We start from the raw sequence: 144,179 nt of genomic DNA on the forward strand, positions 1-144,179 counted from the left end.
TCCAAAATCGAACATCCTATTTGGGGAGATGGGTTGGGAGTGTGTTGGATTCCAATTTCTTTAGGAATTACATTGTTAATTATACATTACCCTGGTTTGAGTATTTTGCAAAAAGGGGGTTTGAAAAATTGGCCTTTTAATAAACGTTTTCAATGTTACATTTATTTAAAAGCTTCAATGTTTAAAGACCGGGAAAAGTGATACATAATTAAATACTTCAAACTTTTATAGCAGTGTTCTATATTAAGATGAGGGGGGAGGGGGTGAAATACGGAATTAGAGATTTTCTTTCTAAAAACGCTCACAATAGTTATCGATTTACTGATATGCTATCTGTAAAAAGAAAAAAAAACGGATCAAACTCATTGAGAGGAATTAAAAATCCCTTTCTGGATCTACGTGTATACAACCATACATACGTGGCAACCATTCTCAACCAGTGAAAAATTTCAGACTTTCCTTAAAATAATTTGCAAAAATCCCTTTCAATTTCTTGATTGCAGTTCGATGCATATAATTTCTAAAAGTTTTTTGAATGAAAGAATAAAATTTTAACGTGTGAATTCTAAATGTCTCAATTAATTTTCAAGGTGTATGTTAAACATGTAGTTTGTTTTCCAGCTATGTCTTATAATACATAAAATTTTATACATGCATATGAATCAGGGGACTGGGGTGTTTTGCCACATTAAAATTTTCTCTACCACCCCCCTCCCCTTCCAGTTTTTGTTGATAATACAAAGCTCGAAAAAAGGAGAAATTTTGTGACTTTGAATTAAGTGTACCAACAGTAAGAGAAAGGTTCAGCTTCTCCAAACCCCTACCAATATAGGATTTTCGATTGAGAACTGTCAGATTTTTGGGAAGGCCAACCTTTTTTGAATCTGTGGGCCTAGTGTGGCTACGGGCCTCTTGCCAGTGACATTTGATTAAAATAAATTATCTCAAACAATAAAGCAAACAAGTTACATCGCTCGGCGACTCATTGTGAACATGCAATCCAGGGGCGGATACAGGATTTGTGGTTAGGGGGGGCGTGGATAACTTTGTTGAGACAAGGGGTCTGGGGGCCGCCTTAAGGCCCCCAGTGGGTCCAGGGCGAAGCCCGGGTGAGGGCCCAGGGGGCGCTCCTGGGTTTTCGTGTATTTTAGAGTAAAACCAGGCACTATAATAGTGCATATTTTTCAATTTTTTTTGTTAAAAGTGGCATATACCCTAACAAAAATTTACTATAGTTAACTAAAGTGAAAACTTTGACACTTTGATTTACTATGAAACTTTGCTCTAAAACTTTTTTGAAGATTTAAAGCCTTAATATATCTTTAATTACATACTAATGAAGTCCTTTTTTGATAAAATATGTAAATATACAAGGAATACTTCATTTTAATTCCAGAAAAGTATTTGTACGAAGTTTAATAAATAAAATATATCTATCTGAAATTCATAGTTAAAATACTTTGATTTACTATAGTGAAAACTTTGATTTACTATAGTTAACTATAGTACTTTTTTGTTAGGGTAGTTTCGGATGTTTGAATGATAATATTGTATTGAATGTTTCTCAGTTTTCATTGTATTGTAACACATGCCTCCATAATAAACGATTTACCTACTTAGTACTTACTAATAGTGGTATTGGTTAGTAATGTACCAAAGTACGCCGTGTTTAATACCAAGTTATATCATACTTTGAATGGGGGGACCAAGGGGCGCAGCCCCCGGAAGCTCCTTGATCTTTGTGTATTTTAAGAGTAAAACCAGGCAGAATAACAGTGGTTTGGTTGGTTTTGTACCAAAATGTGGCATTATAAATATTAGTCACATCATACTTTGAAAATTTTAGGGGGGCGTGCGCCCCCCACGCCCCCCCTTAAATCCGCCAGTGCAATCAACTGACTATCTTGGACCCACCCCCTTCTTAAACTGGTAGCCGATAACACGAGAACCAGTTTTTGGGTCACAAGACTATCGTCCTTCTGTGTTTTACTGTTTACTTTAACTTGGCACATGACCTGTTTGTATTCGGTATCATGGAGGTGGATATCATTATTATCTGGTTACTACAGATAACGATGATAGTGCAGGCAGATGTTTGTCAAAAGCTCAGTCCATGCAAGTGTAAAACTGCAGATGGAGTGGTGGATCTGACGGCTTTGCCGAGGTACGTAGTGAAGCGAAAGTAGACCTCTGAGTTTGACATTGGTGTTGCTAAATATCTTCAGCTGTAATCTGAAAGTTATTGATATCCCTGGTGAAGGACTGGTGTTTCTAAAGCTAGAGGACACAAATACGGAAAACATATAATTATAAAATGGAATGCTTGACATACATGACATATGAATGCAAATATCAAATAATTTTTTTTACACAAGAACTGCACAGTAGCTCTTGAATGGTAAAGGTCCATGGCTTATTCTCTTTAAGAGAAGTGCAGGGGGTAGACAACTAGAATTCTGCAGTACTTGCCCTCGGACAGGTTACCATCGTAAAACTACTTGTCCTGCCCAAAAATATGCTTGTCCCACCTTTTTCTCAAATTACATCGAATGGAAGCATTGATATAAAATTATTTCTTGAGCACCAGTAGTGTAACCACAGGCACCTGAAGTATGGATATTATACCCCCCTGTTTTATTGAAAAAAAATGTATGAGTGTATAATACCTCAAAAATATAAAAATTTCCCCATCAAACACATCTATATGTCGTTATACAGTCTAGACGAACTCCAAAAACGACGTTAACGGAAGTGAGAATTTCAGTCCAGAAAAGACTCCAAAAATCGAGTCCACGCATGTGCAGTTATATCAAAAAACGGTGAAAAGTCGTGAAAAGTGGGCTCTTACAAAAAAATGCTTTTGCAAAAAATTGGATTACCTTGCAATAATGTTTACAAGTTCTCAGAAATGATTAATAATAAATGTTTCTAGAGAACGTATTTGTTAGAATTTTGATTTCATGTGCAAATAGTTTTTAATTTCAAGTCAAAGTTGACCAACTTCGAGCTTCAGCCAGACCTCGTACAAGTAGGATACAGAATACAAATTAAACAGTCTTAATCTTATGAAAACATCTCTGTGATTGATAATTTGTTTGCAGTGACTAAGTTAGTCATTTAAAAACTACTTTTACTGATTTTAGAAGTTTTTTTGTTAGTATCAGGGACACTGGCGAATTTTCAGTTGTTCGAATTTCCTCTGTCTTTCATGTCTATCGTGTACGAATGAATTTAGCATGTTTAGAGCAGCAATGAGCAACCACATTGTAAATACATCTTACCATTAATTAAAAAAGTACTGAATTGATGGTTTTAATAATAAATAAAAGTCGATCAGGTGACAGTTTCATGAGAATCCATTCAGTTTCCACATTTCCTCTATTGCTGAAGAGATCGTATTTGTTAGATTTTTTGTTTTATTTGCAAAAAGTTCATGTTTCAAGTTAGATCAATTACAAAGAAAATTAAACGTTTGTGAATTAAATATAATATGCATGATAAAAGGGAAAAATATGTAAAACTGAATAATATATGTTGTAACTGTTAAACATTGACCAAATTTTACCCATTCATAATATTTCGTCGTATAATCCTGTATGAAATCTGAATTGAGAGCGTAAGTTATCACATATGAACAGATATTATCCTGAAAACATTTTTAGCTCACCTGAGCCGAAGGCTCAAGTGAACTTTTCTGATCAAAATTTGTCCGTCGTCTGTCGTTGTCATCGTTGTTGTTGTCGTTGTTGTCGTAAACTTTTCACATTTTCATCTTCTTCTCGAGAACCACTGGGCCGATTTCAACCAAACTTGGCACAAAGTATCCTTGGGTAAAGGGGATTCAAGTTTGTTCAAATGAAGGGCCATGCCCTTTTCCAAGGGGAGATAATCATAAATTTGTTAAAAATTAATGGCATTTTTAAAAAATCTTCTTCTCCAGAACCGATGGGCCAGGAAAGATGAAATTATGTGGAAGCATCCTCAGGTAGTGTAGATTCAAGTTTGTTCAAATCATGACCCCCGGGGCAAGGGTGGGGCCAAAATGGCCGACCCAAGTTTTACATAGGAATATATAGGAAAAATCTTTAAAAATCTTCTTCTCAAGAACCACTAGGACAGGAAAGATGAAACTCATGTGGAATCATTCTCAGGTAGTGTAGATTCAGGTTTGTTCAAATCATGATCCCTGGGGCAAGGGTGGGGCAAAAATGGCCGACCCTAGTTTTACATAGGAATATAACCCTTGCAGAATATTCCTGAGATGTCCTAAGAAATCCTGAGACAATCTCAAGATTTATTCCTCAGATATCTTGAAAAAATCCTAGGATTATTCCTAAGATATCCTGAGATGTTTTTGGAACAGGAATTCCTGGGATTTCCTTGGACAGTCCCAATTCAGGGGTTCTAGAAAAATCCCAGGAATCAAAACACCAAGACTTCCCAGGATATCCCAGGAAAACCCCAACACTTAAAATGTCCTAGGAAATCAGGAATTCCTAGGATTTCCTAGGATATCCTAGCCTCCTAGGACATCTTCTTTTTTTTAAAAATCATACATAGCAACAAAGCAGAATTATAAGATCTCTGAAAAAAATTTAATGAATGTATGCATTATAAAAATTCATGGCCACACAGAAAAAATAATGCATAAAATAATTTTTTAAAAATGCTGATGGTATCTGATACAACAAATTCTTTACAATTTTACTGCTGTAACATTATAGTGCAGTTATGATTCAACATCATGATTTACACACAAGGGGGGAAACAGATTGTCTTATTTTCAAACTATGTTAATACATTCTGAAGCAGCTCTCATAGAATATTTATGATATACAATTGTACAATGACAAATATTAATAATAATAAAAAAAATATTTAAATCAACAACCTAGTGTAGAGAGTAGGGGTGAGGCCCTCAGGGTTCATCACTTCTGAAGAATTCTGTACAATAAAAGATTCAGATACCAAACAGAACTAATTCATAACACCCCCCCCCTAAAAAAAAACAAAAACAGTATGCACCTGGTGGCAACAAAGTTTGAAAAAAAACCCAAAAACATATAGGTCAAAGTCACAAGTTCATTAACCTTGATGTAATTTGAAAGAACTTAATTAGTGGAGTATGGATACTCAATATAAAATCTCTACCTCTTATGGTTCAAAAGTAAAAGATTCAATAAGGCTATATTTTAGCATAACATGTCAGTCAAGGTCATTGGTCTTGGTCTCATTTGAAAGTGGAGTAAGCATACCCAATATGAAGTATCTATATCTCTCATGATTCAAAAGTTATGGCAAAAGGTAAATTGGCAATAGGCAGATAAACAGACAGGCAAAAACAATATGTGCCCCCAAAAGAGGCCTTGACCTCTGACCATTTCACTTCAAAATATATATGGGTAATATTTAATTTATAAACAATATTAAATTTGTATTGATGATTAATCATGTTCTGCAGTGGGATCGTCAAAATGATTTATAATATAAAATGTCATTGCAATGTCTGATGGCTTTTTGGAAATGTAAAGAGAACGAAGTGTTACAGACAAACAGAAAGATAAACAGACCCAAATTAATATCCCCCTGCACCTTGTCAATCCAATATAAGTTGCCCAGCTTTAGTTGGTCACTAATGTATCTTCTTTAACTGTACATTTTTCTTCTTCATCGCCAGTGGCCTAGTTGCAGATCGTGAAGCCTTGTTTGCTTTTTCTTCACTCGACTTTTCACTTGTCTTTGCTAAAATAAAATTTTACTTAATGTATTCCATTGTTTAGTCTAAATATGTAATTATTTCTAAGGGATGAAAATCAAACTTGTAAAATTTAGTAGCCAAAGATGCTACATGTACCAAGCTTTAAGATTCTACCAGTCCATAAAAATATGTGTTTGCCCAAGTAAGATGAACCATTTTTCTCAAAAGATTTATTTTATTCACACTTGCATAAGGAATAAGGTATGTTAATCAATTGCATACATGACGTGATTAACAAATGATGTCATAATAATCTTACTGAATAGCTTTTTTGTAGAAAATAAAATTTTAATTCGCAATAGTTAACCGCTTTACCACAGCTGTCGTATGAAGTCAATTTACTTGGCATTAAAATACTGTGAATTAAACTCTCCATGTGAACAGAACATTAAAATCATACATTAACATTATTTATTTGAACAGCTTACCTTTCTCAGCAATATTCTCCTTGTTGTAATTTGCTTCTTTTCCCTTAGTCCGAGTTAAACAGTCTGCAAAGTTATCAATAAAATTTTTTATAAGACGTGTACATATTTGTTCTTTTGTAATCTAGCTGAAATTAATTTTAATGATGGCTGTCATTGATATTTCTTGCTGATTTTTTTCATTTTTCTGTTCTAAATTTTGTGAATATTATCTTATAAGTTCTACGACATCTGCGTCAGTTTTCCCAACTTAATATAAGTTACAGAGATTGAAATGTACCATAAACTTTCATAGACGACTTTCACATTACAAAAGTTATTCCCCTTTGCAGGGTCAATCCATGGTCAACCGGCGTAAGACACTGTTTCCCCTCTATTACCTTACCAACTTTATGGGTCAGTATCTCAGAAATATAGTATGAATGAATTTGTTCATTACGTTTATAAAGTTGCCCCATATTCTGGCAATACAGTTACAGACCGATATTGTTAGATATAAATGTCTGAAAATAAAAATATTTCCAGGTAACTTACAAAGGACAAAGTGGGAAAAATGAGTGTTACGCTGACAACCGGAGATAACTCTTAGGAATGTGAAATCCGTCTATTCTTTCAAGTTTACAAAAGAAAATTTTAAAAAAGATTACAAGATACCTGAAACTTTCTCTTCATTTGGTAGTCTCAATGGGAGTTTCCAGTCTCATAATCCTTGCCAGGCTTCAAGGTTCTAGCTAGAAGATAACAATGCAATGGAGGCTTTAATTAAGAGTATAATTCCAAAATTTACACCATGTCCAAACATTCAATGCAAATTTAACAGTAACTGATAATAAATATTTGTTTATAAGTCTTCTGCTTACTAAATCTTAACATGTTAAACCTGGAAATATTTCATTGTGTATGTACGTTTGATCTTCATGGACTAGACTGAATTACAGTATGCCCAAAAACCTTTTACACATATTCAAATCGTTTCTTCTGTTTCAATATTGAAATATTATACAACACATCACATGCACTAAACTACTAAACAATATTTGTGTGTTTAAATACATATTAAAGGAACCACTCGCCACTTACCCCACTGGCCTGTGGCCATGGTATCTACACTTCTTCCAACATTCCCTTTACTGCACTCCTAGCGAAACCAAGATTTTTGGGAAAGAGAACATGGTTTATGTGAAGAATTAGAGTCAATCTTGGGCGTAAGTTGAGCATTTCATTACATTTCACCAGTCTCTCTAAACATTGCCGCTCCTTGAACTCCTGTTTTGCGCTTCTCGATGAGGTCTCGCGAGAGGATGATACAGGACGGTGTAAAGTTATTTCGTGCCACACCAAGAAAATGCGGTTTGTTTAATTCTTGAAAATAATTTGTGATTAATGTGAATTTACGGTTTTTTTTTTTACAAAAAGAAAATATATTTTAGCGAATATTTTCTGACAAATTAATATTCAAAGCTGAGTTGACAGTAAAATATATTTTATACATCGGGTACTAATTGATCGAAGATCACTTTTTTGTACCACCTCTCGGAAGTTCGCGAGAGAGAATGCTGCAGATACGGTGTAGGGGTATTTTGTACACCTTTAAGAAATATCCCGACATTTTCCCGAGAATCTTGTTAAAAAAAAACACGTAAGTTATTATTAGTGACAAACGAACCGCATATTAGAAAAATAAAATATAAATATCCTTGATCAACCAATTCTACTAACAAAAAGTGTTACAGAAGAAAATATTTTCGAAGAACCACGATGATACATTTAGGCCAAGAACAATTTGCATGGAAACCGTCCAAACACAAATATGGCGGATCGTGAAGTTGTCACATTGTGCTGTAAACAACGACTTTTCTTCGCATCTACAAGCCTGTCACGATGTCTGTAAGTATCTTATTGCTAAGTGATGAATGAAAATTAGTATATCTGGCAATAAAACCTATAGGGAAAGCGCATTTTTATCGTATTTAATAGTTATGTAACGAATCGAATTTGGTTAAAACCTTTGAAAAGTTTTTTTTTATCTCTGTTTATGTGGATAAAATTTTCAGGAAACTCTATTAGTTTTACTGCGTTTTTTAGATTTTCCTCGTTAAATAAAAGCAATACTCAATATCAAAAACATGAGGAATTATATTCTCAAACTCAATACAACACAATTCTAACCCAACAAAATTTGAAATACCAAGCTTTTTAAGTCAGAAAGTGACGAAAGTATAATGTCACAGACCAAGTCATGCTTCTTGAGTATGCTGTTTATGTAGTATTTAAATTTATGTAGTGTACTCTTCTTTCAATGACTCAATATTTACTTTTCTTTTGTATAGTATCTCTGGCAGTTATGGGTGAATATACAGCAAAATCATACAGATTTTGATGAAGATGTTAAAGATAGTAAAGTCAAAGACAGTTTGATGAACCAAATGACACTGATAAAGAAGAAGATACAAAAAAAAGATACTTCTAGCCAGGCATGTGACTTTGAAGCTGATAGTTTGGTAACCACTTGAGAGATATATAACCTGTATGCAGGTGATGACGGTATATGAGAGCCATTTCTTATAACGTGCTCTGAGGAATATACGTTTTGTGTCGAAATGAAATGCGAAGTGAAAAATTAAATTGACAGATGAAGAAAATTTACCACTCCATCCTTCTGCATGTATGGTCTTCTGAATTCAAAGCCATTTGAAAACCAACTTTAAGTTAAGAGGAACACTTTATTTTCAGTGAAACATTCCGGAAAATATTACTTCTACATAGAAAGAAAAAGTTGTTGATGTTGTATTGCAAGATGGCCAAGTTTGTATGACCAGTGCTTTTGGAAAACTATGCTTGCACTCAGTTTCCCATGAACGAAGCAATCTAAAGATTAAGTGTAGAATTTAATTCTAATGGATAAAAATCAACTCAGAAATGTGTGATTTGAAAATGGTGAAATATTGTTTGTCTGTAAACATTTTTTTCTTTAAAACATATTACATGTATAACTCCTCCCTGACAGCATCAATATTTCAGAAAGTATTTAATTTAAAAAATAGTTCTAGGGTCAGTGTCTTTCTATGTATCAAGTATAATAGGTAATGATTGAAAATTATTCATTTTATGATTTTCTTGATATTATACATTAAAACTTTAAAAGTAATAAAATTTCCTGTCATCCTGTTTTAACATTTATTAACATGTACAAGTTTGTAAAGTTTAATTTGTCTTTTTTACAAAAGTCCCAACATTAAGTCAAAAGTCTTAGGAAATGGAATTATCATAAAAATGATTAACTCCTGGCTTTACAATGAAATGTCCTGGCAAGATTTGGATTTGAAATGTTTAACAAAGAAGTCCTGGGAGATCCTAGGATGTCCTGAAATCAAATCCCAGGATTGTTACTCCTAGGATTTCCTCAAATCAGATTGTGAGGAAATCTTAGGAATTCTTAGGACATCTTAGGAATTCCTGAGAAGCATTTTCAAGTCAGGAATAATTTCTGCAAGGGATAGGAAAAAATTTTTAAAATCTTCTTCTCAAGAACCACTGGGACAGGAAAGATGAAACTCATGTTGAATCATCCTCAGGTAGTGTACATTCAAGTTTGTTCAAATCATGACCCCTGGGGCAAGGGTGGGGCCAAAATGGCCGACCCAAATTTTACATAGGAATATATAGGAAAAATCTTTAAAAATCTTCTTCTCCAGAACCACAGGGCCAGGAAAGTTGAAACTCATGTGGAATCATCCTCAGGTAGTGTACATTCAAGTTTGTTCAAATCATGACGGCCGGGGCAAAGGTGGGGCCAAAATGGCCAACCCAAGTTTTACATAGGAATATAGAGGAAAAATCTTTAAAAATCTTCTTCTCCAGAACCGCTGGGCCAGGAAAGATGAAACTCAAGGGGAATCATCCTCAGGTAGTGTAGATTCAAATTTGTTCAAATCATGACCCCCGGGGCAAGGGTGGGGCCAAAATGGCCGACCCAAGTTTTACATAGTAATATATAGGAAATATCTTTAAAAATCCTTCTGAAGATCCACAGGGCCAGGAAAGATGAAACTCATGTGGAATCATCCTCAGGTAGCGTAGATTCAAGTTTGTTAGCTCACCTGAGCCGAAGGCTCAAGTGAGCTTTTCTGATCACATTTTGTCCGGCGTCTGTCTGTCTGTCTGTCCGTCTGTCTGTAAACTTTTCACATTTTCGACTTCTTCTCAAGAACCCCTGGGCCAATTTCAACCAAACTTGCCACAAAGCATCCTTGGGTGAAGGGGATTCAAGTTTGTTCAAATGAAAGGCAACGCCCTCATTCAAGGGGAGATAATTGGGAATTAATGAAAATTTGGTGGTATGCTTTAAAAATCTTCTTCTCAAGAACCACTGTGCCAGGAAAGTTGAAACTTATGGGGAAACATCCTCAGGTAGTGTAGATTCAAGTTTGTTCAAATCATGACCCCCGGGGGTAGGGCGGGGCCAAAATGGCCGACCAAAGTTTTACATAGAAATATATAGGAAAATTCTTTAAAAATCTTCTTCTCAAGAATGACAAAGCCATAATTCATCATATTTATATGGAAGCATCCTCAGGTAGTGTAGATTCAAGTTTGTTCAAATCATAACCCCCGGGGGTAGAGCAGGGCCACACTGGCCGACCAAAGTTTTACATAGAAATATATAGGAAAATTCTTTAAAAATCTTCTTCTCATGAACAGCCAAGCCATAATTGATCATATTTATATGGAAGCATCCTCAGGTAGTGTAGATTCAAGTTTGTTCAAATCATAACCCCCGGGGGTAGGGCAGGGCCACAATGGCCGACCAAAGTTTAACATAGAAATATATAGGAAAATTCTTTAAGAATCTTCTTCTCAAGAATAGCCAAGCCAGAATTGATCATATTTATGTGGAAGTATCCTCAGGTAGTTTAGATTCAAGTTTGTCCAAATCATGACCCCCGGGGGTAGGGCGGGGCCAAAATGGCCGACCAAAGTTTTACATAGAAATATATAGGAAAATTCTTTAAAAATCTTCTTCTCATGAACAGCCAAGCCATATTTGATCATATTTATATGGAAGCATTCTCAGGTAGTGTAGATTCAAGTTTGTTTAAATCATGACCCCCGGGGGTAGGGCGGGGCCAAAATGGCCGACCAAAGTTTTACATAGAAATATATAGGAAAATTCTTTAAAAATCTTCTTCTCAAGAATAGCCAAGCCATGATTGATCATATTTATAGGGAAGCATCCTCAGATAGTGTAGATTCAAGTTTGTTCAAATCATGACCCCGGGGGGGGGGGGGGGGGGGGGGTAGGATGGGGCCACAATGGCCGACCAAAGGTGCTCAGGTGAGCGATGTGGCCCATGGGCCTCTTGTTCAAATCATGACCCCCGTGGCTACGGTGGGGCCAAAATGGCCGACCCAAGTTTTACATAGGGATATATAGGGAAACCTTTTAAAATCTTCTTTTCAAGTACTTCAAAGCTATGATTAGTGATATTTATATGGAATCATCCTCAGGTAGTGTAGATTCTAGTTTGTTCAAATGATGAACGCCTGGAGGGGGGGAGTAAATTCAAGCCCGATCTGCTCAGGTGAGCGCTGTGGCCCCTGGGCCTCTTGTTAGAATTATAATCTAACAGTTTAAGAACTTTAAGAAATCATTCTTTTAAAATTACCGTAAAAAAAAGTCTTCTCAAACGAACCTGTTAGTGTCTCTGCTCCGTCGCAAAAAATGTGCAATTTTTTTTACATAAAATAAATACGATCTAAGTGTCTTGGAAGTAAAATTTAAGCATCTTTATAGTAGGAAAGGCATAAAATTTAATTTAAGGGGACAATAAATTAAGTTAAGAAATTAATTCTTACCGCTTTTATTAAATCCGATGTCGTATATCCAAAATCACTATTATGCAAGAATACGGAGCAATAAATAAGTCAATAACCACTAAATAATGTAATAAGTGCAATTATTTATTCAATAAAAATTAAAATCCAGTCAGAGTTTACTAAATACAGCCATTATTAAGTCGTATTTGTGGAGAAAGCGAACGACAATCCATCGTTTGTTTACATCGGACGCTATTTTGCTGCAATGCATGACGGAGCCAAAGACTTCACGCCATTTTTGAAGTTCATCTAGACTGGTTATATGCAAGCAGATTGTACTTTTTCTTTTTTTAAAGAATGGCCCTATTCGGTATAATAAAAATACTGTATTTTTATTACATGTATACCGAATAGGGCCATTCTTTAAACGTGAAATTTTACATTTTCGAGGTATTATACACTCTTACATTTTTTTCATTAAAAAAAAGGGGGGGTATTATCCATACTTCAGGTGCCTGTGGTGCAACACTGTCCACTATCACTGAGACCTTGCAAGACGATTTTAGCATAACAGGCTTTGCCCATTACTAGTCAGCCCCCGGGCTGACTAGTTACGTTAGGATGAAACTGCAAGTGCGCTTGCGTTAATCGGAATTGTGGGAAAAAAATTTGCTCAATTTTCTCCAACCAGAGGGCGTGCTTCTTCACGCACACTCATGACCTCGATCTATTTATAGACTGCATTGTTCTTCATTGTTCTCGACTATGAAAATATTTCATTGCTTCTAATAGAAGATAAGTACATTAATTCCCTCAATCACCATTGCAAGCCGGAGATTTAAATTGTGTATTCCTCTGATGCCTGATGCAAGACTCCCTCGATCAATATTCAATACCTTGCATAAGACATGTACGGATTGGAATTCACACAACAATCCACTTGCCACAAAGGTCCCAAAATAGTGAAAAAAAGAATGATCAATTTCTTTTCACTCTAATGATAGAAGTTATAAAACACAAGAAGACCACTGTAAAACAGTAAATTCTCAGAATTTACATGATGATGGACGTGTAAGTCCGCTTGTACACGTAAACCGCGCCCACATTTGAGAAATTGACCACAGTGGAAATGCAATAGCTGAGAGAACTGTGCTGATTTATAGACAGGGTCAATACCCACCCACCCCCCAAATGAAAGGAGAGAGAGAGGGGGAGATGGATTCCAGTATTTTAATCTATAGTTTTGCTATGATGGTAGACATCATCAAAGACATTTTAAGTATACGAACTGCATGTATAAACATATTTTGAATTTCCATTTTAAATTGTTTTCTGTGGCATTCATTATTTTTTTGGAAGCAATTCTTTTCTTTCCTAATAACACTAAAATGGATGCTCAAACAAAGAAATTGAATATAATATACATGCAGTATGCCCCCCCCCCCCTCCACATCATGCATTGCCTCGAAATGCACAACTGAAAACTGTTATTTAATAATATTTAAACAATCTAACACAAAGTCTACCTTCCTTTTTCATTTTCATAGAATTCAACGTGATCTTAGTTGCCATGTTGGCTTTTGTTCATTTACCGCTATGACATGATGAGATGAACTTTCTCTGACGTCTGCGCCGAAGAGAATTTATTGGAGATCATTGCAATGATCACGATGCAGACTAGCTAAAATTTACTCTATGTTTTATTACTGAGTATTTATTGTGTACAGCATTATGTTACAAATAAGAAAACGATTACAAGAATTTGACTTTTCTTACATTGGCATTTATTACATGTAAGGAACACAACATGATGGATAGATCAAATCATAAACCATTACAAAACAAGAAAGAAACTTTCTGTATTCCAGTGGCTGACCCTCAGCTTTTTTAAAAAAGCTAACCTTGTGCAAATTATCCTATGTTTCCCACTTTTGTTGATGCCCTGGCATAGTCTCTTAACTAGGCAGTGGTTCCTTAAATACATGCATTGCATATGGATAGGACTTTTTATGAAAAAGTAAAATCTTGGCATTGATTGCTTAGCATGTTTGTATTAATTTAATCATGAAATCATACTGTCATAAAACAACAATTGCTGTTTTTTTTTTTTTTTTCAAGTCTTAAATGATTAAAATTATTCATGCACTCTCAAATTACTTCCATCCACCTCACACTTCGGGCTCAGTGAATATTGTACGTCTTCTCAAGTGGCTAAATCATATCATACTGACTGACCCCAAAACAATATAATATAGCTGTATATTAGATATGACCTCTTTCATTACAAAATTTGCCTTAAAATTATTATGATACATGCATTACATTTTTATGTCTTTGTTTTTATAGTTCAGCAGTAGTTACTGATGCAAATTATAGTTACACCTTGAGTCTCTGTACTGGAGTAACGTGTGCTGAAAAAAATGGAGTGTCTGTAAGTATATAGCAAGGGCTCTCGAATTCGTTTTGAGCCAAAGACTCAATTAACTGAACAATTCAACATTCTTAATCATTTTTTGTCCATCGTCTGTTTGTCACCTTTAAGATAAAAAAAACAACTGCAGTCATACCTGACAAAAAGCATCCTACATACGGTTACCCGGTAAATTAAATGAACCATGCCCAATGTCAAAGAGAAGTAATCAGAAGTCTCATTTTTGTAGTGTCAGACAAAAGTTTGTTTGAACCACAGGCCTTTTGATGGTTATAATCTGATGTACGAAAATTGGCGATGTACAACAATGTTTTTTTTTCATTTTTAGCTCACCTCAACAAAGTTGGGAGAGCTTATGTAATACCCTCGGCGTCGGTGTCGGCATCCCAGGTTAAGGTTAAGTTTTTTGGAGCAGTTTTCTTTTTAAGTACTTCTATGTCCTATATTGATTATACATGCATGGCAGATGCTTCTAGAGTTTTTCATTGTACCAGTCAAAGTTTCAGATGCTGCAGTTTCAGCAAAGAAATTACCAGGTTAATGTTTTTGGAGCAGGTTAACATTTTTGGTGCAGTTTTTGTTGTAGGTCTCATTTCCAAGGAACTATAAACCCTATGTTGACCAAACTTGCATGGATGATACATCTAAGGATGCACATTACCATGCTTGCTTCGGATGCTGAATATGACGTACATTTTCCGGTTGAGTGAACAGGTTAATGTTTTTGGTGCAGGTCTCATTTCCAAGTAACTATCAGCCTTTGTTGACCAAACTTGCATGGATGATACATCTAAGGATGCACATTACCAGGCTTGCTTCGGATGCTGAATCTGACCTACATTTTACGGCTGAGTGAACAGGTTAAAGTTTTTGGTGCAGGTCTCATTTCCAAGTAACTATAAGCCCTATGTTGACCAAAATTGCATGGATGATACATCTAAGGATGCACATTACCAGGCTTGCTTCGGATGCTGAATCTGTCCTACATTTTCTGGTTGAGTGAACAGGTTAAAGTTTTTGGTGCAGGTTTCATTTCCAAGATGCTGTGAGCCTTATAATTACCTAACTTGCATGGATGGTACATCTTAGGATGCATACTACTAGACGTGCTTTGGATGCTGAATCTGACCTACATTTTCTGGATGAGTGAACAGGTTAAAGCTTTTGGTGCAGGTTTTATTTCCAAGTTACAATGAGCCCTATAATGACTAAACTTGCATGGATGATACATCTTATGATGCATACTGCCAGACTCTCTTTGGATGCTAAATCTGACCTACATTTTTTGGATGAGTGAACAGGTTAAAGTTTTTGATGCAGGATTAATTACCAAGTACCTATGAGCTCTTTAATGACCAAATTTGCATGGATGAAAAATCTAAGGTTGCATTCTACCAGGTTGGCTTTGGATGCTAAATCTGACCTACATTTTTGAGTGAAGATGTTAAATTTTTATGCATGTTTCATTTCTAAGTAACTATTAGCCCTATGTTGTGCAAACTTGCATGGATGATACATCTTAGGATGCACACTAATGAATTTGCTCTGGATGCTTAATTCAACATACATTTTCTAGATAATGGACCAGGTAAAAGTTATGGGTGCAGTTCTATTACCAAGAAACTGTAAGGCTTATATAAACCAAACTTGCCCAAATGATGCATCAAGGAATGAAAATTCTCAAACTTGCTTCAGATGCTGGATTTTAATTACATTTTTGTGATGAAGAACTAGTTTGAAGTTTTTTATATAGGGCTATTCCAAAGTATCAGATCAAAATTGCATAAATTTTGCATTTTTGAATGAACACTTTTTGTTGGGTAATTATGTGACGTTGGCTTCTTAAAGACAACATTCGTTGAGGTGAGCTCTGTAATCTCTGATTACCTATGTTTTTTTTAAGTGAAGGCTTGTGATCCTACTTTACTTCTGTGATTTAATATTTATTCAGAAATATACATATTTAACAATGAAATGCCATTCTTTGTTATTACAGTGTACGTACATGTATCATGGTAATTATATTGCAACAACTACTGTAGAAAAAAAAACATAACCCAAATTAAAGTGGTCATTTATGCAACAACTGCAACATTAATTTCCATACAAGAACCAAAAAAATCATTTTATTGTAAAAATAAACAAATATGAAGAACATGAAGAATGGAAGAACACAGTTTAATTGTAATTGTAAATGAATTGTGTGGTGTTATTGCTTAAAAATAGCAAAAGTGTCTTTTTGGATTGGAAGGTTTGCCAGACAGACAGAAAAAAAACAGTGAATTCCTATGTGAATGGATATATTAGAACTGCAACATTCAGTGGAGACCCTGAGAAAAATCAACTTGTACTGAGTTACACTGGAGCTACTGCTTCTACTTCCGCCTTAAGGTGAAAACATCCTTAAATTTTAGTAGAGTCTGTATCATTTGCAATGTTTTTGAATTATCTCTATATCTTCATATTATCATAATATTATATAATTTCTGAGAGAGCATTTTAAGCATTGCTACAGTTATTTGAACAGTTCCTAATAAGAAACGGATTCGGCGGTGCTACAAATATACGAAGCATTATTTCAAAATCTAAGTTTTTTGTCAAGGTAGTTCAATGACTTGTGGAATTAAATATTGTTTCATAAAAGTTCAGCCTTCTCCCCAAAAAATTTATTTCCCAAGTTAACACAAGTGTCCATTTTACCAGTTACGAATAAGCCGTTGAGTTCCAAATACCCTAGCGGTACCCATTCAATTCAACCTTTTAATTAAAAAATATATGCCCTACACATTATCCATTTACATGCCTGTAAGAAAAGTTAAATTAATTGCTTACCAATAAGTTATTTGCATTTCCAAAGGATAAAGAAAAACTAGGGGAACTACTATATGATTACTATGACAAAGTCCATGTTTTGCTCTGGGATACCCAGAATAAATGTCAGATCAAAAAGTAAAATAAGAGATCACATGTACAATGGCACAATAAAACAAAGAATCTATGAAAGTATCATTAAATCTTATTCAGTGGAATGCAGAAATTGTGGATAAGAGATGGATATACCTTTATTAAAAAGAATGGCAGTATCCATGTAATGCTAAGGGATCCCAAATTATGTGCCAGATCAAAAAAATAAAATAGAAGGTGTACTTGACACTATTTAACAAAGATTCTGTGAAAAACTCATTAAATTCTGAGAAGCCTCATTAAATTTCATTCAGTGGTAGAAGAGGAGTTGTGGATAAGACATAGGTACCCCAAAGTGTATCAGACGGACAGACGTACAGCTAGACAGACGGACTTACAGACGGATGGATGGACAAATATCCCATCACTCTATACTCATTCCCCTTGCTTTTCAAGCGGGGTATAATAAGTCACGTTTACAATGAAGAAAACAATGAAGAATGAATTCATAATAGTGTTTAAAATAAGTATTCGGAACTAGTAAAATGACAACACGAAAATATTCCGATATCTTCCAGTGGTCTAATTATTTATTTTTGACAAGTTTTTAGTATTTGTTAGAGTACATATCAAACTTACTTTTGATACCTGGAATGTTGTTTTATGAAAAATTGGGTCTCTACAGAGGTTTTTATTCAGACTTACGCGTTGTGGTGATTCAGATTTGTTGCATTGTAAAAGTATGTTGATTTTTTGAAGTACGATAACAAAACCGAACTGATGGCAAAAAATCAAAACTTTGCATAATTCAAACACTCATAAATAATTCTTCTTACCATAGGTATCAATTTATTTTTACACCTTTGAATGTATTAATTATCAGCTCTCAAATTAAGAATTATTTGAATCTGGTTAAAATTCGGAACTGGCCAAACGACTGTATGACAATAAATATCAAATATTGCTATACATGTATGTACATTGACATTTTTAAAGTATCATCCTTAGTCACAAGAAAAAAATGATACCACTTGTGTGAATCAAAAGTTAAACACATCAAGCAAATAAAAGTTGAAAACTACTTGTAAATAGGCATACACCATAGTAGTTATCCCATCTCCAATATCAGCTATGGGATTATAGTTAAAACCATTTCATTTTGCATAATGTCACTTGGAGGGTACATGCATTATATAATGTTTTCCAAACATTTTATGTTTTGTTTAGGCCCTTGGATCTCTCTTAATATGTATACATTTTAATATAATTTTCTTCATGTTTTGCAGAAATAGTACTATTTTATTAATCTGTGATGAAGATGCCTCAAATGATGTGTTTTCTCTGCTAAAAGTAACACCCCAAGGTCAAGTTAGTTATGTAAGTTTCCAGTTACTATGTAAGTTTCCAGTTACTTTATTGTCAAGTTAGACCCTCAAGTTAGTTATGTAAGTTTCCAGCTACTTGTCAAGTGTATAGTTACGTAAGTTTCCAGTTACTTGTCAAGATAGTTATGTATGTTTCCAGTTACTTGTCAAGATAGTTACATAGTTTCCAGTTTCTTGACAAGTTATATAGTTATATATGTAAGTTTCCAGTTACTCGTCATTACAAGTGAATTCATTTTTATTCAAATTATCAGATGGCATGAATTTTAACCAATACTTGTCGATGTTAACAAAAAATTTTAAAAAGAAAGTACATGAAGTATAAAGAAATGTAAATTGAAATTTTTGATCACCTAAAGAACTCTACCTATTTTCTTCTCATCCCATTCAGTTGTGTCTATATTACATTGGTTACTTTTGAGCATTTCAAGTTTATAGTTCTCTGAAAAAAAAAAGAACCAATATTTCTGCTTTTGATTTCTTTCATGTATTGGCAATTTATACTAAAAAAAAACAATAGCACGTATTGTATTTCCAATTGAGTACTCACACACATGAGCAACAGGCATATACACATCCTTCAAAGTAAAAAACAACAAACACTTTCTTCTTTGAAGTTCAAATAAATGCTTTTTTGAAATGTTTAGATGATGCTGATCAGTTTATAATTGTACATTTTATCATTTATTACAGAGTTTCAAGTTAGTGAGTAAACATGCCTGTATTATAAAAAAACAACTTAGTGCAGGATCAGTCTTACTCATTTTGTAAGTATTAATTCATTTCCATTACTCCTTGTTAGGTCACCTGAGTAAACTCAGGTGACCTATTGCTATCTGTTTTCGTCTGTCGTCGTGCGTTAACATTTGAACATTTTTAGCTTCTTCTCTGAAACCACTGAACCAATTTCAACCAAATTTATCATATATCATTTATGGGTGAAGGGGAACAAAAATTGTGAATTTCATGGTCCCTGCCCCCCTGGGGCCTGGGGGGTGGGGCAAAAACCACTAAAATTAGTGCAATTTTTAAAAATCTTCTTCTTTACTCCTGGATATCAAGCAGTTAAACTGTTGGTATGATTGTAATCAGCATTGAGTCCTCTACCAAAATTGTGAAATTCATGGCCCCAGGGTCAGGGGTTCTAGTGCTAAGACGGGGCTAAACAGGTTATATAGTGAAAATGCATAATTTCTTTGAAATTCTTCTTTTCTGTTTGTGGGCATTAAATAAACTAACCAAGTGCATAGGTAAGTTGAAAATGACCACCTTTTCCAAAATTGTGAATTTCATGGCCCCAGGGTCAGGGGTTCTAGTGGTAGGGCGGGGATATATAGATTATTTAGTAAAAAATGAATTATTTCTTTGAAAATCTTCTTCTTTGCTCCTGAGTATTACATAAACTAATCAAGTACATAGTTATTTTGAATAAGGCTACCTCTTCCAAAATTGTGAATTTCAGGGCCCCTGGGTTGGGGGTTCTGGTGTTAGGGCGGGGCTTTATTGAATATATAGTGAAAATGCATAATTTCTTTGAAATTTCTTCTTTTCTGTTTGTGGGCATTAAATAAACTAACAAAGTGCATAGTTATGTTGAATAAGCCTCTTCTCAAATTATGAATTTCATGGCCCCAGGGTCAGGGGTTCTAGTGGTAGGGCGGGTCTATATAGATTATATAGTGAAAATGCAAAAATTCTTTGAAATTCTTCTTCTCTGTTCATGGGCATTATATAAACTAACCAAGTGCATGGCTATGTTGAATATGGCTGCCTTTTCCAAAATTGTGAATTTCATGGCCCCAGGGTCAGGGGTTCTAGTGGTAGGGCGGGGCTATATAGATTATATAGTAAAAAATGAATTATTTCTTTGAAAATCTTCTTCTTTGCTCCTGAGTATTAAATAAACCAACCAAGTACATAGTTATGTTGAATAAGGCTACCTCTTCCAAAATTGTGAATTTCAGGGCCCCTGGGTTGGGGGTTCTGGTGTTAGGGTGGGGCTTTATTGAATATATAGTGAAAATGCATAAATTCTTTAAAACTCTTCTTTTCTGCACCTGAGTAATTAACCAATGAACTATGTACATAGTTATGAGGAAGAAGGATGCCTCTTTGAGATTTTTGAATTTCTGGGTCCCTGGGTTAGAGATTCTTGTGTTTGGGAGAGGGGGGTGAGGGTGGCTGTAATGTTTGTATAGTGAAAATGCTTGAATTCTTTGAAAATCTTTTCCTTTGTTATTGGGTATAATGCCAATGATCTAAGTACATATTTATGAAAAAAAACCTGCTTCTTCCAAAAATGGTTAATTTCCTGTCCCCTGGGACAGTTACTATGGGGGGGGGGTAACATAGTCTGAAATAATTTAATGCTTTGAAGTCTGCACTTTGGTATTAATCAACAGCATGATGAAATAAAAATTTTTTAAAATTCCAAAATTTTGAAAGATTTGGCCCCAAGGTCAGTGGTTGCTGTGGGATGGGGAGCTCAACTGTGGGCCCACCCTAACAGAAGAGGCCCTGACCCAGGGGCCCTTAAATTCACTATAAGTTAAAATGCATTTTCTCTTTGTTACTCTGATCTACCTCTGGGTTTTAAGTAACCAAAATAAGCATGCTGAGTGTATAATTATGATAAGCAATGGTGCCTCTTTCTAAATTGTGAATTTCATGGCCTTTAGTTTAAAACATGAATCAAATTCAATTGTTGGAAAGTTGTCGCATGATACTCAAGTGACCTATAAGGCCCGTGGGCCTCTTGTTGTGAAAAACTAAGGTGTTAGAAAGCATTTTTAGTTCCCTGTCCATATAAGCATATTAACTCTTGATAAACATGAACTTCAGTCAATTTCATGACCATGCAATTTAAAGAGCTGTCCTGACATGACTTGATTACATTTCCTGATAAATAAATCCCCATTACAAAGGAGAGGGTTGTACCGTTTTACCATTGTGTATCTGTCTGTCTGTCCTCCTGTTACAAATTTTCATATTAAGTTTTCCAAGTTGCTTCTCTTTCTAAATCAAATGCTTCAAATTTTATAGCACACTATTTCTGTATGCATGCTGTATGGTGGGATTCAATTGTGGGCACTGAGCCTCTAGGTTGTTTAATCAAGTGAACTTATTTTATTTTCATCCCTTTAACTCCATCCTTACATATTCTATTTAATAGAGGTATTTTTTAATATTAAAAAAAAAAACAGCCTGCTCTTTGCATGGGTTTTGAGATTTTGAACAAGTGACAGTCACCACACAAAAGCTTCAGTTATGATTTAATTAAGCAATATATCCTAGTCTTTGCCTTATATAAACAACTTGATCATAAAAAGTTTATTGTTTCAGTGTTAACTAACAGGAAAATCTGTATATATTGTCTATTGTTTAATAAAATGTTTGATGCATGGATAAATCTTTTAGACATCAATACTTTACTTGTTTTATTGTTTTAACAGATTTTTCGTATTTGTGTTGGTTTATCTAATTGGTGGAATTTTATTCCTACGATTTTATCGAGGGGCCAGTGGCAAAGAAATGATTCCAAATTTTGAATTCTGGAAAGATTTTCCTTTCCTTGTAAAGGTAAGAAATATATTTCTATGTCTGGTATGTACATGAAATATTTCATCCTTCCTACTTGATGCCTTGTTAGCACAGTGGTACAAATATTGGTGGCCTCCAAAGAGTTATTTATTATCTCACTCACTCTTAGAATAAGCCCTATCATAAATTCACTCACTTCGTCTATGGCAAATATCATATATCCGATTTTTTTTCATACATTGGAAATTTTTTGAAAAAGAGGTAGACTTGTACAGTTTTCATTTTGCATAAGTTATTTTTACAATTGAAATGTTTGTCATGTTATAGCTGACATAATTTCTGCATGTTTCATATTTTGCAAATTAAAAATGATCGCAGAAAAAACAAAAAATAGATCATAGCGAAAGAAAAATCGGATATCCAGTAGAATGGAGGCAAAATTTCCCTGTATATATAGATCTTCTCTGCCAAGAACTGGGGCCTGTTTTACAAAAGAACTTACGACTAAGACCAAAATTTAATTATGCTCATAATTTTCTCATTTACATTGATTTGAATATTGTTTTAATCTTTCGTTAAAAGATTTAACAAGACTTTTTCATGATAGCAATTTCAAACAGAATCATTCATTTTACCAAATTCTAAGATCAACTTAATTTTTTGGTCTAATTCGTAAGTTCTTTTGTACAACGGGCCCCTTTAGAGTAGACATAGGATCAGAAACCCTTGGCTAGCGAAGATGCCCTGTATAGTACATTTTTAAGTGCTATTTGAGATGTATTATAAAGCAGTTAGTAATAGGTATATTCAGGTTCATCTCATAATTTGTTAATGAAGAACATGGAGATTTATTATTTGTTAATAATGTGGCATCTCTTTATTCTCTTATGTCTATTCCATAACAGGATGGTATGACGTTTACGTTCCGCGGGTGTAAAACAGACACTACGTATACCCAGATATAAAGATCAGAATGCTTCCAATCATCTTTAGCGTGTACTGTCACTGCCAAAGTTTAGGTTGAACAAAGAAGAAATTCATATCTTTAGTTAGTATTTAATTTTTTACAAAATTTACTTATTTGGTTGTATGAAGTAAATGAAACTTCCACATGTATTGTTAAAATTTATTCTTAAGAAAGGACTTTTAATTAGAATTTAAAGGGCAATATTATGTTATGCAAGTGAAATATATCAAACTTCTTTATTTTCCATAGTTACCATCATGTTTGAAGATCTTTTTATTTATGATTTGTTTTCTTTTATATAAAATTTTTCAAATTATGATCTGAAATTGTGTCATATTGACCTTGCACTTATGGATGAAAAAACTGTGAGTATAAAAGCTAGAATATTCTTGTTAAATACTGTTTGTTTTTGGAATTAGTTTGAAGATGAATTCTCAACTATGATAATATGATGGAAAGTTCTGTATGTCAACATGGTCAATGTACCGTTACTGAATTGTTTTGCACATGTTTGAAAAGAAGCAAATTGTATTTTATCATCTTTCATGTTTCGTGTACATGCTACATTAATACTTGATTTATACTTGTTACATTCAATTAAAGACTCAAACTTGAGTTAATCTATCCCTGTGCTAAATTTCTCAATCCTCTAATGAATGTTCATTTAAGCGACCAGTTTTTTAAAATGTCTTTGTATCAGATTTAGGCTCATATACTTCGTAGTTTTTTGGTGTCATTGTTGCAATAATTCCCCATTTTCAAAAGGTGAGTTATTTCCTCTGAAGGGAACTCTTTTACTGTGTTTAATACGCATGCGCTACAAATAAAGTCACTTCCGCGGACGTTCTTGATGTAAACATGTTCATGGTGTAATGCCTCTGTCATATGGAAAAATGTTATTGTGTTTGTGAATAAAAGGAAATCTTAACTGATTCGTATTTTTTTTAAATTGCCCACTCATTGTCTCTTTCTGGATTTGTATTAATCTGTATAGTAGTATGATAAGGCGCTGTGTGAGCCCCCCCCCCTCTTACAAAAAACAGAAAAGAAACAAATTACTGATAAAATGCTGATGCATATTCGAATAGGCCTATTTAAAAAAAATAAATAAATAAAAAAAATAAATAAAATAAAAAACAAATTTTCGGTAGTGGATGTTCTGCAGACTGATCATCACTATTTACAAAATGTGCAGAACAAATGTAAGAATTTTTAGTTTTTACGAATTAATCTAGCATGCTGCAGCCATATTTTCTTCTCTGCATCTCTAGGAATTTTTTGGAGACTGATGACATGTCCATCTACAGTTTTAATTACCCCTGAAATTGTTGCATATACAGCAGTAGTTCGTCTTCCGCGACCGATACCAAGAAACTGCGTTTTTGCTCGATTGTATGTCATAAAATAGAACTTTTACTTACAAGAACACATTTGGTGTATTTCATTTGAATTAACCAGATTTTTTATTTGTAAAATAATTGATTCACTGCATGCATAGTATTAAAAACTTTGAATGGAATTCTAAATGAATAATTTAATCTCATGTGCTCATGTAACGAAGAAAGACTAATTAAAATAGCATCGACCTGAATTAGTGTTACATATGTTATTTATGCAGGTTTTATATAGTAAATCACACTTGTAGCTAAATATTAATTTTAAATGTCATTTATTATATCTGTCAGTGATAAGTTAAAACACATTGAATGAAAATTAATTTGGTACAAGTCAATCTAATTAAAATTAGATATTAGATCTGCTCGCATACTAGCTTCTAACAGCATCCCATTGAGGGTCATGTCAGAGGTCAAATTCTATCAACCAATCAAATCATCGCCTTCAAAATCATGGTACATGTATATTGTCGAAGCGAAAAAGTCTAGAGCTGTTCCTAATTTGACCTCTGACATGACCCTCTATGGGATGTTGTTAAATGTTAGTATAGCGAGTATGCAAGCACATCTAACATCTAATTTTAATTAGATTAATTGGGTATAAATGTGAATTTGTACTTAGCATATTTGTGTTTAACTGTAATTTTATATCCTGAGATAAAGATATTACCATGTGGAGATCTGAGTGTGTGCTTATTTAAATCTGGTACTTTGTAAGCAATGTCTTGTGTATTTTACTGTTGATTGTTACATTGTATTATGTTTGAGTCATTGATGGCCTAAAAGATTATCATTGTAAACTTGAGAAAAAAAGTTATCTCTCCATCTTTAAAGTGATGAATTACAGTGTTTTAGAATAAGACAGATTTATGTGCCCTATACATTTTTTTGTGCAAAGATAATGCACTGTCTAAGTTTTTGTATATTTAATTTCATATTTTGTGTCAACTACAGTGTTTTAGAATAAGACAGATTTATGTGCTGTATACATTTTTTGTGCAAAGATAATGTCTAAATTTTTGTGTATTTAATTTCATATTTTGTGAATCGATGATTTACATTTATACTTGAAGAAATTTATTACAAAGTAATGCCACGAAAATCTGTACATGTAAGATAACTAAATTTTTGTGCAACCTTTTTCAAAGCACCTTTTTCAAAGCATTTTTCAAACACAGTGGACCATGTACAGTGCACTTAGTCAATATGTACAAAATGCACCTTCATTGCAAAGGATGGGAATAAATCAAAAGTTAAACATCGCCATTGCTTTAGGTTTCTATGTGTTACATGAATATAGAACATGTATTCTATGAAATGAAAATTGATACATGTACTTTCACTTTAATTTTTGTTGCTTGATGTCGTGATACATTAAAGATTATTAATTTTATACAATTCAGCCATTAAAAAAATATTTTCTTATTTTGTGTGGATATTTTTAGCTCTTCTGAGCCAAAGGCTCAAAGAGCTAATGCTATGGCCATTTGTTCGGTGTGCGTCAACTTTTTAGAATATGGGCCATAACTGAAGAACCCCTTGGCCAATCAGTTCCAATTTTGTCACAGGGTATCCTTGGCCCAAGGGCTACCATTTATACTAAAATAAGGGTTGGGACCCTTAAACAAGGGGAGATAATTAGAAAAACAAAACCAAAAGTACTGGTTGCTAAAAAATCTTCTTCTCCATAACCACCAGGTAGATTTTCACCAAACTTACATACAAGGATCAGGATATGTCGAAGATTAAAATTTGCATGGGGAATTACCCTGGGGCAAAGGGCGTGGTCTCAAGGTCACTTCAAAGTTGACCTAAATTTACAATTAATAAAAACATGTATATTTTGCTTACTATAAGGACTAGGATCATCAAATCTTGTAAGTTGATGCACCTTAGGACTTCACATCATGTTAACTCAAAAGTAGGTCACGGTGACCTACTTTTTAAATGTTGTGGGGATTTGTTTTCAAATTGATTTGAAGGCATATTTTGGACACTTTAAGGCCTATGAATATCAAATTTTGTCAGTTGATGCATCTTGGGTCTTCGAACAATGTCAACTTAAAAGTAGGTCACCGTGACCTACTCTTTTAACTTTATGACTTATCCTTTTAAAAACATTAAATCCCATTATTTCAGACACTGGGAGGTTTAGAGTCATCAAATCTTGTACTTTGATGCATCTTGGGACCTTAAAACATATTTATGAAAAAGTAGGTCACTGTGACCTACTATTTGAATTTTGCCGATGTTTGTTTTCAAATTGTTTAAAACACATATTTTGATTACCTTCAGACCTATGATCATCAAACTTGGTCAGTAGATGCATCTTAGGTCTTTGAAAAATGTCGGCCAAAATGTGGGTCATGATGACCTACTTTTGACATTTTATGGCTATATTTAAGTATCTTAGGTATTTATTGGCTTAGAATAATCAAACTTTGTGAGTGGATGCATATTTGGTTTTCGGAGAGTGACAACCAAAAAGTAGGTCACGGTGACCTACTTTTGACATTTTATGGCTTTATTTAAGTATCTCTGGTACTTATTGGCTTAGAATCATCAAACTTTGTGAGTTGATGCATCTTGGGTTTTCAAAGAGTGACGACCAAAAAGTAGGTCATGGTGACCTACTTTTGACATTTTATGGCTTTATTTAAGTATCTCCGGTACTTATTGGCTTAGAATCATCAAACTTAGTGAGTTGATGCATCTTGGGTTTTCGGAGAGTGATGACCAAAAAGTAGGTCATGGTGACCTACTTTTGACATTTTGTGGCTATAATTAAGTATCTCTAGTACTTTTTGACCTAAAATCATCAAACTTTGTCAGTTGATGCATCTTGGGTTTTCGGAGATTGTCGACCAAAAAGTAGGTCACAGTGACCTACTTTTGAATATCTCAGGTACGTATTAGCTTAGAATCATCAAACATTGTCAGTTTAGGTACCTTGGGTTTTCGGAGAACGTTGACCAAAAAGTAGGTCACTGTGACGTACTTTTAACATTTTATGGCTATTAATTTACTTATATCTGGTACTTATTGGCTCAGAATCATCAAACTTTGTCAGTTGAGGCATCTTTCGGTTTCATTGAATGTCCAACAAAAAGTAGGTCACGGTGACCTACTTTTGAATATCTCAGGTGCTTATTGGCTTAGAATCATAAAATTTTGTCAGTTTAGGCATCTTGGGTATTTGGATAACGTCAACCAAAAAGTAGGTCACCATGACCTACTTTTGACATTTGATGGCTATATTTAATTATCTCTGGTACTAATTGGCTTACAATCATCAAACTTTGTCAGATGATGCATCTTGGGTTTTCAGAGAATGTTGACCAAAAGTAGGTTATGTTGACCTACTTTTGAATATCTCAGGTACTTATTCAATTAGAATCATCAGTCTTTGTCAATTAATGTATCTTGAGTCCTCAGAAAATTTCAATCAAAAGGTAGGTCACTGTGACCTACTTATGGTATTTTATAATTATATTATAATATCTTCAGTCTTAACTGGCTAAATATTATCAAACTTTGTAAGTTGATGCATTTTGGGTCTTATGATACTAATAGAGTTGGAGGCTTCTAATAGAAGTGATAGATTGTACAATTTATCAGAAGAGCGATTCAAAGCCCTTGGGCCTCTTGTTTAATATTGTCATTTAAGGGACAGCATAAGTAAATGTAAGCTTTTTAATTAAACACTCTACGATAATTTTTGGAGGGGGAAGGCCGACATTCCAAAAACATTTGGAAAGAAAAACAGTGGGAGGGAGTAGACACCCCCCCCCCCCCCGCCCCCTGATGTTACCTGTCTGAAGGGTAGAGATAGGTAATGAATTATTAATTGAAACCTCTATTGGCAAATTCATGAACTGTTTCAGAGCCAAATGAAACGTGATGAGCTGAAGGGAGAGATAGAAAGAGAGTATATAACTTTACCCTTTTTTTTTCGTAATTTTATCATACTGGTATGGCAACATGAACAAAAGTTAATTAATTGGCCTTCATTTCAATTGTCATGATATTTTAAATTAAAAAAAAAAATATTGAGCCCTATTTAATAGCTAATTCTAATTGCTTCACTCAAATGATTAAAGGGTTAAATCTTTCATATCTATGAATTTGTATGAAACCATCTTGGTGATTTCCCAGTAGAATTTGACATTGATTTTGAGTGCTTTGTTTCTATACGTGGAGGAGAGGGGGGAAGGGCGGTCTCGGGGAGCCACCGGAAATTAAAAGGAATCATCAGGCCCACATGACACCTTGTTCTTAATTGGTAATCTTTTGTGATCTTTTCATCTAGGATAGTTTTATTTATTTTGGATATGTTAAAGTATGCTTCCAGTGTTTCTCAGTTTTATGAACACACAATATCGATTTAATCAAAGACTATTCTTACTCCGATATCTGCAGTCTGATTTTCATCAATAACTATTATTTAAATAATTAACAATGAAAATTACCGTTGAGGTTCTTACTTGAATACACCATATAGTACATGTGCTCTTAAAATTTCAATACAATATATATCTCTGTGAATATGACCTTTATCCCTAGAAAATAAAACAATCAAGGGTAATTTTAAACAGGAAATTTGACGTTGATTAGACAATATTGGACTTGTTGTTCAGCGGATGAGGCTGGAAATCACGGGAAATTTAACTGTAGCCATGGATCGACAGTCGATTATGAGAGATTCGGAGAGGAAAACGCTGTCTTTGGTATGTATTTAAAGTGGATTTAATTATTTATGTCTCTTAATTATTAAATTTATATAATGTTGCATAGTTCCGAAATTTAAGGCAAAGTAAATGAAAAAAAAGTTGACAAAATGGGATTTTTCTAACAGAAATCCAGAATCCGTACAGTTTAGAAGAAACTTTAATTTTTTGAAGTCGTAAAATACAATGTCATGTACTTTGAACACTTGTTCGACGTTTAATATTTAAGAAATGAATTAAAATTTTGAAGATTCATGAGGTTATGAACTATGACGTTTCACGCCGTTGTAACGACGAAAAGTGACCCCCGTAGAATATTGACCAGGGGGTCATTTTTCTACGTAAAAAAATAACCCAGGGTCAATATTCTACGTGAAGTAGGGTCATTTTTCGACCGTAGAAAAACATTCCAGACCAGTAATTCTACGACTCCACACACGTTGAAAAATGACCCCCATAGAAATTTGACCCCCTACTTCTGAATACAATAAAACCTTAAATCTGTCTCCTGATATTTTTTTATACTTTCAAATATTAGGAGGGGGAATGTACTTTACTTATTCCCAACATATATTTGATTGTATATCTTAGTACTAGAAGCATCATAATCAACGTATCTGGTATGGATTTTTCCTTGCTTGCAGAATCCCAATGAATATTAATTCATTGAAGAACATAAATTTATGATTATATTTGGGGGCGTTTTATACTTGGATTTTTATTTGAAAAAGACGTTAATGGTAATATAACAACCAAGCTCTATGACAAACGTGATGTCTTTAATTTTTCTATCGTCAACTTCCCTTATTTATGCAACAACATAATTTCCTCACCTACATAAGGAGTTTATATTTCTCAGTTGATTCTATACACAAGAGCATGCTCTACGTATGAACAATTTCTTAGAGAAGGTAAATTATTAACATAAAAGTTGATGAAATAGGAATCAGCACACCCTCGTTTAAAGTCATCATTTTTTAAGTTATATGTGCGATAAATTGACCTTCTCAGGAAACAGAATTTATCATTGAGTCAAATGCTGACTGACTTTTTTCATAATAATTGTTAATCTATTATTTATACACTGAATTGACGACGAAATTTTCTGTTATTTCCCGATCATGACAAGGAACACACGGCGGGTGTGACTGGTCGGCAGGGGATGCTCACTTCTCCATGGCACCTGATCCCACCTCTGATGTTTCGGAGGTCCGTGTTTGCTCTGCTCCTATTTTGTATTGTTTTATGGACTTTGGAATTAAATACTGTTCATTTTCTCGATATCTTTTATGTTTCTGATAACCATAAACTTGTAGGGAGGCCCCCGAAATTAGTAATTTTAACCATTTAAATTCATTTTTGATTTTTTTTTTTTTTTTGCAATTCCAGAAACATAGCATAGACGCAAGAAAAGCATCGTAATTTAACTAATATGAATTCAGTTCTCTTAGCTCTTACATTCAAACCCAAATATGCTTTAAAATATATACCTTTAACTACCTTATATAAGGTACTACATTTTTTCTTCTATACAAGAGAAATACTGTAACACCGTACACATCGAGAGCGTTCTTATTATGATGTTAAAAAAACCTAAACGAGCGAAAAATTACATCTAAGTAAATAATAGTTCAACCTTCACAGATATCTATAAATTAATTTATTTAAAAAATTCCTTTTTCCACACTTTTTAGCCCACAGACACCTGGCATATGGTTGTTGTAACATTCCCTTTCATTTGAGATTTTCTTAGAAACTTACTTTGCAAATACAAATGAACTCTTCGTCTATCATGTCATTACTTTGATATCTAAATCCTAGTATACATATCGTCCAAAGTTAAGGTCAAAGTAAAAATTTAGAATTTTTGTGTAAAAGTGTGTTTTACTCCAAGGTCAAGGTCAAAGGTCAAAATTGGTTGTACCCAAAGAAAGGTATAGTCACAAAAAATACTCATGTGATCATGAAATATGAAAGCCATAGTCCTCTCCAAGTCAAAAGTTATGGGCAAGATTAAAGTTTTTGCGGACAAACAGACAAAACGACAGACGGATGGAGAGGGAAAAAACTATATACCACCCGAAACTTCGTTTATGGGGGCATAAATATAATATGTAAACTGACAACTTTTTCATAATGCAACATTTGTTTGCCCTTTTTTCTATTGGTAAAAAAAAACTCCTAAAACTTATCACATGTAAGTACATGTAGAAAGGGGAAAAACGATTCATGTGCCAATTTTTGGTAAGACGATCGAGCACTTCTTTTTTTTTTTTTTTTTAGCTATTCATTTTTTATGCTACAACCCCCATTTTGATAAGGTTTTGTTGACACTAACAAACGACAAAAGACATTTTAGTGGTTTTGATCTAATCATTTTTTTGTTTGCCTGGTATCATAGGTCAGAGGCAATTTAATTTAGTACTTACATGTATTTTTACAAATTAAATTATCGCTAATTTTATGAGAAGTTTGAAACTTCATTCGTAGAAACCAAATATTTTTATTAGATCTAATTTTCTAAGGAAGCACCCTTTTTCGTGCCAGTTTTAAAAGAAGGGATTAAAAACATTAAAGTTTTGAAAAATAAAACTTTATTTTGATTTTTGCTAAATCTAAATCCAGGGTAAAAATCAAACAGATTTACAATTATGGAAACTTTTTAAGGTTTTTTCTAAACACCAGCTAGAAAATGAACTTTTTAATGTTTAAACTGACAAATGTAAAAACTTACTGTATAAAATGTAAGACACAAATCTATGAATGTGCATATCTTTGCTCCAATAGCCTTAGACATTTTAATAGATATTGTTTTACTTTAATGGGGATAAAACGGTTTGTATTATTAGTGTAAGGTATGGTATAGCTTTGACTTCGTTATGTAAGCTTTAAAGCTTTCAGAAATAAATACTTCATATCAAAAGGCTGCTTGATATTACTCGTATGCATTCGCCTAACAAGAATATTCCTATACCCAAACGAGTGTTTTTCCATCAAAAAATGACAAGGGGTCATTATTCTACGGGGTCATTTTTCTACAATGCACACGGAGAAAATCGACCCCAAGGCCATAATTTCTACTAAAAAGTGGGTCATTGTCCTACGTAGAAATTTGACCCCCTGGTCAATATTCTACGGGGGTCACTTTTCGTCGTTACACCGTCATATTTCAGCAAGCGAGTTATTTGGAAATGTAAATATTTAAAATTGATCTCAAACCTAAAAGAAAAACAAGAGGCCCATGGGCCACATCGCTCACCTGAGCAGCTTTGCCATTCTGTTTTTTACCAGATTTCCCCCTTGTAATAAATAATGCATCCCCACCCTATCCCACTGATCATAATTTAGATATTTTGAAATCTACACTACCCCAGGATCCTTCGATGTGCACATAATTTCAGCTTTTCTCGCCCAGTGGTTCTTGAGAAGAAGAATTTCAGAGATTTTTCCAATATATTTCTATGTAAAACTTTGATTCCCAAACCCTTCCCCCGGGGGTCATGATTTGAACAAAAATCTACACTATACCAGGATGCTTCCACATAAGTTTCAGCTTTCTGGCTCAGTGGTTCTTGAGAGGAAGATTTTCAAAGATTTTTCCTATATATTTCTATGTTAAACTTTGATTCCCTATTGTGGCCCCACCCTTCCCCCAGGGGTCATGATTTGAACAATTTAGAATCTACACTATACCAGGATGCTTCCACATAAGTTTTAGCTTTTCTGGCCCAATGGTTCTTGAGAAGAAGATTTTCAAAGATTGTTCCTATATATTTCTACGTAAAACTTTGATTTCCCATTGTGGCCCCGCCCTTCCCCCGGGGGGTCATGATTTGAACAATTAGAATCTACACTATACCAGGATGCTTCCACATAAGTTTCAGCTTTTCTGGCCCAGTGGTTCTTGAGAAGAAGATTTTCAAAGATTTTTCCTATATACTTCTATAAAACTTTGATTCCCCATTGTGGCCCCGCCCTTCCCCCAGGGGTCATGATTTGAACAATTTAGAATCTACACTATACCGGGATGCTTTCACATAAGTTTCAGCTTTTTTGACCCAATGGTTTTTGAGAAGAAGATTTTTTAATGACCCCACCCTATATTTGTCTTTTCTTGATTATCTCCCCTTGTGAGAAAACTTGGCCCTTTATTTAAACAATTTAAATTTCCCTTCACCAAAGGATGCTTTGTACCAAGTTTGGTCAAAATTGGTCCAGTGGTTCTTGAGAAGAAGTCGAAAATGTGAAAAGTTTACAGACGGACAGACAGACGGACAACGGACAGACACACGGACGGACGACGGACAAAATGTGATCAGAAAAGCTCACTTGAGCCTTCGGCTCAGGTGAGCTAAAAACAACATCAGCGGACCGGAATACACGCGTATATATGTCAAATAGGTAGCAATGATGTTACAAAATAAAAGAAATACACAGGAAAAATACAGTAGTTTCATATGTACATGATTGTGTTTTTTCTTTAAAAAACGAAAAATATATGAATGAAATTTATGGATATTTCGGACAGTATTTAAACTCGAAAGTCCGTTAAACAATACAAAATTGGAGCAGTGCAAACATGGACCTCCAAAACATCAGAGGTGGGACCAGGTGCCATGGAGGAGTGAGCATCCCCTGCCGGCCGCTCACACCCGCCGTGTGCTCCTTGTTGTAATCGGGAAATAACGGAAAATCCGTGTGTATATAATTACAATTACAATTAGTATGAAAAACGCCAGTCAGCATTTGACTTAATGAAAAATTGTATTTGCTGACAAGGTCAATATGTACCGACCATAGAACTTTTGTAATTGACTCGATTACTCCAAAAAAGGAGGAAGCATGTTAGCGGTTTTATTTTTGTTAAGTGATAGCTACAACCGAACCGCGTTCATTTCTGTAAAATAAAAGACATTGTTTATTCTTATGTCAATAAAGTTGGTTTATAGATTTTAAACTAACATGATATGATGACGTTTACAGTACTTGTAGAAATGTCTCTGATAGAGAACTGTTTTTAATTAACAGTTGAAGGAGATAGCAACAAAGACGTGTGTCGCTAACCCACAAAGGCGCCCCTCAGCAGTGGAAATCATCGCTATGTTGAAGAAAGACACCGAGGAAAATGAAGAAAAAACGAAGCAGGTTAACTTCAAGCTTGAAGAAAAGAATATTGCAAGTGCCTAATAAACATTACCCTCAAAATTTGCCATTTAACAGATCAGGAACCTTTATGACTTTTGTTATTATGGCGAAGGATACAGCAAAAATGGTCAAATCTGATGTAACTTAGCAAAGCATGGTGATCTAAGTACTATATTTTTATGTTTTACTTGGTCTTTGTGACCCTTTAAAAGGGGACATAATTGGAATCAAAAATAGATCAGTAATTTTCTATTAGCTTTCATAGAAAACATAAAGATGGTGTACTTTAAAAAATATTAAGTTTTAACGATGTTTTTTTCCTGTTAAATAGTTGATTGAAAACTCATCAAAATCCTTCAAAATACCAAAATGTAACAAGAAGTGTATGAAATTATCTTGTTTAAATTGGAAACGTCCATCCAAAATATTCAAGGAGGTATTTTTCAAACATATACCCAAAATTAAAATCTCTGGAGAATATATGCCTTTCAACAGTTTTACTATATTGGACAAAGCTAATTATTTTTTAATATTAAAAAATACGATCAATTGATTTATGTAAATAAAAGTATACAACTTGTGTTTATTACCTTCGTCTGTGCAATTTTTTAGCAATCTTTAGCAACATTTATGCTTATCACTTGCTCGACAAAAACATGTGATATTATAAAAATGCATTTATTTATTGGAAACCTTATCAAAATCAATACAAAGTTTATAAATTGATACAAGATGAAATACTTCCATTAAGCTTGGTTAAAAACGGCTTATAAGCTGCTTTGTAATAACAAGAGGCCCATGGGCCACATCGCTCACCTGAGTAACTTGGGTATTGCAGTTCTTTACCAGATTCCCCCTCTTGCTATACCTATCATGCCCCACTACCCCCTTCCCTTTTATGATTTTAAAACTTTAAAATCTACACTACCCCAGGATGCTTCCACATAAGTTTCAGCTTTCCTGGCCCAGTGGTTCTTGAGGAGAAGATTTTTAAAGATTTGTTCTATATATTTCTATGTAAAACTTGGATTCCCTACTGTGGCCCCGCCCTACCCCTGGGGGTCATGATTTTAACAATTTAATAATTACACTACCCAAGGATGCTTCCACATAAGTTTCAGCTTTCCTGGCCCAGTGGTTCTTGAGAAGAAGATTTTTAAAGATTTGTTTTATATATTTCTATGTAAAACTCGGATTCCCTATTGTGGCCCCGCCCTACCCCCCGGGGTCATGATTTTAACAATTTCATTTCACATAACACTACCAGTGGTTCTTGAGAAGAAGATTTTTAAAGATTTGCTTCCACATAAGTTTCAGCTTTCCTGGCCCAGTGGTTCTTGAGAAGAAGATTTTTTGTCTTTTCTTGATCATCTCCCTTTGTAAGGGGACTCGGCCCTTCATTTTAACAATTTAAACTCCCCTTCACCCAAGGATGCTTTGTACTAAGTTTGGTTAAAATTGGCCCATTGGTTCTTGAGAAGAAGTCGAAAATGTGAAAAGTTTACAGACGGACGGACGGACAGACAGCTAGACAGACGACGGACAAAATGTGATCAGAAAAGCTCACTTGAGCCTTCGGCTCAGGTGAGGTAATAAAAACTTCAGGCTTGAGATAAAATGGTTTGGACAACTCTATTTTTGCTGCAAAGTTTTGTCTCGATAACAATAGAAAATCAACACAAAATACATTTGTTCTTTTATTTAATTAAATTTAAATGAAAAAAAAAAATGGAGAAACAAGAATGATGACAGAAAATAATATATGAAATTCATTCTACTATGATACATACAGAGTTAAAATGACAATAAAATATATAATCACAGTTATTTATAAATGTACATTACGTTACATACAACTTCAGTTATTTTCAATTAATGTATCATCCTTTTGGAATGCAATTTGAAACAATAACCTACAAAAGAAAGAAAAGAGAATTTAAAACAATGAAGAAAATAACCATTTAACATGTAACAAATGAGTTTAAAGAGGCCAGAAATAAACTTATGGATAAACATTTTTGCCATTAATAATGATCGAAATATATATGCAAAATGTCCCTTAGAATGCTACAAGTATTAGAAAATGATAAATCGATGGATGCGAGTTATATTGCTGCATACCTTATCCATGAAACCCCGGAAAGCGTCTGTGTCAGAGCATCTACCCAGTGACGTCATATCCTCTGATGGAATCAATCGTCCTGTAACAAGCAAGGAACATTCAAGTAACAGCAACCTCAATTTCACCATAATGTTGAATAACAAAAATACCTTTTTTGTGCTATATTTCATATGTTTTACACAGGTTTATTATGATGGAATCACTTGAATTTCTCTACTTACCCACGAGTGGTTCGACACCGAACTGTCGCACTGGGACGCCGTTGTTATCTGTAGTAACGACGCCCCTCAACCGGTATCCATCAAACATCAGTTCTACTTTGTTCCACTGATTTGGCTACAATAGTTATATATATGAAGTTTAGGAGAAGAGTTTATCAGTTATGATAGAAAACAAGACAAATCTATTTAAAAAAAATACTGAATTGAAAATGAATTCAAAATAGTTTTTAAAATTTTTATAAAAATAATCCTTTATATAAAAGGAATAATTTTTTCAAATAAAATTAATTGGGAGGATATATCTAAATTGATAAATAAGTTGAGGCTCCTTACAGTGTATGGTACTCTAACTATGGCGGTGTTGATCCGTGGATCGTCTGTTTTGCCTATGAAAATAATTTCTTGTTTCCGTTTGTCCAGTAATATTTCTGCAGAAGAAGTCCTCAGGCCGGGGATGCCCGGTACTTTGTAGGGCGTGGCTAATGCCCGGCAGTTAGAGAACAAAACTTGATGATCCTTGCCATCCTTCTCCAAGAAATTCAATGTCACAAATAATTCCTCAATTTCATCTCTTACAAACCGTGGTGTGGAAATTTCTGAAGTCCTGCCATTGAACGTACCGACGGAGACTTTAGGTCTACGAGATACTGTGGTATTAACGTCAGTTATTTCTGTGTAAACTGCATGTGGAGAGATGTTTCTGATTCCCTTTTCAAAGGAAAGCTGAAGGAGCGGATGACATTCTGTAAAACAAGGCAAGATTTTAGAATTAAATTACTGAGAGAGAGAGAGAGAGAGAGCAAGGAAGACAACAACAGAGACTGATAGAAAAGACCAAGAGAGAGAGAGAGAGGAGTGAAGAGAGTTTACCCCTGATAAGAGCAGATGTTTTCTCATGAACATGAGTTAGAGTAAGAGAGTTTTCGCAGACACAGGATTCTGCTCTGAAGACGGTTGCCGGTGGACACGGTTCCGTGGTACCGGAAGCCCTGTTGTAGTATCTTCCGGGATCCCCAGGAATAGGTTCCAGGAAACACACACCGTTAATAGGACGAGCAGTCACTGTAAAATAATGTCAACTGGGTTATACATTTCTTTTCATTTGTCATACTATTTATGCCAAATGTTCGAAATTGATACCTACTCTTTTTCGTTCAAAGGATGATACAATGCAGGACAAAAACAGTACAAATGGGGCACTGCAGCAAGTTTTAGGACCATTAAATTGTACATGAAGATAGAAATACCTTCATCATTACACAACAGAGAACACAAAAAGAACAAAAATTAAAGAAACAAACATAATATCCAAAAGTTGTTTTTAAAACAGTAACGTACTACGATAAACAATCAAAGGAACCATTCTTGTGAATAAATTTCGTTTGCATTAAGGCTTCTGTGATAAAAATTTTATATCCAACACTCCTTCTCTTGAAATGGTAAATAAAATGAATTTTGTATCTTCAAGGAATTTCCAAAAAGCAAAACGTATCATGTAATAATGCAGTAAAAGAAAGAAAATTAGAAAAAATGAAATAATCTTCATTGAAATTTTTTCAAAACGAGGTAAGTTTTTGCTTTAAACAATAAAACCACGTATTACTCGAAAGATTTAGGCAAGTTTTTATGCGTACTTAGTCTAACAGTTGGGTCTGCAGCAATCTGTCTCTTTGTACATTCTATGGAACACCCATTGTCTGGTTGGCAGGATCCCGTTCTGTGGTCGTACCTAAAGAACGGCCTACAACACATAGGAATAGACTTCCTATTGTTAGAACAGCGGTAGAAGCTCCTACAGTTGTAGTCACTGGGGTAGGTGTACCGCGGAGGATGGAAAAGACATGGATCTACAAAAACAATGCATTCTTTTATTATTTTTCTGAATATGGATATATGGTTATTTTCGCTCTAAGATACTTTCGCCATAACACACTTGCAAAATGTTTGCCAAATCACATTTTTATTCAAGAAATCATTATTTCTAAAACGAAGCAAGCTATTGACACGCAAGTCAATGAAACAATGATATCAACATGATCAACAGTGTATTCTTTGAATTTGCCCCGAGCACACGGCGGATTACTGACTGGTTAACAATGTTGCTTACTCTTCAATACCAATTCGCCAACTGGTGAGAAGGGCGAAAGGGGCAAAAATAAAACTGGGGGTTAAGATTTCCCACTACTAGAATGTTTGCAGTTTAAAACTGATAAGCTGATGCTAGAAATGAGTCAAATTCTTACCTGTTCCACAGGTGGTAGTTCTGATTGACGTGCATCTCATGGCGTCTGGGTTCCAGAAAGTTCCAAATTGACACATCATGGTGCGACAGTCACAGGTCTCCCCACTGACTTCGCACGTCATATACGTTGTACAATTAATCTGGATCGTACAGGAACTTGCTGCAGTACCACACTGCGCTATACACCCGGTTCCACCTTAAATAAAGGTACGTGTTATGTCAGGTAAAACAAGCATGTTTTCAACGTGTACTTTGTAGAACTGAAGTCATTTCCATTAGATAATACGAGAACTGAGTATACCTTGCATAGCCTGTGTCTTCATATAGAGGGATGTAGAATACCGGTAGCCTCCACTTATACAAGTGTATAAACCCGCATCATCTTCGCGCAAATCGTCAAAAATAATTCTACTGTTTCCATTGGTAAATGATATGGCTGTGGATGCTGGAGGGTCAAATAATTGACCATTTTTCAGCCAGATAACCCGGAAATTCGGATTCATAGCTTGGATTGCACAGCGAAGCTCAAACCTCCCACCACGTTGCATTAAATAGAAGTTTCTTATGTTTCTTCGTCCTGAAGAAAAGACAAAATTACATAGACCGTAGAATTTGATTATTATGGATTAAAAACAGAGAATTCTTAATAAAACAAATTAAAAGTGAAGTAAACCTGGGACTCTTGTTCCTCCTACAACTCTGATGGCTGTGCTGTAGGTCATTGAGCCGTCCTCGTATCGACACATGTAATACCCTCTGTCTTCTGGTTGAAGGCTCCTGAATCGTACCAAGTGATTTCCATCAAAGAATCTGATACGGCCATCGGGGTCAGCTGCAAAGGGTTCCCCATTTTTGATCCAAAATACTGGCCTTTCTGGGTCGGGAAGTAAACACCTGAGCTCGTACTCCGTTCCCAATAGTCGGTTATTAACACGCAGGGCCGTTCCAACAGTATCGGTTTCTATTTCAAGAGAATAATTATTCGAACATTTGTATTTGGTTAATACATTTGCATTTCCCCATAGTTATAATGAAATTACTTCATTATTAAATGTCCACTGATACAACATTTTTACTGTTAAATCACATATTTTTGTGGGGTGAAATTTTCGTTTGAGGAAAACCTACGAGTTCCAGGGGGTTGGATCTCGTGAATAAAGGGAAGTGTTGAGTAGATTTTTATATGACATATTATATTTGTCGTGGTGTACCTGAATTCGTGAATCTCTTAATATCTCTAAAAGAACGAAAAGTAACCTCCATGAAAATTTGTGATTTCACAATACAATGGTCTTCACCTGTATTCTGATCTACATCTACCACCAGCGACAGTGTATAAGAGGCAGAGTTATCCAATGCCACACAGGTATACCATCCTTTGTCTTCTGGACTCAACTCAGCGAAAATCATCCTTCGGTTTCCGTCCGTGTAGGTAATTCTACCCGTGTCATCTTTCATCATACGGCGGCCATTCTTCATCCAGATCACAGGCATAGAGGGTTCCACAGACGCTGGCAACACACAGGTTAGCTCATACGCCCCCAGGCCGAGAGGTCTGAACTGTTGCTGCCAGGAATTGAGTAATTGCGAATCCTCCGCTGAAAGGTAAAAGAGATACAATATTTTTTTTGAAAACAAGAGGCAATTATATCTTAAAGTTAAATATCACGCATACTCTTTCAGTAATGATCTCAAAACATGTTTCTATGATTTTTATGATCGAATCAAGAAATAACATATTTGACAAGACAGGACTATTTTCTCTTTTGATTTAAAATACCGTGTCGCAAATGTTAATTAAAATATTCATTAACATATTCTAAAGGATTGATAGCATAAACTATACCCTGGATATAATTTTTAAAAATTCGATGTAGGAGAAAGTACAATGTAAGTATGGCCATTATCTTAAGGAAATGAATTTCAATAACACAATAGTGTTTTGTGCCAAATTTGGCATACGGTTGATAAAGTAATGGTCAGACTGCATCAAAACTTCATAAATACATGTATAATCCAAAATTTTTACCGAGTGAAGAACGCTATTCTGCAAAGTGGTGTAACAAATTATCAAATAAGGAATCTATCTCTTACTAGGACGTTAACCCAATTGTTTTTTTTAAAAGAGTCTAAAGCCATTTTAATAATTTTGTTTTCAAAGAGCCTTAAATCATTTTGATAATTTTGCTCGCTATATCTTTGTTTATGCGGCTGATAAGCAAACAGACAGACATCATTGAAACTTCACAAACTCATAATAAAAATAATCCACGACTTTTAACCCGTGAAAAACACTATTTTGCAAAATACTACAGAAAGTTCTTAATACTAAAGAAATCTACCTCTTGCTCCTCTGGCTAGGACATTTATAACTGAGGTAAAGGATGCAGAGTTGTCAACAGCCATACACGTGTAGCGACCTTGGTCAACCGGAAGAACAGGTGAAAACGTAATATTTCTGCCCATAATCATAACCCTTGACGGATCTGACGAGACGAAGGGTCGCCCATTCTTCAACCAAACGACTGGCACGTTGCGATTCATTGGTGGAATTCCACACCTCAGAATGAAGTCTTGGTTGACTTGTATGTTGTTTTCCCTGTTTCTTATTCCAAGGGTAAGTTGTTCTACAGAGATATGAAATAGAGGTCCATAACATTTTTATTATTTGTTGAATGATTGAACTTTTATGCGTGATTTTTCGATTAATGTTTCCCTTTTTAATACAGTTACACAAATATAAAGCGTGGAAAGACATCCATATACTAGTATGTTGTTATTGTTATCCTGACTGGACTGAAAAAATCTTAATCTTATAGACTGGAGAGACGTCATGGTAAAACAATTATTTTTACAAATATGAATAAAAATGACACAATCTTTAATTATGCACTTTTTTCAGTCATTTCAAGAATGAAAGTATGGTGAACTATTCTATGAATATAATATACATACAATTTTGACTAATTTTGATGTCCCCAAAAGATAAAATGGCGTTTTTGTTATCTTGTGCAGTTTTTCCATCTCACTGTTTGTTTTGAAAACTTCAAGTTTAGGTCTTTAGGATTAAATGGTTTCCATCTGTTCCACATTAAACAAATTCTGTACCTACCATTTCTAGCATCCGGAGCAACAATAATTCTGGAGGTATACAGAGCAAGGTTGTTTCCCGCCACGCACGTGTACAGACCAGCATCTTCTTCTCTTAGTGCATTAAATCTAAGAACCCGACCATTATCCAGCACTGATATCCGTCTGGAATTCGGCGGGACGTTATAGGCCTCGCCATTCTTGTACCACCGTATTGGAACTTGGTAGGGGATGTAAGGTGGTAAGCTACACACCAAGATGTAGCCAACCCCAGGAGGACGGGTCTGGATCCTTTGTCTCTCCATGGCATCGAGAGGAAGGGTTAATAATGGTTTTTCATCAGGGGCATCAGGCAGCATTAATGCTGGGTTTCTATCCTGTGTATCGCTCAAAAGCAGATATTCTGAAATCAAACTTAGATTTTATTCTATATATTTTGCATGGATATTTGAATAAGCCTAGATTACCTATAAGCTTTTTTTTTTTACATTGATCAGTATTTTCAAATAGAAGTCATTTGTGTTCCATCAAAGAGTGGATTTAAGAAGGAAAAATATAGTATTTGTAGTTTTGAGAAAGGACTACTATTAATTGGTACCGGTAAGTGCAAAATATTCAATATATTGCGTAACCTTGAATACTTGGATAATAGAAATCAATTAATTGATGCTCATTACTAGAAAAAATGATTCAAATGAAATATGGATTTTCCAAAATAATTGACTCAGGAAAATACAGACATTCAAAACTTTTTATCGGAAAGACATCAATTACAAAATGACAAAATATCTTTCATGAACTGCATCTATTACAGATGACGCTGTGAATTATTGTAATTTTAGGGTTGCAAAACAGATCAATTTAATTTTTATTTTTTTCCAGTATCTCAATTTACGATTATTTAATTACAGTAACTTATCTTTATTAATTTTTTTTATAACAAAAATTTGCTTTTTCATTTACAGCATTAACTTAAGTTTAATTTTCGTTTGTTGGAATGAAAAATAGGATGTATAGAAACCTTTTTAAAGTTAATTTTAATATGTATCTTCTGCTTAAAACTTTTTTGAAAATTTGTAAATAAAAAATAATGATAAAATGTATAAACATTTATTTTTCGAAATTAGAGAATGTTGAAATCCGCAATTATATTATTCCAATTCATTATAAATACACCAGCTTTTATTCGCGTGTCAAAACGCATCCGCGAGATTTGCGACTTTCTTAAACGCTCGAATTTTTATCCCCAAAAACCATTTCTTTTTTGCTGTGCCCTTGTAGAGAATATTTACTTAGGTTGCGAAAATTTATCGCCGCGGATTGTTTTCGAAATCACCAATAAAAGTTGATGCGCATATTATTTGATTTACAATACCTTGTACGTTCCTTGGCTTTATGTCAACCATGGCGTTGTACTCTTCATTTCCTGCCCTACAAGTATATAAACCGCCATCTGGCTCGAACACCGACGGAAAAAGCAGGAACTGACCATTTTGGTCAGGTAATATAGTTCCGTCCTTGGCCCAGGTGATTGGTTGGCTCAGTGCAGCATCTGACACGTTACAGAATAACTCAAGCATACTGCCGGACAAAGGCCTCAAGTAGTCCAGATTTGGTGGGAGGTTAAGGATACGCTCTCCTTGTCTTTCTGGGGGGCCCAAAGACATCAAGTATTCTGTTAATATAAATCATAGTTGGGATACTTTTAAAATTTTAAGTAGCTTTCTTATCAGCTTTCTTGTCCGAAAATTTTAATGCAGCATTTTAATGATTTCTAAAGTTCCTGTACATTTTATCTTTGTAATGATATATAAAATTCAAATTAACTTCCGGTAAAATTTATTTGTATTGAAATCGCAATTTAATACAGTAAAATGTTAAATGATGATCAATGAGATAGGCGGATATTATTCGACACGGACGTCTGAGAAAGCATTGGATTGAAATTCATTTTCAATCCATATCAGCAACTCTCATATAAATAGTACTCGTGATTGATCCAGAAAACTAATTATATAATTTCTTAAAAAGTTTGAATCAAAAATTTAATTCAATATTATTTTTTTCCATAAAATAATCATATTAATATTCAAACAGACCAATAAACTCTATTTATAATGGGAAGTTACCATAAACAGGCAAAGGAACAACGTCAACAGCCGATTGGTGAAGAATTCTTCCATTCATAGCTATGCAGACATAGTCACCGCTATCCTCCCTCCGCACGCTCCTGAACAGTACTTGTCGGTCGCCATTGGAGAATGAGATGCGTTGCTGATCTTTGGAAAGAGGAAGACCATCTTTTATCCAGATAACAGGTGCCCCCGCTGCCGGGCATCTAAGTATGAACGGTTTGGTTTCCACAGGACGGTGGTATCCAGGAGCCACCTCTTCTCTGTAGTATTCTATTCATCGAAACATATAAAGTAAAGCCTGTCTAATATGGATACCATTAGTTCCGTAATAATGATAAGAAACATTCCAGTTAAGACAATATATTTTATTCAATTGAATAGACTGGAAGGTGGTTCATAAAAGGTAAGATTTTAGAACCCATATCAAGTTTTATTGCATAAATACGTGTGATGGAAAAATGTTAAAACAATTTGCATAAAATTGTGCAAGAGCAGATATTATTTTTTTGAATGGACCGATTTTTAATCTCAAATCTCAAAAAATAATAAATTTCAAAAAGAACAATTGAACGAAAGGATTTTTAGTTTTAGTTTTCAGACAGTAAACCCGCAAATCTTCCATAAATTCATCTAAGGTCATTATGCTATTGTGTACCTGGATATATAGGTGGGTTAACTGTTAACATCTGTGACATTTGAGCTCCAGTTCTTTCCGATATGCAAGTGTATGTACCACTGTCGACCTCCAAAATGGGGTCAAATGTGACAATTCGACCATTCTGGGAGAATTGTATATTTCTATCGACAGGTGGAACGAACAGCTGATTGTTCTTCATCCATGCCACGGGTTCCTCTGGGTCCAACATAGGAATGCTGCAATACAGCCGGAATCTTGTCAGTGCATAGGCCTGTGGATTTTCTCTCTCGGCTACATTGACCGTCACTGCAAGAAATCGAAATGGAAACAAGGTTTTCCGAGTTTACAGCATTTTTTTTTGTTCATGTGTAACAAACAATGTTTTTATTTTAGGGATAATTCAAACTGTGTTTATTAGAAAGTTTCATAATTTGTTTCACGGCATTTATAAATATGGCTTTGTGTACAATGAAATATGTGGGGATAACGAATAGTTTTCAGTCTCAAAAAGTCCACTAAACATAACAAAATTGGAGAGCACAAACACGAACTTCTAAAACATCGGAGGTGGGGTCAGGTGCAATAGAGGAGTGAGCATCCCCTGTCGACCGGCCACACCTGCCTTGTGCTGCCTTGTCATAATCGGGAAATACCGGGAAAATCCACCAACAATTCAGTGTGTATATATTGGCCGAAGAATTCGTATGAAATACGTCAGTCAGCATTTGACTCATTGATAAATTGCATTTGCTGACAATGTCATTGTATTGACCAATTCACTACTAAGAATATACATCCAATACATTTTCTTACTTTTCTTATTCTCCAAAGAATAACACTATAAAATTCGACACTCTGTGCCGATGAAATCTGTTTTGCATTTTGTATATTTGAGGTAATTTAACAATTAAAAATTAATAAAGCAAAATACTACCTAAAGCCATTAAACAGCCAAGCAAAGTTTTACAAGATGTCATATGAACTCCCTTCAAGCAAATTGAGTTCTTTTTTTATTTCTTTGTACATGTACATGTATATTAGTTTAGCAAAACGTTTGCTTTAATCAGGCATGATCTGGGATACTAGTAGTTAAAATAATTAAACCAACTTAATACATGCATATACTCATTCCATAAAAAATGTATACGCTTCTGAATCAGTAAGCAGAAGGGATATTTTTGTCCCTTGAGAGAGAGAGAGAGAGAGAGTTATGATGCTCACCTGTTGTATGGCGTGGATTCACAACAAGTCTTGTAGCGGAAATTGCATCTCCATTGCCTGCTACACAAGCGTACACACCTTGGTCGTTTTCTGTCAACTGTCCAAACTGTATCATCCTGTCAAACACCTGAATATCAGGGCGAGGGGGAGCGTATAACATGCCATTTTTGTACCACCTGACAGGCTGATTCTGTGGTGGGATATCACAAATTACTGCAAAAGGATCTCCCGGTCTCGTATATCGTAACTTTTGATCCATGCCATTCGGCATTGAAAGTCGAGGTTTATCTGGCATTGCATCTGGGAGTCTCAAGCTAGGTTTCTCATCTGGACGTTCACTCAGAAGGAAGTATTCTGCACATTAAATTTAATTCTACATTATGTAAACAATTAAGGCATTAACAAATTTTCCGACAGATGCAACTTAAAACGTTCAATAATGATCTGTAATATCACAGAGTATTTTTGTATAGAAAAAAAACTCATGTTAAAGAAAAAATGAATGAACTTTCCAAACTTCTTTTAACAAAACTTCTTTTCTAGGAAGGTTGACACCCTGAAATAACCATTTATAAAGAGTCCTATTGATACAAATTTTCTGGGTATTGACACCCGAAAATAACCATTTATAAACAGTCTTCTTGATACAAGTTTTCAGAGTTAAACCATGACAAACTTAAACACAAAATAAATTTCAAAGTGTACATGCCTTGAACGTCTTTGGGAACCACATCGACTAAAACTGTATACTCTCGATTCCCTGCCCGACATGTGTAAACACCCGAATTAGCCTTTGTAATTGGGTTGAATGGTAAGAATCGGTTTGTATCGCCTGGAGCAGGAGGACGTATTATGGCACCTTCTTTGCTCCATGATTTTGGTCCTGGTGAGTTAGTGATATTACAGAGTAGTTCGTATGGCACTCCAGATGGAACCCTGACGTAGTCCAAGTTTCCTGGAAGCGCAGCACCTGGTGGTAAATTCTGTCTGTCTGGAGGTCCCAATGAAGATATGTATTCTATAGAAAAAGGAAACAAGTGTTTTAGTTTAAGTTGGACTAAGAACGATGACCCAACGTCGCGTTCCTTAATGACATACCATTTTTCTAAGAAGTTGTAACTAAAGAATTATTATAAATAATTATCCAACAGAAAAAAACGCATTAATGCATGCATAAATCATACCGTGGTAAATAAAAACCCCCAAAAGACAGGCATGTGTCACTAGACATTAAGAAATAAAGAAATAAATTTACCATAGATAAAGAAATAAATTTACCATAGATATTGTAGGGAAGAACATCCACTCCAGCTGAATATATTCCATTGTGATCCTCTGACATACACACATACAACCCACTGTCTTCAGGCATAGTGGCATCGAACTCTAGTCTTCTTAGTCGGTCATTCTGTCTAATTGCTGGGGATTGCTCAGGGTTAAACAGGGATCCATTCTTCATCCAGAATATTCGACCGGGGGAGTAGGGCAACCTGCACTGAAGACTAAAAGGCTTGGTCTCCACTGGACGATAGTAATCAGGGGCTACTTCCAGTCTATAGTCATCTAAAAGAAGATCATCACCAATGAAATTTTATCTTTTGGGTAGCAATAAACACAGACGTGATCATAAGCATTAATCATATTTATTTGATGCTACTAAATATAAGGAAACTGCTTCATAAAATCAACAAACAGAAATTTAAACACATGTAGCATTCTACCACTTTACAAGTTTTTGCAAATTAATATAAGCTTTTTTATGTTTCATTGTAACTGAATTTGAAGGTTAATCATATAAAATCACCGAAAAACTTTGATTTTACCGAAACATAATGGTCCAAATAATATAAATGTATAATACTGAATATTCATATGAATAAGTGAACAATATCATTTTTTTTAAACAAAACTAATACTTACCTGGATATATAGGTGGCCCGACGTTTAAGATCTGAGAGATGGTGGTTCCTGATAGTTCTGATACACAAGAATACATTCCTGAATCCTGGTCCAACAATGGTGAAAACGTCACCACTCGACCCAAGGGCCCAAATCTGATCCGATTTCCCGCTGGAACGAATACCTGCTCGTTCTTTAGCCAAACTACTTTTTCATTTGGCTCCAGATTTGGAATACGACAAAATAATTTATAGGTTGTTCTGGCAGGTATTGTGGATGTTGGTCGATCCGTTACACCTATTGTCACTCGTCCTTAAATTTAAATGAATAACAATATAAAATAAAATTTGTTCATCCTTTCCAAGAACAATGCTGAACAAATGTTCCTATAGCATGTGGTTTTAGGTGGCAGGCAGAGTTTTAAAATGCAAATTAAATTGATTTGCGTGAAAATGTGTAAATTTGTTCAAAAATCTAATTCAAAATTTATTTTAAAGAGTATTTATCAAAGAAGCCTGATATCTAAATATATTTCATAATTTTTACACATTCAAGTATACGTTAGAATTAACATTAATTCAGAACAGCAGTTCAACAGGAATTTATCCTGACTTGCTTACTATATCTTCACAAACTTACTATGTCCTGGACCACTTTTGACGTCCACGTCAACGGAATAGAATTCGGAACCATCCGCCGTTACACATGTATACTTTCCGTAATCTTCAGGCATAACAGACTCGAACACAATATCATTATTTCCATTTTCAAACTTAACATCTTCTCGTGGAGGAGTAAAGAGTTGCTGGCCCTTTAACCAATAAACTGGAGTTGATGGCTCAAGGAAAGGAATATCACAAGTCAGTCTGAAGGCCTGTGTGATGGTAGGTTGGAAGTTACGTCGTGCTGCTGGCATTTGTCCATCCACCATAACATTGACGGTGTATCGTTCTCTGTCAGGTCCAACACAAGCATACCTACCAGTATCCTCCGGTAAGAGGGGGTCAAATACAATTTGTCTGACCCCATCTGCCACGTTGAAGGATATCCTGTCTACATTGGGTCTGAAAACTTCTCCATCCTTAAGCCATACGATCATTCTCCGTGAATTCATGTTTTGAAGAGCACATTCCAAAATAAAAGGTCGTAGTTTGCTCCGTGGAAACAGCATGGTCGGCTTCACTTTGATTGCCAATGGGTATACGCGACCATCTTCCCTGATACATCGATACTGACCATCATTCCGTGGAGTGACCGGGGTGAAAGTGATAGCCCGGCCATCATCGGAATAGGTCATAGTTCTGGAGCTTACTGGTGGTAAGGGTTGGCCATCTTTTTCCCATGAGACTGGGATTCTTGGATCGTCATTAGGTATTTGACAACGGACGGTAAAAATTGACCCCTCCGTGGGTGTGAACAGCCTTGGAACAACTATTAAGTCAGTAGTATACTGATCACCTCCATCTGGGGTTGAGCAAGTATAAACACCACGATCGGCTTCTGTGACTGTATTGAAAATCAAAGAATTTCCGCTAAAAGCCACATTGGTCGGGGCGGTCCTTCGATTAAATGGCCGTCGATTCTTAAACCAAATGGGTGGATTTGCATTATTTACAGATGGAAGGGCACAAATTAGAACATATCTCTCCGCCAAAGTAGCACGATGTTCCTTAGGAGCGACAGGTACTGTAATTATTTCTACAAGGCAATGATATTGTACCATTAGTAAAGTTTTTTATTTAACCTAAGGATGAAAATTAAAAGAATAAATCAACCTTTATATAAAAAAATTCAAATAGTTTCAAATAACAGTTTTTTTGCTTGTTTATTTGTTTCCATAGAGAGTGTTCGCATGAAACTGAACTAGACATTTGAATACTGCATGAATATTGCAGTAAACATAAAACAGGTAATGAGTGATTAAGAAAAGCTAATAAGGTATAAGGATATTATAAACTATTGTACAGAATTAATCATTTTGATACTCAAAAAATGTATTCTTGTTCAAAAGAAAGTTATTGTAAGTTTATTACCTCTTGTTTAACAATTTCTTTTTCAATACATCCCAGTTTAAAAATTTATTTATACATTAAAATAAAATAATTTCAGACTATATTTCACAAATGGTCACGATCTGACTATTTTATAAAAGATAAATAGTCATCATTGTAGTGAGAGTTATCTCTCTTACATGAACTTAAGATTATTTTCAATTACCATGTAATCTCTCTTGTATTCCTCTAAGTGTTGTAGTGTACGACGCCTGGCTAGTTCCATAATTGGCTACACACATATATTCTCCATTGTCTTCTTCCAGGAGGGGAGTGAACGAAACAGAACCTCGGCTGTCTGCAAATCTCACTCGTTCCGAATTTGGAACGAAAGGTTGTCCATTCTTGAACCAAGAAACTCTCGTGTTAGGTCGTAAATTCGATATACCGCATCTCAGAATATATTTTTGTTGTAATATCGGACGACCTAGGGTGCCTTCCGAGCCCATATCTGAAAAAGTAATAATTTTTTAGTTTTCTTACAAGCATAAAACAGAATTTAGAAGTGAAACTTAGGACAATGATTCAATGATGCATACATATACATAGTTCTACCAAATAATCACGAAAGCTGTTAGTAATGCATCATAAGATTAAGTAGCGTCACGTTGCAAAACGTAGCAATCGGAACAACCTTGCAATTACGTGCATTTTCATATATATATTTTAAAGAATGGTTCAGTTACATGCAAAATGTTCGACTGACGGGAAAAAGGTACTTTTTAACATTATAAATTTCGAAGCGTTTTTCTAAGTGTTTTAATTATTTGCAACATTAGCATTTTATTCTATTTTTTTTTTTGTTTCATACATGTAGATTTCCAGAATTTCGCTATAAAAGGTATAATGTTAGACCAGTATGAAGAATTGAGTATTATCAAGCAATTTATTTTATGTGCATATTTATGTCAATATTTTGACAGTTTTCATAAACAGCCAAGAAAAAAAATGCACCACCATATGATTTTTTCCCCAGAACAACTTACAGTTATGTCCTAAATATTACTAAATAACTATAATTAAAATCATTTTCGTTCTTTTTAAATAAAGATTTTATTTTCTGTGCATACCGTGAAATATCACATCGACTATGAGATTCTCGCTGTCCTGGTTGTCACCTACAATACACGTGTAATGACCGCTGTCCTGAGGCATGATGGAGGTAAACACGATAGAACTGGACCTGACAAATGTCCGCCTATTGATAGGGGTGAACGGAACCCCGTTCTTCAGCCAGGTAACGGGTAGGGATGGTGTGTCCATTGCCGCCGTGCAATTTAATATGAACGGTCTCCGGACGATGGGGAAAAATTTGCTAGAAAATCCTAATTTAAAGAAGAGAAATCATTGGTTAATCATGAACAATTCTTAATGTCGTATATTTTTTTCTCCATACCTTTTTTCAACAAGGCACTAGAGTTTTCTTCCGTGTTTGTGTCAATTTTAGACCCATTTATCTATCACTTTAAGAGTAAATTTTATCAAGTGCATATTTAACTATATAAAATTAAAACTTTGATACTGAATTTATAACGAATCATATTATGTATCTGTTAAAGTTTTCTCAACAAACTGGAAAACTGGTTTTTGTGTCATTGTTAAAAATATATACGTATACTTGTACATGTAGTCAGAGAAGAGATTGAAAAAAAATCCCGGGATGCTAGGTACATTTCGCTGTGCATAGAATACAATAAGTAATTTTCAGTTCAGAGGGAAATATATTCCAATTTATTGCCTGATTAAGCACTTGGTAACTGTTTGATACCTAACAATACAGTTACATGGCAAAAAAAAATGAAAAGAATAATTTGAGCCATGAACTAGCATTTAAAATTAAATAAAACACCTACAGAATGAACGATAAACCTGATAAAATAACAATGCTTATAAAACTGAAAAGACTACCTCATTTATACAACGGCTATTGCATCGGGCAAAAGATTAACAAACAAGTCAAATGGCCAAAGAAAATGAAACTGTTTTAAGTTCAAAACTACGGGATCTATAACCAAACTGATATACATTTAGTTCTAACGTATAAGGTATTAAAGGAATACTGTACTGTAAATCACAAACTGCCTAGTTTCTGTGTATTTGAAATCAGCAATTTTTTTAAGTATAGATAAATGTGGAGGAATGGCTACCTTGGGTTCCTGTAAATTGAAGTAATGCATTCCTGTCGCTGCTACTTAATGATATTTGTCTGTCTCTGGGATTAAATGTCATTCCTGAAAATAAAGTAAATAATTCTTATAATGTACGTTTCCTATAATACAATGTACATGTCTTTATCAATTTGAGTAGCATAAGTCTACCATGTAATAAAAACACAAAAAATGATGATCTCAATTAAAATCAATATTTTATCAAAGTTATAACTCATGTATTAAAGATATTCAAAGTAAAACCTATTAATTTGAGAATAGTTGAGCAAATTTTCAAAAATTATTAAAATTAAATTTTAAAAAAGTACACACAAATTTAAGGAAAAGAAGATAAGAAAAGTTTATTAATTAAATGTCATAAGTGATCATATTATTCATGCAACACATACCTTTACTATTTTTCTATAACATGTTTACAATTTTCGGGATAATAAAAATTATTTTTACTTATGTAGAAAATTAAACATAAGTTTTATTCATGCATATAACATAAATCGTTCATGTATTATATAAGCCAGCTGAAAGATTTCAAAGGTTTCATTATGATTATCCGATACATTGTAAAATTTCAATCTAAGTAGGAATCTTTAAACATATAGGATTGCTCAACTGGATTAAAACATTGGACCTAGACATAACCTAGCCCAAGTGGATTTAAACAAAACATAACTCACCTGGACTTGTAACGATGATTTCTGAGGAGACAGTCGCTAAATTATCTCCAGCCATACAGGTATATTGACCATTATCCCTGGGTGAAATGGAACTAAAACGTATGACACGATTGTTATCGAGTAAAGAAACAGGCCTATCGACGGGTACTTGGAATCTTCGTCCGTTTTTAAACCATCTAATTGGAATTGTATTATCCCCAGACCTAAGATCACAACGGAGCTCAAATAATTCGGCAGAGGATGGGTAGTAAAAATGCTGCACAAGACCTAGAGGATAGAGATGCATGCATTAATTAAGACATATTACTGCGATGGTGTTATTTCGTTCAGAAATGCAATAGAACAATTTTGAAGTGACTGATTCTTTGTTGGAAAAATGTTGACTTACTTCCATCTCGTCTTGGGGTAAATCGTTCATCGGGTAGTCCTGGTGGTCTTTCTAAATAAAAAAATCAAATTGTTTATTACTACAGTATTTTGCTATGCTATTAATGGTGTCATTCGGTTTCAAGAGCCGCCATTTTTCTTTTCAGCTCTAATAATTTTACGTTTACTTACCATCGCCATTGACGTAGAGCTGAGCCCGTACTGTTTCCATGGTATCTGGTCTGACGCATGCGTAACTATCAAAATCCTCAGCTAGTGCTGGTTGGAACACTATTGCATTGTCCACTATCCGGACTCGACCATTCTCGGGTAGGAACCTACGATTATCTTTATACCAAACCACGGGAGTATCGGGTGTAAGTCCTCTAATATTGCAAGGAAGCCTAAAGTTTTGCCCGATCCGAGGATAAAAGAATTGCGCAATTATACCTATATAAAGAGAATATTGAACATTGAACATTTAAATTCACAGTTCATAACAATATGCATTGTAGGTTATGGGGATACGTATAATTCTAAAGTAATCTGTAGTAAGGACCTTTATCGAAAAAAAAATGTTGGTATTTTTTATGGATTTCCTGTTAAAATAAAATTGTCTTAAAATGCCTAAATAAAAAATAAATTCACAAGAGAACAATGGCACGTTTGAAAAATAAATTTGGTGACAAAAGCAGCTTTTGCTTTTTGAATGAAAGCGCATAAAATATGAGAAAGCTGATAAAAACTTGCTCTAAAATTAAAAAAGAACCATGCAAGCACCATATAGCGTTATGTTGATACCTATTCAAATAATGTCAATATATGAAAAAAAAACTATTGAATAAAATATATAATGTATACACAATGTATTGACCGTTACATATTAATTATGAGTAATGGTCACAACTGTTAAATTTAAGTTTGCAAGAAGCATGAAAAAGCTAAATGGGGCATTCCCTTGTAAAACTTGAAAGTGAAAATGGTAAAAGCTTTGATAATTATAGATAGAATTGGGGGAGGAAGGGGGTGGGGAGAAAAAAAATGCATTTTCCTCCGACCACTTCCTTACTTTCTCTTGTATGACACTCCTAGATGAAATAATATTCAAATTGTTAAAAGTGAAAATAGTTAGGACGCTTTAATATACAAATAGCAGAGGAGGGAAGGTATCTACCACCAAGGGGAGAGATGTCCGAGCGCCCACCCTCAGGAGGTCTCAAGGGGGACACCCTCATCGGTCCCGTGTCTTCCGGACCTGGTCCTAATGGACCTAAAAAAATAGGTAATATGTCAATTTCTGGTTATAAAACAAGTAACGAATTATCTAAAAACTATTTATGTTAAATGAGACTTGTTATAACATTTATATCGAATTTTTTTTTTTAGAAATTCATTTTATGGTAGGAATATAATGTATTCGGTTGTATTCTTTACAATGTAATGTATTGTAAAGCGCTTTGAGTAGCATTTATGCTAGAAAAGCGCTATATAAAAACAATCATTATTATTATCATTATTTACCGGAGCCAACATCTGGAGGTAGTCTGTCTGTGGGTCTGATATCCCGAGGTGGTATCGGAGGTATGGAATCTCTGATGTTGATGTCTGGACGAACAGGTGGTCGTCGTCTTGGTTCTAGAATTCCGGTATCTGGGTTAACTTGACTCAGAACTGTTGTTGCATCTAGAATGGTAAACAAATATTGCTTGGTGAAAGTTGGGTCATGATTTCGTTCAACCAACGTCTATCATTATACTTCATTACAACAAAGTAACAGCAAAGATACGTGTATGTCTAACCTGGATCTGAAGGCACCTCTGGTCCTATCAACTGGTTATCTATCTGTCTTGGAATCTCTAGATTTGGCAGAGTGTACGGTCCTTGTCTATCTGTTATGGGTGGTTCGCTGCCTAGAAACATTAGAACTCAGTTTATGTACATGTCTGATAATATATAAATGATTTTGAGATGCCAGATCAAAAAATAACAGGGAAAATGCCTGGATGGCCGAATGAACAACATTCATTAAAAATCCAAACATCATGGAAAAGCGACATGATATTAAGATATTTTTTTTTACATATTTTGCAAATCTGAGTAGAAAGTAACATACGAAACAAAATTTACAATTTAGTCAAATGCTGACTGACGTTTTTTATACTAATTGTTAGTCCATTATTTATACACCGAATTGACGACGGATTTTCCGTTATTTCCCGATCATGACAAGGAGCACAAGGCGGGTGTGACCGGTCAGCAGGGGATGCTCACTCCTCCATGGCACCTGATCCCACCTCTGATGTGTCTGAGGTCTGTGTTTGCTCTGCTCCTATTTTGTATTGTTTTATGGACTTTGATATTGAATACTGTTCGTTATCTCCATATCCTTCTCCCTCTCTCTCTTTCTCTGTTATAACGAGAATTAAATAAAACAAAGTTTTGATTTGATTTTGTTAAAGATGTATTCTTACCTTTTGGATATGGAGATATTTGATCAATTCCATCGGTGGGGCCTGGAGGCACTTGCCGATCTATCATGTCAGTTGGCCTCCGCCCATCAAAAGGCACTGGAGGCACTTGCCTATCTATCATGTCAGGTGGCATACGCCCATCAATAGGGCCTGGAGGTATTCGCCTATCTCTCATGTCAGTTGGCATACGCTCATCAATAGGGCCTGGAGGCATTCGCCTATCTATCATGTCAGTTGGCATACGTCCATCAATTGGACCTGGAAACTCTCGCCTGTCAATTGGGTCAGTGGGCAATAACCTGTCGGTAGGGCTTGTGGGCACTGGAGGTATTCGCCTGTCGATCGGACCGGGAGGCACTGGGGGCCCCTGCCTATCGATTGGGCTAGGAGGCACTGGAGGCATTTGCCTGTCGACTGAACCAGTAGGCACTTGTCTATCGATTGGGTCAACTAGATTTGGTGGTATTGGATCAACAGAATCTAAAATACAATAAATATTTATAAGCAATTAATTTAACATTGAATGATGCTAGAAACACAATTGGTTTTGAATCAAATATAATTTTTTCAATAGGAAGAAAATATTTTCACTTCTTTTTATTCAAAGCATACATCTTGCTTGAATTTATAAGTTGTGTAAGACATGAAATATCGTTTAACCAACCTTAAGTTTCGGAAAGCCTTCGATAATTAATTTGTTCTTTATGTTTTTCATTAGTGCATCTATTAATTTGCCATGGAATATCATTCAAGGGCACGATATACAAAGTAAAACATTAACATATTTACATAGAAATATTTAGAGACTATGGTGACTTACCTGGAGATGTAACCACCAGTCTTGTCGACGATGTAGCTTCTACTTCGCCAACAACACATGTGAACAGCCCCGCGTCACGTTCTTCAACGGAAGTGAACAACAAACCTCTTGGGTTGAATTCGATTGCTGGTGATGGGACAACCAACTGTCCGTTTCTAAACCAGAACACGGGAAGATTTGGGTCCATATTCTGTTGAGCGTCACACATAATTTGTGTTGGTGCACCGGACGGGGCCACAATTAATTTAGGATCACTATCAGATGGTAAACGCAATGTTGGTAGTTGACCACCATCTGGCAGTATTGCATTGGGTGTTTTATCGTCCAGTTCACTTAAAAGAAGGTATTCTGAAGAAAATAATTCAGAAGCAAGCCATTAAACACAAATCGTCCTTCCAGTGTAAAGAAGCTTTTTTCAAAGCAAGCAGACAGTTGTTCTTAATGTCTTATGTTAAAAAATATGATTAACTGGTCATGGAATTCAGGCATAGAAAAAAGAGTTTTGGACAAAAAGGAAGACAATATAAAGATTTGTTCTTGAAGAGGCATATTCTGCGTTATCATAAATTTTTGCTTTCTTTCCCAAAATTACATCTTGCCAAATCAGTCCTTATTGAGATTCCCTTTTTGGCAAAGTGCTTTTGTAAAAAGTATGCAAGGCTAACTTGCAAAGAGACCGTCAACTTACCTTGGACCTCTTCCGGTCTGACGTCAACAATGTCTGTTCTATCTACATTCCCTATCTGACAACTATACACTCCTGACTGAGCACGTGCAATGGACGGGAAGCGGAGAACCCTTCCCCTGTCGGTGATTCGAATAGATTCGTCTCTAGCAATGTCTAAAGGTCGATTATCTCTTCTCCAAACAACCGGTAGTCGGGAGTCCATTCCATCTATGTTACAGGTAAGACTAAAGGGAGTGTTCGACATGGGTCTGTGGTAATCTATCATAGCGAGTCTGTCCTCGGGGTTTTTGTTCCTCTCACTTAACACAAAGTCTGTAAAAACGCATTTTAATCAAATAATACATGTTGACAACATCTAATTTACGTTTGCTGCAATTATTATGCGTCAAACTTTTTCAAAAAAAATATAACTCAATGGGTTAAAAGTAAAATGACTTTTGTAATTAAAAATTTATCAGTACTAAAACACCAATTTATCTAAATCTTCACAAATAAACACGATAAAGCAAATTTTTACGTTTCTGTGTAATATGATTTTACAGAAAAACAAAATGATATTAAAGCGCGACGCTTACATTTTAAAACAATTCTTTTTTTCTTTAATTTTTAATCTCTTCCTTTGAACCAGAAATTTAAATCACTTCAACGTATTTGTTGTATATGTAAATGTTTTTTTTATTTTGAAAATGTTTGGATGACAAAGAGAGAAGCTGTCTATGGAATTCTTTTCTTTCATAGTTTCGACGAAATTTATGTAAAATATCAACAAATAAGTTTTATATCCCCAATATCAATGAATATACTTAAAGAATACATGTATACATTATAAATATTATCTTCATATACTGGTTTAAAGACAGTTTTTAGCGATTAGCAACGTATATCAAAAACTGTCATCAATAGCTTTTTGTGGTTGAGTAAATGAACTTTTTTTAATGGAAAACTGCATTGAAGTATCTGGAAAGGCAAAACTCATTTACATAGCGAAATGATACTTTAGCTGTCTATAAGTTGTGTTGAATATTACATTATTATCGCATGCAAAAGTTTAAAATACAAAGAAGCTCAAGTTTCTTCGTGTAACATTGCATTTGGTATATAACGCATAATTATTACTATTTAAATATTCTTTTTAAAATATTTTTAACATACCATCGATATTTTGTGGAAGCACATCAACAGCAGCGCTGTATGTTTGCTTGTAATCATCAGACACGCATGTGTATACTCCACTATCACGCATTCTAACTGAATCAAACACAAGATCTCCCCTGGCATTTTGGATGGGATTTCTTATTGGTCTTCCATTTTTCATCCAGAGAACTCTTCCCGTGGAAGAAGGAATTCGACATATCAGGTTAAATAAAGTCCTCTCTGAAGGTCGGAAATGTCCTGGGGAAATTTCAACATCATAAGGGGTTTCTGAAAAAGAGTGAACTATAATTTCAAACTTCGTATATTGGTTATAATTAGGGGCCCGATTAAATGGTACAAAACATCGATTTTTTTTAAAATACAAAGTTTTGTTATTTCTTATACAAAAATTGTAACCATGCAATTGTCATGAATGATTCTGTATAACGAATTACAGAAGTCTTGTAAAGGACAGAAGGTACGCCGTGAACATTTTTTTTAAAAAAATGTTCATAAACGGCGCCAAGTTTTGCGTGCACTTACGTGAGACTGAGCCAGGGGGAGAGAGTGGCCCGGATCCTATATCTGTAGGAGGGGGACGGGCATCTATTGGGCTTACACTCAATGGATCAGGAGTAGGGTCCTCGTCTATAATCAATGATTATTAAGGTTACTGCTAAATTTAAATTGTTTAAATCACTGTGAAATATGTGCTATATGTAGTGGGCAGTAATATCTATGTCAAGCGACAACTTAAAAAAACTCCTAAAAAGCAAGTGATTATCATTAATTTTGAATTCATTAATTTCATCGATACAAAAAGCAAGCATTGATTATTATTTTAGAGGTTATTACTAATAAGCAACTTCTCTTAAGTTCCAGAAAACATTCAATTTAAAACTTTAAACCATTATGCAAAAGAGAGGTATGCTAACATTATCTCAAGCATTTAAGCAACATGTAAGCTGAAAATTTTATGACTCTTAGAAGTAACCGAAAATTATTATAGCACATCACTTGGATAGTAACAAGGCTGTTAGCAAATAGGATGTAACAAAAATGACCAATGAACAAAATAAAAAGCCGTATAATACAAACCAAAGAAACGCGGGAAAGCAGGGGGAGGTGGAGGTACGGGTGGAGGAATGCCTGTTTTATAAACGCAACCAGAGATATAAATAAACAAATAAACAAATCATATGTAAAAATAAATAAATAAAAAATAAACAATTAATATGAGAAAAAAAATCATGAAAAAAATTTTCATCAAAAAATAAATAAATAGATCCATAAAATTAATATATAAATTAATAAATGATGCAACATACAGTATGAAATATACTTAAAAATGAAAAAAAAACAAATAAATGAATAAATATAGCTTTAACATAGGTATAATATGCATTGTAAGCATAAAAAAATTCAGTTGAAAAGCTTGATAGGCCAAAAAGAAATATTTTTATTAACTTAAATCATCAATTATCTCATAACACATCGTTTCTATATAAGTTTTTGAATAAGCATTACTAAAATATAAATAAAGTAATATACAATGGGTCTTGAAGGTCATCTGAGTATAGTGAGTTTAACTAATTAATACACTGTTTGGTAATACCTGATCATCGTATACTGACAAAATAATTCAAGTCTGGCAAGAACTCTACAAGTATTGTAATATTCATGCAGACTGTGTTCTAAAAATCATTAAACATAAAACAAAGAAGGTATCAACATATTCCCCCATCATGTAGCTGCATTTTTGATGGTTTTGGCCTACCTCTTAAGACCACATGGAAGCGGAGACAAAAAAATATTCAAGTTTACTCACAACACTCAAGGATGGTTTAAACTTTTATAACAGTATTGAAAAAAAAAAGAAAATTTTTCAAAAGTTCACAACTTTTACAAAAAGAACAAAATACAGTGTTGGACAAATGAGAAAGCAAAAAGTCTCCTTATTGTTAATGACTAAGGCGATATAGAAATTCTAACTCCTTACGAATAGTCGTTTTTATACCTAGCATCAAATGTATGAATAGACATAGACAAGAAAAAAAAAAGACTTGCCTCTTCCAAAAGGAGATAAAGGCCCAGGTGGCCGTCGATCTGGATTTTCAATGACAGGAGGACTTATTGGACGCTCGGGTTCTCTTCGTGGTAATGGAGGTCCAGGTTCCCCTGGTGTCTCTAAGGTAAAGAAAGTTTACAGTTATAATTGGTAACAACATTCAGGGTATCATAAAACTTGAGGTGACCCGTATTGTTCCTTAGGGCCTTTTTCACCAAATGCCCACATTTCTATTTCCCTTTTCTTGATTTTTTAAGTTCAGATATGTTGGCAGTTCACTGAGTAAGCGTAAGGTAGAATCTTTGGAAATAAAATATATTGAACTTTATTTATAAAAATAACTAGTATAGACACCTAAACATCGGAATCCACAGCATGTGCCTTCAATCAGTTCATATCTAGGACATGCCGGAGGACTACACATCTTTTGGTTGCAGTTAACTGGATTTCCATTTGAGCAACTACATACTTCACATGGATTTGATACATCTGGAGCATACATCTCTCCTTGTAGGAAGACTTTACCAGCACTATCTCTACACGATCCTGTTCATATTTAGTAAGAAATTAAGTTTGATCAATAAAAAATCTTGCTTTACAGATAATCGAGAGGAAAAAGGGTTTCAGCATGAAAGTCGTCAAACAGAGTGTTACCCTTGATATCAAATAATAATTTTCAATTTGTCAGAGATCGTAATAATTTTTTTCAGGTTTAGTTAACATGACATAAATTTGCCCACCCTTTTTATGAATTTATTTATTTCATTGGAGAAAATATGCATAATACACATTTTGGATAATTAGCATGAAGAGTGACTTAAACGGGTTTTACTCAAAATAGTTATTGGCATGCAAAACTTTCAGAAAAGAGTGAGGTGCTTTGTTGATAAAACTTTTTTTTTAATCTAAAAGACTATGTACCTTGAGTTGGTTTTGGTTCGTTGACAATTAATCTGGTTGAAGAAGATGCTTCGCCTTCACCGATAACACATGTGTACAATGCCGCATCAGACCGCATGGGATCGGTAAGGAACATACCCTCTGTGCGCATCTCCACTCCAGGTGTTTCTGATAAGAGATCACCATTCTTATACCAGGATACAGGTGCATTAGGATCAACATTTAACCCTGGATCACATGGAATGAGAATGGAGGTACCAGGGTCCGTTACGAGTAACTTCGGGGTGTTCTCAGAATTTGGCAACTGTAGGAAGGGCATTTGCTCTCTGTTTGGAAGCACCAAAGTGGGGGACTCGTCATTCAGTTCACTTAATAGCAGGTACTCTAAAAGTATTGTAAGCACTCTAATGTGAAAACATATATGAAATAATAGGTTAAAATGTTAATGTAAATGTTCATCAATCTCCTGAGGAAAAAGGTTATTCAAAAATTATATAGACCTAATTAACTAGAAGAAAAGGAGATGTACAACAAATGCTGAAAATGTTCGTGTCATTTTTACCCCATGAAAGACAATATGGCTTCTCAAAAATCAATCATTGCTTCTGCTGAAAAAAGACATCGGTTAATTTGTGGCAAAAAATTCAAATCCAGGAGAAGCAAATTCTTTGCAAGAGAAAAATAAAAATAACCAATAAATTGGTTTAAACCTGCTTACCTTGAACACTTTCGGGTCTGACATCTACTATTGCCGCTTTGTCATCTGGTCCTATCTGGCATCTGTACATTCCAGACTGATCAGGAAGAATCGACGGGAATATAAGAGTTCGACCATTATCTGTACGTTGAAGTATTGAAGGTTTAGAATTATCCAGTGGTTGACCGTCTTTGGTCCATATCACTGGCTGTCGGTAATCTGCATCAGTGATGTTACAGGTCAGTTTGAAGAAAGACGTCGACACAGGTCGGTGGTATTCCATTAAAGGAAGTCTGTCCTCTGGATTTCTATTCCTCTCACTCCGAAGGAAATCTAATAAAATTAAGGCATGCTTTACAAACTAAATCCCAGGAATGACGATCAAAGGAGTACAGGAGAAGATATATAAATAATATGGGAAAATTGTCATTATAATACAAGTTTTCTGGACCACTAAATGACTATGATTTGTAAAAAAAATTATTTCATTGTCATTAACACAGGTTTTTTATCTTAATTTGTTTATTCATGGTACTATTTTACATCAGCGAAATTGATAACAGCAATAGTCCGAGTAGGATATTGAACAAAAATCTGTCATGGCTCGGAAGAAAAGTCGGGAAGGTCATATGGGTAAGTTGTTGTCTATTGGTTTCAGAAGATTATATCAGCATCAACGAAAAGACATGTTTAAAATATGAATGCTTCATTTTTTAAAAATTTATGTTAAGTATAGGTACATGTAGCTGTTACTTTTCAATGGTAAAGTAAAAGCCATGACATCGAAACACAATAAATATTCCAAAAGCAGTGTTGTTTCCTTTCCTTTCTATATTTAGGCAGATCTTAGAAGTATGTTTTCTTCCGTGAATCTGTGATGTGTTTAAAAGCCAGTGCAAAAGATAAAGTACCTAAATAGATTAACAAAACATGTCGAATTGTTACTAAAATATTGCAATAAACCTCATAGTCATGTACTATCAGTAACATTTACATCCTTAACTTTCTAGCTCAAATTTATTTTTTGTATGGGTATATTTACAAAACTATTTAAATCATTAACAATATATACGAGTTACAGTTAACTCACTATTGATGTTCTCAGGTATAACATCAACCGCAGCATTATAGACCATTCTCGGATTTGTGGATATACATGTATAAGCTCCACTGTCAAGCAATATGATTGGATCAAACAGAAGGTTCCCCCTCGAGTCTTTACGGACGTCTTTAGCAACTGGTCTGCCATCTTTGATCCACTTAACAATTCTAGGAGAGTCTGAATTTATTCCCTCTCCACATTCTAAGATAAATGGAGTACCCTCTGCAGGCCGGAAGTGTCCTGGGGATACCTCTACATCGCTAGGAGTGGCTAGAAAATCAAATATAATCCACAATATTGTTGCAAATAAGATTCAGTGACAATTACGAAAATATATAATTAGCACTTTTTTTCCTGGGTAAATTGTCTTTAACTCATATAAAACTTGCATAATGAATGATCCTGAATCACTTATTATAAGACCATTTCAATACGATGATATTTTAGAAAACATGTATCTTTTCATTTTATTTAAAAATAAAAAAAATAATTAAGTTTGATGTATATTTTCAAAGAACTATGTTTCATCGTTTGAAATACATTTCAAGTTATTCCCATTGCTAAAATTTCAACATGTTCGTAAGCACATTAAATGTTATTAAACTCACAAGGTGAAATAGGGGGACGAGGATCACGTGGAATAGGATCTATCTGAGGTCCAGGGACCGGAGGGAAAGGATCAGTAGGACCTCCAGGTATCGGGGGAACTGGATCGATCTGAGGGCCAGGGATCGGGGGAAATCGATCACGTGGAGATCCAGGGATAGGTGGAACCTGATCAATATCGGATCCTGGAATAGGTGATATGAAATCAGTCGGTGGTGGCGCTGGACCTCCTGTAATGTGTTTTTATTTACAATGATTAAAATCCTTTTGAAAGATCAATTCGGTTGCTCTTAGAATCTTAACATAATTATGTCATTTTCATGTGGTCATATACTTATTATATCTTTAAAAAATTAAAACATCCAATGGATCGACCAAATCTTCTTTTCTATTGTTGATGCGTAGTTTTACTTTAAAAGTAAAGTAAACAACACAGAATATTCAATAAAAAAGACTGAATACAAAATAAGCCACCGAATGAACCGATTGCAATAAAATTAAACCAGATACACACAAAAAGAATCACATTAGTGAAAGAAGATATCAGAACATAACATGTATCTATCAAGACAAAAATTTACTCAGAAAGCTACGTAATGATACGTTTATATTAAATGAAAATGACAAAAGTCACAGGACTAAAATACTGAAAAAGATATGTACTAATGTGAAGACATAAACAGAGGAACAGATTACTGAAAAAAGCAACTAATTGAAAGGCATTCAATAAATACATGAAACAAAAAAGGACGGAGGTATTAATTACTGAGAAAGCTGCATAATGGTAGCATCCAATATTACGCAAACAATGAAACAAAACAAGGAAACAAATAACTGACAAGCAAACGATAAAATACGTAAATTAAATCACAACACATACACATGTTACAGTAAAACAAGTTATTAAAAAGCTACACAGTGATATGAATACAATATATACAATACCAATGCGAGGAGGGTTTGGCGGGGGAGGAGGGAAATTAAACATTTCTGCACAACAAAAAAGGATAAAACGAGGAGATTATTAGGAAAATTCATTATTGTGAATTTATATACCTTGCATACTTTGAAAGCATATACAATTAATATCGAAAAATAATTTAAATTCAAATAATTCAAATCATTGGGAAAAGATGAACATCCCAATATTTTAATAAGAATGATAATTAATTAAAATCTTTTAGAATGAGCTCTACAATTTACATTGAACTCCATAAACACTGACATTAAGAGTGTTTTAAATGTAATTTACCATTATCAGGTATGGAATCTGAAAAGAAATAGAACAAGAGGCCCATGGGCCACATCGCTCACCTGAGAAGCTTTGACCATTCTGTTCTTTACCAGATTTCACCCTTGTTATACATAATGCATCCCCACCCTACCCCACTGATCATAATTTAGACATTTTGAAATCTACACTATACCCCATGATCCTTCCATGGGCACATATTTTTCAGCTTTTTTGGCCCAGTGGTTCCTGAGAAGAAGATTTTCAAAGATTTTTCCTATATATTTCTATGTAAAACTTTGATTCCCTATAATGGCCCCGCCCTTCCCCCGGGGGTCATGATACATACAAGTTAGAATATACACTACCACAGAATGCTTCCACATAAGCTTCACTTTTTCTGGCCCAGTGGTTCTTGAGAAGAAGATTTTCAAAGATTTCCTATATATTTCTATATAAAACTTTGATTCCCCATTGTGGCCCCGCCCTTCCCCCGGGTGTCATTATTTGAACAATTTAGAATCTACATTATACCAGGATGCTTCCACATAAGTTTCAGCTTTTCTGGCCCAGTGGTTCTTGAGAAGAAGATTTTCAAAGATTTTTCCTATATATTTCTATGTAAAACTTTGATACCCCATTGTGGCCCCGCCCTTCCCCTGGGGGTCATTATTTGAACAATTTAGAATCTACATTATACCACAATGCTTCCACATAAGTTTCAGCTTTTCTGGCCCAGTGGTTCTTGAGAAGAAGATTTTCAAAGATTTTTCCTATATATTTCTATATAAAACTTTGATTCCCCATTGTGGCCCCGCCCTACCCCCGGGGGTCATGATTTGAACAATTTAGAATCTACACTTCCCCAGGATGCTTCCACATAAGTTTCAGCTTTACTGGCCCAGTGGTTCTTGAGAAGAAGATTTTTTAATGACCCCACCCTATTTTTGTCTTTTCTTGATTATCTCCCCTTGCAAGGGGATATGTCCCTTCATTTTAACAATTTAAATTCCCCTTTACCCAAGGATGCTTTGTACCAACTTTGGTCAAAATTGGCCCAGTGGTTCTTGAGAAGAAGTCGAAAATGTGAAAAGTTTACAGACGGACAGACAGACGGACAGACGGACAGACGGACGGACAGACGGACGGACGACGGACAAAATGTGATCAGAAAAGCTCACTTGAGCCTTCGGCTCAGGTGAGCTAAAAAATATATCATAGTTTTACTCATATGCATATTCAATTGTAGATCACAAATCAAAAGGATCATGGCAAAACTGCGACTAGTCACAAAACACTGCTCATACTATTGTGATATACTGGCATATTTCTCAATACAGATTATATTGCTGTGGATTTCTGGTGTATTTGTAAACCAATGGAATGCTATGGTATTTTGGTATATGCCGTATACCGATGGAATATTATATTATGCTATGCTGGTATATATGTCGTATACCAATGGGAATTAATGGCTTTTGGTGATTTTGAAAATTAGAGAGAGTTAAATGCCTTAAAATAGATACCTGGCATAGAAGGACGTATTCCTGGCTTCCTTGGTTCGAATATAAAGGCGTTTGGTCTCTCAGGTATTGGATCTAGAGAGATAACATATATATGCAGATTATGTAAACGATCTTCAAATTAATATAACATTACAAAACTTACAAATTTCAAATCCTCTTAAAAGATTTTGACTCGTAAAATCAATTAAAGATGTACGTTCTTTTAACCAGAAGTGGAAAGTTTAATAAAAAAGACTAGGCCCAGTTTCCTTATTCTGTACTTTTAATTTAAACCTAGTGGTAATAATACAGGTAGATTCTAACGTTTATAATATGTAAACGTACCTGTAGGAGGTGGAATGGGGTCTTGGCGGGAAATAGGTGGTACTTGTGTCGGTTCTGTAAATAAATTCATCCATTAAAAAACAAATCTTTATTTTAAACATTATTTTTTTCTGTTTTAAATTATAAAATCATAAAATGCCAAATTATTCCTTTAATAGACATGTATTTCAAGTATTGACCATGAGTCTTTGATCGTTGATCATGGATCTGACAGTGTCCATGTTTTGTTTTGTTTGTATTTTTAGGAGGTTATTATGAACTAAATTCAAGATAATTATAGTATGTCTGATCAAAATATTTGATCCTTGTGCATTTATTGGTGTTCCATTCGTTTAATTGCCTAAAAATCTTCTGACTGCGTTTTTCCAAAAGAATACATTTTCAAGTATAAAATTGGGAATTTCAAAAATCGACATTAAGATAAACTCAGGAAAGGGAAATGCAGCAATATATAAAAGTCCTCATATATATATATATATATATATATATATATATATATATATATATATATATATATATATATATATATACAGAGAGAGAGAGAGAGAGAGAGAAGGAAAACCTCAAATTCCAATTTAAAGCTTTTTTAGAAAGAGAAAACATCTGGAGTAAATGCATTAGTTTTTGAAAGATAAAAAACAACCTTTCGGTAAAACTATTAAATCCGCAGAATATGTTGAACCAAGGTCATTATTCTTCAGACAGAAATAGGATCCACCATCGTCCATGAGTACAGGATTAAAACTGATACCCATTGGGCTGACACGTCGTCTTGGTGATGTCATGACAGGGTTATTGTTCCTGAACCACGAAATGCTATCAGTTTCCCTTATGTTAGGAATCTTACATTTCAACATAAATAATTCTCCCTCAAATTTCTCAATTTGCTCCGGATCGACGAAGCCAACATTGTCTGGATTTCCTGGAACTTTATAAAAATAAATTATGAAAATCAAATATTTTCTGTATAAAGTATAGTTTCAAGTTAATAAAAAAAATCATAAAAATAAATATTAGGAAAGAAAAAAGAAATACCAGTGTCCAAAATCGTGGTACTGGCTGTCTCAGGAATGTCATTTACTATACATGTGTATGTTCCTCTGTGCCTTGGTGTGATTTGAGGAAAGATTAATCTGTTTTCTATACCAATAGGTGCATTAGGTGAGGAAAATTCTATTTGTCGGCCATCTTTTCTCCATGTGATCTTGTCGCCAGGATACCACTCGGTACTACATTTCAGTGCAAATGGACTTCCTTCATTTGCTGTTACCGTTAAAGGCTGTTGTGCTGAAATTAGCTTAGACGTTAATATGCTTTCTCCAATAAATTTTAAGTCTTCTTAAGGTAACAAATCTTTATAAGTCTCTTAGATTTTTCTCTCTCTTTTTTTTTCATTTTCAAAAAGAAAATTCATTCTCGTGCATATCAAGTGTAATTGGCCAACTATATAGCAAGTACACTTTTCGTGCTATAGATGGCTATGATTTTAATCAAGATGACAAGACTTTTACAAAAAAACATACCTGATGGCAAAATATCTGTACGAGCAGATGGAACTCTCGGCATTATTTCATCAATTTGAGGTTCTACAGTGTCTAAAATAATAATTCAAAATATTTCATATGGCTTAAATTCCCTCATTTTCTTTAAACAAATTAGTTCTCTTACGTATTCTTAAAAAACGAATTGCTGTAAAAATAAACATATTGTAAAAACCTCAGATAAGTGAATCAAAGCATTGCAAGCTTTGTAAACTATGCATTAGTATTTCAAAGAATTAGCAATTAAGCTCTGTAACATGTTATCAATTTAAAGAATTTGATAGCTAATTAACCTGAAGTTCAGAGCACGTACAATACCATATCAGCAATTAAAAACAGTGCATTATTTTGTAAACTGGTCTCTGTAATTTTAAGCTCCGGCAAGCATTGTTTTATGTAAATCATTCAATTTAAGCAAGGACAGCTTTATACTATAAGCATATATATCCTTAATTAAACATTGGGCAAGTTTTTATCTTGAACTTCAGTACTAATGATACTGGAGAGATTTGTTCATGTATCATATAGCTCAGTAATAAAATCAAGCAAAGTAAATTTTTAATTAATCGGCGACCCATCAGCAAGTGCTTCTCATCATAATTAAAAGTATTTCCCTGTAAAGCAAACGCAAACGTTCGTCATTACATTCTTACATTTTCCATCCGTCTAAGATTTACCATACTTTATAATTAACACCACCTTAAGATGCAAGAATCAAAGCAGCTGTATTCTACAACAGAAACTGACCACCTTTACTATATCAAGCGAGGTGTAGAAGCAAAAGTATGCACTTTTGACTGGATAAGCAATAATACAAACCAGTGCCACCAAAATCTGGTCTTGGTGGGGGTGGAGGAGGAGGAGGAGCACCACCAGGGAAGCTAAAAGAACTAGGGCGGGAAGGAACGCCTGAGGAAATGACACATTTAGTTAGAGCTAGCTATTCAGGTGATGTACATGGGGATTTTGTTAAATATGGTTATACATAGGATGCTTATATCCAGTAACTTATACCTGGTTCAGGAAGTCTATCTATCGGTGATGTAGGTTGTCTATTTGGACCCAAATCATTACGGTTTGTATCAACAGATGGAACAATATCTGGATTTAAAACTCCAGGTGGTTGAGTTGGTTCTCGGGGGTATATATCTGCTGGCCTGGGTGGGATATCGGGATTAATGGGATCAACTGGTTGACTTGGATCTGATGGTATAGGAACCACATCTGGATTAATTCCCTCCGATGGCTGATTGTTATCCCCAGGATAAACATAAGGAGGTCTAGGCATCATATCTGGATTTATTAATTCTGGTGGTTGATTTGGGTCTACTGGGCTTAGATCTGATGGTCGAGGGAAAATACCTGGATTTATAGCATCTGACGGTCGTGACGTATCTGGATATATGTCAGATGGCCTAGGTACCATGCCAGGATTTATATCCGTCTCTGATGGTTGATCAGGATCCCTAGGGTAGATATTTGGCGGCGGAGCCACCATATCTGGATTAATGGCATCCGGTGGTTGAGTTGGATCCATAGGGATTGCGTCTATCGGTGGACGTACTATGTCTGGATTAACATCTTGTGGCATTTGATTTTGATCTACCGGGTATATGTCTGAGGGTGATGGTACTAATCTTGGATCAGTAGGTTCTGGTGGTTGATTTGGATCCCTAGGATATATTTCTGATGGTCCAGATACCATGTCTGGATTAGTTGGATCTGATGTTAGTGTTGGATTGCTAGGGAATTGGTCCGTTGGTGGTATCATTCCTTAACATCAAATATAAAATCAATTCAAACAAATATAAAGATGATTTTTCTTTGTTTTAAAATAACATGTATTAACCATACAAACTACAATCATTTACCAGTGGTATAGTTAAATTTTTAAAGAATGAATATATGCTGTTACCTTACAAAAAGAAATATAAAAACTTCAAAATTCGGAAGATAATATATAAACAGTGTTATTAGCATGTAATTGTTAGTTTGTATTCGCTAAAATAAAACAATTTATAATCGAACCCAAAAATAGGGCCAAAAAATATACTATAAAAAATGCAAAGCAATTTTAGCCGTATAAATGGGGTTGTTTGAAAGGAGCATTAATAAAATAGTTGTAAATATACTTCCACATAATGAACATAATGAACTTCTGCTTAAAAAAATGTTTGAATTATGTTGATGACTAAATCTAAAATAGTGAGGAAAAAGATTTTGAAAAACCCTTTATACGGCAATCACAAAACAAGTTATGCTGTAGAAGTGATTAGGAAACTGTCAGGTTAGGAAACCCTGTTAAGTTAATGTTAAAAAACAAACAGAACCAACTAACCAAGGCACACCATAATTAATGCTGGCTTCTCCAATTCACCTATAGTTTGGTCATTCTTACTTTATTCTAAAAGCATGTACATCAGTAACTTATTACTGAGTAGGTTTTCATCTTAAAGCTCAGCACTACTGATTTAAAGACTGGAAAGCTTTGTCCCGGTAACATATACCACATGTACAGTAGAAAATATCAAGCAAAATATTTTTTTTATATTCAGCGATCTTTTAATAAAGTGCTTCTTGTCGTAAAAAAGGATCTTTCCCTGCAAAACAAACGTTCATTACATTCTAACATTTTCCATTTATAAAAAAAAAATCATACATCAAAACAACCTTACCATGCAAAAATCAAAGCGACTTAATTCTACAGAAGCTGACCACCTTTACTATATAAAGCAAGGAGTTGTAGATCGAAGCAAATGTATAGTCTTGACTGGATATGAAATAATACACATGACTTCCATCTGAAGCTCATAATGGTGGCAGTAGTGGAGGAGGATTATGGAAGCTAAGGGAACAAGGATGGGAAGGAATGCCTGAGGAAATGACACATTTAGTTAGAGCTACCTGGAGTTGTTGAGGTGACATACATGGGAATATTTGTTAATCGGGTTATACATGGGATAACATTATCCAGTCAGTAACTTATACCTGGTTCAGGAAGTCTATCTATAGGCGTAGGCTGTCGGTTTGGGCTTAAATAGTTTTGGTTTGTATCAAGAGACGGATCAATATCCGGATTTAGAGCTCCCGGTTGTTCATATGGTTCTCGGGGATATATATCTTTTGGCCTTGGTGGGATGTCAGGATTAATGGCATCAATTGGCTGACTCGGACCTATAGGTAACACATCTGGTTGTCTAGGTATCATGTCCGGATTTGTAGCATCTGATGGTTGATTTTGATCCCCGGGATAAATGTCTGAAGGTCTGGGTACTACATTTGGATTTATAACATCCTGTGGTTGATTTGGATCTCCAGTATATATGTCTGACGGTGTGGAAACCAAATCTGGATTAATGGCATCCGGTGGTTGATTGTTATCTCCAGGATACACATTAGGAGGTCCAGGCACCATATCTGGATTTATTGATGGTGGTGGTTGAGTTGGATCTACTGGGCTTATATCTGTTGGTCGAGGGAAAATATCTGGATTTGTAGCATCTAAAGGTTGTGACGTATCTGGATATATGTCAGATGGCCTAGGTACCATGTCAGGATTTATGACCTCTGGTAGTTGATTTGGATCCTCAGGAATTATATATGGCGGCGGAGCTACCACATCTGGAATAATGGCCTCTGGTAGTTGAGTCGGATCTACGGGGATTGCATCTATCGGTGGACGTACTATGTCTGGATTAACATCTTGTGGAATTTGATCTCCAGGGTATATGTCTAAAGGTGGTTGTACTAAACCTGGGTTAATAGATTCCTGTGGTTGATTTGATTCCCCAGGGAATATATCTGGCGATGGAGCTACCAAATCTGGATTAATGGCCACTGGTGGTCGAGTTGGATCCACAGGGATTGCTTCTATCGGAGGACGTACCATGTCTGGATTTACATTTTGTGGAATTTGATTTTGATCTCTAGGGTATATGTCTAAAGGTGGTTGTACTAAATCAGGATTTAAAGAATCCGGTGGTTGATTTGATTCCCCAGGGAATATATCTGGCGATGGGGCTACCAAATCTGGATTAATGAACTCAGGTGGTTGAGTTGGATCAACAGGAATTGTGTCTACAGGTGGACGTTCTATGTCTGAATTAACATCTTGAGGAATTTGATTTTGATCTCCAGGGTAAACGACTGACGATGGTTGTACTAAATCTGGATTCACAGAATCCGGTGGTTGATTCGGATCCATGGGATATATTTCCGATGGTCCAGATACTACGTCTGGGTTTGTTGCATCGGGCGTTGGTGTTGGATCGCTTGGCGATTGGTCCATTGGAGGAATAATTCCTTAACGTCAAATGTAAAATCAATTCAAATAAAGGGAATAAAATGTATAATGTTTCAATACAAGAATAACTATCAAATGTTTTTAAAAATGTCAGAAAAGAAACATGTAAAAAGCTTTTCATGTCTTTGTTAGTTTTAATACCGTAAATCTGGAAATTTTTAGTGTAGATAAATTTTTAGCAAATTTGCGCGTGCATTGAATTCGCAAAAATATTTTTCTTAAAAATAAATCGAACATGTGAAGAATTTTTTCTGAGAACTCGTCGGTCTTTTTTTAACTCAGTGAATAGGCGTCGGTAAGCACTGGTCATTTTCAAAAGAAACCTGTTTACACTAGTCTACTATATAACTACAAGTTAATTACCCGTGCGTGTAAATCGCCCTAATTATATGCAATATCGTCCGATGATTTGACAAGCACTGAGGCGGTATGTCCCTTTTTAATTATTTTCATCAATTAAATTGCCAATAAAGAGAGAACTGTCATTTTATCTAAATCAACACGGGTCAAATTCAATTTACTAGGAAGTTCCGAATGTAAACGTGGCGTGTAAATTTTAGGTGAGAAAAAAATAAAACGTTGAGAAAATTAGTTATTTTTTTCTTCATTGGGAATATACCTTAGGTTAAAAGGCATACACAACCTCTAAAATGTTTGTTATAATTGATTTAGAAATTATTTTCAGTGCAAATCCTTTTGCATTTTTATCAAAATTGTTTGGGAGCGATTTTGCAATTTCTTGCCACGTTGTGAGTATATTGGTGGTATTCTAACTGGGCATACTATTTGAAAAATAACCTGATATGAAAATCTTCAGTGATTTTTAATTTTAGCACCAGGGACAATTCGCAAAAATTTGAAGCGATAAAATTAATCAACAGCTTTTTGACTCAAATTCGCAAAAATAAATCGACGTAAAAATTTCCAGATTTACGGTATGTTAAAATAATTTATTATCTAGCTAAAATGCAGGGCACAAAAAAAAAGAAAATTAAAAAAGAAAACACAAAGCAAAGGAAAGCCGTATAAATGAGGTCGTTTAAAAAGAGTATTCATGAATAAGTAAATATAAGTCATTTGGTTTAAAAAAGTTTTAGAATTAATTAAGTTACATACTAAACTTAAAAGAACTAAGAAAGAAGGTATCATTTATACGGCAATCACAGAACAGGTTATGCTGTAGATGTGATTAGGAAACTGTCAGTAACTGAACTTGTTTAGGTTTAAAAACAAACAGAACAAATAAACCAAGGCACACCATAATTAATACTCGCTTCTCTGCATCCACCTATAAAATCATCCTAGCTTAGTTAGAAAGAAACCAGACCCAAATTCACCAGCGTGATTTTCACCTTTGACCTCTAGTCGTGTCGTGTGGGAGGATTCCATTATATCATCGGCGATACATGTATAATCCCCCGAGTCCTCAAGTAATATTGACCGAAATACCATAACAGACTTGTTCTCCATGAAATATATCCGGGGTGTTATGCCATACGGCAAAAACGTTTGTCCATTTTTATTCCATATAATGTCGATGCCAGGGAGGAGGTCTGGTATATCACAGTGAAGTTCGAATCGACTATTTAGAGTCGGGAAAATTGTCTTGATACCTTAGCAATGGGAAAAATGGAACAGAAAGGTCAGACGAATAAAAATGGAGAGACCATAGTAAATGTGATGCTTACTACCATACAAAAATCATAAGATTTGTCATCCTTTCTAAATGTCAAACTTTTCTTCGGAAGCAAAAGTACAATCTCTCCCTTCTGTAAATTGAGTTAGATTTTATAAACCAAACACTTTACTTCCATATAAACGTTAATTATTTTAAAAACTACAATAATATTTTTATTTCTTGGATCTTGCAAGTCTGTTTCAGTGTTTGCCCATCAATAGACTTTAAAAATTCGTATAATAATCTGTATTGCCTTAAAGTTTACAGATTTACTATATCATGGTCTTAATTAAATTATTCTTTTACACATTTGTCAGGGTATTCATATTTAAGAAACAAAGTGTTTATTTTATTGACAACCCGTGCATATGCCTCTTTTACTAAACATAGTAGGTTTTCAGCATTAAACTTTAAAAAAAAATATCATTGATCCGTATTACTTGTCAGCAAACAATAAAATCAAAGATGATAGTACATTGCAAATTCTTTGCAGACCTAAAAGAATCAAATATAAAGTCCATAAAATGTCCTGTAGTCTTAAAAATTCGTTATATCTCTATGTAAATATTTTCCCTACGTGGGCTAGCACTATTAATGACTAAAAGTATTTTTTTTTTTTACAAATAATTAATATTATTATTATTACATTTCTTATAACGTAACGCACAGTCACGATTTCTTTTTATTTGTACGGTTATTCAACTGACCCTTATCTACATCAATTACGTTTACATTGTGTGTTTTGTGCCTCCATCTGCAACCTAGTGAACCAACACTTAAATTTTGGAATCAAAGTCAAATTTGATTTTGCCCAATCGCAGTAAATTTAAAAATTAGATTCTCTATACCTGTAGGCTGAAGGGAATCAGGAGGCAAAGTTTCTGGAATGTCTCGTGGTCTGTTTGGACCGTACACTGCATCTATCCTTTCCATATCTAACAATAACGACAGCGTATTCAAGCTTTAAAGGTACGAATTTGACATTCGTGGGAACAATCTTCTTTTTATCTTTTCGAGCTCGATTCCAGAGTTCTCATTTTTATGGAACATTTATTAAAACACCATGCAAAGATAAGAGACATTTATGAATGAAAATATGATAATGTATCTCTAAAATTTACTAAGTTAACAACCAGTACATTAACTAAATATGATTTTGCTAATAAAATAAAATTAAATGTATACGTGTAGCTGATTTTCAACTGGTTTATGTTGTCGAGTGCAAGATTACATGTTTAAATGAAATTACCTGTTGCATATGGTGTTAATAGGTCTGTGTAGCTTTTTCCTGATCCATCATTCAATCTACATGTGTAGCTACCAGCATCTTCTGGATACACCGTGCTGAACTCTATCTTACGATTGTCATTCAGGAACTGTATTCTGGGGCTAGGAGAATCAAATTGCTGACCATTCTTCTCCCAGAAAACAGGAACTCCTGGTGCTAGGTTTGGAATGTTGCAATAAATCTCTGCTTTGTCGTTAACCAACGGGTTTCTTTCAGGAGGTTGATACGCAACTGATGCCGTTTCTTTAAAAATACATTTAAAATATCAAAACTTATGTTTTCTATATTCATATAATTATTTGTTGAAATGCTCTTTCCCATTTAACGCAGATCATATGAGTGTGCATTTGAATTATGAACGGTAATTTTTGCATCTATAAACTATAACTGCATTTTAACTTTTTCTTAATTTGTTGAAAAAATAAAATGAAAACTGCATAATTACCAGGATTTACGAATCTGACATCTGCAGAAGATGAGGACATCATCCTATCATTAGTAATGCACGTGTATTTTCCATTATCAGCAGGAGAGAAGTCCGGTATGACAAGCACGCGACCATCGTCCTGGTAGAATACTGGAGTCCTTGTTATAGGTTGTCCGTCTTTCAACCAGGTAAACACGGCATTGGGGTTATTTGTTTGAACTCCACATAACAACTCAATAGCTCCTGATTCTAAAGGAAGATCCAACGTTCCTCCTACACGTATATAAACGTAAATGTACAATGATTGGATTAGAGTAAGTTTTAGTACAAAATGAGCTAGAAAAAGAATAAGCTAGTATTCAAAGAGTACAATTAAGTTACCAATATTCAGATTAGGTAATGGCCTATCTAGCTGTGAAAGCAAAAATGTAGGATTTCCATAAACATCTGTCTGTCGAAGAGTATCTGTTAAAAGAGATTTTGATAATATTAAGATAAGCTCACAAACAATACTGAACAATGGTCATAATTAATCAGGTTGTATAGTTATGTCCTCGCATTATGTTATGTTTTATCTGTACAAGTGACCACCCTTACCATCGTCAAAGACATTCACGTCTGTCGTGTATGAGGTTCTTGTCGCATCGTTTGCAATACAGACGTATCTACCGATATCCTCAGGATAAACTGAACTGAACACAATCCTACGGTTCAAGTCGAGGAACTCGACTCTGTTGCTTGGAACGTCATATGGTTGACCATCCTTCGTCCATGTTACGGAAACTCCGGGAGGTAAGTTTGGAATATTGCATACAATTTCTGCCTTTCCTCCACTGAGTGGATTCAAACTTGGGGGAGCATACACAGCCGTTGCTGAGCCTTTACAAAGTAAAGAAATCTTAAGATTATATAAACATATTCAGATTTGTTTATATGTATTATATTTTTTGTCTACATCTGTGATTCACTTCATTTTGATTCCTGACTCAGTAAGCATTTAACGATTTTTTTTCCTGTACATTAAAAGTTCTTTTAAAACGTTTTGTTTTTGATACAAAAATGTAAAATTGATCTTAAAACTCTTTTATTATATATTAACTTAAATAGAGAGCTGTATGATATATTATCATAATATATATTCATTAATATAACAGTAATTTAAATTGAGAGATCGTATCACGTGGAGCCTGTTTGTGGGGTGCGACTTGCTCGTTTTATTGTCCAATGCCTGTCAACTAGGCTTATTGGATGGAGTTATTGTTTTATTAACCAATAAATATATATATATTTAACCTCTTTCCAATTTTTAATAACGATAGTTTGTGTTCTTTAAATCAAACCTGGGTTTTCAAACTGCAGCTTTGTAGTAGAAGAAGACATTGTCCGATCATTAGTCACACAGGTGTACTGCCCTGCATCGGCAGCAGAAAATCCCATCAGGACCAGTATCCTCCCGTTAAACATGTAGTATGTCGGTTGGTTTCTCCTGATTAGTCCACCATCTTTCAACCAGCGAATAACAGCGTTTGGATTATTTGTCTGGATACCACAACGGAGGTATAATCTACCAGCGTCGATTGGTAAAGTCAGGGGTTGGTCTAGAGAAAAAAAAGTTTTATCATAAAAATTCCAACTACTTGCATCATACTTAGTTTTCATTAGGTTAGTCTATCATTTTTATCTTTTTCGTATAAAATTTCAATAAATATGCCTTAAGCAACATTTAGCAATATTTTTACGAACCTTGTGGAATAATACTTTGAGGAGGTGCTAATCCGGGATAGAGAGATGTGGGTTGTTCACCTGTATCGGGGTAAACCCCTGTTGGCTGTTCACCCAATGTATCTGGGTTTATAGCAGTTGGCTGGACAGGAACTGATGTATAAAAGATTTAAAGTGTCACATACAGATAATTAGCACTATATCAATAGAAAACACCGTTAGATTTCATTTTATGTCCGTTTTTGTGAAGCATTATATATTCAATAAACAAAGCCTGGTGTCATTTACAGGTTAATTCAGTTTGATACACCAACTGTTGTTAATTGTTTAAAATTTTACATTCATGTTCTCCATGTCTGTTTTAAAAATAACTTAAGACTAAAAATCTAGCTGATTTTTAATTTTTTTTTTATTTCATCGCACATAAGCCTCGTCAGCTCTGCATATACTCCTTATGCAGTAAATAGTATACAATCAGATAAATATTGATCAAAGGAACGAACAAAAATAGGTCTGGCAACTGATGAAAGCACGATTTGTGTTTGACAGCCGTAGAGTCGATTACTAATTTTTTTCGCTATAATATGTTTAATATATAAAGATTTACGGATATTCGATTTCAGATTTAACTGTGTATTTTTCTTGAAACAACATCTTTTCAAAAATAATAAAGGAGCAGACAACTATTATGACATTGATTGCAACAACCAGAATGCCACCCTTAATTGGTACAAATTCATAGTAATTTTAATACATGTACATTGCTTTATTATCTGCTCTTTAAAGCAGTTAGTATCTGCAAAGTCGAGTTTGAAATGTCTCTTTTAAATTAAATGAAACTATTTTTAAAACTACAATTGTAATTTAAATCAATTATTATAAAAAAAATTACTGTTATTTGGATCCATTGGATCTACAGGGAGTATAGCTTGAGGTGGTTCGGGAGGCAACGTGTCTGGAATCTCAATCACTCGGTTTGGTCCATACACTGCATCTGCCCTCTCCGCATCTACAATCAAATCAATGTATAGAGAGAACGAACAATTTTTAAGGTCAAAAGTTTATTTAACAATACAAAATTGGAGCAGAGCAAACATGGACCTCCAGAACATCAGAGGTGGGATCAGGTGCCATGACCATGAAAGAGTGTGATATTGACGACAGGAATTCAAAACCATCGATTTCTCTATCACTTATTTATTGCACAGAACTTTATCAGCTTATGCAGGGAGATACATGTATTTATTGTTTTGATTGTACATAATGTTAATTACCTGTTGCATATGGTGTTAATAGATCTGTGTAGCTTTCCCCTGATCCATCATTTAATGTACATGTGTAGCTATCAGCATCTTCTGGATATACCGTGCTGAACTCTATCTTATGATTATCATTCAGGAACTGTATTCTTGGGCTAGGAGAGTCAAATGCTTGACCATTCTTCTCCCAGAAGACCGGGACTCCTGGAGCTAAGTTTGGAATGTTGCAATAAATCTCTGCTTTGTCGTTAACCAAGGGGTTCCTCTCAGGAGGTAAATATGCAGCTGATGCTATTTCTGTCAAAAAAGAAATCATATTTACGTAAAATGATTATTGGTTAAAATGTGACTGTTAAATCATGATAATCTTGCTGAAATTAAAAAATGAACAATCTTGTTTTTAATTCATAAGATATATTCATAAGATAAAATACATTGACCTATATATGAACCCTTATCGTTTGCCTATCCTGAGTCTATGGATATGGATTTTAAACTAAAGAAACATATACAACATATTTCCTATCTAGTTTAAGCATGCCTTGTTTTGATTATAAAGTATTTTTCAACCATATCTACACACTGCTCATTTAAACTTCACACTAATTTTAAATAATATCCTTTTCTCTGTAATTCAAAACGTAGTTACGTGTACGTGCCAGGTACCCGTTTCATAATCAAAATGTGCTCCAACAGAAGTAAAAACATATTGTTCCAAAACATACGTATATATGAAAAATAAAGCCACAAATCGATTGATCATGAGGACAATTACTTAAACCATATACATTGTGGATCACATTTCATACCTGGGCTAACGAATCTGACATCTGCAGCCGACGAGGACATCATCCTGTCATTGGTGATGCATGTGTATTTTCCATTATCAGCAGGTGAGAAGTCCGGTATGACAAGCACGCGACCATCGTCCTGGTAGAATACTGGAGTCCTTGTGATAGGCTGTCCGTCTTTCAACCAAGTAAATACGGCATTGGGGTTATTTGTTTGAACTCCACATAACAACTCCATAGCTCCTGATTCTAAAGGAAGATCCAACGTTCCTCCTACACATATAAAAAAAAAAAAGCAAACGTACAATGATTGAACCAATGTATAATAAAAATCAAATGAATAAGTTAGTAGCCAAACAGTAAAATAAAATTACCAATATTCAGATTAGGTAAGGGTCTATCTAACTGTGAAAGCAAAAATGTAGGATTTCCATAAACATCTGTCTGTCGAAGAGTATCTGTTAAAAGAGTTTTAGATAATATTTAGATAAGCTCACAAACAATACTGATTAATGGTCATAATTAATGAGGTTGTATAATTATGTCCTCGCATTATGTTATGTTTTATCTGTATAAGTGACCACCCTTACCATCGTCAAAGACATTCACGTCGGTCGTATATGTGGTTCTTGTCGCATCGTTTGCAATACAGACGTATCTACCGATATCCTCAGGATAAACTGAACTGAACACAATTCTACGGTTCAAATCGAGGAACTCCACTCTGTTGCTTGGAACGTCATATGGTTGACCATCCTTCGTCCATGTTACGGAAACTCCGGGAGGTAAGTTGGGAATATTGCATAAAATTTCTGCCTTTCCTCCAGTGAGTGGATTCAAACTTGGGGGAGCATACACAGCCGTTGCTGAGCCTTTACAAAGTAAAGAAAGACAAAAGTTAGAGAAACATATTCAGATTTTTTTATATTTTACTTTGTGTCTACATCTGTGCTTCATTTATTGTGAATTCATGACGCAGTATACAGTGTGCTTAACGATATTTTTTTCTTTTTCTTGATTATTAAAAGTTCTTCGAGAACATTCTTTTTTAAGATACAAACTGTAAAATTGTCTTTTCAAAACTCTTAAATTATATATAGCACACGATAGAGAGCTGTATGAAAATATAATGATATACAGCTGTATTTATTAAATAAATATACCAGTAGCTTTACTTGTATTACGTTGAGCTTGTTTGTGGGCGAGTTTTGTTCTTTCTAGTGTCTAATGCTTAAACTCGGCATGATTCGGCTAATTGGATCAAGTTACTGTTTTATTAACATATATAAATTAATTTCTTTCCAATTTTGAATAACGATAGTTTGTGTTCTTTAAATCAAACCTGGGTTTTCAAATTGCAGATTTGTTGTGGAAGAAGACATTGTCCTATCATTAGTCACACAGGTGTATTGTCCTGCATCAGAAGCAGAAAATCCATACAGTACTAGTATTCTCCCGTTAAACATGTAGTATGTAGGTTGGTTCCTCCTGATTGGTCGACCGTCTTTCAACCAGCGAATAACAGCGTTTGGATTATTTGTCTGGATACCACAACGGAGGTATAATCTACCAGAGTCGATTGGCAATGAGAGGGGTTGACCTAGTAAAATTTAATCAAATGAAATAAGTTTACATGTATGCATTTACCTCCTTTTCAAGTCTAAATTATCTGAATAATTCTGCACATTCCGTAACTGCTTTCACCAACCTTGAGGAATAATAGTTTGAGGTGGCGTTAATCCTGGGTAGGCAGATGTAGGTTGTTCGCCTTCACCAGGATAAATTGGAACTGGCTGTTCGCCTGCTGGGTCTGGACTGACAAGCACTGGTGGTCTGTCTACTGTGTCTGGATTGATCACTCCGATATCTGGATTAATTCCTACTGGCCGTTCACCCACCATGTCTGGACTAATTCCTACTGGCCGTTCACCAACCATATCTGGACTAATTCCCACTGGCCGATCACCCACCATATCTGGACTTATTCCTATTGGCCGTTCACCCACCATATCTGGATTAATTCCTACTGGCCGATCACCCACCATATCTGGATTTATTCCTATTGGCCGTTCACCCACCATATCTGGACTAATTCCTATTGGCCGTTCGCCTACCATATCTGGATTAATTCCTACTGGCCGTTCACCCACCATGTCTGGATTAATTCCTATTGGACGTTCACCCACTATATCCGGATTAATTCCTGTTGGCTGTTCATTTGTATTTTTGGGCATAGGCTGCTCACCTTTTCAAAATATTAGATATTAAACTAGAAATTATTTTAAATTAATATACAGGTATAAAACGAATAGAAAATGTGCTAAATGGAGATTTGTATGGACAGAAGCAGATTGTGTCAGGCACCATCATTTCAAACCTTTAAAAAATATATTTTCAATTCTCATAAAACGTGTAAACGTGTACTTTTACTAAATTGTCTACATAAAAAAAATCTCTACAGATTCTTTCAATTCAAAATTAGATAGTTATATACGTCAAAATATATTATTTTTTTTAAAGATTCTCCAATTCAAGTCTACGTAAGATAGTAAGATAGATGAGTCTGAACAGAATTTAAAAAAATTAATTTTAAGACAACCCAATTAAAATGTGCACACTTTTGATTTTGGTTTTTATTTTTTTTTTTACAGTTATATCAAAAATAAATGTAAAATAAATAATTGAAAATTTAAAAAAAAATTGGAAAGGAATTCTCTCTGGATAAACAATAATCGGAAAGAACATAAAATATAGTATTTTCGGTTCCACAGATGCGTATTGCTGGTTGTAAACTTTAATTGCCGGTGCCCAGAAGTCTCTTAGTGTTATGTTTTTCACATATACGAATAAATAATAAGTATTCTCAAATAGTTGTACTTGAGGGCGAAACAGAGAAAAAACAACAGCAATAGCTTATAAAAAAGGATAAAATAAAAGGAACAAAAACACACAAACAGATAGTCAGGCAATGGATTCATGAAAATTATCGTTGACAATAAATATAGAAAATATTGATATATTGATGTACACACCACCAATCGTTTGGCCAGCGTCCAACCCTGGTTCTATTAATGGACCATAAACTGATGTTCTTCGTTGTTGATCTGAAAGAAAGTTGAAATTTATCACTGAATTTTCCTTCAAAAATCATTTCCCGTAGTAATATTTTCTGCAGAAAAGTGTACATATGTACCACAAAGTTATTTAAAAGGTCACAGTAAGCTGCAAAACGATTTTGAGCGATGTTTAAATCTTGGACTTTTTTTTTTATCTGTATCTTATTCTCAACTACTAGTATGTGTACCATTAAAATAATATTTTTCTTAAATTTCTAAGTTAATGTTAATGACTATATAACGTTTAATATTGCATTATTTTAGACCTTTTAAATCAAAAACCTGTACGCAAAGGAAAAATGATAGAATGATACAAACCCTGATCAAAAACATAAATTCCAGTGGAGTACGTTGCTAAAGATCCATCATTAGCTGTACACGTGTAGCTGCCAGCATCCTGTGGATACACCTCACTGAACTCAATCTTACGGTTGTTATTAAGGAACTGAATTCTTCCACTGGGGGTATTAAAAGCCTGGCCATCCTTCTCCCAGAACACATCTACCCCAGGCGGAAGATTAGGGATGTTACACCTCAGTACAGCTTTTCCTCCAGTCAGGGGATTCATGTGGGGCTGCTCATATCTAGCCTGGGCTAGGTCTACAATAATATAAAGTAAAATAAAAAATAAAAAAAAACAATTTTCTTCAGTCGTCTGTTTTGGTCTGTTTTCTATATTTATATGACAGAAATAGATATATTATCACATTGATACAAAGAGGAATATGTAAAAAAAAAAAAAAAAAGTGGGGATAAAATTCTATATTGAATTCAATGTCAAATTGAAGAACAACTTTAAGTGTCATGTGAATTAGTAAGATTTTATTCTATATTCAGGAATTTATTAAGAGGACTTAGGTAATGCTTTTTTTTTTAACTTTTATCAACTTTTGAAAATAAACCATTAATATTTACGTGTACCTTAGTTTTTAATTTTAGTCATATATGAAATAGAACGAGTTTATCGTTTATCTATCACATTGCCCTTAAACAGTAAGTAGTTTACTCGAGAATTATGAAAACCAATATCTTTTTGTTCTATATTTATTTAATAATTTTATAATAACGTTTATTCAATTTTTTTAGTTTCCTGTATTCCGCCTACACGAACCTCTTTAGAAATATTCTCCTCAAAATGGATGCTTTGTGAATTATTAATGGAGTATTGAATAAAAAATTAAAAGTGAATTCAATGATAAATTATCACTGTTCAAGTCCTCTCCCATTAAAATTCAAGGAGTTTTTTTGGGGACAATCTGAAATGCAACGAATACTTTTTTTGCCATAATAATTTAAACGTTAATTTTATAAATAAATTATGACAACCGAACAAAACATATAAAATTTTGATATACAGACCAGGTGAAACGTAATTCACTGTTGTTGATGACGATGACATCGTTTCGTCATTAGTGATGCATGTATAATTTCCAATGTCATCAGCTGTGAAGTCTGGAATAACCAACACGCGCCCATCGTCTTTATAGTATACTGGTGACCTGGACAGATATTGTCCGTCCTTTAACCAGACAAAGACAGCATTAGGATTTGATGACTGGGCTGCACATAAGAGCTCTACAACTCCTGACTGAATGGGTAGTTCTAGTGTTCCTCCTATAATATTTGAAAGAAACAAATGCTTCATTTATTAGCAAACTTATGTGAAAAGTAAATTGTATTGAAATTGGCTTGCAAATGGTATAATTACCTATGTTAAGATTGGGTAAAGGTCTATCGTTTTGCGAAAGTAAAAATGTAGGGTTCCCGTAAACACTGGTTTGTCGAAGAGTATCTGGAAAAATCTTTCATGTGTTAAATCATATACATGTAAGTGAAAGAAAAACAAATTTTCTGTACATATTGAAATTGTGAAAATACCAACCATCATTGAAGACTTGAACATTTGTTGAGTACGAGGTCCCAATCTCATCATTTGCTATACAAACATAACTGCCGGCGTCTTCAGGGTATACGGAGCTGAATTCAATCTTACGGTTATTATTGTAAAACTGGACTCTTTCGGTAGGTGTGTCAAATGGCTGTCCGTCTTTTTGCCAGTTTACAGTTACACCTGGTGGTAGATTTGGAATGTTGCAGAATATCTCTGCTTTTTCTCCTATTACGGGATTCATCGATGGTGGATCATATGTTGCAGTTGCAGCCTCTGGTTAATAAACACATACAAATGTATAAATATTATTCAGCTCTAAATTTTATGCTGTAATTGTACAATCAGTGTCATAGTAGCGTTTAAAGTTTGCCACAATCATGCTTCAATTTATTTGAAATTGTCCAGTATATCATCCGAAAGGTGGGTTATTTAGTCACCCAGGATTTACATGTTTATCTTATGAAAAGACAGAAACAAGAATGAATCATATTACCAGGATTTTCGAAGTTTAGTCTGGTTGAAGAAGAAGACATCATGCCATCACCGGCTACACAGGTATACACGCCATTATCAGAATCAGAGAAATCCATTAATACAAGGACCAGACCGTTATACATATAATATGTTGGCTGAGGTCTACGAATTCTGCTACCATCTTTAAACCAACGAACAACAGTGTTATAATCATTTCGGATTCCACAAATAATTTCTACTCGGCCTCCCATCACCGGATATCTCATTGGCATTCCTGAAAATATAAATCTATAACATGCATCCCCACATTACCCCACTGATCAAAAGACATTTTGAAATCTACACTACCCCATGATCCTTCCATTGGCCCCCCCCCAAGAATGATATACAATGTAATAAAAATAAACGACCAAAAATCAAACATTTCACTCACCAAATTGTATCTGTCTCTGGGGACCGTACATCCATTGTCTCAGGAATATGGGGCTTCCTAGTGCACGTTTTCTTTCTAAATCTGTATAAATTAAAAAGTATTTTTTGAACGGTCAAAAAGTGATGAAAGAGCAAGAATACAGCCTCTCTCTCTCTCTCTCTCATTGAAGTGTAAATAAAAACGTCGATTTTATCATTTCCAAATACTGTAAACCAACTTTTATTCGCGTGCGAGAAATTTCTATATAAAACTTTGATTCCCCATTGTGGCCCCGCCCTTCCCCCGGGGGTCATGATTTGAACAATTTAGAATCTACACTATACCAGGATGCTTCCACATGTTTCGACCTACTTTTCTGGCCCGCGAATATATAATCGCCCCGAACCATTTATTTTGCATTGTTTATGTAGAAAATGATTCCTTACCAAGTTTTCAAAATTGGCCCAGTGGTTCTTGAGAAGAAATTGAAAATTAATCGCCGCGTTCTATCCCTCCCCCAAGAATGATTAATTTCAAACATTTCACTCACCAAATTGTATCTGTCTCTGGGGACCGTACATCCATTGTCTCAGGAATATGGGGCTTCCTAGTGCACGTTTTCTTTCTAAATCTGTAGAAATTAAAAAGTATTTGAACGGTCAAAAAGTGATGAAAGAGCACAAGAATACAGCAACTCTCTCTCTCTCTCTCATTAAAGTGTAAATAAAAACGTCCATTTTATCATTTCCAAATAAACAAAGAAAGAAAAAGGGATTAAAAAACACGTCTGGATTGTTTGATCCACAGGTGATATCTGATAGATGTCCAGGAATATATATTTAGGAGAGTGGCAAGTGATCAGAGCTATATTTGCTTTCAAAATAATTGAATTCACGTATTAAAGCTTTATAGTTAGTTTTTAATCTTAAAAGTAAAGACTACCGGTAGGGAAAGCATTGCAATATATATTTAATTAACGTTTGAGGGAGAAATTTAATAGATAGGGTTCTCCGTGATACAACATATTTAAAGATATAGTATTTGAATGTATGAAATATTAACAGAAGATGATTAATTTTATCAAAATCTCATATCAAATCCAATTCACTCACCAGTGTAATATCCGTTTGCATAGACTGACCATCTAAAACCGTTAGCACTACATGAATAACTTCCAATATCTGTTGGTTTAAAAGATTTTATCCATAGGGTTCTAGCATTGTCCAAGAACATGACTCGATCAGGCTCTGGCAATACAGTTTGACCTTCAAATTCCCAGGTTATGACGTCATCAGGCTGTAGTCCCGGGATCCCACAAATCATTTCCATTGCCGAGTTAAACAACGGATACATTTTCATAAGCTTTGTTGTCAAACCGGCTTCAGCTGCAATTCATAAAAATTAGCTTATTACTAAGAATCACCGAATGTCCCAATAAAAAGTACCTGATTTATAGTATGTATTCAAATTTTTTTTTAAAAATGAGGTATAGTTATTCATTAAAGTGACAATAATTGAATATTCAATCACAGCAATTGAAAAATTTGAAATAAAAAATGATTTCTTGATATAGCGTCTATTTGAAAATTAAAATAATAGATTTTCAAAAACATGGTATAAATATTGAGAAAGAATAAATATCGTTACAAACAATCAAGGAATGCATAGAGTACCTGGACTTATGTAAGTAAGTTCTTTTGATGCTGATCGCCAACTTGGGCCCTCAGCGAGACACATATAATTCCCTTCACTTGACGGTCCCCACTGGGATAGAACTAATGTCTGGTAATCATCTTCAAAGGAAACTCCGGGTTCACTGCCGTCTAAAGGTAAGCCGTCTTTGAACCAGGCAATATTTGTGGCACCGTTCGCTGCGTCACACTGAATTCTCACCCTTCCAGAGACGACTTGGATTGTTGCATCAACCGCTAAAGAAGAGTGTATATGAAATTCAGAAATGTGATTTTATCTTCAAAACATTTACAAAAATGTTTATTCATTTAATTTCTTGTTCTGTTATGTTTTCCTTTTCTGTGTTAAATATTTATAAATGTTAATGAATAAATATATATACCTTGTCTACCTCCAAGGAATCCGAAATATCGTTGTCTTGCGGCCTCTGTACAAAACAGGAAAATGTTCGAATGAAAATTCTGCAATTCTCAATATTACTTGGTATGGCTGTGCATATACAAATATCGAATCACTGTAGGCGTTCTTTAATTACATGCCCCACAATTCAATTTTACTTAATTTTACTCATTTTATTTACATATATATTTCAATTTCTTAAATGTACATGCACAAGCTTAGCTATAGCTATTCTTTATCATTACAATCAAAATATGGAATCATTAAGTCGTATGCGTTTTTTCTGACCTAAGCTTAAATATAACCGTGATTTAAATGTTTTTCTTAAATTTAAAATTAAAAATCTGAACTAAAAATTTAAAAAAAATTAATAATTTTTCTAAAATCAAAAGAATGAAGTGATAAGATAATTTTCAACATTTCTATCTCAACTATTTTTTAACGTACCATTAGCGTGAGGCTGTATGAACATTGTCAATGCAGCTATGTTAGGATCATCTGTTGCACACATATATTTCCCCTGATCTCCAATTTTGACAGAGTTAAAAACTAACTTTCGACCACCATCTAAGAAACTTAGACTCGGATTACTTTGTGGATTTAGGGGGACATTTTCTTTGAACCACGTGACCTTTAGATTGGGATTGGTTGACCTTGTATCACACCTGATCTCCAATTGTCTTCCAACGATAGGATTGTATCGTCGAGGTACATATATCACCAGTGCATTTTCTGAAGAAAAAGGATATTCATATGTATATGCATTGAAGAATCTTTGTTTTAGGCAAATTAAGCAACAGCATGTGTGTTTAACCGTTTGATTGGTAACACTATTCAATGTTAGCTTTTTCTAAATCAGGTAGGAACAATAAAAGTTCAGCAATTTAAAAGAATGCTTGTATTATTAAAAATTTCCATGCACAATGAATAAGAATGCAATTCTTTGAAAATTGAAATGGAAAATATTTGTTAAGATAAAATATACAGAAAAGTAAATAAGATGAGCCATTAACGTAAAACTTGAGATTTAAACTGTAAGCAGATCGTTTTGTTACCCATTGGAGGCTCCAAAAATATGTCAGTAGATGCAGCAGACAAGTATTCATTGTTGGCCACACAAGTATACAGTCCACTGTCAGTCGGTCTGAATCCCTCAAATACTATCTTCCTCTTATTGTTGGTGAAATATATAGCTCTGTCAGCTGGGGGGACGAAGAGTTCCCCATCCTTGGCCCAGTATATCTCAGATGTGTCATCATCCAGGAGGCAGTTAATCTCAAAGTATCCTGATCGGATATTTACTTCACTTAACGCATCACCTTTAATAAAAAGTAAAGATAAGTGTCGAATAAAATAATTTTAATTCTCCAAGCACATTTGAATTAAAATATATGAAACAGATAAGCAAAAGCACTTTGAAATGGATAAAATGAACTTTTTTCAATGATTATTATGATTCACTAAATTCTTCAGTTTTAAACTGTTTAAGACAATGTATACGATTACAATTATAAGACCTAGTATTAAAAATGCTAGCAAAACAAAAGTGTAGTCTCCGACCTCTTAACACCTCAATAGGATCTTTCTAAAATCATATTGTCAAAATTTGTAAATTTCCATTTCCATATTTAGATTTCGTCCACAAAAGAAAGAGAAACCCTTAGAGTTTTCCAATCACAGATACATAAACTAGCTTTGATATTCAACTTTTCGAACTTAAAAATGTTGTTCGTTACCTCCATATTTTTCAAAATAAGGAAAACAATTTGTCATCTTTCAAGACTATAAAAAAACAACGACACTTACTTCTTCTAAAAGAACCAGAAGATAATGACATCGAAGTGAGAACTGTTCTGCTCTCATCTGAAATAGAAGAGCGTTTTGCATCTGATTGTTCGTGTAAATGAACTTAAACGTTTTGTATGAGGTATCTGTTTCACATTATATAATTTATTTTTACAATCTTTTATGATTTTCTTATCATGATAATTGATTATAAAAAATAATCTCAAAATATGGAATCCATTCCGTTTATCATAACTTTACGAGAAGGACATTTATTTCAATTAATCAGATAAAATGAAGATTGAATTTGAGTACTTACCGCGCTCATGGACATGAACTACAGTTGATACAGACGTTCTCTGGCGATCATTAGCCTGACACGTGTATGTTCCATTATCCATCAAATCCACTGGATCCAGCACTAATATTTGGTTGTAATTTTCAAACTGGATTTTACCATCAGGAGTCTCCTGGAGAGGGACGCCATTTTTCAGCCAGGTCAGGCGGATGTTTGGGTTAGTTGTCGTAATCTGACAAGTCAATTCAAGTCGGGTTCCCTGAAGCGGGTTTAATGTCTCAGGCTCGTAAACAACTACAGCATTTTCTAAATGATATGAAAAGGAAAAGTGACGAATGATTTTTCTTTGTATAATTGTGTTTGTTTCTTTTAAAAATGGCATTTTTTCAGTGTGCATACATTAACGTAACATCTGTTTCATCAGAAGTCTGAACAAAATTTTACAATACGTTCTATCCTTACTATTATATGTAGCATTCGTAATTTCTAAACGATTCTATTATTGAAAAAAAAAATACTTACAAGAAAACCGTAAGTTCTACAATATGATGAATTTTCAACGTCATTATTTACAATGCATTTTATTTAAAAGAAATAAAGCCTTTACATCTCTTTGCCATACTTACGTGTCCAATCCTTGTTAAAGAACTCTGGAAAAAATTAAGTAAATAAATGACCAATCAAACCAGAGAAAGGAATAGCAAACGTGTATCATAAAAATTGTCATAAATCCAAACCTTTATTCTTTATAAAAAGATCTGTTGTTGCCGAGGCCAGGTACTGGTTGTCAACTATACAGGTATACTGCCCATTATCTTCTGGAGTCACGGACGTAAAAACGATAGTTCTCTTGTTGTTCTTGAAATACACGGGTCTGTTGGAGGGTAGTATAAAGGGAGTTCCGTCTTTCAACCAAGTTATTCCAGCTACACCCGGTGAATTAATTGATATATTACAGTGGATCTCGAAATATCCCGATGTTATTGTCTTCTCTTGTCGTGGGGCTGTGAAAAGTGTACACACCATATATTATAGAGCCACAACGTCTCTTACAAATACTGACACATATTAAAATCCTTACCCTGAATCATCCATGACTGCACTCATTCATTTTTTTTTACTCTTTCTTGTTTTTAAATGTTTTGGGGATATTATGTACTTCTTAAAAGGAATGCAATACTTTTTTCTTAAATTTTCATTTCTATTTAAGTCTTGGAATGAGTAAAACAACCTAAACTTATTAAACGTTTGCTAAAATTATATAATACAGCATGCATTTCTAAAGTGTAAGTGTGTAGTAATGCTTGACTCACCGCTAACCATGCCAGGACCCTGAATCATTTGACCTCCTCCAAGATATTGACCTTGAACCATTTGACCTCCAACAACATTGCCTTGAATGAACTGACCTCCTCCCATGGTTGGGCCTTGAATCATTTGACCTCCCATGGTTTGTCCTTGAATCATTTGACCTCCAATTGTTTGTCCTTGAGTCATTTGACCCCCAACTGTTGGTCCTTGAATCATATGACCCCCAGACATTTGATTTCCGCCCATGAAAAATTGATTTCCAGCTGTTCCAAATAACTGTGTATTTCGGACGTCTTCTGCAAAATCAAGAGAAAAGGAATCTCAATTTAAATAGACATAAGTACACTAAGATTAGCTAGACAGATATATTATTTTCAACTAAAAAAGTAAGAAAAAGCTGCTTTAACTGTACACTCTGTTAATGAAAGCTTAATTAATGAAACTTTGAATAAAACCCAATAGTTTTTCTTTACATTTTAAGGCTTGGTGCGATGGTGATTCAACTGATAAATACAATAGAAATCGTCTTGAGTGCTAAAATGAAACTGGATAAAAGATCTGACCTTGTTTAAAGATTTAAATAATTTAATTAACAATTTCCAGGTGTGTTGAAAAAAAAGAGAACTAATTAGAGGTTATATTAAGAAAATCGTTTATATTTCTAACAAAATCAGTCAGAATTTAGTACTTAATACGAAAGGATAAAATGTAGGATTTTTATTCATTTTGAAGCAGAAACGTTTGGATTTACCAATATAAGTATAATATATGTTGAAATAGTAGAGAAATATCCTCTCTGTACAATTGAGAGCTTTATGTAGGCCGGATATACATTCAAAACTGTTCATGTACAAATAATCCGTCAAGGCTCATTTTCAACAATTAAACAGCAAAATCGTCATTCTGTAACCTCATTTTGAAAAAAATACTCCGTATATAAATTTAATACCTGAAAAAAGCTGTAAAAGTAGTGCATTGCACAAACAGCCCTACAACACTAAAAAAATTCAATTTCTAGACATTGCAAAGATATGTTGATTCAAATTATATACACTGTAGAACGAAACTTCAAACTAAACACTACCGTTAAACTTTACTAACTTTGTTAATTTCTAGGAACGTTCTCTAAAATATTAAGTACATGTATGTTACATGTTCATTCCATTACGTTACATGTTCATTCCATTAGTTTTCTATCAAACTACAAATGGACGACAACAAGTGTAAGCTACTTCTTCTCTAAAGACAAAATGTGATTTTTAAAAGAGAAAAATTTAATATTCTGGTGCAGAAATCTTTGTTGTGCATTTCTACAATAAATACTTACGTCTCCCACCAAAAGCTAAATTCGAATAATACATTACATGGTTCATAACGAAAATACGTATATTTAAAAAATAGATTAATATCAATATAAATCACCAAAAAATTCATTCATATTTTATGAATATTACCATCATGCAGAAATAGTTGAGAAAATATAAGTAACTCAAGCAGTCTATAAAAGTAACGGTAACTTTCGAAAAAAAAAGTTGCAGAAAAAAGAACTTTAAAGTTTACCTTGTGAATGAACATTGACAAAGGTGGAAACTGCCGTTGATTGATCTCCGTTGGCAATACATTTATACTGGCCGTTGTCAGCCTCTGTGACGTTACGTATTAAGACAAGTGTGTTGCCCCGCTCCATGGAGACCCGGTTACTAGGAGTAAGGGGGATACCGTTCTTTGTCCAGCTGAGCCTGACCTCGGTTTCAGTTGAGGTCACATCGCATCGAAGTTCTAACACGCTGCCGACTACGGGATTCTTTTTCTGGGGCATGTATACCACCATTGCGTCATCTGTGATTCAAATTTATATATACCAGATAAATAAAAGCAACATAATCAAGTAGAAACCAATTTAATAGAAAAGGAAATTGTTTATATAAGTAATTGATGTAAGGTTATTTTGTGGGAAAAATGAAAACAAAATAATATACTTGGGTTTTCAATGAAGAGATCTGTAGAAGCGGATGTGACGTAAGGATCATTGACGTGACACGTATACATGCCATTGTCTTCCGGTGACAAGTTTTCAAAAATGATCTTTCTCCTATTGGCAGTAAAATAGACATCACGATTGTTTGGATCAATGTTAAATGGTTGTCCATCTTTTGTCCAACGGATTTCCGATCGGTTATTCGTCACTTGGACATTGCAAGTGATCTCAAAGTACCCAGACCCAACTGGTACACCCTGTAAAGGACCGCCTAAAGGATAAAATAGAGAAATCTTAGTTAGGGTCATCAGACAGTATATTACGTGAATGCATAATGAATAAAACAACACTTACAAAGATAGGAATAAAATACTTCTATACATCTCAACGCACTTTTTAAGCTCACATGGTTTTTCGCACAAATTAAGGTCACATTGTTATGATGTAATATTGTGTATCGAGACAACAAAATACATTTTAAAAGTATTTGTTTACATTATTTGAGTTTTATTTCATTTACTGAAACATAATTCACTCAAATCAATTGGTAGAACTTTGATATATTCATGGCTGAAAAATAACAACTATTCTCATTTGATTTTTTGTGGTTTCTTGCCAATTGCAGCTGTCCTTTTATCCGTTCTTTTGAAAGCAATAGCTCTTGGCAGAAACGTAGACATGGGCACAGTACATCTACAATAACTTGTATTTTCTGTACATTTTGACTCTTTAACTCGGGGTGATAATAGTATTTTTCATCTGTTTGACTGCTTTCTATGTTAATAAGGTGGGTTTTTTCCAGAGTCAACTTCTAAAATCTAGAATCATGAGATTCATCCCACTGCAAAATTTTAACCTTTCAAACCGAAAATGGGAAGAATTTTCTTTTTCATAGAAGGAATTTACTATTAAAAAAAAATAAACAATACTTCATTATCCTACCCTTTATTGTGGTTCTCTACTGCAATGTTGTACCTTTTCGGCACCACATTTCGACAAAACCAAGAAGATTATGGTAAATGAGCAAATTTTTTTTTAAAAAATACTCACCATGAAGAAGAAAATTTAAAATTTACAACTACATGGTATCAAGGAAAGCTCGTTTTACACAATTTGTAAAAACCTATGATAGAATCGTATAGTCGAAACATCTTACCATTTATTTATAAATTCCCCTTTAAAACATCCACTTTGAAAACTTAAGATAATAATTTTAAAAGACATTTATGCTTGACATTACGATATATATGTAATATAACGAAGGGTTATGTCATTGCACTGCAGTTCGAAAATGATAATTTTTATTATAACAATGTGATCTTAATTTGTGCGAAAAACCATGTGAGCTTAAAAAGTTCGTTGAGCTGTATACATAGAAGAGAATGCGTTTTTCTAATGAAGACAAAGTTTAGATTTTTTATCTTATCTAATCCTTTCGCCGGCGTGGCGCGGTGGTTAAAGCATCAGCTCTAGAGTCAAAGAGTAAGGAGATAATCCATATGTCGTGAGTTCGAACCCTCGTTGCTCAATGATCGTAAGTGCCGAATAGAGGGCAACATTTGCAGTGGCGGCGTCTCCATATGAGTGAAAAAAATCTTGAGAGGGACGCAAAACAACAAACAAACTTATCAAATCCTTAGTTTAATTTCAAAGAAAATACTTTCAGTATTATATTTAAGTCTTTTTACGTCACGGTATTTCATATAGAAACATAAACTTAAAATACATTTGGCAGCTTGCTACAGATTCACGTCATTGATTGATTGATTGATTGATTGATTGATTGATTGTATGTTGTTTTACATCCCATTCGATATTTTTTTACTCAAAAAGAGACGTTCACATTATTAGTGTTGTCTGTTGCATTTATTGGTCAGTGTCAGATTAAAATATTTAAAATTATTTGATTAATTCCGGATTTCAACATTTTCAAACATTTTTTTCTTATTTACCGGAAGACAGCATATAAACATTTACTTGACAATTATGACGAATAATCCGTGAGGGGTCTTTTTTGTACCTGCATCTACTTTATCGTTGCTTGTACAAAATGTCCCCAATTACCATTATCTATATTCCTCAGGAAAAAGAATCCATGACTAAATTTGGACTCATTCCTTATTCCATTTAACGCTTTGTGCACTGCGCCACGCTAGCGACAATTCAAGCGCTAATGAACGTCATCATATCATTAACACTGGAATTTGTTAAGCACAACAAAAATACGGATTAAACAAAGAAATTATAGCACAATTGCACTTTTTCTTTAAAAAAAGTTTTTATGTAGTTTAAACCCATTTGAAATGATCTGGCCATAGGGTCAAGAAGCCATTTTAAACCTAAGTTTATTGTCTTAAAATTGATGGAAAAATTTCTCTTTTATGCCATCTTTTAAATAATGTCTGCTTGTGCTTTCCCTTCTCGGGGTAAAATAATGGAGAGGTAGGTAAGTGAGAAAATCTTTTTTCCACAAAATTTCAACATATTTGTTGATGGGAAAAGAAGATTATAAAGAAAATATAACATCGTGTTCTGAAAAGTAGAAAAAAGCTTTGAATAATACCATTATTAGTCAGTCGATCGGGAGAGAGCTACCAAAAATTTTTTTAAAAGATGGCGTATATTATTAATTTTAATTCTTGATGACAGGTAAAAAATACATTTTATGATAAAATAAAAGTTTTATTCAAGTCTAAAACTGCTTCAGGACCCCGAGACTTTATTTATTACAAAAAAATGTGCACGCATGAACAAATTCTGTGTGTCATGATTTCTCGTTTAAGACTGCATGATTTGTGATTAAATTGAATCCGATCATGCAAGAGTGTTTTCTGTGAACGATGTTTGGTCTGTTATAATTCTAGTTTGTATACTTGTACCTTCATTTTGGTCTGCAAGAAAATGATAGAGTGAACATGGTAGAAACCACAAAGGTTTTAATCTTTTCAAAATCAAACGAAAACACAATTAATGCAAAGAATCTGCAAAAGGAGCATGAAATACTAATGCATATAACAGATGAATAAACACAAGCAAAAAAGTTATAGTCCAATCCACACTCCAATAGTTTTGTCCCTTTGCGGGGTAAACAAAAGGTCAAAACGGAAAGAAATGACATTTCTCCTCTCTATGCAACAAAATATGTGGGCGTGCTCCGATAAATTCACTGTGTTTAAATTTTTGTCTTGCGATATATGGGTAGCCTAATCTTGGGGGTCAATTATCATACAAGATGCACATCTTTTTTCCAGTCAGATGACAGTTGTTACAAACTAGAAAACTATTAAGGCTACTGTGAGGATTCTATGGGTTTTTCCCCAAAGGTGGCGACCAAGAGACATCCCCTTTTGAAAAGTCTGGATTCAACTATTGTAACAATCATCAGGTAAATCTTTAATTAACTTTAAAATAAAAAAGAGGCTATAGCCTACTTTTCAATTAAAAGTATAATTTTCTTATATAGCTTATGTCTGACATGCTACCCTGGGCATTTGATATATTAGAAACTTATTTATTTTATACACAGTGACTGTAATTTTATACTTAGATGAATATTTTGATCTGTTTATAAAACATTTAAATTTTTTCATCAGTGTTACACAGTTTATTCTATCTAATAATAAATCAAGGAAAAATCAATAAAGAGATTCAATAAATAAATATATCAATAAATAAACATACTTGATCGCTTAACTATCATTTATTTTAAGATTTCATTAATCCCACACAGCACAAAAAACATTATAGAAGAGACATTATAGAAGAAAAGTAATATGTCTCGATATTAGTACTAGTATTTTTAAAATTTCTCAGTAAAAAAAGAAAAGAAAATTATAGATATTGAAAGATATTTAGAACTATGAAAAAGCTTAACAAGTTTGACATCAGATTGTCACGTCACTTAATATCAAGTGATTGCTCCGTGAATCCTATGACTTGCATAGTACAAGTCTTTGTCAATTTTCACAAAATTTTAGTGTATGGACCTGATTTTTTTTACATACTAATAAACAAAAGATAGGAATTTTATCAGACATAGGTCATACTTCACAGTACATATATAATAGTTTTTTTCCGTAAATCAATAATTATGTACGGGAACTTATCTAACAACCCTCGCATTTTAACGTTTTGAACAAAAAAATTTAAGAAATAAATAAAAATCAGCAAAGCACGATTTTCTTGTGTTAAACATCCATAACAAAATAGACAGGTTGTAGCAAGCACTACAGATATTAAATAGATGTATGATTTTGAATTTTAATAAACCTGAAACAGAGCTATCAAATTTACAGTTCATATAATATATGACTTTTTAAAAACTAATATACTCACTGCTTTCAAATGTTTGCATGTATTGCTGTTGGTTTTTGTTGCTGAAATCTTGACCAAACATCTGCGTAAACTTTTGAGAATCTAAAAGAATTAAATGAGCATAAATTTATTTGCCAAAATGGAATCTTTTTATTTCATTTTTATAAGCACTATTTTTTATAGAGGAAAAATTAAAAAACCCACACTGATAGGAATTTAATCTATTGTGAAATAGTCATTGTAAACAAAAAGATATAAATATTCAAAAAACTGTATTCCTATTTCATATTTATATAGACAAATATACATTTAGGCAATTATAAATAAATATTAATACAGACATATTCTTAATCACAGTTATAATTGATAAAGGAGTTCTTTAAAGTTAACTTCAGCACTTGATAATAAAATGGTCTTTTTTTCATTAACTGTGCATACATGCAGGTACATTATTAATGTCTATAATTATGTCCCATAATCTGAATTAATATTCCCAGGAGTTATCTATAAAAACTTTTATTGCCCTTTGCACTTATTTAGACTTTCTGCACGCAATATCTCTTGTCATTGTCTGTATTATTCAGTACTCGGCGTTTTGAGTACAGGTGAACTGACACAAAGAAATAAAAACTGAATAGACAGCAGCAGAGGACTAACCTAATCAACATTTTTGTCTCACCTTTTCCTTGCACTGTCACTATCATGGCTTTTGGATTCATATATCCGTCACTGCTGCTACATGTATATTTCCCATTGTCAGCCTCATCTACAGAGCTGAATACAAGTATCTTTTTATTGAAGAAAAAATTAATTGTTTGGTCTTCTTTTGGATGAAATGGCGCCCCGTCCTTGAACCAAGTTATCTCTAAGTTTGGATTTGTTGAGGAAATATCACAGAGAAGTTCCAGTCGACCACCAAGGGTGGGGGACAATTGAGTTGGCTCATGCACAATCTTAGCCGTACTACCTGGTAATGCAAAAGTTGCAATTAGATTATGATTCACAGAGTAGAAACCAAATTAAGCCCAGCTTTGATTAATGTTAGAAACAGGTATCTTATAAAATCTAGATATTTATAATAAGTAATATATATCAATGTCTGTTCCTATAATTTTAATTTAATTATTTTGTATTTTAGCCTATCATGTGGTTGAATGAAAAAAAAAACCATTGAAGTACAATCAATATTGATTCTCTAAATTATTATGTGAAATTACCGACCACATTAGCTTTATAGTTACAAAATAAACAAGAGTGAGGACAATATTTTTTTCTTTCCACGACATTTTATTTTTGTTATTAATGGTAAAACTGGATGGAGAACGTTGTTAGAATTTTCAGTACTTTAATTAATCTAGTTCCTGAGTAATAGTTCCTGAAATGAATTTAATATTATGGAGGCACAAAAATATCAACTGCAATAATCTATCCTATGAATACAGCTAAATATGCTTAAATATTTTGGTGTGTTATATGGGACTGAAATTAATACTTGAAGTACTCTTTGCCGATTTGAAATAGCAGTCTACTTGTCTATTTTCATTTTTTTTAAAAATAGTTAAACTAGAGGTATTAAAAAATCGTCTTTTGCCAGAATTTTCTAAAACGGACTTCAAACTATTTGTAATTAAAGAAAACGCCATAAATTGAAATTGAACAATTGTTTTCCTTCATTTCTTTAAAGAATTCAATAGTAGAATAGAATTATATGTCTTGAAAATGAAATTACTTGGAGAATCGATAACCAAATCGTGGGTAGCGGAGGTCTTGAACAGGTTATTAGCGACACACATGTAGTTTCCGTTGTCTTCAGGAGTAATTGATTCGAACACTATCTTCCGTTTGTTGTTAGCAAAGTATATCTTTGGATTGTTTGGCGGCGGTGTCCAAGGTACTCCATCTTTTGTCCACCTGATTTCCATATTAGGATCAGCTGATTTAATTCCACATTCAATCTCGAAAAATCCCCCATTATTTAACTGTACTTCTTCTACTGTACTCTCTGTTTAAAAAAAAAAGAATTTTAAATCATGATTAAGTTTGCTTAATTTGTAAATTTTAAAAAGATTTTTATTGAAGGATTGGTTTTAATGTATATATTGTAATGTTATCATCTCGTTGCAGAACTCATGGGTCTTTTTAGTTCTCGAAAACGACGAAAAAAGCTATGGCATATAATGTTAAAAAGTTCTGAGAAAATTGAACCAAATACTCACGTGGTGGGTTTCTCATCATAAATTGTGAACCACCCGTGTTTTGTGGTGAAAGAAGCATGTTTTGTCCTTGCATGCTTCCTGTACCTAAAAAATACACAATAAATTTAGCAAAAATACAAGTAAATAGACGTTCTCATACAAGTGCATGCAAACATTTCCTAGCATTTCGTTCCTTAAATGGGAATTCACTTCTTTATTGAAAAATTTATATCTTTGATATTTTTAAGGATTGAGAAAAATGAAATAAATTTATCCGATGAATAAATTAAGCTTTTATTAGATAGCCAATGATAAATAACTAGAAACATGCATCTCAATTTATAAAAGCCATGGAATTGCAAACAAGCAGAGGATGACCTCAAGTAATTTTATTTTATATGATTTGGTTAGTACTATTAAATGATTCTAGCTTAAATATTTAACAAATATATGTTACTATTGTTTATATTTATATTTTAAATAAACCGATTTTGACAAGTACGAAACAATCTTCGCATATTCATGCATAATGGAACTTCATATTCGATAAAAGTAGCTGGTTGCTTTACACTTCATCTGAAAAAAATATATCTATCCTCCCCATCCTTGATATTGATAGGAAATATAAGCTGAAACATATGGAAATAGCGAACAGTAAGAACGATAAAATATGTAACAGTAAACATGCATATAACAGGTTTAAAATATGAGGCGATTCGTGATTCGGGATACCAAGGGAAATGGGAAAAAAAGCAGGAAAAACTTTTGTTTAAAACCCAAAACATTTTGTACAATTGTATCATTTAAAAGCAAATTCTAAGAAGTAAACTATTGTTTTCAAGCATAAAACATCGACTGACGAATACTTTGGAAATATTGCAGGGAAGAAAGCTGGGTCAAAGCGTTCAAACAAACCAGAAGACTATACATTTTGGTTGTCTCTCATACTCTTGCTTTAAAGCCGAATTTTGCTTCCAAAACACCAAGGATTGATCTAATTCTACTGAAATATTTGCAGATGAAAATTCACCAGATGGGTCAACTCTGTTCTGCAGATCCATCATGTTTGAGTGATGTGCTTCTGGCGGTGATGCTGTTTGGATTCCACCAGTTTGATCAAAATCGACCATTCCACCAGTCGATGGGATTGGTATATTGGACATCACTGCATCTTGTGGTAGTGGTGGTGGCATCACATTTCTGCTTGCCATCGATTCCATCGATCCACCAATTTTACCAACATCGACACTATGAGCCATTGAAGGAACAGGCATAGTTGGCATCATAGAATGTTGTGGAGGAGGCATCATTTCTGTGTTAACAGAATTCGATACTCTTCCAGATGACAATGTGTTGCCATCAGAGCTAACCTTTGACGACATACCATCACCTATAACTTGATTTGTTCTCTGTGGTTCGGGAAAGTCAAAATTGTCAAAAGCATCCCTTGGGGGTGGAGGAGGCACTTGTCTTTTTTTTCGACCTGACCTAAAAAATGGCTGACCTTGCATTACGCCATGGACCTCATTTGGTGCAAAACGAGGACCCCATTGAGAAGATCCAAAGAAATTTGGCGAACCTATTACCTGTTGAGTTTGGATTGTCTGTTCTCGGTTGTTGCTAAACCCTCGATGTTGGGGATCAGATTGAAAGGCATGTTGTTGCTGTGGAATAAACCACTGTTCCCCTACTTCAGGACTTCTTATCACGCCTTGCGAGGTAAACATTTCAGGTCTGTGTTGCTCTATTATGTTTACAGGCGTGTGCTGAAGCTGCCCATTAGGTAATATTTGCTGATGAAAACTTTCAGACGGAAGTGTGGACTCACGAATGTTTACACTCTGTGGTGTGTTTATCCCAATAGATTCCGCCCTTGTATTTGAAGGTAAATGCATTTCGACGATATGTTCTTGATGATCAGCTCCAGAATTTGGATTAATCCAAACATTATTTTGAGCATGTGGATGAGATATAAACGAGTGTTCTTGTTGTACAGGAGGTATTTGATCTCGATTTTGAAAGACTGAATGAGGGATATTCTGTGGTTGTTCAGGAATCATGGGCAAAATCCTGCCTGGGTGTGCATCAGGAACATTTAGTATGTTGTTTTCATGCCTATTGCGTGTAATTGGCTCTTGAGTCGTGGTTGACCGGTCGTTAGTGACTGGCACTTGCCCATTTCCCTTAGAAACAAAAAAAGTTTTAGTGCTAAAACTGGAACTCCACGCCGATCTATTAGGACCTATCAATTCTTGTCGTTTACTCTTCCTGAAGTGGGAAGTGCCTTTAGCATCCACTGTCATCTGGTCTTTCTCTTCTTTAAAATGTGCAACGTCTGGCCTATGCGTTTCTTCACGATTTGATTTTTTTATTTCCAGCAAGTCAGGTTTCAAAGTCTTTTCATTTTCGGTTTTCTTTATATGTAATCTATTACGACGTACTAATTCTTGTCTTTTTGTGTCCTTTATGCCTGCCATTTCTGGGGTAATTCTTTTCGTCTTTGCTGCTTCACTTATATGAGATCCATCTGCACTCACTACTCTTTGTTGTTCTTTTTCTTCGTACCTTGAACCATCAGGGCTGTAATGTTTATGACTACTTACATCAATTACTTCTCCATTTGGCCCTATCATAGTCTGGACAGGACCTGAGGGTCGTTGTATTTTTCTCTCCACGGTTAACAGAGGACGACCATCCTTATCAAAATTAACTCGTTTATTGGGGACTGAATTTTGTTCAGTTGGCCAATTGATTTGAGACTGAGGGTCAAATGAAATCTGTGTGTTTCCATCTGAGTCTACTTTTTCAATTTTAGAAAGAATTTGACCGTTGGGCCCTGTTATCAAATTCTGAGCAAGACGCTCTCTTTTCCCGTCATTGTTCACCTTTGTGATTGATGTTTTAATTGGTTTACCATCCATCCCTAAAATAGAACCTTCTTCACTTAAAATAACTGGATTTGTTATTTGTACATCGTTGTTTGTTTCTTTTGGTAGTACACTAGGGGTAATTTTGGTTCCCATTTCTAAAGGACTATCCATGCTTTTAGTCCTAACGTTTTCTTTAATGTTGTTATTTTGGGTTTCTGGCTTCACAATTTGCTGTTCTTTATTCTCTGTATGATCAAGCCGATTCAAATGCGAATCAGTGGGGTAAATATCGCTTGATGTCACAGGACCATCGATAGCCCTTTGTGTTACTGCTTCTTGATTACTCTTACTTTCAACGGTCTTATATTCTTCTGGATTTTGATTAAAGCTTTGCAATCCTTGTCGATTTTGATCTTTTATGTTGATCTGATTTTGGTCACGTTTAGAATTATCAACTTCAAGATTGCTGGTAAATGCACGCTGCTCCAGATTAGCTAAGGAATCAGTATTTTGTTTTGGGTTTTGGTTAGAGCTTTGCAATTCTTCTCGATTTTGATCCTGTATACTAATTTGGTTTAGGACACGTTTAGAATTATCAGATTCAAGTTGGTTCGAAAATGCACGCTGCTCCAGGCTCGCCAGTGAATCAGTATTGGTGTTTTCTGGCCAGGAGTTTTGATTTATGACATCATTAACAGCCGGGCTGGCGCTATGGACTGGTCTCTCAGTAGTTGTAGTCTTTGGTCTTTTGGACTTTTCTATTCTTGTGACCTGCTGCAGTCGCTCTATTTTTGGTGTTGGCTCGATGTTTGTGGGTTTTTGCTCAGTAAGAATTGTTCTATCATTTTGCTGAACAAAATTTGTGGAAGGGGTGCTTTGAGAATTTTCTAATTTATACTGAATGTTTCCTTGTTCATCGACCTTTCTTTCACCAGACAACAGTCTATGCTCTAAAAGCCCTTGAGGGTCTACTATCCCTTCTATTCACAAAATAAATAATTAATATCAGACTTATTTAGGATTGGCTCTTACTCTCTGGATAGAAAGAAAGTTATGATGAGGGTACTGTAGACCACATATATACAAGAAATTTTTTTATGTGTTTTGAAAAAAACATGCAATACACTATGTATATCAAATATTAAATTTTCCGTCTTTATCGTGCGGTTGTATCAAATAAAAGTACAGGTACAAAAATTTAATGCCTTCTTTTTAAGGCATAGGTGAGATCTAAATCATTAAAAGATATGTCTATAAATTGAAGAATAATTGTACGGATAAAATTATTATACTTGAGTAGAAGTTTCAAAATCAAACCTGCGTGTGAAGGAACTCCTCCAAACATTACAGGGGATCCTTGGGAGACCATCATTGTGTCTCCTTGTACTGTTGGTCCGTTAAACTCTGCCATCTGAGTTTCTGTTACAGGAGCTGTAAGAGAGGGAAAAAAGAGGATTGATTGATCGTTGATTTTCGTCCCGTTCGAGATATTTCACTCATGTAAAGAGGTGCAAAAAGAATTCTAGTATTTTTACACTAAAATAAAGAAGTTAAGTTTTTATGTTATCTTAAATATGCTTAACTCAAGAAATCTTATATACCTCGAAATTGAGAAGGCAGTCTCCAAACACCTGAGTTGAAAACCATCTGGTTAATTCGTAGGCCCGGATCTTGCTGTGAGCTAAGGAGAACATTCTGCCCTCTTACGGAACCTGATCCTAGTCGAATAAGCCCATTATCCCAATCCAACCAGAATTCACGAAAGTTGTTGCAATCCAAAATGGCACCGGGGCGAGCATCTAGCTGTCCGGTTTCAGAAGGTGGAATTCTATCAAGTGAAGAAAATGGGTTACGAGAACTACCAAGCTCAATACCAAATCCCAGTTTGTCTTGACGCATTAATTCTATGTACGCGTTGTTACAAGATCTTATGCTGAAGGGCAAATACGAGAACTGCTGGGCGGACACTAAGGGACTAAATGGACCTGGTCTCTCCACTTGGAATGTTTCCACTAAAAAAGAATGTTAAGATGAATTACTAGACAAAGAAACTACTTCGATTTAAAAACTCTTTGAAATCAGTAAATTAGTAAAATCAGAAAATTTAAATTTTGATGTCTCAACCATTAACGGTTTATAATTTGCCACGGTCCTTTAAATGGTTTTAGCGATATATTAGGGATCAAATTTCCTGTTTTAAGAACAATGTTTTCTCTTGTTCTGTTTATCATTATCATCTTTTCTGAGTGTACTTTAGACTAAGTTCACTCCAAGTCAAAATGATATAGTCCGGAGAAAACGTAGCATTAGTGTCAAATACCTCATAACGACATTTGGTAATTTATAGTGAAATGCACTCTGAGAAAAATGTTTTTTAGTAAATTGCGAGAAATAAATATGACGGAGATTAGAAATTTTCCCACACACCTTTTCCTTACCGACGCCTTTTTCACTAATAAATCGCTTCGGACATTTTATCATGTATTTAACCCCTTCCCCGCAGTCACGCATTTTAATGCAAATACCCATTTCCTATTTCTAACGCAAAATCACGCACATACCGTTTCCCCGCAATCGCCCATGTTTACGCGATCTAAAAAGTTCATTTATTCTTCAATTTATTACCAAATTCCTTCTTTATTATACTTGCTTAAATCTCATAAAATAAGAAAAGTTATTTTCTTATTAAAATATTACGTCATAATATCATTTACGCTAAACTTTAGAGAAACTTGTACCGCGGTATAAAGTGCCAGCGGGGAAATGGTGAATATTTCTAAGATATGTACATTAAGTGTATGTTGCATAACAATTCAGTACGTTGTAAAGAGATAAACACGTAAAGTGATTCATTTTCAAAATCCATTAGCATATATCTTTGACATGGAAACTCAAAATAAGTTTTATTAGTAAATTTGCAAGAGAAAATACACTGCTTATTACAGTCATTAACTTAGTTGCACGTGACATTTACCTTGACATGCTTCTCCAATATACCCGTTCATACACTGACATCTTGGAGGAACAACACTCCTATTACATGATCCACGTCCGTTACAATTATCCGGACAGCATAATACTGAAAATTAAACAAATCAAAATCTAAAATTAGAACTGAAAAAATGATATCTATATATTTTTAAAAGTTGGTTCTTGTGACATACACCAGATACTTATTACCGAACACGAATCTGAATGAATAAGTAGCAAACATATTTTTTACTTTTAACAGAAGTATCCAAACTTCGCAGACAAAAACAGTATTTAAGCACTTTATTGAAAGCATAAAATATCGTGCTATTTGTTTTCAAAATTTTAATTTAAAATTGATAATAAAGAATCCATTTCATATCATATAAGAATGAACCATTAAATGAAAAAATGAAGATTTAAAACGAAGAATAAAGACCTGAAGCGACGAGAACACAGGCTGCTAAACCTTTAAGCACACAGCTGGCCATTATATCTGCACCACCATGGAGATGAGTACGCTGAAACAGAATACAGAATGCTTGTTAAGCGTGTTTGTTATTTTCGTTGATATAAATGGACAAGATAGAGTAAGACCCTTTTTTGTGCATGGTTTGATGTGTCTTTTAGAATGATGCAACAATTTTTAAATTGAAAACTGCTTATGACCCCTGCCAAAAAAATGAGTATCGGTTCTAAGTTATGGGATACACATAGGACACAGGAAGGTCAGAAAATGTGTCAATTTACGAATTTTCTCATTTTTATGCAAATTTTAATCAATTTTACAGCACATTTTCTTTCAGAAAACATAGAGCACAAGCTCTTGTGTATCTACCAAATTTATATTTTTCATATACTAATATCAGATGTATATTGTTTGTAAAATTCTCAGATAGCAAGCTTGTACGCTGTGTTTTCGGAAATGAAAAGTTTCACAGATTTGACGAAATTCCATCAGAATTAAGGAAATTCGGAAAAAACGTCCTAATTCTGGACACTCTTGTGTAATCTTTGAATAAAAACTAGTGCTGTTTTTAAAACAATTATTAATTTACGAGATTGGCTTCTCAGCTTTCAAGCAGATTTTTGTCGTGACCTCTATTTAAAAAATTCTACAGAATGTTTTAGTTCTTACAAGAAACTTAGATTCTATAATGCTAATTAAACTATATTCAATTTAACTTCCATGATTAAATTTCATACCGTAAAGTGAGGAACTATATTTTGTGGATGAATGTTATTTAGAAGGAAATGATCAATTTTTCTCTTTTACAGTATTTCCAGTGTTGTTAAGTTTGGATTCCTATTTTTACATGCAGCCTGCACACAGAGTAATTTTGTGCAAGGAAATATTATAAGCTAATCCTAAATTATATATTAAATTAATTTTCAGTAATGATTTCATCCTATTTGGCAAATATTTTATATATATCTTTAAAAAAGGCACAATTTAAGCTTAAAATTAGCACTTTTTAGTAATATCTAAAAAATAACATCTCAGACCCACACTTTTTATTTCATTTTATGAATACATAAGATCATTTTAACCACTCTGCTGAAATTCAGAAAAAGCATTACTTTCAAATGATTTTATTGCCTTTAAAATTTTTAACACCAGAAAAATAACATTTTCGAGTGCAGAAAGGTCAAATAATTGACTAAGCAAAGTGCTTTGAAACTATTTTTGTTGTCACAATTTTTAATGTGACTATTTAAGATGAAAAAAGACTGTGTTTGATCCAATAATTCATTTGGATTAAAATATTAACAGAAAAACTTTGAAAATTGATATAAACGTAATTTTAATGCAAAAATGTCAACTTCATTGCTCCGTAGTGTTTAAAGAAGCGCACTGACCCCACTTTTTGTTTTGATATTTTATTAAGCTATGTGTGTAGATTTTAAAAATTTACTTGACAGAAAATTCTTTTGATGACAGGAACCAACCTCCTTAAACTACAAACTATCAAAGTTTTTACTGTGTTCTGATATTTACATCCATTAAGGGGCTAGATTCAGTGGTTACCATACCTTGTCCTTTAATCAATTTGAATTAATATGATAATCATTGCTTTTCAGTTTCAATGTATCATTTTCTTTGATGTCGATAGCATATATATCTTGACAAAACCCTTTCTTATAGCGGATGTAGAAGTAAATTTTCTCTTCCTTTAAAAAAAAGGACTGTTCAGCGTGCAGTGTAGGAAGGGGTTTCTTAAAATAAAAAGTTCTTCAAAAAAGTCCCTGTTTGATTTAAAATAAAACAAAATAAACTTGAATATAATTGTGGATGAATTATAGCCCCCATGACTGATGGTTTGTGATATAGATCGCCGGTTCCAAAAAGACAGAGTATTCCGTCCTGACACCCAGTGTTAACCTTTGTTTGTGGTCTACTGCTCTTTTTTGTACAGAAATGTATTGTTTCTAGCAATAGCACATCATCCATAATACAAGGTTATTGATTAAAGAAGCAAAGTCTAGAATGATTCGCACAGTCAGAAGGTCAGGATCTTAACTTTGAGACCTCCCAATGCAAAAACGTGGTTTGAAATCAATTTTTGTTACGTGATATGTTAAAATTGATATATAATCGTGTGTTTTCCTGAAACAAGGAAGAGAAATTGAATCATAGAATGCTTAAAATGTTAACTGAAAAGCGATAAATGCATCTATTGTTCATATTCTTTACAGTTAAATCTCTCTTTTTAATTTCTAACAGGTCTGTTTTATATATTCACAAAAATTAAAGAGAAAACGTGTATAATCTTATAGCAAGTTTCATTCGATGTTTGAATGCTTCTTGTGCATAATTATGCCTCCAAGACAAACTGGTATCTTTTATTATTTTAAATGAATGTAACACACCCAAAATCTGACGTCTCATATTCATATCACAATTCAAATGAGTTTATATTAATATAACTTAAAACATATACCAATAATTAAAACACAGCTCACATCTATTCTTCTAACAAACATATTAGGAATGTCTTGATAAACATGATCACTAATTATTTTTTATGATGTCCGACACGACCTCATTAAGTGTGATTATTTCTGTTCAGTGGCGAATCTGACGATTTATTTTACAGTCAAATTTAAAAGTACCATTACTTCCTTTTACAAGTATACAGATATTATTTAGGAGATACTATATCAATACTGATGCCGAAATGTCCATGTATTACGTAGATTTTTACTTAAGATTTGCAGCAAAGCAGATAACATCTGACCCCAGGACCATAAACTGAGAAAAGACTTAATGATGGATAATGCAAACTTCTTTTCAAAGATCTTAAAAATAAGTAACATTTAAACCATATTTGAATAAAATGAATAGTTAAAAGGCAGAACTATGAACATTATAGAAAGCTACAATTTCTCTCTATTTTAGAAATGTAATACTCGCATCATAAAAATTTTTTAAATAGGTCAAAAATATTTGTCAATCAAGAAATAAGTATCTTGACAATTATTCAATGAATACATGTGTTTTGAAAATAATTGCACGTTTGTAAAATAGTACAGTAAAAACACATAATGATTTCTTATTTTAAAAATGATTTTAAAAGCGGATGTTTCTTGCCAACAGGGTATGCTTCTCTAACAAAAATTTACTATAGTTTATATAATTGTTTATGAAAGTAATCTATGGTGAATACTGTGATACTCTGATTTTCTCAAATACTTTTAAAAAGATTACAGCCATAATAAATTTCAAATTAAATACCAGTGATTTAATATTATGATTTAAAACGTTTCCCCAAAAATCGTAAACCATAGAAAACTAAAGCTAACTATAGCTCTTTTTGTTAGGGTATCCTTCCTGGGCATCTTAGCCCATCTCTGGAATTCCCAGAGGTCCATTTTTATGCCCTGTTCAGATCTGTATTGAAATCAATGTTCGTTATTTTCTCTCTTCCTCTATGCCTGCCGGTAGGCAGGGGATGCTTTTTCCTCCTCGGCACTGATCCCACCTCTGAAGTTTTAGAGGTCCGTATTGGCTCTGCTCCAGTTTGTATTGTTTAATGGACTTTTGAGCTCGAGTACTGTTCGTTTTCTCCATATATTTCATTTCACACTTTATATCATGTTGGTTTGAAAATTTTGACAAGTATTTTCACAGGTTTATATGATTCTGGGGCCTTCTCATGATTGATTTATCAAATAAGGAAATTTCCTGATTTACTCACGATGTAATTGTTTCCTTCGCAATGTAAACAAATTGTATATTGTAAGAGAAAGGTGGGCGTATATTTTTTAAATGATGATAAAGTACCTTGTTAATAATGTTAATGACGTATTACAAAAAATGTTTTTATATATTACAATGATATACTTGTATCTCATAAACCTTGCAAAACTAGTTCTGACGAAAAAAAGAGCAATTCAACATCCAACTAATTATAGGATTTAATATTTATGTATTAACATTTATGCAGAGTTATTTTTCATAATGTAAAACTGTGATATGATATTGAACTTAAATCTTATAAGCTGAGTTTTCTACTTTTACCTTTAGGGTTATTTTCAGATTACGAAAGGATCTTGTTTTGTATTTAATTTATCGCTTACTAACAACAATGAAAGAATCAACAGTAAAATGCAGCAACAAAACTGACAAAAAATATACGTATATCTGATATGAAGATTGTTCGTTGGAAAATAGTCACCCTATTTAAAAAACTGCTTCATTTCAATTTATCTTTATTTTAGAGTATTAAAGATTTTACCTATCTAAAATTGAATTTTCTCTCATGAATAGGTGTGTACATAAATATGATTTTTATACATTAAAAAAAGATGTTTTGGTCTAGAAAACCTTTTTTTTTTTATCTTGGAAAGGTTACAAAACTGGTAAAAGTTTACGTTATATAAACACGAATCCCACCTAGAGTGCAGTGGGAGTTTTAAAGATATTTCGATGAATAATTTCAATAAATTACTTGCACATATATAAAAAATAATTGAATTAATATTTAATATATAATTTTTTCACTTTTAACATAACGTGAATCGTGATATGAACAAAAGATCGGCACATCAAATTAGACAGTGCTGCGCGACAACAGACCACAATTTGACACAAAAAATTAAGGTTGAATCGCTAATGAACCAGAGATATAAAGGGAGTTGTCACTTTGTCTAAATTGATCTAAATTTACTTTTTATTTTGTAGAATCAAAAGAATTTGAGAAAAATTGATTTTAGAGCTTATAAATTATACATTTTTGTCTAAAGCGCACAAAGGGCTACTGTCGATTATTAAATATTTTTACCTATTTTTTAATTAAAGATATTCGAATTTTGTTAATAAAGTCTTTTCCTTACAAAATGAAATAGGACAGAGATAGTCACCAATGCATACTCGGAGCAAAGAATTCATGTAATCTTGAAACACACGGCCACAGACACTTAATCTAGTCTTTGTTAAGAATTTAAGTTTAAATAAAAGAGAAGGAATCTTGAGTAATTATCCAATTTATGCACACTAACTTTAATTTGTTTTTTATAAACCATTAACACAGAAATGGCGTGTCACAGTCGTTAATTCCCTGATGAACGATGTATGGTGACATTCGTTAAACCCAATCAGTCTCATAATATACCCACTGTATACATAATCATCTAAATAAACACTTTTTATAGTGATAAATCACATCCAATATACCCAATGTATAAATAATCATCGAAATAAATATTATTTATAGTGAAAAATAACGTATCATTTAAAGCTTATCTCTGTTTATATTTCACAAGAAATATATAAACCAAACTAATCTTTCGGTTCTTTTTGATAATTTCTAATTTCAAGACTGTCATCAAAACTAAAAAGAGGGTAGGAATGAGAAACTTTGATGGTTTCTACTTCTTCTGTGTTTATTTGGTGGGTTGAGTCTTTTTAATTAGATTTATAATATCTATCTTAAAAATTAGAACAATGCAAAATATAATATTTAGAAATTGATAATGTCGAGATCTTTTTTAATTATGTGAGAAGACATGAAATCATATAATTCTCCTTTTTTCTGTTAAAATAAAATCTTGTCTTTCCAGATTCTTGTAATACATAACACATTGCTCATTATACTTAACCAAGGTAATTGCAATCAAGCACATTCATACCATTAATTTGACAGGAAAACAAGTCTTTATGTGTCTTAACACATCCTAAATAGTCTCTTCACATTTGTGGTTTACTCACTTGACAAAAGAAACCAACAATTTAACTTCAATTTGTTAAGATAAAAAATAAACATTTCGAGCACATTAATGGACAATTTAATAGAAATCAGTGATATTTTAAAAATTTTACGACTTACCTATTGCTTGTCCTAATTGCACATGTCCTTTCTCTTTTTCTTGCAAACTTTTCGGAAGAAACAAAGACTTTGGTTACTAAGTTGTGATCAATCTAAGAATGACGTTTGATTTATATAACTTGTTATCCCTTTGGAGAATATCAGTTCGTTTGTCAAAGAGCACAGTTGATATATTGCGTATATGAAGTTTCATTCAGTAAAGCGTATAATGTATTAATTCAAGGAATATTAAATGCACACTTAAACCATAGCGTAGGTCAAAGATTATTTACGCAACACTACATTTCTGGCGTGTTACCGGTGAAAATTTTTAGTTGAAATAAATGTGCACATGCGTGAAATAACTCATTTTTTCATCTGCAAATAGATACCAAGAAATATTAATTATACACTGTAGATACGAATAAACATAAACATTTAACTTAAATTGAATTGAATGAGAAATTTATTTTCACATTTCAAATCAAAATAATAGCTTAATTTTACAACAAATCTTACACTTTTAATTACAAGTCTATGTGTCGCTTTTAAAAAAGAAATACGTGTATCTAGATTTATAATGAAAACGTTTTCAAAAAGCTTTAAACGTTCATACCTATAATTAGAGGTTTTTTTTACATCTGATGTCAAAGGTATATAAATACAATTTTTCTTAGAAAAATCTATTCAAAAACCTTTGCATGAGAATGATAAAAAAATTTCTAGCTTTGGCTAACATGAAAGAAGAGTAATGTCAAATAGTAATCAAGTTCAAAAGTCAAACGAAGCAATTCAAATCAGGAGTAAAGAAAAAAAGCCTTTAAAAGCATCACAGATGGGATCAGGTGCCATGGAGGAGTAAGCATCCCCGATCATCGACTAGCTCCTTAGACGGTTCAGTGTATAAAAAAATGGCCTAACAAATGTATGAAAATCGTCAGTCAACATTCGACTTAATAATATATTGTATTTGCTGACAAGGTCATCTTATCGAACATAGAACTTGTTAGATATTGAGTTAAAGCTGTATTGTTGAAAACTTTGTTTTCGATATCGTGGTTAAAAAATCATTGATTTGTGGAGGCTCTCTTGCATATCAAATAAGAGGCATAATATTTGAACTTAATAAAGCCTTAATAAGGCATGAATTTATTCTTTGCCATATACGAATAAAGATTAATGCAAGAAATAAAATATTATTTAGAATTTCATTGGAATATATGTTACGTGAAGTCATGTGATCAACTTCTATAGCAGATTTGATCAAGTAAAAGTACAAATGTCATGTCATATTCCATTGCCACTTCTAAAAAATATTTTATTTCTTAAATATTGCATTTCTTAGGACACAAAGCTTACATCATACATTTTAAAAATTGTTGATGAATAATAGAAAAAAATATAATGATATCGAATCTGTTATATATTCATTACATTGAAAGAACTTGATTCGGTAATAACCAATATTTGCCCCCCAAAACAGACTTTGATGGAGATATGTTTAATTAAGTTCTTAAACAGGGAAGTATATGCTGACTTCAAAGCACTGAATATTTTCATAAGTATTGACGCCATATGTACGTAATGACGTCACGAACATGACGTAAATTTCAGTTTTTTTATGAATTTTATGAAAAATGTACATATTTCGTCGGTATTTTGAGTTAAAGCGCATGTGTGTTCAGGATCAATATTTTGATATAATGTGTAGAATGATAATATCAATGAAATATGAAAATATTGTTCCTGAACAAACTTGCGCTCTATAAATTTTAAAGCTAAGATTGTTGAAATATTGTCCATTTTGTCCTCTTTCTGAAAAAGGATATAAAATCGGACTAGTTTGTGACGTCATAAAAACAAAAATTGTGAATACGCTGCTTTGACACTATGATATTATCTGTTAATTTATATTTCTCATACAATCTATTGAATTCAGCACATTTCAGGAAGTTTTCAAAAGTTGACTTTTGTGGGGGCAAATATATGCAATATACCGCATATAGTTCTTTATTTAAAGAAATATATTCAGTAAAAGGAAAAGAGTTTATTGTTTCGATATTGCAGTAACAATATTAAATATATACATTTGTGGTATCTCTCCATTATATAAACATACAGAGAGAAAATATCTTCAATTCTGTATGAAGTTTGTCAGAGGTCAGAGGTCAATACGTGACCTAATCACACGGCGCAATAATATCTACCGGTACATAAATTATAAAATGACCTGCTCTACTTGCTTTTCAATAATGTATGAAAATGAATAAAATAAGCAAGTAAAATGATAATTATTTTATAAATGTACAGTATTTCATACAAGATTAATGCAAGAAAATAAAATATTATCTCTAACGTTCATCCTTATTTTTTGGATAGACCTTTGGTTAAATTTTCATGATAAACTTTTATTTTATCTTTAAAATATATGTGTACTGTTGGAAAATATCTTTGCAATCATGCAGATGAACAGCTGCCAAACACCTCGGCGTTTTCTTAGTTCAATGTATGGTAAAGCTGTCGCCAGTGTCTCCGTGTTTATCAGTGTTTTAAAAGTATGCCTTTAGTTTCTGAATGTTTTTGATCAAATTGCAAATTAATACTCGGACAAGTTCCATTGCCACGAAATTCTCCAACTTTTTAAAACTTATCAGCATCGATTATCATTTTTAAATAAAATTGCATTCTGTTTCTATTAGGACACAAAGCTTACATCATACATGTTATATATTCATTACATTGAAATTTATTTAAAGAAATATATTCAGTAAAAGGAAAAGAGTTTATTGTTTCGATATTGCAGTAACAATATTAATTACTTCGTATATAGAAGACAAAATAAACTTCAAACAATTTTTCATGATTAGATTTGAGATAATCAAAAACGTTTATGTTTCAAGTTACTTAGTATAATGAATTATTTGACCTTTCTGTACTCTTTTTTTCTGGCATCAGAAATTTAGCAAATTATTTAATTATTTCAAAGTCTTAAACTTTGACTGAATTTAAGCTGAATGATAAAAGTTTTTTTTTTTTGTTAAATACTCAGAAATGCACAGAATATCGGAGTCTATGATATTAATTCTAGATAATATTGAAAAATGATATTTTCAAGTTTAAAATTACTTGGTATTTCATAGACTTTCAGAAAACATTTGCTCTCTTTGTCACAATATGATGATGAATTCGTAAAGTTGAATTAAATATAATATTTTTGGGTCATTTTAAAATATTTCACAGCTCAAAATAACTCCCCATGCAGCATGCACTGAAAGAAAAGGAATTGAACCTATTTAGAACTGTATAAACTTAAAAAAAAATTCTTCCCTAGAAAACCCTGCGCCGAAAGATACAGTTTCTTGCATGTACTTCTTATAGAATTTGATTTTTTAAAGTAAGTGAAGCTTCATACGATAAAGTAATTGTCCTATGCCAAGGGTAATATAAATGAACATCAACATCTTCGTGCTATTTGAATGTTGCAGTCTGGGATGCCCCAGAACATAGTTGCACGGTAATTTGGTGTACACACTGTTCAGTCATTAAGGAGACGTTTCCATACGGCGACTCTTTCGATCAACCACGTTCAGTACAATCCCATGTGACATCGATTTTACAATCATGTTAGAGTCATGCACCGAATTTATTTTCAGACAGCAAGTTTGACTGCTCGTAGTATCCGCAATCTTAGGCACATAAGTGAAAGAACTGTTCGCCATTGCTTGCGCGAGCATAACTTTAGATTTAGACGCCCTGTGATACGTCCAATATTGTTCCAACGTACGTCTTCGAATTACAAAATTAGCATGATATCGCAGACATATAAGGAACCGATTCCAAGACTGTGCATATGTTTGTTCAAAGATGAATTAGAATTTCATTTGGAGAGCTGTGACGGTCGACGAGCAATAAATTTCATCATTACTTTGAAAATCAATTTTGGTGTCAGAAAATACTGTTTACTTGAAAAGACGAAGTCAAAACGGAAAACATGGGAATCAAGCAAACACTGCAGTCTGCCATTGGCTTTCAATCCATTGCACAACGATTTTTGCAAACTAAAATATACTATTTTTAGTGAGAACTTTGTAAAAGTTCACATTCAGATTTATGACCACATAAAAAGGAGATTATGTTAATTATTAGCCTTGATATAATGTAACATGATATAACATAACAATATCGCACTTTAAAATTGAACGATTCAAATATGAGTTTTCTGTACCACGGTATGATTAATGTACACTAATTTTATGGCAGTACATTGATTAACCTTTTTGAATATAGCCTTTATCCGCCACAGACGGTAAGGTAAATTTGTTCCCCATATCACGAAGAGAGTAATACTTTGACCCCAAAAGAACTATTTTCAACTTACTTTGAATAGAACTTCAGTACATGTACGTACATGTAATTGTTTCTGTAGCTTATCCAATTTATTGTCGTCCCCCATCCTTCAGGTTATATTTCTTCAGATGGACCCAAAAATTACTAGCTTTGTACGTACATCTTCTTTTCATGTCAATCCATCCGCAGATTTGCAAAATGGTTTTTAAATGAACAATCTTAAGAGAAATAAAAAGAAGTTAAGAAAAACTTTGTTTAGGAGCTTCTTCATTTAAGGTTGCAAACGATTTCTTCCATACCATAGAGGTAGTTTTTAAGTGCAGTTTTTGAATAATTGAGCTCACCGATTTTAATTACATTTTAGCACAATTTTCATTTTAGTTTTCTTATTTTTCTTATCGTCTTCCAACAATCTATTGGAAGTCCCATGGGTACCAATTGCGCTCCGTTATTAGCAGACTTATTTTTGCATTCATATGAAGCAGAATTTATGCAAAATCTTATGCGTGAAAAGAAGAAAACACTTGCTGTGGCCTTCAACTCGACATTTAGATATATCGACGACGTATTGTCAATTAACAAAGGTAATTTCCATTCCTATGTCGATACGATATATCCTGGTGAGCTTGAGATAAAAGATACCACAGAGTCTGATATATCTGTTTCATACTTGGGTATTTTACTTGAAAAAGACACTAATGGTAATCTAACAACCAAGCTCTATGATAAACGTGATGACTTTAACTTTTCTATCGTCAACTTCCCTTACCTATGCAGCAATATATATATACCTTCATCACCTGCATACGGAGTTTTCATATCTAAGTTGATTCGATACGCTAGAGCATGCTCTACCTAAGAACAATTTCTAAAACAAGGTAAATTTTTGACAAACAAGTTGATGAAATATCAACAGTCTTGTTTAAAGTCCTCATTTCGTAAGTTCTATGGTCGATATCATGACCTTGTCAGCAAATACAATTTATCATTGAGTCAAATGCTGGCTGACGTTTTTCATACTAATTGTTAATTTACTATTTATACACTGAATTGACCACGGATTTTTCCGTTATTTCCCGATCATGACAAGGAGCACACGGCAGGGGATACTCACTCCTCCATGGCACCTGATTTCACCTCTGATGTTTTGGAGGTCCATGTTTGCTCTGCTCTTATTTCGTATTGTTTTATGAACTTTGTTATTGAATACTGTTCGTTATTTCCATATCCTTATTACACAATTTTTAGAGCAAAATAACTTTCCAGCTCATCTTGCTTTATTTGCAAAAATATTGTCTGTTCATTTTTTTAAATTAGGTGTGTAAGCTTCATGAATTTGGAACTAAACTTAATGAACATGTGAATAAATAAATACCTTCATAATGTATTTTTTTAAGAAATACTTATATGAAAAAGATCATGAAAGTTATTAAGGTTTTTGTTTCATCGCAAGTATGCATTTGATTTGATTCTAGTTTGATCTCGCATGCTATCTTGTTTTGACCATATATGTCTGACTATATGTCTATAGTTTAAAAGCATTTTAAAATGCAAAGTAAAAAGTCAAACTTGAGGTTATAGCAAGTATTCCAGTCATTTCACTCATTTGGGGCAAATTAACATTCTCTTTGCAAATCTACACAAAGTGTATGTAAAGGTTACACCTTGAAAGGATGATAAGTTTCCGAGATCACTCGCGGTCAAAAAATTATCCTGGAGGAAGAACAATATCAAAATGTTCCAAAAACTTTGTTAGTGGAAAATAACGAATATCATTTTTGTAAATATTTTCCCTTTTCTTCTTTTTGTTGCCACCAATGGAGGTTTTTGGAGTAAATGCATCTGCATCGAAATGTCAAAACTTGCATGCATTACTACATTTCTCTTCCTTGAACGAACAAAATGAATATTGTTCGTAAACTGGGCTTGAAGGATAAGAGTTTCAATCAAACTAAAGTATGACGCTTGTACAGAATATTTCCTGCAGCTTTGGTAACGCTTGAAAAATAAAAGAGTTGACAAAGGGTGTGGTCCTGTGACATTTCTTTCACATACAAAAATAAATAGTTTAAAGGAACACACAGTACTTTAGCAGGAATGAAAACTTACATAAAATTACCTTTAACTTACTTATTCAAACGTTATCTATACAAAAAGCGAGGAAACTGCAAGTGCATGCGCACTTTACTGTAAATTATGAAAATGATTACCGGGTACCTGTAAATCTTTTTGTTACTTTTATTTGTTGATGATTCAAGCTATTTAATTTCTTTACATCTTTGTTTTTATATATAGATAAGGTTACAGTATTACTTTTTTACTTTACCTAGTTCTTACTCCTCACTTAGATATAAATAAAAGTGAAATAGAAACATACAACACTTTATTCAAGAAATGGTATAAATCAAACGTGAATACTCAAAAATTTCAAGAAAGATTTATTGAGAAAAGTTCAAATCAAAAATTTTAATACCTAATATTCTCAGAATTGTTTTTTTTTTTTCTCAAAAATTTACTTTTTTTCTTGAATTCAATGCAAACTTCAAAGATTAATTTACTGCTTTGGTAATAATATTTTTGAAAATTTCTCTTGGTAAATCCTTTTCTATGTACTTTAAAATGCTTTGAACAAATATAAGAGTATTTTATACACGATTGGTATTTAGGTCAGCAAATTAAATCTTAATATGAGTAAGGTTCTTTGATAGAGCCATTTCTTGCGATGAAAGATTTTTGAAAGTCCAGGCTTTTTGAATTTATTTATGTTAAAGCTTTACTGGCAGTTCAAGGCAACACAGCAGCTCTGTTTGTTTCCAAGATTCATAACAGAAGACATGTTAAGTGTAAAAAAAGAACTTGTTATTTATTTAAATCAAGAAAAATGTAATCCATAAAAACAATTACAAAAGAATTTGACTGGGAGATATACTAGAATCAAGGAAAGCTTGACCAGAAATGCAGTTCATTAAATGATTAGAAATCAAGTGGTTTCCTAGCCACAATATTGTTACAACACAGAGATATGATAATGCAATTTTACCTAGCTTGTCATTTGTCATTTGCAAAATTATTTTGTTAAAAAAACATTCTAACTGTACTCTTAAGTTGATATAAAAAAGACGCTTGAGTTTTTGATTGACAATATCTATGTAGTTTTTGGATACTTGATCTTCCAACAAGCTTTCGGAATTTTCATTCGAACCTATGACGTTCTGTTATTAGACCTTTTATATTTCATAGGATTTTTTTTCTAAAATCTAATCATATGTATGAAAGAGAAAACAGTCGCTGTTCTCTTCAAAAATTAAATATATTTTATTTATGTATTATCAATTAACAATAGTTAAATCTAGAATCTTATATTTTTAAAGATTATTAAGTAATTCAGATTGATTATTTTATTCCACATGAAAAGAATTCAAACATTTATCCCCGTATTGATATATTATTTATATGTACTCTCGCCATTTCCGTATATTTTGGTAAACGATTAATTAAGTAGTTATCATTTCTTAAACTCAACAAAGTTAATTTAGGAATCTCAAAAAAAAAATCGTAAGTACTACGTAGATTTTTTAAGGTTCAATGCTCGAATTAGTCATAAATATAAATCATGTAGTTATTTTTTCTATCTTTGTAACAATACTTTTTAGAATTAGTTTTTGATTATATGAAACGCTACAATTGTCTTTTGTAATGTATTTTAATGAAAAATGTTTGTCCTGTTGCTTTATGATTAGAAATTGTACATGAAATAATTTTAAAATACTTTGTTATTATTTCCTGTGCTTTAATGATTATTATTTGCTGTACATTATAATATGCTGTGACTATGATCTATACATGTACATATGTAAATGCTATATGGTGTTTTTAATTTTCATATGTATTTCTATTTTTAATGGGTTTTTTTTTTTGTTTCATTATTATAAATATTCACGACTAATAGAAATCGTTTTCTTTTGAATTGGAACTGTGTAGATATCATGACTTTATAAAGTATATTATTTTTAAGGAACTGTTTTAGACCCAACACAGGAATACTTTTAGTCTTACACATGCAACACAGTAAAATTTTGTCATTGTAAGGATAATTAGAACATAAATTCCACGAACAATTACTTCAAGAGTACTTAATTTACTCTTAATTAGGGCCAATTTCTGACTTCTTCTTGCATTGTCAATTATCTCTAGACTATCGCTGGACATAACGCATAATTGAACAGAGACAAATCATTTGTTTTCACGCTATAGTGTAAATGTAAAAATGCTATTTGAATTTTATACAACGATTTATAATGTTTTTTTTTAACTTAAGAATTGTCTTTAGAATAGTAATGGAACAGCTTTTCAGACATCACATAGTTACCATTTAACGTATAACGTTAAATATGAAGCTATTCTCCTAAAATAATTCTATCATTCTGAAATTTCTCTTCTAAAATCAAAAACATATTTACTCTTTTATCAATTCACAGGAATTGTGGCAAATTTATTTTGAAAACGTTTTGAAAGTGAAATATTTGGAGATAAAGAACAGTATTCAAGCTCAAAAATCCATAACACAATAAAAATAGGAGCAGAGCAAACAAGAACCTCCAAAACAACAGAGTTGCGATCAGGTTCCATGGAGGAGTGAGCATCCCAGGTAACACCCGCTGTGTGTTCCTTGTCATCATCGGGAAATAACAAAACAATACGTCGCCAATTCAGTGTATAAATAATGGCCAAACGATTAGTATAAAAAACGATTGTCAGCATTTGACTCGATGATAAATTGTATTTGCTAACAAGGTCATTGTATAAACAATGATGATAAAAAGTCTGATTGTAAGACAAACCAGAAATTTCTCTCCTGTTGAATTGAAAATATATAGTTATGTATATACATATATAAAATCAGGGTTAAATAAGTAAAACATGGCACCTGATACCACCTCCAATGTTTTGGAGGTCCATGTTTGCTCTACTCCTATTACGTATTGGTTTATAGACGTTTGATCTTGAATACTGTTCGTTATCTCCGTATGTTTCATTGTACTTGCAATATTTTGAAATATTCTTTTGGTTGTTTATTTCTTTTTTATTTTTCAATGTTGGGGAAGGAAGTAAAAGACCAAATCGTTCGTGTCACAGTAGGCTAATTATTTTATGTTGGAAATATCTTAATAGTTTTCAATATCCCATTTATAAGTATGCCCAATCATAACTTTTGTACACCTTTGTGATACAAAAAGTTTCTGATCGCTGCAATAAGCGGGAATTAATAATAATTGCAATTCCTGCAAAGTTTGTCACCAGTAAAAATGTAAATGAGATAGAACGGTGAATATAAATGTAAAAATATACAATATTCTTGTACATGTACAAATGCTTGTATTATGTATATAGAGAACTAAATATATCTTTACACACAATTTATATTTAGATTAAAGGTTCTTTATTTTTCTGTCTTTGAAAATATAATTTATTGTTAGATGATAAACGTTAACTGACTTTTATTTAATAAATTCCACATGGTGGGTATAATCAGTCGGCAGGAGTTGCCTACTCTAAGGTACTTTATCACACCTCTGATGGATCTCTTTGGCATTGACTTTGTTTAGCGAAACTATGGGGAATCACAATTGTTCCTTACTTTTGCATTTCATTTGCGCAATTATAATAGTTAAGTTGAAATTTTTTGGTTGGTTCCTTACGTTTTGACTTTTAATTATATATTTAAATCTTTAAAAAAAAACGTCAAGGGTCAAGGGTCAATTTGAGTTGCATGTACATGTATCATTATCAAATGCCAGTCCAGATATAAGTGTAACGTTATAATGCTAATCATCCAAATCCACATCATTGACATCAACTTTAGAAAAGATCATCCGGAGCACTAATTTACGTCTTTACTCACGGTGACGTATATTTTGCTAAAGTGATATGAATTGAACAGAATGATATCATTCACAATTTTAAAAAAAAATACATTCATGTATTTGCAACGACAGTAATCTTAAAATAGGGAAGAAATCTAGTGTAGGACCACTCCCCTCCTCCCCAGTATTTCGGCAAATGTACACGTATGAGCTAATTACCAATTGTCCTGCTGTTCTATTTTTAAATAGAAATCATACAGTTAACATGTACCTCGAGATGATTATTACAAATTGCGTTTTAATTTAACATATAACAATAACCTTGAATTTTTAATTTCATGAGATTGACATTTTACATTGAAGGATGAATGAATTTGGTTATAGATGGTCTTAACTTAGGGAAACATGTACATATATAAACCTATTATACAATGTCAGGGAAAGTTCGCATAGTTAATAAATTTTTATATGAAATACTTTCTTGCATACCGAATTAAAATTCCAACTATTTCGATAAATTACCATCAATCATGTCTGCTCTGTCGGTCCATGCTCGCCCTCATTTACAATTAACATCTTTTTTAACCAACATTGAAATATTAATTTTGACAAATGCGATTGAAAGTTTTTCGTTTATATAAATTTTGCTTCCAATAATTACAAACCTGCTTTTCCTCTGCTTAACCAACTGTATTTCAATATAATACAATATTGTAAAATACCACTAAACTTTTTTTATAGCTATACAGAATTTGTAAGTCTAAAAATTTATGATCTTTATTTTTTTCTCTTAAATATATTATCTTTAGAAGTATTCTGCGAAATGCTACACGTATCTAAAATGTTTTACCTGTAATGGAGCTTAGCCAGGGCCCCATCCCTGGTAGCTGCCAGTTTATTAATTTACATGTATATTTAATAATTGTTAATGAGTAGGATCTGGGAAAGAAAGTTTTAAAAAAAATGTGTGTGGAAGTATAATTGATTGATAATATAATTGATAATTGATGTCAGAGATCTTTACAAATATTGTGATCTGATTTTGAAATCAGATATAGCATATCCAATATGATGAAGGCCACTAGACGTTTATTTTAAATAGCTTAATATGATTTTGTTACATAATAAAAGATTTTTATTGACTAAAAAAAAACCCCAACTGTATTTCAAGGAATCTCTTTGATATTAATTATTGTACATGTTTACCAAAGCAAAGTGTTATCTTTTTTTTAAACCTTTCTCTAGTAAGCAATATGTTTCAGCGTCTTTTGAACAATTGTGCAAATAAACTTTGGCGGTATAATATGAACGGTCAAGGTCTCAATCATTGATCCTTAATCTTGTAAACGCATAAAAGGGCAAAAGGCGTACCCCCTACACACCAGATGTAGAATTAGATGCCAAGGAAGACTAAGCATCTCCAATTAACAAGTCACTCCCTATTGATCAGGAGTTATTCATTGTCAAATCTACTCAAATCTAACTCTCTCATAATTATGGACTCTAATATTTCTTCTTTGATGCATGAAAATTTGGGGAGAAATGTTATTTGGTTTGAATACTATGAATATTGTTGAATGTAAAATTAATTATCACGTAATTTCACGAGAAGCACCACTCAAGAAATAAAATTATTCTCGACATTTGCGGTTGGAGAGCCTATTCGCGATAATAGGTACATGTACTCGCGAAAAATAAGGAATCTGCAGTAATTAAGAATTGACAAATCGGAGCATATTTTTTTCTTTTCATTAGTATTATTTAATTTGTTTAAATTCCTTTTTAAGGATCCGAGTTTCCAATATAATTACCTTTACTTTGAAAATTTCTTGCTACTTCAGTCAGACTTAATCATAATTGCCTCCGAAAAAGCAATGTTATGGACCTAAAACTCATTGGCAGCGAATATTTTCATTGCTTGAAAGAAGGGAATTTATTTTCAGAGAATTAAATTCTTGTAATCTTTAGGAAATATAACACCTCGCAATTATAGGGATTCTGGCCAATAATTCTGACTACATATGATGTCTATTGCTTTTTAGAATTAAAAACATTTAAAAATAAAAAGTAACACATGCAATACGTAGGCGTAATGGGTTTTTTTTTCAGGTGGTTTACAGAACATATTATGTAACATGTATCCAAATGCTTTTAGCAATACAGTTATTAAATTTTCTTGCAAAAACATCGGAAAACTCCAGGTTATTAACTTAAACGTATATTGCTTTTTTACTATTGTTTATTCACTTCATTGATATAACATCAACGATAAAAGGTCAAGCAATAGTAACTTTCTTCATATGATTTTCAAATACATTTCAAAGCAAATTTTATAAACGATGAATAGAACGTCATGAAATTGACCACATTGAAATATTAAAGAATAATAATCGTTTTAATCTTTGTTCGAAGGGCTTTATGGTAAATTTGATCTCGTACCAACCCGTGTTTTGTAATGATACATTATCTACAGTACTTATATTTACAATTACATATGAGTTGAATACTAGAATATATAATCTTTATAATCTTTAATGCGTAAAATAGTTTAGTTTTCAAACTCAACAGTACGTGTTTAATCATTTATCCCTCGTTGTCCCTCTATGACGTCAGTTAGAAATTACATCGAACGCTTATGACGTGAGGAACTCACGTTTATACGGATAAATATGAGCATTGTTTTTACTAGTGTTTTAGAAAGGAGAACACTTTCAAATGTAAATGTATAGAGATAGCGAACAGTATTCAAGCTCAAAAGACCATTAAACAACAAACATTTTGGAGCAGAGCAAATACGGACCTCTGAAATATCAGAGATCGGATCAGATGTCATGGAGGAGTAATCATCCCTTGCCAACTGCAACGTCGGGGGGCTCTTTGTAATGATAGGGAAATAACAGGAAAATTCAGTGTATAAATAATGGTCTTACAATAAGTATGAAAAGCGCCAGTCAGCATTTGAATTAATGCTAGATTGTAAAAGCAAACAAGGTCATTGCATCGACCATAAAACTTACGAAATGATGACTTTAAACGAGACTGTTATTCTTGCTTCATCAACTTGTTCATCAACTTCATCTACTTCATTTTAGAAATTTTTCATACTTTGAGCATGCTCTTGCGTATAGAATAAACTAAGAGATATAAACCCCGTATGCAGGTGATGAAGGTTTATTGCTGCATAAGCAAGGGGAGTTGACGATTGAAAACTGACATATGATTCTGAACAATTTCCTTCTTAGAAAGGGAGCTAAGGATATAAATTGAATAACCTCTTTTATTACATTTTTACCCGTGAAATACTGTAATTTATTCATTGAATAAAAATGATATCCTGTCACAGTGTGAAAGGATATCATATCCTGTCACAGTGTGACGAATATCAGAAGTGCGGGAAAACTTTCGATTTCCCTTCCCATAACGAAGATTGCTGTAAAAAATCTTCCTTGACCTAATATAAGATAGATGGAAATAAATAAACTATTCTGACAGCGAATAAAACTGTCAATATTACCTAAAATATGTTGCTAAATCCATGTTTACAGTGTTTTTACTTCAAATAGCTATGACGTCTCAACCGCTCAACTATGACGTCACGAGCCTATGACTGTATTACAAAAAGACAGAGGCAAAGGAAAAATCAAAGAATTTTTTTTATAATGTAATAAACAGAAAATTCAATGTTTTGTAGTTGAATATGGAATTTATTTCACTCGTGAGACAGGATTTTTTTTATATTTTCACGAGTGGGAAGCACTCGTGAAAATATCAAAAATCCTGTCCCACTCGTGAAATAAATTCCATATTCAACTACAAAACATTGAATATCCTCTATGTAGAATCATATTCCTGTTCCTATAAAATGCAACCTAAATGATGAGTCTTACAAACAAAGACAATGAGGTTTCCTGCTTGTCAGCAGGGGCCAGCTCATACCGATCGTGTAATCTTCATGTATCAAATTCTATTTCCACTTTTAAATTTTAACATATACATTGTAATTTTGTAGATGACTAGTTACAAGATTTGAATGATAAGGAAATTTACGAGTTCTATATTTTATTGAGGAAACGGTTGTCTATATATGATGTCAAAACACCTGCTCTATGAATTACACATGTATCGTGATGAATTGTTCCATAAAATTTAGAAAAGTAATATGTTTTGACGTTATTGATGTTTTAAACAATTTTGACAACGATATAACTAATATATTTCTATGGTAAATCTTCTCTAACATTCTGCTGATATGAACTTATATATTCACAACCTGCTAAGGTTAATCTATTAGAACATGTAGAATCCTGCAATATACCTCATTCTGACGAAATTTTCATATCCTTTCGAACTGAGTTTTTTTCAAACATGCTCAAATACTTTGCCTTATATAATTCATCAACCAAAGTATTTGCTTTGTAAGTTAAAGAGAGGTAACTCTAACAAAAGTGATAATATATTAAATTCAAAATGAAGTAAAAGAACAAAAATCAAGGTCAAGATTAGAACAGTGCAAACACGGTCCTCCAAAAAATCAGAGTTGGTGCCGCGGAGAATTAAACTGACCATGCCTACCATTCACACCCTCTTCCAAGGCATGCATTGTTAAGTTCTGGCAAGGAAATCTGGAAAGTGAAGAGGGACCAACAAAATTGAAAACAAAGCCAATATTAACTAATAATTAACTTGCTAGCAAAATATCTTTTTATTATATGTTTCATTTTAATTATCATTAATGCTTTAAGATCTGAATCTTGGGGGCTTGCATTGAACCAAAAGCAAAAGCAGCACAGTTCAAAAATATTTTCTTGTCTCAATTTTTGCGTCAATACGCGTTCTTTTTAATATTAATTAAAGAGGCATTATTCAAAAGCCATAAATTAATTTTTTAGGGTGTTGCACCAAATGTTTTTTCTGTATCATTTATAAGGATATTTCGTTGAATTTTCACAGCATATTGCAGTGAAATATGGCAATGTGGCACAATGCAATGTTTTTACAAGTTTAAAGAAATACACTTACTTACTCATCAAAACCAGTTTATAATTTTATGTAAATAAAAGTTTATATTAATGCATGCCTAGTTTTATTTCAATAAGATGGTTGAAACAAAAATATTAAAAATAATTATGTTTCGAGGGACAATCTTCGCATTGTCAAAATCAATCGCAATGAAGCAGTTTGAAATAATTATCAGCAAACAGGAACCTGAAATAAAAAGCTGGACGACCTTTCATATACTATTTTGCCCTGAATCCTCACAGGTACATTGTACTAATATCTGACCCCCCAGCCGCTCAGTGGTACCTCTTTTGAAGGCCATATGGTACAGCTGTTAAAGCAATCGCTCATTTCATCAATAATGATGTTGTTGTTATATGAAATTGATTAACATATTTACTTCAGTCTGTAATACTTTCAAGAAAACATGCTTTTTAATTATTTTATCGCCTATTTATTTAAGACATTGTCATTCAAAATTAATATTACAGGTAAAGTGTATGAATATTATGAATAACAAAAGTTCAAAGAACTTTATAAGGATTTAAATCGTTTTATTCAGATTGCTAGACTGTAGAACTATTAATTAAAAGAATATTATTTTTAGGTCAAAATATGTTGTTTTGAATACGATCATAAATCAAAAAAATCCAAAAAAAAAATTTTATTAACTTACTTTGTATTTTTTTTTATCTGAGCCAATTTCTTTGTTTCGTAATTTATCAGGTCACTGGTCACAAGCGTTAAGACTCATTTATTTCGTTTTTGACCTATCGTGTCCTCTAAAATGATATAATTATGTAAACACAGATAGGTTAAGAGTACCGATAAAATGAATGAACCATGTACAGTCTACAAATATACCTGGCATGCCTTATGTTCAGCAGATTCCCACTGCAGGATATGGATTATGGTTCTTTGATTGAGAGCGTATAAACCGAGGCCCCGTCTTGCAGTAGGTGCTAGCACGAAAAAGATACTTCACTGCTCATGACCCTGAGTGCATAGTATAGGTCTGAATTTACAGTCAAGCATCGGCAAGTGGTGACTTCTTCTCAGGATTGAATATTCTTGAGAAGGACGTTAGACAAAACAAAAATAATTTTTTTTTTTAAAGTTTGTAATTAAAGAAACAAGTTATTTTGCCGAGGATAAATTAAATCAGAAGGGATAAAAATTTATCTTCATTTTAACTTTAGTAAAATACAATATAAAATGCAGTTGCATAAATGATTTCAAAAAATAGGGAAAAAAATAGATTGGGTTGATAACGCCTAGGGACAATTAATAAGGGAAAGAGTGCTTTATCCTCCGTGGTTTGATATTCTTTCTTATGGATTACTGTATACAGCATTACAGGGTTGTTTTCGCCCCATGTTATTTTCGCCCTTTAATGCTTGAAAATAATTTTCTACGGTTTTATATTCGCCAAGTCATAGTTTTGTTTAAGAAATTATACTGCATTCTTTGAATTCGTCCCGTTTTATATTCGCACAAAGGAGGATAGGGCAAAAAGGGCGAAAATAAAACGAGGGGGGATCTCCCTATATACAGTATTACTCTGATTCTAAATCTCATTTTCATTGCTTAGATATTCTTTTTATGCTTTCTCTTTCCAGCAAATTTTAAAAAAAAAATGTAATCTAAAAATCTATATCTTAAAACACATTTATATGTTGAACTTGTTGTTTATTAAAACTTTGAACTTGGAATATTTCAACCTATAGTATATACAAACACCAGTTTTACAGCATATTGTAGTGAAACATGGCAAAGTTGAGGGATACAATGTTTTTTCCAAGTTTTGATTGTCAATTAACGTTGAAAATTTTTAATTGTAAAAAAAATTTACAATGCTAATTTAATTTTTTTATGTCGATATGCTATATCCTGGTGAGGAGCTAGTGAAAAAATACACCACAGAGTCTGACACATCTGTTTATTTTACTTGAAAAAGACATAATGGTAATCTAACAACCAAGCTCTATGAAAAACGTAACGACCTTAACTTTTCTATCATCATCTTCCCTTATTTATGCAGCAATAAACCTCCATCACCTGCATACGGAGCTTTTTTATCTCAGTTGATTCGATATGCAAGAGCATGCTCTATGTATGAACAATTTTTAAAAAGGGGTAAATTTTTGACAAAGAAGTTGATGAAACAAGAATTTCAGCAGACTCGTTTAAAGTCCCCATATCGTAAGTTCTATGGTCGGTACAATGACCTTGTCAGCACATACAATTTATCACTGAGTCAATGCTGACTGACATTTTTCATACTAATTGTTACCCCATTATTGATACACTGAATTGATGACGAATTTTTCCGTTATTTCCCGATCATGACAAGAAGCACTCTGTGGGTTTGACCGGTCAGCAGGGGATGCTCACTCCTCCATGGCACCTGATCCCACCTATGATGTTTTGGAGGTCCGTGTTTGCTCAGCTCCTATTTTGTAATTGCTTTATGGATTTTTTTTATCTTGAATACTCTTAGTTATCTCCATGTTTCATGCACTTCCTAACTCATCAAAGGCAGTTTACAATCTTATTGATTTACAATTTTTTTTATTTTGCCTATTTGTTTTGTGTTTGTTGTTTAATCTCCCTTTCGAGAATTCTTTACACATATGGAGACGCCACTTGGAGAGGTGCAAATTCTACTATATATTCGACAATCAGGCCATAGCGCAGTCAGGGATCGTTATCATGCCAGTACCTCCCGTGACACGGTACCCCGGTTTATACGGTTTCATCCGGAGGACCGGTCTCCATGTCCCACAGTGGGATTCGAACATGCGACGTAAGGATCTACTCTTTACTCCGCGTTTGTAGAGCAAATGCTCTAACCAATGTGCTACTAGGTGACTTGTGTTTGTTTTAAATGTAAAAAAGAAAGGTGAAAGAGATTAAAAAATAATTTTAGTTATATAAGAACCATCTGAATTTAAGATTGCATTAGAAGAATATTTCTGCATTGCAAATTAATAGACAGTAAGACACGAAGACACTAAAGCAATTTATAAATAATGTACAAACTATTAATTAATATTGAAAAAAAAACTTTGAGAAAATGTATATATTGCCATAGGCAAAATTTATTTTCAACCATATTATAACAATGTATGTCAAAGGAATAAATAAATGAGAGATGTGAATGGATAAGATGAAAAAAAAATGGAATTCATAATTTCTTTGGTAAACAGTCGTTGTGCATCTTAATCTGAAAGAAAATAAAAACATATTTAAAAAACAAGCTTAAGCATGAAATAATTGAATCGATAAATTATTAACGTAACAAGTTTATGAAGTTAAAAAGGATTTCAGAACATTTTCTATCTCTTTTAGACAATGATCGCCACCTGCAACAGAACCTTATCTTTAAGCTTTCTATTATTCAAATGTGTTAATTTAAAGATTTTTTTTAAAAAGCTCATAAATAATTATAACAAGATGGGCCACATTCACCTGAGCACTGTGGCTAGGAAAAAGTAGCAATTGGTTTATTATTGAAAAGTTTAAATCCAAAAATAGTCCCATGACCAATCATGGTTTTGCTATTCTTGAGAAGATGATTTTTAAATAATTTTCCCATATATTTCTATGTAAAAATCTGGTCGGCCATTTTGGCTCCGCCCTACCCCCGGGGGTCATGATTTGAACAAACTTGAATCTACAATAGCTGGGGATACTTCCATATAAATATGATCAATTATGACTTTGCTATTATTGAGACGAAGATTTTTAAAAGAATCTTCCTATATATTTCTATGTAAAATTGTGGTCTGCCATTGTGGCCCCGCCCTACCCGCGGGGGTCATGATATCAACATAACTTGAATCTACACTACCTAAGGATGCTTCCATATAAATATGGTCAGTTATGGCTTTGCTATTCTTGAGAAGAAGATTTTTAAAGAATTTTCCTATATATTTTTATGTAAAACTGTGGTCGGCCATTTTGGCCCCGCCCTACCCCGGGGGTCATGATTTGAACAAACTCGAATCTACACTACCTGAGGATGCTTCCATATAAATATGATCAATCATGGCTTTGCTATTCTTGAGAAGAAGATTTTTAAAGAATTTTCCTATATATTTCTATGTAAAACTGTGGTCTGCCATTGTGGCCCTGCCCTCCCCCCGGGCGTCATGATTTGAACAAACTTGAATCTACACTACCTGAGGATGCTTCCATATAAATATGATCAATTATGGCTTTGCTATTTTTGAGAAGAAGATTTTTAAAGAATTTTGCTATATTTTTCTATGTAAAACTTTGGTCGGCCATTTTGGCCTCGCCCTACCCCCAGGAGTCATGATTTGGTTAAATTATACTGCATTCTTTGAATTCGTCCCGTTTTATATTCGCACAAAGGAGGATAGGGCGAAAAGGGCGAAAATTAAACGAGGAGGGATCTCCCTATATACAGCATTTCTCAGATTCTAAATCTCATTTTCATTGCTTAGATATTCTTTTTATGCTTTCTCTTTCCAGCAAAATTTAAAAAATAACTGTAATCTAAAAATCTATATCTTAAAACACATTTATATGTTGAACTTGTTGTTTATTAAAACTTTGAACTTGGAATATTTCAACCTATAGTATATACAAACACCAATTTTACAGCATATTGTAGTGAAACATGGCAAAGTGGAGGGATACAATGTTTTTCCAAGTTTTAATTGTCAATTAACGTTGAAAATTTTTAATTGTAAAAAAAATTAACAATGCTAATTTAAATTTTTATGTCGATATGCTATATCCTGGTGAGCTTGAGATAAAAGACATCACAGAGTCTGACACATCTGTTTATTTTACTTGAAAAAGACATAATGGTAATCTAACAATCAAACTCTATGAAAAACGTAACGACCTTAATTTTCTATCATCATCTCCCCTTATTTATGCAGCAACATACCTCCATCACCTGCATATAGAGCTTATATATCGCAGTTAATTCAATATGCAAGAGCATGCTCTATGTATGAACAATTTTTAAAAAGGGGTAAATTTTTGACAAACAAGTTGATGAAACAAGAATTTCAGCAGACTCTTTTAAAGTCCTCATTTGGTAAGTTCTATGATCGGTACAATAACCTTGTCAGCACATACAATTTATCATTGAGTCAAAGCTGACTGACGTTTTTCATACTAATTGTTACCCCATTATTGATACACTGAATTGACGACGGATTTTTCCGTTATTTCCGATCATGACAAGGAGCACTATGCGGGTTTGACCGGTCAGCAGGGGATGCTCACTCCTCCATGGCACCTGATCCCACCTCTGATGTTTTGGAGGTCCGTGTTTGCTCTGCTCCTATTTTGTAATTGCTTTATGGATTTTTTTTATCTTGAATACTCTTCATTATCTCCATATTTCATACACTTCTTAACTTATCAAAGCCAGTTTACAATTTTATTGATTTACAATTTTTTTTTATTTTGCCTATTTGTTTTGTGTTTGTTGTTTAATCTCCCTTTCGAGAATTCTTTACACATATGGAGACGCCACTTGGAGAGGTGCAAATTCTACTATATATTCGACAATCAGGCCATAGAGCAGTCAGGGATCGTTATCATGCCAGTACCTCCCGTGACACGGTACCCCGGTTTATACGGTTTCATCCGGAGGACCGGTCTCCATGTCCCACAGTGGGATTCGAACCTGCGACGTAAGGATCTACTCCTTACTCCGCGTTTGTATAGCAGATGCTCTAGCCAATGTGCTACTAGGTGACTTGTATTTGTTTTAAATGTAAAAAAGAAAGGTGAAAGAGATTAAAAAATAATTTTAGTTATATAAGAACCATCTGAATTTAAGATTGCATTAGAAGAATATTTCTGCAATGCAAATTAATAGACAGTAAGACACGAAGGCACTAAAGCAATTTATAAATAATGTACAAACTATTAATTAATATTGAAAAAAAAACTTTGAGAAAATGTATATATTGCCATAGGCAAAATTTATTTTCAACCATACTATAACAATGTATATCAAAGGAATAAATAAATGAGAGATGTGAATGGATAAGATGAAAAAAATGGAATTCATAATTTCTTTGGTAAACAGTCGTTGTGCATCTTAATCTGAAAGAAAATAAAAACATATTTAAAAAACAAGCTTAAGCATGAAATAATTGAATCGATAAATTATTAACGTAACAAGTTTAAGAAGTTAAAAAGGATTTCAGAACATTTTCTATCTCTTTTAGACAATGATCGCCACCTGCAACAGAGCCTTATCTTTAAGCTTTCTATTATTCAAATGTGGTAATTTAAAGAATTTTTTTAAAAAGCTCATATATAATTATAACAAGAGGCCCATGGGCCACATCGCTCACCTGAGCACTGTGGCTAGGAAAAAGTAGCAATTGGTTTATTATTGAAAAGTTTAAATCCAAAAATAGTCCCATGACCAATCATGGTTTTGCTATTCTTGAGAAGATGATTTTTAAATAATTTTCCCATATATTTCTATGTAAAACTCTGGTCGGCCATTTTGGCTCCGCCCTACCCCCGGGGGTCATGATTTGAACAAACTTGAATCTACAATAGCTGGGGATACTTCCATATAAATATGATCAATTATGACTTTGCTATTATTGAGACGAAGATTTTTAAAAGAATCTTCCTATATATTTCTATGTAAAATTGTGGTCTGCCATTGTGGCCCCGCCCTACCCGCGGGGGTCATGATTTGAACAAACTTGAATCTACACTACCTAAGGATGCTTCCATATAAATATGGTCAGTTATGGCTTTGCTATTCTTGAGAAGAAGATTTTTAAAGAATTTTCCTATATATTTTTATGTAAAACTGTGGTCGGCCATTTTGGCCCCGCCCTACCCCGGGGGTCATGATTTGAACAAACTCGAATCTACACTACCTGAGGATGCTTCCATATAAATATGATCAATCATGGCTTTGCTATTCTTGAGAAGAAGATTTTTAAAGAATTTTCCTATATATTTCTATGTAAAACTGTGGTCTGCCATTGTGGCCCTGCCCTCCCCCCGGGCGTCATGATTTGAACAAACTTGAATCTACACTACCTGAGGATGCTTCCATATAAATATGATCAATTATGGCTTTGCTATTTTTGAGAAGAAGATTTTTAAAGAATTTTGCTATATTTTTCTATGTAAAACTTTGGTCGGCCATTTTGGCCTCGCCCTACCCCCAGGAGTCATGATTTGGACAAACTTGAATCTACACTACCTGAGGATGCTTTCATATAAATATGACCATTAATGCCTTTGCTATTCTTGAGAAGAAGATTTTTAAAGAATTTTCCTATATATTTCAATGTGAAACTGTGGTCGGCCATTTTGGCCCCGCCCTACCCCCGGGGGTCATGATTTGAACAAACTTGAATCTACACTACCTGAGGATGCTTCCATATAAATATGATCAATTATAGCTTTGCTATTCTTGAGAAGAAGATTTTCTAAAAATTATCCTATAATTTTCTATGTAAAACTTTGGTCTGCCATTTTTGCCCCGCCCTACCCCCGGGGGTCATGATTTGAACAAATTTGAATCTACACTACCTGAGGATGTTTCCACATAAGTTTCATCTTTCCTGGCACAGTGGTTCTTGAGAAGAAGATTTTTAAAACATACCACCAAATTTTCATTATTTCCCAATTATCTCCCCTTGAATGAGGGCGTGGCCCTTCATTTAAAAAACCTGAATCCCCTTCACCCAAGGATGCTTTGTGGCAAGTTTGGTTGAAATTGGGCCAGCGGTTCTTGAGAAGAAGTCGAAAATGTGAAAAGTTTACAGACGGACAGACAGACAGACAGACGGACGACGGACAAAATGTGATCAGAAAAGCTCACTTGAGCTTTCAGCTCAGGTGAGCTAATGATTACCGAGTATAAATGGACTTCAAAGTTATTATTTATCTATTTTGACAATTTGAAGTATAAAGCAGAAAATCATCTAAATAAAAAAAATGTTGGTCTCTACTTCTACTTACAATATCAATATAACCATAAAAAGCATCTCTTCTGGTGCATTTTCCAATCCGTAAGGGTTGTAGAGAGATTGCAAGTCTTCCTGTAAACGGAAACAAATTAAAATTATAAAAACGTCTCCATAGGGACGTAACTTTGTTTTAGCTTATAACCCCAATATCAATTGTATTCAGCAAATATTTGTTAACAATGCCTTTAATATGTTTAAGCTTTCTGAGGAGAAATTAAGACATACTTTATTCGTTAAAAACGTTGTCCAAAAACAAAAATCGATATTATTATTTGAGATAAAGAGGTAAGAAGTGATTTTGGATGTATGTGTTGTGTTTACCTGATAAAGGTTTTGAATCTTTGAACTCTAACAACTTCCCGTCTCTCCTTGTTGTTCTGACTCGGGCGTAAAATGTTGTTCCATCGTAAATCAGCTCAACATTGTTCCAGCTCGTTTTCTAAAAAGATAACATTACCTTACATCAATGATTTTGCTAACAATATTGATACAAAAAAATTCAATACAAAATTTTTTTATTCTAAGATATCTAATATAAAATGTAATTTGAATTTCAATTTAAGGCTGATTTTGTGGGAAAAAACATTGCTTTGGGGTGACCAATGTTCGTGAATTTCTTGGATCATCCTTGCTCACAAATTCATATCTTTACTTAATTTTATAAATACGCTGATTTACTGAACCTAATCGGGAAACTATTAAAATTAAGTCCCCATGAATAATAAAAGTTTTGCTTTCCCTTGAATATTACCCCCTCCCCCGAGAATCAAAATGATTCTACAGTATTTGTTATAAGCATTACCGAGAAAGGCAAACGTATTATCGCTGGCGGTGAGTATTCATTGAATCCTAAGAAAGTTAAGGTACTGGTACTTCTGGATAAAATGACGGCTAGTGATGGCTTCATTCTGGGATCTAACTCTGGTATGTTCCATGATTTAGCCAAAGAGTCACAGTTAGAAATCAAAATTTGGTGCTCGGGACCACCTCTGCCATCATTATAAAATCTCATCCGAATCAGAAAACGCCGGAATGTTACGGCAAAATATCGCTCAGAGAAAATCTGGGATGTTCTTCCATTAAATTGACCATAGTTAACATTGCGCATGCCCGATGGAATTATACTGACATCCGTTGATTTCAGGTACACTGGACGCGGAGCCTGATTAGTGACCTGTCGTCCCGAAAAATCCACCACAATTTTAGGCTGACACACTAAAATATAAAAGAAAAATAAGATTCATATTTGCATATTGTTGATTAAAGGATAATATGAGTAAAACATTCTACAAACTTTAATGATAAATTATTGATATACGTGACTTATGTGTATTTTAGAATGACATTTGCATAGTGATATTTTTAAATGTTCGTATATTGTTTACTTGTACAACTTAGGTAGTTTTCAGAAAAATCAAACAAGCAAAGGTTAAGGAAAAGAAAAAGAAATATTTTAGGGAAAATTTTAAATTAAATGTCCTAACCAGTAGGGTAGAGGTCGACAGGAACTTTTCGTATTATTTTCAGTGAGATGCCACAAACACAGATTTCTGCATTGAAGACGGTACCCGGTGGACAATCCTGTTCCACCTTAAATACACTGTTATAATACTTTGTGGGTTTGCCCGGTACTGGTTTCAAATAGCATACTGAAAGATAATTTTAAAAATTATCAACATTTAACAGAAAATAATTTAACGAATCAAAGCCTTTCGCAACCATGTTCAATTTGAGGATTTCTTTGCAATGAAGAATAAACAGATATTAAGATTTAAGGTTGATACTTTTTCGAAATTTTTAAAATATTTGGCACAGCACTTGTAAGATTTCTCAGGTTTTCATAAAACATATAGTTCTCTAGCATTTTGGAAAATGTTCTTCCTAGTAAGGAAAATTATTTAAATTTATAGATTATTTTGGAATCAGAATTTTAGGATTTGAGTTCGAGGATTTCATTTCATGGATAAAGAATCGTATGGTAAAATATAATTGAAAAAATAGCAAAGATAAAATTGTGGGTCTCTTTAAAACAGGGTAAATTTACCCTTGTGATAATTCTTACTCACAGTTGTATGTTCTTGTCACTTTAAGATTAACTTTGAGGTCTCTCTGAGGTTTATTTGGAGTCCTTGAGGCACAGCCTATATCACATGACCTGTCGAACACGCAGCGACCTTTGAATGGGTCGTAGGAGTAGCCATTTTTACAACACATAGCCACAGAACGACGCTCTTTACTGCATTCATAGTAACTTCTGCAGTTAAAGCCTGATGAGTATGTTGCATACGGAGTCATCTTTTTACATGGATCTAGAAACAGAAAAAAAAAATAAATTCTCTCTCTATAACAAACTGTAAAATTGATTTTTTAATCTAGTATTATTAATTGACATTTTATTCTGCTTTAACAAAAAAGCAGTATCTAAATTTAGTTATAATAAAGAGCAATTTCAATCTGCATCAATTGCATAAATTTATGATTATATTTGGTCTTTTTCTGAGTTGAGAAATAAGTGAATCCAATGAAAAAACAAACCTTCTTCACAGTAAACCTTACGAACAGAATCGCAAGCACGGATGGCCGAGCTCCAGAATGTTCCAAAGGAGCAAGTCATTAATATACAGGTACAGCGCCTTCCATCTTGTTCAAAGCAATGTTTGTAGTGCGTACAGTTGTAACCCAAGTAACAAGAGCTCTCGCCGTCACATTTAGATCTACAGCTTTCTACATAAAAAAATATTTCAAAATTAAGATTTGACAAAAATCTTTTAGCCACATTAAGATCTACAGCTTTCGGCATCAAGGTTTTTCAAAATTAAAATTAGATGAAATCATTGCATTGCATTTTAAAAAAATAATCAAAATGTTTGTATTTTTAGAATTGATACACTTACGTTCATTTATTTCCCTGTGATATTGTCTTGAAGAATTTTCCATATATTTAGTATCTGAAAGAAACAACCATTCCAAGCTTTTAGAAAATTAACTGAACTGGTGAGACTTTTATAAAATAAGAACAAGTTGTAGTTTTTGGATTTTTGCCTTAAGATTGTGAACATGTCATGATGCTATACTTTTCCGTTCAAAGGGTTCGAATAAGTAAATTTTTAATATAAATATGTATTTATCTTAGTGAAAGTAATCATTACAACTAAAGGCCCCTTGAAAACAATTCAAAGCAAGTTCATTTCACTTATTTGTAAATTAACAAAAATATGTAAACTAGCATGAAATAGTTTGCAAGTTTGAAAAAATATAAAAAATTAAACCTGATCGAGATCGGTATGGATAACTATTAAATTTCTTCTGCTCCACTTCGTCAGTACTGAAAACAGGCCTGGTGGTTGTTGGTTTAACGTATCGCTGTCTGAAGTCGCGTGGTACTTCGGTGGATGAAGGCAAGAAATCTCTAACAGGGATGTTAAGTTTAAAAGGCTCAGTTCCCCTGTCTTTAATGTTATAATTCACACCAGGTGAAACTTGTCCTGTTTTGTTCAAAAGAATGACCAGTGGACTAGTAGTAATTCCCTGGGGTACTTTATCTTTGTTTTGTTTGCGATCTCTTTGAATGCTATAAGATATATCTGTATCTGGGATAGAAGTTACTCTTTTGATATGACCAGAGCTTGATGTCCTATACGGTATAGTCGTTGTTTCTTCTGTGGTTGGACTAGTTTGTTTTGTCTCAGTAGAGAGTATCGACCTGATTGTCGTTGTAGGCAATTCGTCAGGTGTTTGTTTAGATGGGGTGGTTGTAGAAATTATTGCTATGCTGACATAAGGCTCTGATGTCGTTACAGAGGGCTGCTGTGTTGTCGTCTGCACGGCTTCGGATGAGATTTTTTCAGAAGTGGTTATTACAACAGATGTTGTCGTAAGATCATTATCATCTATATCTACAAGCTTGGAAGGAATGGTGGTGGTCTGCAAAGTCTCGGATGAGCTCGATACAGAAGTAGTAATTTCAACAGGAGATTCAGTCGTTAGGTCATAATCATCTACGATCTTGGAAGATGTGGTTGTTGATAAAGATTTTTCATCGTCTGTTGGAGTGCTTATTGATATTTTATCGGTAGATGTAATATCCGTAGTAGAGGTTAGAACATTTTCTGTGGTAGACACAATTTTCTGTGTTGTTTTTTCCACCGTATCTCTCGATAGATATTGAGTTCCTGTAAAATGAAGAGATAAGTTATAATTGTATATTTCCACTCGGAGTATAAAACATAAACGCATAGAGCTATTCGTATGCTTCTTACTTGTTTTTCATCTTGTAAATAATTAAGGATATTGAAAAATAGCTTAGTTTTAGATTTGTTTGGAAGATTGAGTGGCATTTGATAAAATCCTTACGATTTTATTTATTCTAAACATGACATTTTCCAATAAAATCTTTAAATAATATCGCTGAAATTAACATTGAACACATTTTTTATGGACTGAGATCTGAATGTACCAAAAAATACACTCTTTGAAATTATTTCCAAATTAAGGGCAGTACCTTCTCCTATCAGTACTGTTGTAGTGGCCTTGCTGTTCCCAGCTTCACATGTGTATTTTCCACTGTCCTCCCTCTGTACATTCTTAAGAATAAGAATGGACCCAGTTCTTATGTCTAGACCCCTGTCTACCAGAAGCTCACCGTCTTTGTACCAGTGAATTGGAAGGTCTTCGTTGGGGGAAACGAAACATCGAATAGATACCTTTTGATCGACGCTACTAGTATACAGCTTCTTTTGAATATAAACATCTGGATTCACTGCAATAAGAATATCATTCATCAGCAAACTTATTCAAATTGTAGGTTTCTATGTGTAAGATATTTAGGCTTACTTGTTATGAGTTGAATACATGTAGAATTAAATGGAAACATTAATTTATAAGAATAAAAACTAACAATTTTTGCTGCTGCTCAGCACGGGACCTGCGATGGAGATAGTGTGAGTTCGAGCCATTGATCGAAAGGCAGCTGTGAATTATAAAATGAGGATAATTATATATGCAACCAAATTAAGATACAAGCACAACGTACAATTTAAAAAAAAAACTGATTGAACGAGAGTCTTTCAAAGTGTATCTTAACAGTATGTTTTATTAGAAATAGAAGAAATACTTTGAATTTGCAAAATAAGAAAATGAAAAACATGAAGCACTGCTGCAATTTATAAGTTAAAACATAGCATCTTAAAAAATGGGGGAAAACAAGAGAAATAAATTATTCTAAATAGGATTTTTCGACATATTTTCTTTGCAAAGAAATTCTAATAAGACTAAACACTCCACTAGTATTTAATTAATGTTGATCTACACTTTTTAATAAAGTCTAATGAACTCTTTACCTGTCTTTGGCGTAATCCCAGATAGCGTCACTTTCAGAGCCCCTGGTCCCTTTGTCGTTATTTCTAGGAAAAGAAAGTAATACGTGATCATGTGTTTATCAACAATGTTTGGTACATGCACACATATGTGCATGTATTTAATCTTGTTAGCCTAATTCTTCGCTAAATACCATAACCTTATGTGAAAAATGATGTCTTAAAGTGCATGAACATGGGTAAAAAAAAAATAACAACAAGCAGATTAATATATTTTTTACTCAAATCATATTGTGAAATAGCACATTACGATAAAATCAAAATTTGGCAAATTCTATTCAATAATATTTTTGTTCAATTTATGCAAAATTTTTGTTCATTTTATGTACACATGCTAAAGATAAATCATATCTCTTTTTAATCGAACTCATATGATATAGTGAAAAATACTCACTATCGTCAATGATAGATTGAATTTCTTGAATTTTCGTTGTGGGTGCTGGTTCAGTTGTTTCCACATCTGATGTCTTTTGCTTTGTTGACAACTCTTGTCTTACTGTCTTTGTTGACATTCCTAAGTTCTTTCTGTTGCTTTGTTGACAAAGCTTGTCTTGTTGTCTTCTCTGGGATGTCAGTGGTCTGAGCTGGTATTCCTATTCTTAGTTCTTGGAGAATTCGAATAGACTCTGCAAGAAATACGTAAACTTAAACAATATTACTACACAAATGCCCTTCTTTCTTGATTTGCCTTAATCAGTGAACATAGAGCTCTGTGGTTATTTTATGAAGTCTTCTGTTAATACTTTTATGTACTATTACCTACTTCAGTAAAAATTCAAAATCAAATATTAACATACTCAGTCAAAATATCCTTTTATGTTTCAGCACGGTTTAATGATTGTAAGTGATAGTTCAGTTGGAGAAATATCCCCATTATTGGTTGGAAAAAAACAAAGGATAACAAAGTTTATTATGGGTGTCTTTTATGCCACGTAGATTATAGAATAATTGGTAAAATGATAAAAAAAACTTTACAATTTTTTTTTTGCAATGAAGTTGTACAATTCTAAATTTACAAGCGTACTTGATGATTCTATTTTTATGGGAAGTTAAAAATGCATTGCTCCAAAACTTGAAATGAATGCGAAATGCCAAAATAAATCCCCTACATCTTTTATATTTAAGGGAGTATCCTTATGACCAACGTAAACATACGTCAAAATAGATCATTATTGCTTTTCTTAATGTTTAATGTCATCAATGCCTTTCTGTTTTTATGAAACATTAACGTCAAAAATGTTGACCTGTCTCAGCTATTGTCAATAAATAAAACAAATTAGGTCAAATGTAAAGGTCAACATAGATAAACTATCTATCAAAATAGAAATTAATGAAATTTTTATTCTTTAAGTTCATCAAAAATGTTTAAGGACATTGCTTACATTATCATAAAAGTCAGAAACATTGGTTTAATTTAATTGAGCTTTTTTTTCGAATCCCCCTTTTTGAAAAATAAGTAAGAGAGAAAAAATCTAGCTTTTTTTGGTGTTAGCTAGAGATTTTGTGCTTTTTCTTAACTTTTTATGGAAGTTATTTAATTTGTTCACTTTATGCATAAAACGGCCTTGTATATATACCAATTTATTGACTCTCCTTTTTAAACATCAAAATAAAGTAGAGACTTAATACTTTCATTTCCTATCATATATTTTCTCCTTAAACTCCAGATCTTGGATCACAGGCTTTGTGGAATTGTAAAAATCTTGAATTTTAATGTAAACGGGTATGTTTGATTATTTTCTGAGAAGCAAAATAATATGGGCACATCCTCTAATCTAAAAAATTAAACATGTCTTGTAACCCTCTGCAACAGTTCTATAAATTACTGGTTGCTTTTTTTTTTAGATCAGAGGTTACACTCTATATTAAATATTGAAAAATAGCTTTAAAGATTGGCTGTTTTATAGACTTTTTGAGAATATGAGAAATTTGACGCATTTTGTGACATTCAATCATCAAAGGTCATGAATTTAATGCATTGTTAACTAAAATTAAGCAATTTCAGAAAATTAAAAACATCAGTTTTGTTTTATAGACATTCAATCACCGTGTTATTGATTAAAAGGTCTGATATGATATTAAAAAATGCATTGTTAAATAAAATTAAGCAATTTTTTGTTTATTTTTTTTTTTTTTTATTGTTGTTGTTGTTATTATTATTGTTTTGCTTTTTCTTTCATTTTTGCATTTATATCTAGCCTAATTAATCATTGAAATTTGTTTGCAATGATAGATCTCTTTTAAGAATAGAACCACAGGAAACTATAAATTCGAAAAAATAAACCTTGAACATCATAGGATGAGAAGTATTTTATATGTTGCTCCTTTAATTTATATGTAAAAATGTTTCCTGTAATGGATTATATTAAGGATGTCCGTCCTACAGTGTGTACAATTGCGATGAAGATTTTTTTTTATTTATACAAAATTTTATTCACAAAGTGAATGGGATTAAATGAAGATTGCCTCTTAGCAGATCCTTTGAAATGGTACAATGGTTTTAACCACTTTAAAGATGACTTAAAGTGGTGAACCCATAAATCTTACCACAGTCTGGCACCATGCAGTACTCCCATCTAATGTCCCGGTCTTCTGTATAGCACCATGGTCGCTCATCATTTATAATCCTACAGAAGTTTCCGTCTGCGAGCGCATGGTCAGTGTAATCATGTTCATGTGGCGTCTGAACGTCCCATCTCTGACACGTCAGTCCGGTAAACGTGGTGGAGGCGTTACCCAGATAGTCCTCACCCTTCTCGTAACAATCAACGCCTGCAACATTGGAAAAATATAGATTCATGTATTAGCATAAGATTGCAATGAAAATGTTACACCCAAGAACTCTTTAGACATCCGGTGCGAAGGCTAGTATGGCAACAGTTTTAAGGAGTAAATATTTGAAGGTAACTCTCAACTTCATACATATAGCAGAGGGTAACACCTTTAAAAGAAAATTTTCTTTGAAATGAAACCACTGTTAACCAAAGATTCAAAATAATTCATTAATATTTGATTATTTTTTAAAGAGTTCTATTACAATGAAATATTGTCAAGTCACTAACTGTAGTAAATGTAATATTTCAAGACTTTCTAAATGTTTTACAATAGACTTGGTTGCACTTTTTTTCTGCATTATGCAATGAGATCATTTACTAGCTATATACGTATAAGTGTTGCACTCAGCAAGAAAGGTTAAGTTTTTATGATTATCACTGTAGCTCTCTGATTTCAGTAAACAATTTTCAGAAACAGTTAAAATGTTTGAATTGACAATAAACTATGGAGTTCACTCACTTTCAGCTCCAATAGAAGGTTGATTACGTAATGTGTCATCAACAACAGGATCCTTGTTATCTTCTCTTGCTGTAAATAAAGTGGTAATATCAAAATGAATTTATGTTGTTAATAAAACATGTTCAATCTTGTGTTTCATTTAAACCATAAAATGATCAAAATCATTAAATTATTAATATATAAATCAAATATTCAATATGCATTTTTGGTACATCACCTAAACCATGTTTTATATTTTATAGGCCATGGCATACATACGACATTCTGGAATTCCACAGTATTCCCATCGAACACTCCTATCTACTGTGTAGCACCAGGGTTTGTTATCACTGAGTACTCGGCAGTAATTTTCCTCCGCCCCGGGGTCACTCACGTGAGTGTGGGTATGAG

The 144,179-nt window shown here is 33.6% G+C and overlaps 3 protein-coding genes and 1 long non-coding RNA gene across 4 annotated transcripts in view; 1 reads left to right on the forward strand and 3 right to left on the reverse strand.

The window, feature by feature from the left end:
- Positions 1-1,977: 1,977 nt before the first annotated feature.
- On the forward strand, positions 1,978-23,438 carry LOC134270232 (cation-dependent mannose-6-phosphate receptor-like). The gene is made up of 7 exons (XM_062752426.1): positions 1,978-2,164; positions 14,347-14,431; positions 16,683-16,822; positions 18,622-18,712; positions 19,414-19,487; positions 22,173-22,299; positions 23,166-23,438. The coding sequence occupies exons 1-7, from the start codon at positions 2,034-2,036 to the stop codon at positions 23,223-23,225; spliced, it is 708 nt and encodes a 235-aa protein (XP_062608410.1). The 5' UTR covers positions 1,978-2,033; the 3' UTR covers positions 23,226-23,438.
- On the reverse strand, positions 5,616-7,167 carry LOC134270233 (uncharacterized). Its single transcript, XR_009992745.1, has 3 exons — positions 6,838-7,167; positions 6,187-6,249; positions 5,616-5,742 (listed from the first exon to the last, which is right to left on the reverse strand). It is a non-coding gene; the product is annotated as an uncharacterized LOC134270233 (long non-coding RNA).
- A 12,739-nt stretch (positions 23,439-36,177) lies between the features above and the next one.
- On the reverse strand, positions 36,178-112,108 carry LOC134270215 (uncharacterized). The gene is made up of 94 exons (XM_062752405.1): positions 111,930-112,108; positions 106,040-106,121; positions 105,605-105,709; positions 104,232-104,642; positions 103,948-104,061; positions 100,791-103,610; positions 99,782-99,865; positions 99,295-99,567; positions 98,245-98,532; positions 97,587-97,667; positions 93,253-93,522; positions 92,834-93,112; positions 91,276-91,569; positions 90,700-90,966; positions 90,589-90,612; positions 89,984-90,268; positions 89,686-89,742; positions 88,935-89,198; positions 88,327-88,611; positions 87,863-87,907; positions 87,462-87,716; positions 86,901-87,173; positions 86,339-86,419; positions 85,396-85,650; positions 84,894-85,175; positions 84,720-84,803; positions 84,371-84,625; positions 83,330-83,611; positions 82,931-82,999; positions 81,604-82,140; positions 81,238-81,495; positions 80,486-80,767; positions 80,270-80,353; positions 79,914-80,168; positions 79,120-79,401; positions 78,738-78,854; positions 77,867-77,998; positions 77,464-77,721; positions 76,721-77,002; positions 76,505-76,588; positions 76,142-76,396; positions 75,658-75,939; positions 75,257-75,343; positions 74,068-74,343; positions 71,416-72,729; positions 69,442-70,200; positions 68,410-68,481; positions 67,922-68,173; positions 67,530-67,814; positions 66,887-66,940; positions 66,563-66,634; positions 65,058-65,075; positions 64,751-64,795; positions 63,808-64,035; positions 63,188-63,469; positions 62,119-62,430; positions 61,422-61,784; positions 60,855-61,046; positions 60,500-60,619; positions 59,531-59,581; positions 58,976-59,080; positions 58,451-58,720; positions 57,299-57,610; positions 56,611-56,958; positions 55,791-56,270; positions 55,119-55,229; positions 54,841-55,002; positions 54,494-54,589; positions 53,512-53,769; positions 53,342-53,392; positions 52,954-53,220; positions 52,259-52,342; positions 51,182-51,436; positions 50,278-50,562; positions 48,700-49,758; positions 48,082-48,372; positions 47,440-47,724; positions 46,871-47,179; positions 46,162-46,515; positions 44,959-45,246; positions 44,298-44,573; positions 43,544-43,843; positions 42,191-42,571; positions 41,421-41,705; positions 40,377-40,676; positions 39,752-40,039; positions 39,380-39,655; positions 39,080-39,274; positions 38,471-38,683; positions 37,707-37,898; positions 37,170-37,579; positions 36,837-36,951; positions 36,615-36,694; positions 36,178-36,406 (listed from the first exon to the last, which is right to left on the reverse strand). The coding sequence occupies exons 2-94, from the start codon at positions 106,089-106,091 to the stop codon at positions 36,374-36,376; spliced, it is 25,038 nt and encodes an 8,345-aa protein (XP_062608389.1). The 5' UTR covers positions 106,092-106,121; positions 111,930-112,108; the 3' UTR covers positions 36,178-36,373.
- A 20,992-nt stretch (positions 112,109-133,100) lies between these two features.
- Positions 133,101-144,179, reverse strand: part of LOC134270216 (uncharacterized) — a 15,780-nt gene continuing 4,701 nt past the window's right edge. The window contains exons 3-19 of the mRNA XM_062752406.1: positions 144,048-144,179; positions 143,790-143,858; positions 143,043-143,267; positions 141,027-141,121; positions 140,890-140,995; positions 140,460-140,522; positions 140,018-140,089; positions 139,622-139,879; positions 138,390-139,292; positions 138,015-138,068; positions 137,656-137,844; positions 137,187-137,429; positions 136,605-136,769; positions 135,923-136,335; positions 135,442-135,559; positions 135,113-135,192; positions 133,101-133,216 (exon numbers count right to left, since the gene is read on the reverse strand). The exon at positions 144,048-144,179 is cut by the window's right edge and continues 117 nt beyond it. Coding sequence (XP_062608390.1) covers positions 133,178-133,216; positions 135,113-135,192; positions 135,442-135,559; positions 135,923-136,335; positions 136,605-136,769; positions 137,187-137,429; positions 137,656-137,844; positions 138,015-138,068; positions 138,390-139,292; positions 139,622-139,879; positions 140,018-140,089; positions 140,460-140,522; positions 140,890-140,995; positions 141,027-141,121; positions 143,043-143,267; positions 143,790-143,858; positions 144,048-144,179 — 3,224 coding nt within the window. The 3' untranslated portion in view covers positions 133,101-133,177. The remainder of the gene's footprint in view (positions 133,217-135,112; positions 135,193-135,441; positions 135,560-135,922; positions 136,336-136,604; positions 136,770-137,186; positions 137,430-137,655; positions 137,845-138,014; positions 138,069-138,389; positions 139,293-139,621; positions 139,880-140,017; positions 140,090-140,459; positions 140,523-140,889; positions 140,996-141,026; positions 141,122-143,042; positions 143,268-143,789; positions 143,859-144,047) is intronic.

Source organism: Saccostrea cucullata, unplaced genomic scaffold (assembly GCF_032062105.1).
Source record: "Saccostrea cucullata isolate Sc308-1 unplaced genomic scaffold, CSIRO_AGI_Scuc_v1 ctg49, whole genome shotgun sequence".
Classification (NCBI taxonomy): domain Eukaryota; kingdom Metazoa; phylum Mollusca; class Bivalvia; order Ostreida; family Ostreidae; genus Saccostrea; species Saccostrea cuccullata.

Bases quoted from the DNA above. Each gene is read 5' to 3' on its own strand.
- LOC134270232 (XM_062752426.1), top strand. From the start codon at position 2,034: ATGGAGGTGGATATCATTATTATCTGGTTACTACAGATAACGATGATA. The intron at 16,823-18,621 runs GTGAAAACATCC...CATGTTTTGCAG, and splicing joins GCTTCTACTTCCGCCTTAAG to AAATAGTACTATTTTATTAA. The intron at 22,300-23,165 runs GTAAGAAATATA...ATTCCATAACAG, and splicing joins ATTTTCCTTTCCTTGTAAAG to GATGGTATGACGTTTACGTT.
- LOC134270215 (XM_062752405.1), bottom strand. From the start codon at position 106,091: ATGGCCAGCTGTGTGCTTAAAGGTTTAGCAGCCTGTGTTCTCGTCGCT. The intron at 88,612-88,934 runs GTAACAAAACGA...CTTTTTCTTCAG, and splicing joins ATTTTTGGAGCCTCCAATGG to AAAATGCACTGGTGATATAT. The intron at 46,516-46,870 runs GCATGTACACTT...TTTAATGTGCAG, and splicing joins GGTTCCCAAAGACGTTCAAG to AATACTTCCTTCTGAGTGAA.